General features: G+C 45.9%; 5 protein-coding genes and 1 long non-coding RNA gene across 8 annotated transcripts; 2 read left to right on the top strand and 4 right to left on the bottom strand.

The window, feature by feature from the left end:
- Window positions 1–19,554: 19,554 nt before the first annotated feature.
- Window positions 19,555–23,692, bottom strand: LOC311199059 (ribosome maturation protein SBDS-like; the record flags this gene model as incomplete). The annotated part of the gene is made up of 4 exons (XM_084273104.1): window positions 19,555–20,092; window positions 20,679–20,819; window positions 23,127–23,256; window positions 23,565–23,692. The coding sequence occupies 3 exons, from the start codon at window positions 23,690–23,692 to the stop codon at window positions 20,730–20,732; spliced, it is 348 nt and encodes a 115-aa protein (XP_084129230.1). The 3' UTR covers window positions 19,555–20,092; window positions 20,679–20,729.
- A 13,530-nt stretch (window positions 23,693–37,222) lies between these two features.
- LOC311198809 lies at window positions 37,223–39,783 on the bottom strand. Its single transcript, XR_014617719.1, has 6 exons — window positions 39,768–39,783; window positions 39,353–39,410; window positions 38,682–38,705; window positions 38,088–38,165; window positions 37,816–37,914; window positions 37,223–37,404 (listed from the first exon to the last, which is right to left on the bottom strand). It is a non-coding gene; the product is annotated as an uncharacterized lncRNA (long non-coding RNA).
- A 3,402-nt stretch (window positions 39,784–43,185) lies between these two features.
- NCBP3 (nuclear cap binding subunit 3) lies at window positions 43,186–60,464 on the bottom strand (the record flags this gene model as incomplete). The annotated part of the gene is made up of 13 exons (XM_084272946.1): window positions 60,294–60,464; window positions 58,533–58,598; window positions 56,851–56,956; window positions 55,785–55,910; window positions 52,934–53,062; window positions 50,569–50,642; window positions 49,603–49,711; window positions 48,775–48,874; window positions 47,991–48,097; window positions 47,106–47,391; window positions 45,723–45,880; window positions 44,410–44,574; window positions 43,186–43,421 (listed from the first exon to the last, which is right to left on the bottom strand). The coding sequence occupies exons 1-13, from the start codon at window positions 60,447–60,449 to the stop codon at window positions 43,186–43,188; spliced, it is 1,818 nt and encodes a 605-aa protein (XP_084129072.1). The 5' UTR covers window positions 60,450–60,464.
- Window positions 60,465–65,235: 4,771 nt separating this feature from the next.
- On the top strand, window positions 65,236–82,388 carry CRK (CRK proto-oncogene, adaptor protein; the record flags this gene model as incomplete). 2 transcript variants are annotated; one of them, XM_084273145.1, is made up of 3 exons in its annotated part: window positions 65,236–65,488; window positions 73,009–73,544; window positions 79,071–82,388. In XM_084273145.1, exons 1-3 carry the CDS (start codon window positions 65,245–65,247, stop codon window positions 79,206–79,208), a joined length of 918 nt encoding a protein of 305 aa, XP_084129271.1. In that variant the 5' UTR covers window positions 65,236–65,244. The 2 variants fall into 2 exon arrangements, with proteins under 2 accessions (XP_084129271.1, XP_084129270.1); XM_084273144.1 differs by lacking the exon at window positions 79,071–82,388 and adding an exon at window positions 76,188–76,346.
- A 3,967-nt stretch (window positions 82,389–86,355) lies between these two features.
- On the top strand, window positions 86,356–109,904 carry YWHAE (tyrosine 3-monooxygenase/tryptophan 5-monooxygenase activation protein epsilon). Of its 2 annotated transcripts, XM_084273001.1 has the most exons (7): window positions 86,356–86,531; window positions 97,806–98,005; window positions 103,324–103,430; window positions 104,108–104,314; window positions 105,017–105,153; window positions 107,384–107,430; window positions 108,966–109,904. In XM_084273001.1, exons 1-6 carry the CDS (start codon window positions 86,468–86,470, stop codon window positions 107,389–107,391), a joined length of 723 nt encoding a protein of 240 aa, XP_084129127.1. In that variant the 5' UTR covers window positions 86,356–86,467; the 3' UTR covers window positions 107,392–107,430; window positions 108,966–109,904. The 2 variants fall into 2 exon arrangements, with proteins under 2 accessions (XP_084129127.1, XP_084129126.1); XM_084273000.1 differs by lacking the exon at window positions 107,384–107,430.
- A 469-nt stretch (window positions 109,905–110,373) lies between these two features.
- On the bottom strand, window positions 110,374–133,199 carry MYO1C (myosin IC). The gene is made up of 31 exons (XM_084273222.1): window positions 133,050–133,199; window positions 132,362–132,477; window positions 128,154–128,352; window positions 127,161–127,241; window positions 126,285–126,464; window positions 125,986–126,084; window positions 125,643–125,756; window positions 125,055–125,126; window positions 124,696–124,815; window positions 124,394–124,476; window positions 123,642–123,747; window positions 123,214–123,294; window positions 122,302–122,393; window positions 121,197–121,291; window positions 120,933–120,979; window positions 120,562–120,642; window positions 120,279–120,384; window positions 119,636–119,753; window positions 119,317–119,430; window positions 119,064–119,140; window positions 118,833–118,901; window positions 117,698–117,782; window positions 117,351–117,510; window positions 116,563–116,646; window positions 115,544–115,637; window positions 115,387–115,442; window positions 114,823–114,958; window positions 113,711–113,781; window positions 113,233–113,330; window positions 112,892–112,991; window positions 110,374–112,025 (listed from the first exon to the last, which is right to left on the bottom strand). The coding sequence occupies exons 1-31, from the start codon at window positions 133,173–133,175 to the stop codon at window positions 111,999–112,001; spliced, it is 3,087 nt and encodes a 1,028-aa protein (XP_084129348.1). The 5' UTR covers window positions 133,176–133,199; the 3' UTR covers window positions 110,374–111,998.
- Between the last annotated feature and the right edge of the window lie 8,721 nt (window positions 133,200–141,920).

The following is a 141,920-nucleotide window of genomic DNA, read 5'->3' as shown; positions in this document are numbered from 1 at the left end:
GATATGGACATGACTAAGGACATCTTTTCAGCAGACTAGATGGATGTATGCACTTTACTCACAGCTTTACACGTCTGCTTACTCTTTGGTATTCCAGCTGCCGCTCAGCTCCCTGGTGTCTGTTGGGCTTGGGGAAGATTCAGGTTCTCCAGACAGCCTTGGATCTCAAGTGACTGCTTTTCCTGCCTGTCCAGATCTCCTTAGGAGACCGATATCCATCACAGAATGCTGCTGTCACTTCTTCTATCAACTGAGCCATGACAGAAAATACCCGTGTCTGAAAAAAGGTCCTTCAGGAAAATTCCTTTGAAATCTTCATCACTAAGGACCTATATAAAATCTTGAGGTTTTCAATGAAAATGACTGGAAGAGCCATGCTTGTAAGGGCTTTCTGGATGTTAATGAGCCCCACGGTGTCTTTTATTCTGAGTCCACAGACCTCAGATACCAAGTGTAGAATGATGAAACCTCTCAAGAAGTTAAGTCAGGAGTAATGCCCAAAGTACCTTGAAGCATTAACAAGCCCCACTGGGAGCCATTATTAACAAAGCCTCCCTAGGGGCTCGTTAGAGCAGACAACTGGAGACCATGAGGACAAACACAGGCAAAGCACAGACAGCTCTGATGCTGAGGACACCCTGACTTGGTCTGATGAAGCAGAAATGCCAAGTGCTTACCTCCAGACCCTGGGCAGGGAGATCCTGACCCCCACCTGTGTCTCAGGGCATTTCCATGGGATGTGGGGATTGTGACAGGGGTATGACACATGGTTGCATCCCCTGGGGTGGGAGGCAATGATGCTTCATGGCCCTGAGGACAATGTGTCTTCTCTGAGGCCTCTGTAGCAGGGACATCAGCCATTGCCAAGGGGGTAAAGACCTCGTTTCTATCAGGCCCTTTTAGCCTGTCTGGCACCCTTGGCCATCTGCACCATATCCCATCCACACTGGCTGTGCTAGTTTCAGTGTAGCCTGCAGGGCACCAAACCCCTTCCCCACCTCGTTGTCACCCCATGATGTCCCTGCCTGTTCTGCTGTCTCTCCCTTCTCACCAGCTGTTCCCACAAACACAAAGGCACCAGCTCACCCACACTTCCTCTGTGTGACATTTTGCACCACAACACTGTGCTCAGAAGGACATTTCTTTATCCTCATGTCCACTCTGACCTTCAAAGAAGCAGTTGCAGTGAGCTTCCTTTCTTATGTTCTTTCCTGGTAGCACAAAAAGAGCTTCCCTCAGCCTCCCCTTCCCCAGGATAAAGAAGCCCCGGGTCTTTCAGCCTCTCCCCACAAGTTCCCTAACCATATCTTGGAAGACTTTCTCTGCCCACATGACAGGTGCTCTTAGTGCACAGCCTGGGGAGGTTTCAGACCAGTAATAACTTTCTTATCTCACCAATTTTGTTTGGGTGCTATTGCTGGATATTTAGCATTTTTGGAACATGACACTGATAGAGCCAGAAAATGTTGCCAGGCACTGTTAGGACCCTTCTCTTGGATAAGAATGTCTTGAGCCCCAAGGTTACTGGTTCTTCTAGTGCGCATCCTGGGGAGGGTTTATGCCATGAACCTTTTTCACCCCATGTACCTTTTGCTTGGGAGCTACTGCTCTACATTTAACAGTTTCAAGGGAGAAGCTGGTAGACTCCGAAAATTACATCAGGTGCTTTTAGGTCTGTTCTCTTGGCTATGAAAGCCCTGAACCCCAAGGTTACTGGTCCTGTTTATAGTCTACATGGGGACATTTCAGGCCAGGAATGTATCTCTTCCCTTGAACCTTTTGTTTTGCAGCTATTGGTGCAGTTCAGCAGTTTTGAAGGTGAAGGACTCTAGAGCTGTGCAATGACATCAGGCACTGCGAGGGTCATTCCCTTGGCTCGGAATGTTCTGAGCCTTAAGGTTACTCCTGCTGCTAGTGGGTTACCTAGAGAGGTTTCAGGCCAGGATCAGCTTTGGCCAGTGCCCCTTTTGTTTGGGAGATATTGCTGGACACAATGAAGTTTTAAAGGTGGACACTGATAGAGCCCAAACATGACATGAGGCACTGTTAGGACATTACCTTGGTATGGATAGACCTGAGCCCCAAGATTTCTGGCACTGCTAGAGGGCTAACCAGGGAGATTTCAAGCCAGGAACATCTTTCAGCCCTCACCCCTTTTCCTTAGGAGCTCTTGCTGGATATTTTGAAGTTTCAGCTGTGGACACTGTTGGAGCCTGACAACAACATCAGGCACTGTTAGGACTGTTCCCTTGCCTAGGAATGCCCTGATCCTGAAGGTTACTGGGGCTGCTTGTCCACTCCCTGAAGAGGTTTCAGGGCAATGACATCTTTAAGCTTTTGGACTTTTGTTTGGGAGCTGCTACTGGATGGTTTGAAATTTTGAAGATGGACACTGGTAGAGCCTGAAAATGACCTCAGGCAATGTTAGGATGGTTCCCTTGGCAAGGCCTTCAGCCCTCGCTCCTTTTGGTGTGGTGCTATTGGTGGATACTTAGCATATTTGAATGTGGATCATAGAATCATAGGGGTTGGAAGGGACCTCGAGAGATCATCAGGTCCAACCCCCCTGCCAAAGCAGCTCCCCAGCTCATATTGCACAGGGCGGCGTCCAGACGGGGCTGGAATCTCTCCAGAGATGGAGACTCCACACGCCCTGGGTAGCCTGTCCAAGGGCTCCCTCACCCTCACTGGGGAAAAGTTCTTCCCCATGTTGGTGTGGAACTTCCTGTGCTTTAACTTGCAGCCATTGACCCTTGTCCTGGCCCCACAGACACCGAAAAGGGGCTGCCCATTTCCCCCTGCATCCCATACTTAAGATATTTATAAACATTAATTAGGTCCCCCCTTTGTCTTCTTTTCTCAAGGCTGAACAGTCCCAGCTCACTCAGGCTTTCCTCATAGGGGAGATGCTCCAGGCACTTCATCATCTTTGTAGCCTCCTCTGGACTCTCTCCAGGAGATCCCTGTCTTTTTTATACCAAGGAGCCCAGAACTGGACACAACACTCCAGGTGGGGCCTGATCAGGGCAGAGTAGAGGGGGAGGATCACCTCCTGTGACCTGCTGGCCATACTCCTCCTGATGCCCCCCAGGATCCCATTGTCTCTCTCTGCCCCCAGGGCACACTGCTGGCTCATGGCCAACCTGTCACCCACCAGGACCCCCAGGTCCTTCTCCACAGAGCTCTTCTCCAGCAGCTCATCCCCCAGCCTGTACTGATACAAACGGTTGTTCCTTCCCAGGTGCCAGACTCTCCACTTGCTTTTTTTAGAGTGTGAAAGTCCTGATCTCCAGTGGTAATAAGTGTTGCTTGTGTCGTGCCTGGGTAGGTTTCAGGCCAGGAACATTTTTCAGCCCTAACACGTTTGCTTTAGAGGTGTTACTGAATATTTACCAGTTTCAAATTGGTCACTTTTAGATCCGGAAAATTCTCTCCGGTACCGTTAGGAGTGTTTCCTTCAAAGAAATGACCTGAGCCCGAAGGTATACAGGAGCTGCTAGTGGGATACCTGAGGAGGTTTCAGGCCAGGAATATCTTCAAGCCCTTGCTCCTTTTGTTTCAGAGCTATTGCTGGAGGTTCAGCAGTTTTGATGGGGGTTGCTGGTAGACTGGAAAATTACTTTCAGACCGTTGCCTTGGCTAGGAATGCCCTGATGCTCAAGGTTTGCTGTACTGCTACTCTACTACTTGGGTGGGCTTCAGGCCACAAACCTTTTTCAGCACTGACACCAATTAGTTTGGGAGCTGTTCCTGGACGTTTCTAAGTTTCAAAGGTGGACGCTCATAGAGCTCAAAAATGAAGTCAGGCAATCTTAGGACTGCTCCCTTGGCTAGGAAAGCCCTGAGCCCCAAGGTTACTGGGGCTGCTAGTGGGCTGTCTGGGGAGGTTTCATGCCAGAAACATCTCTCAGCCCACGCACCTTTTATTTGGGAGCTATTACTGGACATTTAGCATTTTTGAATGTGGACACTGGTAGAGCCTGAAAATGACGTCTGGTATTATAGGACCATCCCCTTGAATGGGAATGCCTTCACCCCAAGGTTACCAGGGCTGCATGTGGGCTACCTGTGGAGGTTTCAGGCCAGGAACATCATTCAGCCTTCATAGATCTAGTAGGGAGCTATTGCTGTATAGAATTTTTGAAGTGGGACACTATTAGAGCCACAAAATGACATCAGGGACTCTTCAGACCGTTCTCTTGGCTGGGAAAGCCCTGACCCCCGAGGTTACTGGGGCTGCTAGTGGGCTACCTAGGAGGGTTTCTGGCTAGGAAACTTTTTCAGCCCTTGCATTTTTTTTTCTGTGACCAACAGTGAAGGTGGGAGATTCTCCCTGTCCCTCCTTTTCTTAATAATTCTATAAATACATTAATAACAATGTTACTGGTATAAATAATAGTTTTATTAGCAAAAATATTAATAATAAATGTAAAATTATTATTAATATTACTAATAGTAAATGTTATTCATAATTAAAATAATTATATAAATATATTAATGACAAAAGGAGGGACATGGAAAATCTCCCACCTTTGTTCAACCCAGGGGACCAATGTGACACCCATCTAAAAGAATAGTGACTTTGATGCTGGGGAAGGTGATGGAACAAATCACCTTGAGCACCATCATGCAACACATGAAGGACATCAGGTGATCAGGCCCAGTCAGCATGGGTTTAAGAAAGACAGATCGTGATGGACCAACCCGATCTCCTTCTATGACAATGTGACCTGCTCAGTGGGTGAGGGGAAGGCTGTTGATGTCTACCTGGACTTCAGCAAAGCCTTCAATGCTGTGTCCCACAGCATCCTACTGAAGAAACAAGCCACTCATGAAGTAGATGGGTATATGCTGGGTTAGAAACTTACTGAGGGCCAGGCCCAAAGATTTGTGGTGAATGGAGTTAAATCCAGCTGGCAGCAGGTCACACGTGGTGTTCCCCAGGGGTCAGTGCTGGGGCCAGTTCTCTTTAGTATCTTCATTAATGATCTGACAATTGGACCCTCAGTAAATTTGCAGATGGCACGAAAGTGTGTGAGTGTTGATCTGCTGGAAGGCAGGAAGGCTCTGCAGGGTGACTTGGACAGGCTGAAAAAAGGTCCTCCAGGGGAAATTCCTTTGAAATCTAAGGAATCACTAAGGACCTACCTAAAATCCAAGTAGTTGTAGAAGTCTTGAGTTTTTTAATGAGAGTGACTTGAAGAGCCATGCTTGTAAGGGCTTTCTGGATGCTAATGAGCCCCATGGTGTCTTTTATTCTGAGTCCACAGACCTCAGATACCAAGAGGAGAGTGAAGGAATGTCTCCAGAAGTTATGTCAGGAGTGATGCCCAAAGCACCTTGAAGCATTAAGAGGCCCCACTGGGAGCCATTGCTGACAAAACCTCTCCATGGGCTCATTAGAACAGACAAGTATAGACAAACACAGGCAAAGCACAGGCAGCTCTGATGCTGAGGACACCCTGGCTTTGATGAAACAGAAATGCCAAGCACTGACCCCAGCCCCTGGGCAGGGAGATCCTGACCCTCATCTGTGTCTCAGGGCTGTTCTTTGGGATGTGGAGAGTGTGAGTCCAAGGGAAGGAGAGGGGTATGACACGTGGTGGCCTCCCCTGGGGCAGGTGCAAGGAGGCAATGATGCTCCATGACTGTGAGGACAATGTGTCTCCTCTGAGGCCTCTGTGGCAAGAAACCAAAACCACCCAAACCTCTTCAGCTGGGATAAGGACAGTTTACTGGGACACCAGAGAGAGAGAGAAACAACAGTAGGACTTTGTAGCAAAATATACAAAACTGGTGATGCACAATGCAGCTTCTTGCTGAACCCCACAGCTCAGACCTCACAGCTCAGAGCTGTCCTGAAACCAGACAGTGCCCAAAACCACGTGTCCTGGAGTGGTACCCTCTTCCTCCCACAAGCCTCTCCTCATCTGCTGAGCATGACGTAATTGACATGGAACACCCTCTCTGACCAGTTTGGGTCACCTGTCCTGGCTGTGTTCCTTCCCAGCTCCCTGGGTGATCCCCGCCTTCCCATTAGCAGAGCAGCATGAAAAGATGGAAAGTCCTTGATGGGTTGGACACAACAAAACCATCCCTGTGTTATCAGCACTGCTCTCATCCAAACTCCCAAACACAGAAAGAAACCAGGCCAGCTTTGTAGACAACAAATGCAACACAACGGTGGGCTCACTCCTGCAGTCATACAGTATGGATAATCCCTTTGGTCAGTTTTAGTCAGCTGGTCCTGTTCTGTCCCCTTCCAGGTACTTGTGCACTCCCAGTTGACTCATTTCTGGAGCAGAATTAGGAAAAAGGCCTTGATGCTGTGCAAGCCCTGCTCAGCAAGGAACTAGCACATTAATACAGACTTTGTTGCTTATCAATCCAAACCACAGAAGTGTAGGGGACACCAATATGAAAATCACTTCCACCCCAGAAAAATAAGACCAGGAATAGAAGATCTGGCAGAAGAGCTGGCAGATGTGCTTGCCAAACCCCTTCCCATCATCTATCAGCAATCCTGGCAGACTGGGGAAGTTCCACTCGACTGGAGGCTGCAGATGTGACACCCATATATAAGAATGGCCAGAAGGAGGATCTGGGGAACTCCAGGCCTGTCAGCCTGACCTCAGTCCCAGGGAAGATCATGGAGAGGGTCATTTTGGGAGCTGTCATGCAGCCCATGCGTGATGGCCAGGGGATCAGGCCCAGTCAACATGGGTTTACAAAAGGCAGATCCTGTCAAACTAACCTGATCACCTTCTGTGACAAAGTGACCCGCTGAATGGACAAGGGGAAGGCTGTGGAGGTGTTGCCTTTCAAGGCGTGGCGACCTGGTTCAGGAACGGCACGGCAGCCACCCTCTGGCTGCTTGGTCCATCAGCTCACAGACACCAACGTGGGCGATGGCAAATGGCGTTTATTAGTGAGGGGCACAGTGTTATATAGCCTAGGGTTACGATGTCATTTCCGTCTGCTTACATCACCGGCTACCTACTATTGGTTACCTGAGGAGGGGGGGTCCTATCTTTCCGTACAACATGACATCTTCCAACCACCAGGCCCTAACTACCAACATTTCCCCCCTCCCTGTGCTCACTAAAACTACTCACAGTGCAAAGTGGCTTACAATACTGATAGCTTGTAATACTGATAGCATAAGGCACACTAGGTGAATGATAGTCAGAGGTAGCCTAGACAGTAGGGTGTACTAGGGACAACTCCAGAATGGTAGAGGTAGTGCTTAGTGGCTACATTCTTAAAGCATTTGTTGGTTTTCTACAAAGAGAATGTTAACCTTCTCTAACTGACTCTTGACGAATGCTGCGAGTCTGTTCAGTATACAGGGTCCGAAGATCAGTGCCACTACGATCATCGCGACCAGCCCCACCAAAGTAGATATTAGGGTGGTCAGCCACGGTGAATAACTAAACCATGATTCCAACCATCCTCATTGGGCCTCTCTTTCCCTTTTTCTCTGAGCTAACCTTTCTCTCAGTTGAGCCATCGAATCCCTGTCTATTCCAGTGTGGTCAGCATAAAAGCAACATTCCTCTTTCAAGGCGGCACAAAGGCCTCCTTGTTGCATGAACAGGAGATCTAATCCCCGTCTGTTCTGCAAAACAACCTCTGAGAGTGAGGAGACAGACTGTTCTAGAAAGGTCATAGATTGCTCAATTTTTCGCAGATCTTCATCGATGGCAGTTTGTAGTTGAGACAGGTCTCGCTGTCGGGTCACCAGAGAGGTCACTCCCATGGCTGTGCCAGCTGCTCCCAGGCCGAGCAGTGTTGCTATTGTCACAGCTGTCAGTATTTCTCTCTTTTGAAGTCTGTTGTCTACTTCTCCCAACTGATAGTATATTTCTTCATCTGAATGACATAGGACCCTGGGAACAATCAAAATTTGTGCACAAAAGTCAGTTGCATAGTTGAAAAGCTTAAGGGACACACAGGGGGTTAGACCTGTCTGATGACTGATCCACATCCCTGATGCTGATGGAATTGCCCATTTATAGGTTCTATCAATCACAATGGTTTCTGCACAGACCGCACTGTTCCAGCTCTCTAAGGTGGCATTGCCAAAACCTATGCCTTGGCCTCTAACCTCTTCCAAAGTGATTCCTCTCCGTGGTGTATCCCACCTGCACTGAGTCGGATTATCATTCGATGAATAGCTAAAAGGAGTGTTGAGGGCAATGCTCTCATAGAAAGGGGGATACACATCATAACATAGCCAACAAGAGCTCGTGAGATTCGGGTTGGATTGATTCAGTGACCGGAAGGTAGCATCCAACACGCCAAAGAATGATTTGTCAGTCAAATGGTGAGAGTGTGTGACCGGTTTGCCTAAGGAGACCATTCATTTAGCTGGTAGGGGACTGGTTGGGACAGAAGTAGGAATTGGCAAGTTGTCTTTTCCTTGTTGGTTATTGCTTTTGATCACGACATTGGGACCGATTGCTGAGATGCTCCTCAGCTCCTGTCTTTTAATAAAAAACAGTCCCCCCCCTATCCTTGCCAGATTCCCAGTACCTAAAGCCCCAGGTTTTGCCGGTAGTCCATCCCCAGTCGATTTCATTTGTTACATTTAACATAAAATATTTACATAACTCTCTATCCTTAGGCCTTTTTGCCTTCTGAACCCTCCAAGGTCCCCCCCATATTTGATCTTTGTGCCTAACGCATTTGTGAGGTCCGAGTTGAACCTTTAGGTACTTATCCGGTCCTGCTCCCGGTGTCCAGTCAGAGGCTATGGTCTCGCATCCCCAAGAAGGACAATAGTATTGACTAGGGGCGTTGCAATGAGGTTTGCCAGGATTAAAGCTAGGACATACATAGTACCTTGCGTCCCACAGACAAGGGTCCACTGGGACTAGGTCACAGGGGGACACCTTAAAGCTAGGGGGCCCTGAGGTGATGATTCTTTGGAGTATTTTTTGATCCTCCCATCTTCCTAACACCCATTCCCGCGGTTGATGTTCATACAAACCAGTAGATGGCACAACAAGCCCCATAAATAAAATCACACAGAAACGGCCCTTTGCCACGGGGGCTGTTTTGCCGTTGTTTGGATTCTGCCGGTTTGGGACTCTCAGGTGCGGATGGGATGCTTGCTGACTTGCCTTTTGTCTGTCTTAATTTGATTAGGGATGCCAAGCCATGCCATGGCTATTAGCCAGTGCTGAATGGTCACTTTGGAGTCGACCTTAAGGTGTTGTGTAGCTACAATCACTCCACTATATGTGTCTACAGTTACCGCTAGCCATGCTCAAGGTTTCAGCAGCTGACATAGTGTAAAATCTGTCTGCCACACTTCGGAGGCTTTGAGGCCTCTGGGATTGACTCCACTGCACCACAGCGGTGATTTCTGGCAGTGAGGGCACGTGGCTACTACATGTTTCGCGTCCATGACTGAGATCCCACATCTCCTTGCTAGTGCTTTAGCTCCTATATGGAGAGACTCCTGTAACTGACGAGCGTCTCTTACCGTCCACAACCCTTTTACAGCTGTGTCTGCTTTGTCATTGCCTGTTTGGAAAAACCCTTTTACCGGGTTGTGGCTGTTGATGTGGATGACTGACATGGTGCCCTTTCGAGAAGAAAGCGCTTCTTCTAGCATTAAAGCTATTGCAGACATTGACACACCAGGCCCTGACATGGCTAAGCAGAGCTTGGCTGCAAACATTGAGTCAGTCACTATGTTGAGGTGCTCTGTTGGAAACAGTTTGCACGCCAGCACGATGGCCATTGCTTCTAGCTGCTGCACTGAAAGCCCACAGTCAGTCATTTCAACGCAGTGCCATTCTTCTTCTGCTTGCCATACCGCAGCTGCTGTTGAGGTTGCTGAGGATGCATCTGTAAAGACCATTGGTCCCTGTTGGGGGCAGTCCAAGACTTTTTGTGGAAGGTCGATGTCGATTACCGCCAGCATCTGAGTCCATGGGGGCTTTGCAGCGTACCCGATTTCTCCGCCAAATCCGACCAGGGCTATAGCCAGACACTCTGACATTGCCACTGACTGTGCTGGGAGCTGTTTGCGGAAGGGTAGGTATATCTTGGCTGGTTCGATGCCCAGGTGTCTTAGGGCAAGTTTTCTGCCTTTCATGATGAGGTTACCGAGGAACTCAACTCCTGGTGAGAATGCACACAACGACTTCCCCAGGACTACCCACTGTATCGGTTGAGCTTTTTCAGGGGGGCCTTGGGCTAGTGCTCCTACACCCCTCCCTCTGAGAAGTGTACATACAGATCAAGTGGTACATCCAGGTTCCATCTGGTGAGCATGCCTGATGATATCTGTTGCTCGATAAAGTTGAGACAGTTCATTGCCTCCATTGTCAAAGATTTTTGCTCCCATGGGTTTTTTTCTTTTAAAAGATCATACAGGGGGTTCATGATTTCTGGAGGGATCAGGACAATGTTACGGAGCCATTGTAAGGATCCCACCAGCTGCCGCATATCATGGAGCGTTTTGATGTTCCGGCAGATTTTTATTAGAGGTGGGGTTACGTAGGAACTTGTGATCCCCACTCCCAGGAAACTTACACATGGTCCTTTTTTAATTTTTGCGCTCGTGATCTCGAACCCATTCGATTTCAGGGTCTCCAAGGCCGTTGAGACTAGCTGGTCCACCTGACTTCCTGATGGCGCGGCAATCAAAATGTCATCCATGTAACTGAATGGTGGTCGCAGTTGGGTCACTGTGTCGGACCGGTGCCAGCGCTCGATCCACTGTGATCTGGCAGATAGTGGGCGAGTTGATCATTCCTTGAGGCAGCACCTTCCACTGGAAGTGCAGGTTAGGGCGTTGGCTGTTTGGGAATACAACAGAAAAAGCAAACCGCTCCTTGTCCTCCTCATGCAAAGGGATAGAGAAAAAACAGTCTTTAATGTCAAGGATGGCACAAGGTTGCCCATTCGCTATCATAGAGTTCATGGGCAGCAGTGTTTGGACAGGACCCATGGGTTGAATTCTCTTATTTACTTCCCGCAGGTCATGTAGGAGGCGAAACCCCTCACTGGTTTGTTTGGGTATTACAAAAACTGGGGTGTTCCATGGGCTGGTAGATGGCTCTATGTGACCTCGTTGTAGTTCACGGTCGACTAGCTCAATAAGCGCATCCATTCGAGGCTTTGGCAGGGGACACTGCTCAACCCACACTGGGTCAGATGATTTCCTTGTTAGTTTAATTGGTGGGAGTGGGTATACTGCAGTGGCCCTCACAGTAAATTTGTTACCCTGGCTTTCAATGGGGCTAAAGCGTCCCTTCCCAACAAGGGTGGGAAGAGGGAGATGGTTTTTTCTGGTCCCTTTTCAGTATGGAGTGTGATTGCTATCAACTGAGCACATTTCCGGGCTCAGGTTAATCCCCCAACTCCGCCCACCGTGGGGGCATTTTCCAATTTCCAGTGTGGGGGCCATTGCATTTCAGGGATGACTGTGACGTCTGCTCCGGTATCAATTAAAAAGGGAACACTGATAGTGGTGTAAGTTAAAGTATTGTAAAGGGAGCAAACTCCCCACACCACTGGCGGGTCATCACATCTTACGGCCAGGGCCACCTTGGGGTCCTGTCCCCAAAGGGTGGTTCCTGCTGTCCCTGAGGTGGAGGCAGGTTTGCTGGCAATGTTGGTTGGGCTATATAACTGGTCGCTTCTTGAGGGGGCAACGAGTTCGGAATCGCCTTCCCCCCTTTGGGGCTGGTATAGTTGGGCCACCTCGTATCCCACTCAGGAGAGAACTGGGTGCGGCCCGGCAGTTCCCTCCCCCTTAAGTTTCCCTGATTGTTACCCCCGCAATCCTTGGCAAAATGTCCCCTCCTTCCACAAGCCCAGCACTGTCCCCTGGGCCGAGTTTGGCAAGGGGGGAGTGCTGTTGGCAAGTATCCAGATTGAGGGCAATTTCTCCCGATGTGGCCTGCCTGACCCCATTTAAAACACACCACTGCATTGGCTACTAGGGCTGAACAGCTGCCTGGCTTGGCACTAAATGTTCTTCCCTCGCAACATGCTTAATCATGTCCCCAATATTTGACCCTGCTGGTCGTGATCGGAGAATTTCTTTGGTTGCCGAATTACACTGCTGACGTAAGCATTCTGCTACGACCGGGCCTTTTGCTTCCAGAGGCAGCGCTGACGAGTCTACTGCTGCTTGGAGATGATCCACAAATTGTGTGAAGCTTTTGCTTTCACTCTGCTTTATTGTGGCCCATGGCGATGGCTTAGCGATGGTTCTAGAGACTGTGCTAATAGCTTCTCTGGCTGCACGCGTAGTTGCCACGACCTCAGGGGGCCGTAAGCCCTGTGCTTGTGCCTGAGGGGTAAGCATTGCTGGATCTGTACCCATTAGCCGCTGCAGGCTAGAGTTACGCAGAACATGATCCGCCCCAGCTACTTGGGCCAGTAGCCTCGCACAGTTCTCCTCCCATTCTTGTTTAAAAACGATCATTCCTGCCCTGTCAAAAATCAGCCTACAAGTTTGCTTAATGTCAAAGGGGAGCAGGTCATCTCCTCCAAAAACCCCGCCTAAGAGGGTGGAGACCATGGCAGAATTAAGCCCCTTATCCGCAATTGCTGTAACGATCGCTTGTATATCCTTAGGGTTTAGTGGCGAGTGAGTCCTCTGTCTCCCAGGCATCACCTGGACTGGGAATGCTGACGCGGCTGATGGGGCCCAGTTGGCACACGCAATTTCTATTTTTTTCCAATCCATAAGAGGAATGTCTCCCACTAGTGGTTCTTTTTTATTTTGGATGGGAATATTTTGGCTTTTGATTTTGTCTATCCTCATTTCCTCCTCCTGAGTTGGAATCGGTTATGAGCCACTCGCCCTGGTTAGTATCCGATTCGGAGCCGGAACTCGACTGACCGGCCACTTCCAGTTTCCCCCTCCTTTTTGTCGGGCTCCAACCCCGCCCACCAGCTTTATGGGTGGGTCTTTGTTCCCTCCCCCTCGACCCTCCCCTCCTCCTAGTCAGCAGGTTCGGATTGGCTCTCCGCCTGTCGCTCATGTTATTTTCCCTTCCTTGTCTATCTCTACTGCCCTTCTCCTTCTCGCTCTCCTCCCCTTCCTGTTCACGTGAGTTAGCCAGTTCTGGTATTTCCTCCCTGTTCCCACCGAGGGCATCTTCGCCCCGCCCTTCTCCTTCTCTCTCGGCACTATCTTGGGACACATAGGGTGGTGGTTTCAACCAGACTTCCTGAGATTATGATTTCTCAGCGGCGCCCCTGGCTTCCTTGGCTAGCCCACCCCAGAAAGATTTTGCTCGCTCCTGCCCCTCCGTGAGTGGGTTGGGGTTTGGGGATGGAGAAGGCATATCGCCCTCTCATTGATCTTTGGGCTCAGCAGGCTTGTCACTGCCTGGGGGCTGCAAAGTTTGTGTGGCTGCCCCGACTCCTAATTTTGGGGTGGCCAACAAACATTCCTTCACCACCCTCCAAGTGTCCTGCTCTTGTATAGCCTTCTGGAGGGCCTGTACGGCCCTCCCCCACAACTTAAGGTTTTTCCCACTACCCAAGGACATAGTCTCCTCGGCCAAAGCTTTAGTACATTTATCCCACACTTCAGGGTGGAGAATATCCACCGGCTGGTCAATGACCCCAATTTGTAAAAGTTTTGCAATGGCGAGAGTAAAATTTTTGGGTTTACAATCAATCCCCCACTGCTTATGTAATTGCAATACGACCCTCACAAGGGCTTCCATCCTCCTTGTTGGTCTGGGAGCATCCTCCCTGCCAGGCTGGCCCTGCTGCTCCGGCCGCCATTCACCCGATTCCAGGTGAGTTTCCTGGGTTTCAGGACCACTTGTTGCCGTTCACGGCGCGGCGACCTGGTTCAAGAGCGGCACGGCGACCACCCTCTGGCCACTCAGTCCATCAGCTCACAGACACCAATGTGGTGGACGGCAAAGGGTGTTTATTAGTGAGGGGCACAGTGTTCTATAGCCTAGGGCTACGATGTCATTTCTGTCCACTTACATCACCGGCTACCTACTATTGGTTACCTGAGGAGGGGGGGTCCTACCTTTCTGTACAGCCCAACATCTTCTGACCACCAGGCCTTAACTACCAACAGGATGTGTCTGTCCCTTCAGTAAAGCCTTTGACAGGGTTTCTCTCAGCATTGACTGAGAAACTGGCTGCCAGTGGCCTGGACAGGGGGACCCTCAGCTGGGTTCAAAACTGGCTGGATGGCCGGGCCCAAAGGGTGAATGGAGCCAAATCCAGCTGGAGGCTGGTCATGAGTGGCGTCCCCCAGGGCTCAGTCCTGGGTCCAGATCTGTTCAACACCTTTATCACTGGCCTGGATGAAGGGATTGAATGTTCCCTCAGTAAGTTTGCAGATGACACTAAGCTGGGAGGAAGTGTTGATCTGCCTGAGGGTGGGGAGGCTCTTGAGAGGGATCTGAACAGACTGGACTGATGGGCTGAGACCAATGGGATGAAGTTTAACATGGCCAAGTGCAGAGTGCTGCACATGGGACATAACAACCCCGTGCAGCACTACAGGCTGGGGGAGACTGGCTGGAAAGATGTCAGGCAGAGAAGGACCTGGGGGTGTTGGGTGACTGCAGGCTGAATATGAGCCAGCAGTGTGCCCAGGCAGCCAAGAAGGCCAATGGCATCCTGGCTTGGATCAAAAACAGTGTGGCCAGTAGGTCTGGGGAGGTAATTGTGCCCCTGGACTCAGCATTGGTGAGGCCACACCTTGAGTACTGTGTGTAGTTCTGGGCTCCCCACCATAAAAAGGACATTGAGGTCCTTGAGTGAGTGCAGAGAAGGGCAACCAGGCTGGGAAAGGGGCTGGAGGGCAAATCCTGTGAGGAATGGCTGAGGGAGCTGGGGGTGTTCAGCCTGGAGAAGAGGAGGCTGAGGGGAGACCTTATCACCACCTACAACTACCTGAAGGGAGGTTGTAGAGAGGTGGGCAATAGTCTCTTCAGCCAGGGGACAGGAGATGGGACAAGGGGCAGTGGCATGAAGCTGTGCCAGGGCAGGGACAGATTGGATATTAGAAAAACATTTGTTACTGAAAGAGTTGTCAGGGCTGGAACAGGCTGCCCAGGGAGGGGGCTGAGTCACGTTCCCTGGATGTGTTCAAAAAAAGGGTAGATGAGGTACTTAGGGATCTGGTTTAGCTTAGGATGGGAATGGTTGGACTCGATGATCTTCAAAGGTCTCTTCCAACCTGGTGATTCGGTGGTTCTGTGGGGTGTGGAACAGCCCGGCCTGACTCAGCTCCCCTGGGCTGGCTGCTTGGGGAGCTGAGCTCTGGCCTGGCCATGGCTCTGTTCAACAGCAGGTGGCACCAGCGGCTCAGGGTTGGCTCAGGGGTCAGAGACAAACGCACCTCGAGTTCAAACAGCGACAGGGGAAGATGAAACATCATTTTGCACAAGAGAAGATGACTCTTAGGAAGCAGAATGCAGCATCTACAGCAGGATCATCTAATAAACTGTTGCCTTTTGAGGCGTGGCGACCTGGTTCAGGAACAGCACGGCGACCACCCCCAGGCCGCTCGGGCCATCAGCTCACAGACACCAATGTGGTGGACGGCAAATGGCGTTTAATGGTGACTGCAACAGCATTACATAGCTCAGATTCCTGACATCACTTCTGCCCGCTTACATCACAGGCTAAATGCTATTGGCTACCTGGAGGGGGTTCTACCTTTCCGTACAGCATGACATCTTCCCAACGCCAGGCCTTAACTACCTACATAAGCAGACTTCAGATGGAATGCTCTCGTGCCTTTAGCCAGGAGCTGAGCTGGTTACTGGGAACTTGCTCATAACTTAAGGAATCTTTCCAATCTCAGGCTGTAGAGATGATCAATAGGTCGTGTTTGTTCAGCCCACCAGCAGGGTGTTGTTTGGGCCGTGGTGTATCTGACACTCACCTAGAGTTGCTGGGCACAAGCAGCATCTCTCAAGCGTAGAGGTGGACGTGGCTATGGCCGGTCCTGGTGTGCAGAGGTGCTGACTCCTGGGCCAGCTTTCAAAGGGTTGTTCAGCAGAAGCTGTGACGTGGCAACAGGATGGCAAGGAGCCTCGGGCTGGCTCTTGAACAAGTCTTGTCCTATGTGTCAGTGTGAAACTCGGTGCTACTTGGCTCTTGCTTAACCCTTTGTACAAGGCTGGTGAAGGGTTTGGAGCACAAGTGGTGTGAGGAGCGGCTGGAGGAACTGGGCAGTTGCTGGACAATCACCATTTTTGAAGGTGGACCCTGGTAGAGCCCGAAAATGACTCAGGGCACAGTTAGTACCATTCCCTTGGTTACGAGAACTCTGAGGGGCTGCTTGCGACCTGTCTGGGAACCCCACTGGCACCCAGGCAACCGGGCTCCGCCTAGAAACCCTGCTGGTCCCTGGGCACCCAGGCACCTGGGTGCTACACTGTGAGGCCATGGCGTGGTGGTGGGTGGCCCTGCTGCTGCTGCTGCCCCCCCTGGCTCCCTGTAAACCCAGGCATGCGGGCAGGGGGACCTGGCCTGTGGCAGTGGGTGGCCCTGCTGTCCTGGCTGCCTGGGGTGCATCCCTGCCTGTTCTGCTTTTCGCGGCCCATTGAGAGGTCACGGCTCTGCTATTACATTACTGGGGCTTTCCCAAGGGACCCCGAACACCAACAGTGCGTCCAGGCCCTCGTCCAGGCTGCTTTGCAACTTGGCTCTGTCACTGTGGGTGAGTCAGGGGACCCCTCTGGGTTTCATCACTTCAATCGAGGCCTGGCCAGGCTCACAGGCAGTTGGTCACCCCTTTCCTAAACAGGGACCCCATAGATATACCCTGCCCTGCCCCCCCATCCCCGCAGACAAGCAGCCTAGGGTCTCTTGCAACTATGGCAAAGTCTCCTTGGTCCTTACCTGCATGCACCCCAGGAACCTCTGGGAACCCCAACCCTGCCTGGGGCCCTAAAAAAATCACCAAACCCTGACCAGGGACATTGTGGAGACTCCCTGGGACCTCCTGGCCCTACCCAGGACCTCAGGAATCTCCAGTATTCTTAAACCTTGACCAAGACTCCAGGAACCCCCAGAAAAAACCCAGCCTTTACTGGACACCCCCAGCCTACTCACCCCACTCACATCCCTGCAACCCCAACCCTGTCCTGGTCCCAGGGTTAGAGCAGATCGGTGAACTTGAGCTGATCGTCATGGATGCCCTGAATTTTCTGGAGAAGATCAAGGACATAGGTGAGCAGGGGACATGGGGAACGGACCGTGGAGACCTTGAATGGGGTGTGGGGTGAAATGCAGGATATATGGAGGTCTGGAGGCTGTAAGGGGGTATTTGGGGAATTCTGAAGGTATTTGGGCTTCCAGATATACAGCTTCTGGGGGATTTTATGGGGATATTTGGGGATATGTGGCACTCGAGCATAAATATATGAGGTGGAGATGAGTTGTACAGGGGACCTGTGAAGGCCAGGGAGGGGGTATGCCAATCAGGGCACAGGCACACTGTCTAACCTGGACATCTGTCACACCCCAGGACCCTTGGAGGTGGCTATGCAGGAAACCATGGACTTCATCTGGGAGAACCTAAGCCATCTGGAGAAAGGTAGAGTGGGGACCCCCATCCTGGAGAAACCTCTACGGGCTGGACCACATTTGGGCTGTACAAGGGCTGTGCCCTGACAGCTCATCACAGGGCTGTGGATCCCAAACGATCCCCAGCCTAATGCTGCTTCCTCCCCACCAGCTCCAGAATGCATCCCTCCCTGTGGTGAGTGCTCATCCCTCTGTCTTCCCACCCGCTGCCCCTAGTACATCACCCATCCCCCTGGGGCCACCAAGTCTCTCTCTCTCTCCAAGGGTACCAGCCAGCTGCCCGCGTCTTCCAGTGCGCTACCTGCAGCCTCAGGGAATGCCGGCTGCCCCTGGACTGCCCAGGTACAGGGCCAGGATGGACCCTGGCAGCCAGGGCTCTGGGGGCAGCCCTCCTTGCTCAGATGTGGGCACACCTGCTGGGTCCCCCCACGAGTGCAGCCAGCAGAGCGTGCCAAGCTGCACACCTGCCCATGCCCACGGCCAGCACGGCCGTTGCTGTAGGGGTGGGAGCAGATGTGGTCTCACAGGCCTGTCCGTGTTCCCAGCGGAAGACGTGCGGGTCCACGGGGATGAAGTGATCCGGCTGCGCTGCCGTGTGTCCTTTCCCACCCCCTCCAACCTGCACGCCACCTGGATGTTTGCCAAGGATGTGAGTTGCACGTGCCAGGCCTGCATGCACAGAGCTGTGTGCTTGGCCTGGGAGCTGTCGCTGGGTACAGGGAGTGCTTATCCAGCAGACGCGTGTGTGCAGCAGCACCACGTGGAAGCGTGGGCTGCACACAGGTGCTCACCCGTGGGAAGGGTGCCTGCAAGCAGGAGGCAGGACGCTCCAGTGCTTGCAGGCTGAAGGGTACCTGTGTGCACACGTGTGCAGGACGTGCCTTTTGCATATGCTCTGCTTGTGCAGCCCTGTGTGTGCACGAGGAGCACACGTGGAGCGTGAGGCACGTGCACACGCACACGGGCTCCCGGCAGCTGGGAGGGGACGTGATGAGCACACGCAGGACACAGGTGCCCCCGTGTGCACAGATATGCTGGTTTGGGTACCTGGCAGACCAGGCTGTACTGCTGTGTTCCCCCATGCCCCAGCTGTACACACGGGATCTGGCGCTGTTTGAGGAGCTGCAGGAGGGCCCTCTCAGACTGACCATCACAGATCCCAAGCCAGGAACCATTGCCTGCACTCTTGGAACCCGTTCTGCGCCCGTGGCCTGCAAGTACTTCTACCTCAACGGTGCACAGTGCCTGAATGCCATGGGGGGAATTCAGTGGGTGGGGTGGAGTGGACTAGGACCCCAGACACCTGTGCCCATGGGAGGGTGGTGCATGGGGGTGTGAGCAAGTTGCCAGGACACCTGGGTCCATGGTGGACAGTTGGAGTGGACCAAGGTGTTCCCTGATGTCTGGCTCCTCTGGGGGAGGTGGGGTGCATGGAGTGAAGCAGGAACCCCCCCAGGCACCTGGGTCCCTTGGGCCAGGAAGATCTGAGGCTGGAGCGGGTGCTGAAGGGACACCTAGTCCCTGGGGGGGCAGTGCCCCATGACCCAAGGCTCTGGTCCCCACAGTATCAGACAGAAGCGTGGAGGAAGAGCAGCAGCTCCAAGCTCGGTTCAGAACTGTGCTGCACTGGCCCCATGTCAGGACGCTGCCCCTGAACCGCATGGCATTGCTGGGGCTGGGACTGCTACTTGGCTCCATGGTACTCATCCTGCTACTGATGTGAGTCCTCCTGACCTAGTAACCCTTACCCTCAAAATCCCCAGGCTTCTGGGGCTCCCCACAGACCAATACGGGACTCCCAACCTGCCCTCCACAACACCCCCTCCCGCCCCCAACCCACCCCCCATCCTGGCCACTGCCCTGCACCCCCAGTGACACCAGAGTTGGGTGATGAGAAATGTGACCAGATCTTAAAGCACCTCCCCTCAGCCCCTCCCTTCTTAGCAGAAAAGTTTAGTCATTATTTTGCCCCCTCTTCCCCCCATTGTGGCACAGGGAGGGGCAGGGACTGGGGGAATGGGGGTTTCAGTCAGTTCCTCACAAGCTGTTTTCCTTCTTGGCCAGTGGGGTGTTCCTCACACCCAGCCCCTGCTGCACCGCGGGGTCCCACCCACGGGATACAGTCCTCCGTGAAGTTCTCCACGGTGAGTCCTTTCCCACAGGGCTTCAGCTCTTCCCAGCTGCCCCAGTCTGGGGCACTGCTATGGATCCAGTCACAAAGCACAGACTGTCTCTCAGTCTCTCAGGCCCAGACTACTCCAGCCTGGTCCTCCACAGGGTCACAAGCTCCCCCCCTGCCCCTCCAACCCAGCAAACCTGCTCTGGCATGGGTCTGTCTCTCTTGCTCATCTCTGTGACTCTGTCTCTCTCCACGGGCTGCAAATGCTCGGAGGGGCTTGGCCAATGCAGGTCACAGCATCTTCCATACATCTCCCCCTGCTCCAGCATGGGGCCTCTCCACAGGCTGCAGGTGGGGCGCCTCCTCCCCCTCTTCAGTGGCCTTGGTGTCTGGCCCCTCTCTCACATCCTCTCACTCCGCTCTCTGGGGGCAAAAAGCAGCTGCTTGCATTTCTTTTTCTCCTCACTGTGATTCCCAAGAGCAACTCCGGCCTTGAGCCGGCTGGTGTTTGCTCTGTGGGGCCTGCAGGGAGCTTCTGGCTGCTTCCTGCAGCAGCCGCCACTGCAGCCCCCCATCCCCACCAGAACCCAGCCACACAAAACTACAACAGCCTCTGAGCTGCCCATTGCCCTCTGGCCCATTCCAGGAGCACTCCAGGCCACCTCCCTTCCTTCACGTTCCCTAATCGCCCCTGTGACCCCGACACTTTCCCCATTTTCCCCAGAACCTCCACCATGCCTTTGTGGCCCCAGTTACAGCCACTTGCCCCACTTGTCCCCAGGGCCCCATCCTTTCATCCTTAGGCCCATCAGTTTCTCCCAGCACCTCTCAGCTTCCCCTTGGGCCTGCCAGATGCCCCAGGATTCCCAACCCTACCCCACCCCCTGATGGGGTAGAGCGTCTCCTCCTCCTCCTCCCTTCCTCTCTCTGCATTACTCCTTCTGCCTCCCAGGCTCACCTGGCAATGCCAAACGCCCAGACCTCCGTGGTTCCCAGACATCCCACACACCTGGAGCACAGCGTCCCCCATGGACTGGAGCACAGCGTCCCCCATGGACTTTCAAATGACTGGATTCATCCTAAGGGAGCTCGAATCCCGGATCCATCCGCGAGGATCAGCGTGTCTGCAGTGGCTTTTCCTCCCTGGAGCCTGGTGTGTGCAAGGAGAACAGTCTAAAATCAGCCACTGAGATCTAAACATCTGGATCATGCTGAAGATGGACATCTGGGGGCTGGCATAGAGAAAAACTGGGTGCTGGGTGGTACACAAACAGTCCAAAATTGAGTTCTGATGCTTCTGACCCTGCGTTTCAACAGCTGGCACCAAGGGAAGGCCTGGCCTGCAGGAAAGCTTTCTTTTCATGTTGATGGATTAAAGATACTTGTGTATAATAAGATGTTTGTGTCTCATGGCCACTACAAAGGAGAAGGGACTTCCTCCTCTGATTGTTTGTCTAAATGCAGTTTATTGTGTGTTTAGTGTTACCCCCCTATAGACCCAGGCTGTAGCAAAAGGAACAAACAAGAGAGGGAAGAATGCTACACAGCTCCTTGGAAAGGAGGTTAAATAAAGCCCCAAAGCCACAAACCCAAACAAACCACCAACCCTCACGACTGTGCTCATGGTTTCTCCCGTGCTCTGTGCTGTCTTGAACTGAGACTTATGTCAGAAAAAGCAACTCCCAGAAAAAGAAGACAAACCAGGCTGCAAATGCAGCACATGCAGAAGGTGCCCATGGCCCATTGGTGCCTTCAGGCCCAAGCAACTGGTCAAATGCTTCCATCACCCAGCTGCAGGCAGTCCAGCTGGAGTTCAATCTGCAGTGCTGACTGTGCTGGGCACGGTTGAGGAGACTGAGCTTCAACCTCTGGCCTCAAGTCCTGGCCTGTGCTTCTCCACCCCAAAGAGGCCGGTCTGGACCCCAGCAAAGACCTTCTGTTCTCCTCTTGCGGTCACCTGGTAATGGTGGGGCAGAGCCACCATGTGCTCATCCTGCAGGCTGCAACTCAATCTTCTCATCCAAGTAACAATTCCCATTAGGAACACTCTCAGGTAGAAATCACCTCTGGTTTAGGATCTCTAGTTCAGCTGCAGCTTAGTGCATCTGCTAGTAAACTGTCCAGGTTTAGTGAAATCAAGTATGACAGTACAGGTACTATTCAATATATTCACCAGGCAGCTGGGTGAGGGAACTGAGGGCAGTGTCATAGAACCCCAGGCTGGGCTGGGCTGGGAAGGACCCCAAGGGTCACAGAGCTCCAACCGCCCCTGCCACAGGCAGGGCCACCAACCTCCAGGCCTGGAGCTACACAAGGCTGCCCGGGGCCCCACCCAACCTGGCCTTGGACACCCCCAGGGATGGGGCACCCACCCCCTCTCTGGGCAGACAGACTGAACATCACAGGCTGAGGAGTGAAACCTCTGGGAACTCTGTCACATTTGACATTTGCTTGAATGGTTTGGTTAGACGTGAAGTGCAGGAAAAGAACAGCCACACTCATGAAGCACAGGACAGACAACAGCAAAAAGACTGCAGACAAGAACTCCACCAAACTACAGAAGGAGAAGTGCAAGTTGACTTGAATTCCCATCACCCACAAGCCCACAGTTCATATCCAAGAAGGACTAAGAGACCAGACCTGTTCTTAACCCTGAACTGAACTGTCTGAAGGAAGCAACTGTCTCTTCCTTTCCCTCCACCCGTAACAATGTCTCTTAGGTGACAGGCTCCTCAGCACTGCTTAACAGACTGTGGCGCTTTGACCCTGGCTGGAGGCCAGACACCCACTAAAGCCACTCTGTCACTCCCCTTTTCAGCTGGACAGGGGAGAAAATGGGTATTGAGAGGCTCAAGAGTCAGGATAAGAGCAGGGAGGGATCGTTCTGCAATCACAGTCACGGGCAGAACAGACTCAACACAGAATAAAGGACAGAAAACTGATTTATGACACTGCCCTGCACAAAACAGCTGCTGGTGGGTTTTTCTCCTCACTGTGACTCCCAGAGGTGCTGTGACCATGGCTGATGGGCTGGGCCTTGGTCAGCAGCAACTCCAGCCTGGAGCCGGTTGGTGTTTGCTCTGTGGGGCTGCAGAGAGCTGCTGGCTGCTCCTGGCAGAACCCACCCCTGCAGCCCCCCTTCCCCACCAGAACCCAGCCTCCCAAAGCTACACCACAGACATCAGCACGCAGCAGCTGTACGTTACACAGAACACTCAGAGCCTCTTTCAGTCAAATGCAAGTATAAAACTGAAGCCTGGATGACAGAGTCGCCACTCTTCCCTACCTGTCTCTTACCAACCAGCCCATCCTGTCACTACAACAGTGCTGCACTCCACAGAGCCCTCCCAGGGCCGAACCAACCCTACTGCACCTGCGTGTCCCTCACACAAGAGAGCTGGAAAACCTTCTCCAAGCTCTATAGAAAGCAGGGAAGTGCAGAGAAGCTGCAACCTACCATCTTACAGATTTCTGTCTGGTCATCAGTCCCAAAGGCTTGCACCAGATCTTCCTTCTTGGCTACCTGGCCTTTGGAGACGTTGACAAACACCGTGTGTGTCTGCAGCACCTCGTCGAGATCTTTCTCCCTAGGGGTTGGGGCAAGGGGGGAGAACTCGTTAAGGCAGCCAGGCTAAGGCAGAGCACAGGAGTCTGCAGGAGGAGGGACCGGCCCTGCTGCCGGGGCGCAGCCAGCGGAGCCAGGCCGCTCCCCAGGGCCGGGCCGGGCCGGGCCGGGCACAGGGCTCCGAGGCGCCCCTCCGGCCCGGCTCCTCCCGGCCTGCGCAGCCCGGGCCCGGCCAGGGCCTCCGCGCCGCCACAGCCGGGGCCACCTCCCGGCCCCAGCGGCCTCCCTCCCGCCCCGCCGCCCCCGCAGCCGGCCCGGCCCCGCACTCACGCTCCGCTGCGCCACCCCATGACCTTGTTGCGGTAGCAGGCGATCTCGAAGCGCTTCCCGCCGCGCCGCGCCCGCACCACGGCCACGTTGGTGAGGCGAATCTGGTTGGTGGGGGTGAAGATGGACATGGCGGCCGCCGCTCCTGCCCCCCCCCACCTCCCCCCGCCCGGCGCGAGCGGCGCTGGGGGCGGGGCCCCCGCAGGCTGCTTTCCTATTGGCCGCCGCCGCCGCCCGTTTCCCGCCCTCGCTGCGGCAGGAAGAGCCGCCCGGAGAGGAGCGAACGCGGGGCCTGAGGGGCGGGAACAGAACGCCCGGCCGGGCCTCTGCGGCTGCGAAAGTCGCCCCTCCTGCCCTCCGCACCCCCCCCCCCCCCAAATGACCGAGCTCAGCGTGGGCAAAACAACTCAGACTGTTTCACAACAACCGGTTGCTGCGGGTGTAGGCTCAGGGTCTTTCCGTGATCACCCCTGAGCACGTCATTAGCCCCAGGGAAGGAGGAGCCGGTGCCAGCGCCTCAGGAGCAGGCTGTGCTTTCACACCGCGGCACCACCAGCCGCTCCCTCGCTGCCCCCCGCGAGAGGAACAGGCGCTGGGCTGGGGGACGCACAGGCCCCCACCGAGAAACACCTGAACACGAACAGTAACGGCCAGTTCCACTCCCAGCCGCTGCTGACACAGAGCACCTCCCTGCCCAGACCCAGGCACTCAGACTGCCCTGGAGGCACCAAGCCCCTGGCCCTCCCCAGCCAGCCCCTTTGGTGGGGCAGTGATGTCAGGGGGCCAAGGGCAGCCAAGAAGGCCAATGGCATCCTGGCTTGTATCAAAAACAGTGTGGCCAGTAGGTCTGGGGAGGTGATTGTGCCCCTGGACTGGGCCTTGGTGAGGCCACACCTTGAGTACTGTGTTCAGTTCTGGGCTCCCCACTATAAAAAGGACATTGAGGTCCTGGAGCGTGTACAGAGAAGGGCAACCAGGCTGGGGAAGGGGCTGGAGGGCAAATCCTGTGAGGAACGGCTGAGGGAGCTCAACACTGTCTCTTAGGTGACAGGCTCCTCAGCACTGCTTAACAGACTGTGGTGCTTTGACCCTGGCTGGAGGCCAGACACCCACTAAAGCCTCTCTGTCACTCCCCTTTTCAGCTGGACAGGGGAGAAAATGGGTATTGAGAGGCTCAAGAGTCAGGATAAGGGCAGGGAGAGATCATTCTGCAATCAGAGTCATGGGCAGAACAGACTCAATGCACCCCAGTGACACCAGAGCAGGGGGATGAGAAGCACAGCCAGAACTGAATGCTGCCTTTGCTTCAGTCTTCACTTCAAAGGCCCCCCAGGACGCACAGACACTGGATGAAAGTAGGAGTGATTGGGAAATGAAGAATTTCCCTCTGGTTGAGGTAGGGGAGGTCCAGGAACGGCTCAAAGGGATTAATGCACAGAAATCCATGGGGCCAGATGGGTTACATCCACGTGTGCTGAGGGAGCTGGCGGAGGTGATTGCTGAGCAGCTCTCTATCATCTTCAACAGGTCTTGGAGGACAGGAGAAGTGCCTGAAGACTGGAGGACAGCCAGTGTCACTCCAGTCTTTAAAATGGGCAAAAAGGAGGAACCTAGTAACTATGGGCCAGTCAGCCTCACTTCTGTCCCCGGAAAGGTGATGGAACAGCTTGTTCTGGATGCCATCTCCAAGCAATTGGAAGAGAAGAAGGTCATGAGGAGCAGTCAGCATGGATTCACCAAGGGAAGATCGTGCTCAACCAATCTCATAGCCTTCTACGATCTCATAACAGGCTGGGTGGATGGAGGGAGAGCAGTGGATGTCATCTACCTTGACTTCAGCAAGGCCTTTGATACTGTCTCCCATGACATCCTGATAACAAAGCTGAGAAAGCACGGGATAGATGAGTGGACAGTGAGGTGGGTTGAGAATTGGCTGTCGGACCGAGCCCAGAGGGTTGTGATTCGAGGAGCAGAATCTGACTGGAGGCCTGTTACTAGTGGTGTTCCCCAGGGCTCGGTGTTGGGTCCAGTCCTGTTTAATATCTTCATTGACGACCTTGATGAGGGAACAGCATCCACCCTCAGCAAGTGCCGGTGATACAAAGCTGGGAGGAGTGGCTGACACACAGGAACACTGCGCTGCCATCCAGAGAGACCTGGACAGGCTGGAGAGCTGGGCAGGGAGAAACCGGATGAAGTTCAACAAAAGCAAGTGGAGAGTCTGGCACCTGGGAAGGAACAACCATCAGTATCAGTACAGGCTGGGGGATGACCTGCTGGAGAAGAGCTCAGTGGAGAAGGACCTGGGGGTCCTGGTAGATGACAGGTTGGCCATGAGCCAGCAGTGTGCCCTGGTGGCTAAGAGAGCCAATGGGATCCTGGGGTGCATCAGGAGGAGTGTGGGCAGCAGGTCACAGGAGATGATCCTCCCCCTCTACTCTGCTCTGGTCAGGCCCCACCTGGAGTATTGTGTCCAGTTCTGGGCTCCCTGGGATAAAAAGGACAGGGATCTCCTGGAGAGAGTCCAGAGAAGGGCTACAAAGATGATTAAGTGCCTGGAGCATCTCCCCTGTGAGGAAAGGCTGAGAAAGTTGGGACTGTTCAGCCTTGAGAAGAGAAGACTAAGGGGGGACCTAATTAAAGTCTATAATTATCTGAAGCAGGGGATGCAGGGGGAATCAGCCAGCCCCTTTTCAGTGTCTGTGGGGACAGGACAAGGGGCAATGGCTGCAAGTTGGAGCACAGAAAGTTCCACACCAACATGTGGAAAAACTTTTTCCCAGTGAGGGTGACAGAGCCCTGGGACAGGCTGCCCAGGCAGGTGGTGGAGTCTCCTTCACTGGAGAGATTCAAGACCCGTCTGGACGCCTGTCTGAGTGAGATGTCCTGGGGAGCTGCTTTGGCAGGGGGGTTGGACCCGATGATCTCTTGAGGTCCCTTCCAACCCCTACAATTCTGTGATTCTGTAGTAAGATGGCCAAAACACAGCAGGTGTGCAGATAACTTTTAGACATTGAAAGTAAACTAACAATAGATATGCTTATCAAAACTCGTTATAATTACTAATTAATCACTTTGGTGTGAGCAGTATGTGTAGCCAATTAGCAGTTTTTAGCTTGCCACGTTTTACAGTATGGCCTTCTGTTTATGGGATGGTTTTTAGATTCAGTTTAACAAGGGCTTATGTTTTTGTCAGTTATTTTTGCCTTAGTGTTATTTTTGCTGTGTATGTCACAGTGTTTCCCTGGCAGGATGGATAATGCTCTTCGCAAAAATCTGGCTGGTCCATAAACAAGAAGGGGGAATTGTAGTAATGCAGGTTGAGAGGAATGGTGTTTTTGGCCCATCCAGATTTATTTCTCACCCCCATATAATCAGACCTGGGAAGCCAACAGAGACATGTCAACAGGAGAGCAGATGTCTGAGAACAGGAGCTTGTCAGAAACTCCACGAGGTAACAAACTGCAAGAACGTTAACAACGGCCTTAAAGAGGAACAAAGGGACTGTGCAGCCTCAACCAATTCTTAGCAATAGTGAGACACATGAACAGAGCATCTAACCAATAGCAATGTAATGTAACTCGTATACTGATACAGAAACCTATATAAGCTCTGTCTGTGTTTCAATGAAGGATCTCACTTGATCATAATGATCTGAGTTGAGTCCACAAAACTTCGACTCTGGCAAATCATCACTGGCCCCTGGGGTAGCAGCTGCTGCTGCCTTAAAGAAACTAACAAACTTAGGCTGTTGGCTGAGTAAACAAACCAATGCTCTTGCTCTTAGTGGCCTGCTTGCTGATGTAGATAGTGTGAGACACGCTACTTTGCAAAACAGAGCTGCTATTGATTTTTTGTTGCTCGTACAGGGCCACGGTTGTGAAGATTTTGAGGGCATGAATGACCATTCCCAGTCCATCCACAAAGAGATTCAGCAGCTCATGTAACAGACCACAAAACAGGACGTAGGAATTTTTGGCCTAGATGGACTGGCAAACTGGCTCGGGATAGGGGGATGGCTGAGAAACTTATTGAAAGTGGCACACTGTTACTTATTGGTGTTGTAGTAGGGCTTTGTTGCTTGAGCTGTGTATTATCGTGCGTAAGACGGATGGTGCATCAAGCCACGACTCAAGTTTGGGTTGTGCAAAAGAAAAATGGGGGTATAAGCCCCTGGCATATAGAATTGATTATAGAATCATAGAATCATAGAATGGTCTGGGTTAGAAGGGACCCCAAGGATCATAGAGCTCCAACCCCCCTGCCACAGGCAGGGACACCAACCTCCAGGCCTGGATCTACACAAGGCTGCCCAGGGCCCCATCCAACCTGGCCTTGAACACCTCCAGGGACAGGGAATCCACTACCTCTCTGGGCAGCCTGTTCCAGCACCTCACCACTCTTTCTGTAAAAAACTTCCCCCTAATATCTAATCTAAACCTTCCCTCCTTTAGCTTTAGTCCATTCCCCCTTGTCCTGCCATTATCTGCTCTTTTAAAAAGTCGAATCCCCTCCTGCCTATAAGCTCCCTTCAGGGACTGGAAGGCTGCAATGAGGTCCCTCCGCAGCCTTCTCTTCTCCAGGCTGAACAAGCCCATTTCCCTCAGCCTCTCTTTGTAGGGCAGGTGCTTCAGCCCTCTAATCATCCTTGTGGCTCCTCTGAACCCTCTCCAACAGTTCCACATCCTTCTTGTATTGGGGGCCCCAGATCTGGACACAGGACTCCAGATGGGGCCTCACAAGGGCAGAGTAGAGAGGGACAATCCCCTCCCTGTCCCTGCTGGTCACTCCTCTCCTGATGGAGCCCAGGATACCATTGGCCCTACGAGCTGCAAGAGCCACTGCTGGCTCATGTCAAGCTTCTCATCCACCACAATCCCCAAGTCCTTCTCAGCAGGGCTACTCTCAATATGCTCTTCTCCCAGTCTGTATCTGTGTCTGGGATTCTTCTGTCCCAAGTGCAACACCTGACACTTGGCAGTGTTGAACCTCATTAGGTTCCCCCGGGCCCATCTTTCCAGCCTGTCAAGATCCCTCTGGATGGCTCCTTTCCTTCTGGGGTGTCGACCACACCACTCAGCTTGGTGTCATCCAAGCCTGTGGCAGGGGGGTTGGAGCTGTATGATCCTTGGGGTCCCTTCCAACCCAGACCGTTCTATGATTCTCAGAGGGGAGATACTCCAGGCCCTTCAAAACATCATTTTTTCCTACCTGTTTTAATTTCCTTCTCTAACAGACCTAGGTACCACCTCTTCTTCCTCTTCCAAATGTGACCACCTGCCTGCTAATCTACAACTTGAAAGGCTTCTTGTTTATTCATGGATCAGAAGCTCCCAAACCACCCAGCACTGCCCAGAAGTTTGCTGTTTCATCCTTGGAGCTTGTCACCCTTCAAGCAGCAAGAGAAATGAGAGTATTTTTTTTCTGAAGTATTGGATTCTGCTAAGGGGTGAGAGAAAGAAAAACCCTCAAATCCTTGCCTCATTCCTGAGCTACCATGGGGAGCATTAATTGGGGCTGGGTGTTTAAGTGAAAGGGTGGTAAACAGCCTCCCCTGGGCCCTAACAAGGACCAGCTATTTAATCACCAAGGGTCAGCAAGTTTAACAACCTCAACCTAAGGCCTCCACCAGTCTTGAGGTATTTAATGGGTTTATTCAAACTCTAATGTTGTTCAACACAGATTGGGGCAACCCTTCATGCAGTGACCCCCAGTCTTTGCTTTCTGCAGGTTTTCAGAGGCAGGGGAGAAATTGCCAGGCTGGTGGGATGCAGTTTTAGTGCCCCAGGTCAGGAATAAGACCTGCCTGTGAAGGATGAGCTTAGGGCTTTTGGTGGAAAAGTCTCTGCTGCATCTGCCAATTTAAATCTTGTTTTGCAGTTACAGCCCTTCACAAATAGCACAGAATCACAGTGTTAGTAGGCACCTGTTGCCCCTTGTCCTGTCACTGGCCAGCACTGAGAAGAGCCTGGCTCCAGCCTCCTGACTCTCACCCTTTACATGTTTATAGACATTATTAAGGTCGTATCCTCCCTGAAATGACCAAAAATCCACACCCTGCAGCAACTGGGCTGCTGAACTTGCTCTCCTGAGGCAGTGAGGGAAGTTTCCCCAGATACAGTATGACTTTACTGATGCTTTCTACTTTCTGTTCACCTGTGTCTCTAACTCCCACAACCTCCCATTCCCTCCACGTGTCTCTTGCAGCATCCTGTCCACAAACCCATGACCTTAACCTGCTGCTCCCTTGATGAGCAGAGCTCCCCTGGAAGCAGAGCTGGCCTTTCCAGCTCCTCCGTATCAGAAACTCTCTCGAAGACACAAGGTGAGGAGTTTTCACACAACTGCTAGAGAAACTGATCCCCAAAACAGGCTGAACTTCACCAAGAGCCACCCAGGGCAGGAACAGCCATCAGACCAGAGCTGAGCTCTGGACATCACATCAGTTCTTCAAACAATTTCGGTGACACTGCTGTTACTTCAGCCCTGCTCTCCTCCCTCAAACCCTTTTTTCTCCCTCAGCTTTAGCCTATGAGCTGCTGATACAGTGCCAAGTTGACACAGGGTTGCTGTCATCTCCAAAGATCTTTTTGAAGCTTAAAAGCAGTAGCTTTGAAATAGCTTCTCCTTGATGTGGTCTCTCATTTTGGACTGCCAAACAGGCTGGTGCTGACACAAAAGCTTTATATTGCCTCCTGCAAACACAGAGCATCTTCCTCCCCCAGTACAGCAGCGTGCAGGCTGGTTTAGAGATGACTGGATACATATTAAATCAAACTCAAAGCGCACCTACCTTGGTACAGCATCTTCCCATCACCTTCTGAAACCACCGAGCCTTTCAAAGCTCCCAGCTCACACCTTGCTTTGAAACAATTCTCATCATCTTCACAGCAGGCACACTGTGTGTTTCATATCCCCAGGAACGCTCACACAAAGATTTTATTTACTGCTGGAGTTGAAGGTAATGAATATCTGACCTGACACGCTTAAGTGAAATTGCTTTATCCAACGACTGACCCAACTGACCTTCCCTTTCCTCACCCAGCCCAGCAGGGCTCTGATCTCCAGTTTCTTCATCAGTAACGAGGAGGTAACTCGGCTTCACACCAACCCCAGCAGAACAAGATAATCTGATGGAGGCACCAGAGATGTAAAGCATTGTATCAGGCATTTCACCTGCTGTCACCATGGGCCATGTTAAACAACTGGACATACTCACACATCACCTGAACACCAGTACGATGTTTGCTGTCAGATAAGGGCTCTGATCACTAAATTACTATAGGAAGCATTTGATACCATTAGTATCTTGACCCAGGTATTCATTAATAAAGTTTCAACAGCTCAGGAAGATTTATTATCTGGGTGATAAGTTTAGACTTAGCTAGGAAGTTTGTCACTGACTGTGCTATCAAACCTCAGATCTATCCCACCCTCAGTTACTAACAGCACCTGACACAAACAGGTTATCATGCATGATCCAACACAGTTAGCATGCATATGAAGCCATCCTCCAACAGGAGGGAAGGGACAAGCAGGAATCATTCAAAAATCTAGGAAATAAACTGAAATTACAAAAGTCCCCAAGAACAGTCCACCAGAAAGCCACAGGCATCCTTAGAAAGAGGGATCGTTATTTCATGTTTGGACAGTTCGTGTTGCAGCTACACTATGCAATTATTTTACCACAAATCATTACAAGTAAATACCCTGTTACAAAAAAAAAAAAACCCCAAGTATTGACTTGCAGAAACTAACAGGAGCCTAACAAAACACAAAAAAAAAAAGCACATGTGGGAAAGGTCTTAATTACTGGAGATGAAACTTTTAACATTTCAAGCTGATTAAAGCAGCAGGGATTTCCAGTTCAGTCTCTATCGTATAAATGATTTTCTCATTTGTACTTTGTTCAGGTCTCACAGTTCCACACCCAGGTGCTGGGCTGCGAGGTGTCTATTGACCTCAGCTCAACACCCACCACCAAGGACGCACAGTGGGGCTTCGCTGCCTGAGCTTGCAAGTCCTGCTGGGCTTGTCAGTCCTGAGGCTGCACGCGTTCGAGCGCGAGGTAACGAAGGGCAAGTCATTCTTCAGATGGGCTTATTACCTTTCATAAAGAAAACAAAGTTTTAACTCCTTTGGCTCCTCTATCCACACTGTTTATTCACAGACTCTTCCATCAACGCTGCCTGCTTAGACCAGAAACATTTTGGGGCCAGGATCATTGATGCAATGGGTTTGCACACTGTGGAAGTAGGGTCAGCCTTTGCTGGTCCTATGCTAAAAACCATCATTAACAGCCAACTGAACAGTAACATTTTCACTGTGCAGGGAATTCTCTGCATGGCAGAAATTAAAAGTTGCACATCTTAGATGTTAGGAAAAAAATTTTAACTGAAAAGAGTTCTCAGGGCCTGGCACAGGCTGCCCAGGGAGGGGTTGAGTCACTGACCCTGGGTGTGTTTAACAGATGGGGAGATGAGGTGCTCAGGGATCTGGTTTAGCATAGGACAGAACGGTTGGAATCAATGATCTTAAAGATCTTTTCCAACCTTCTAATTCTGTGATTATTAATCAACCAAGAAAGAACCAGCAGTGAAACCAAACAAGCATCTTCCAAGGTTACAAAATCTCTGTAGAGTAACGCTCTGAACTTGATCACTGCACCATCCTGCAGGTTCGAGTGCCAGATGGCAATGTTGTTCTCCCTCTTCCTGGATTAGAGCACAGCAACACAAAACACTTACATGCCCTTCCTGTATGCTCTAAATCAAACTCCACCTGTTAAATTCTCAGGGGTTTGAGCAGCATTAGGATCAGTTCATAACATTTGAGCTAAAATTGAGACACTAAATTACACGAACTGACAAAGTAAAGTGCAGGCTTGTCATACCAGACCACTAAATAATGTGTCAACCTTGTCCTTCCTTGCAGGAACGTGTGGAACATGATAAAGCTTTGGCAGCACCGAGTCAATCCAGTGCTAGGAACATCGCTGAGCCTGAGCGAGCAGGAGAAACACCAAAGGGCCCCCCAGCTATTTTGAGTCTCTACTCTGTGCTGAGAGCAACTCCGAGTCCCTGCATCTGAGAAATTATAACAGACAAAGCGTTTGCTAATGTGGCAGTTGGAAGAAAACAAACCCATCCATTTCCTTTGCACAACACTGACATCATCTTAGCAGAACAGGAGCTCCTGTGGCGGTGCCTTGCATCTCTCACTCATCTGAAGTAAGGGTGAGGGGAGTTGAAAAATGAACTGCTCTTTCATCTGCCTGCAAGAGAAATGGAGTGAAGCTTCACAATTCAGGACCTATTTCATTCTGAAAAGGCGAAATATGCTGTATATCCCTTCCTCCCTTCTCCTGAGTGGATATAGCCAGCTAAAACCGATTCTGCTGAAACAGAGGCCACCGAGCCAAGAAAGAACACGTTTTAGTTAATAGCTGGGATATATTAATTATAGTAATTTATGGGTTTGCATGAGTGATTATTTTATTGCTGATGTAGATCTGATTGCTTTATAATACTAATCAAGAAATAATGATGATAACCAGCACTTATATGAAACATGGAGCTTGTGATATACCAAAAGCGAACAGGAACAGAGTACTCATGAGGCAGCCGCTTCCCCAGCATTAACAGAATCACAGGGTTGAAAAAGACCTTTAAGATTGAGTCCAACCATTCCTGTCCTAAGCTAAACCATATCCATGAGCACCTCATCTACCCATCTGTTAAACACACCCAGGGTCAGTGACTCAACCCCCTCCCTGGGCAGCCTGAAGAGACCATCGCCCACCTCTCTACAACCTCCCTTCAGGTAGTTGTAGGTAGTGATAAGGTCTCCCCTCAGCCTCCTCTTCTCCAGGCTGAACACCCCCAGCTCCCTCCGCTGCTCCTCAGAGGATTTGCCCTCCAGCCCCTTCCCCAGCCTGGTTGCCCTTCTCTGGACTCACTCCAGGACCTCAATGTCCTTCTTACGATGAGGAGCCCAGAACTGGACCCAGCACTCGAGGTGCAGCCTCACCAATGCTGAGTACAGGGGCACAATCACCTCCCTTAACTCTTCTTTCCTGATGACATGAGTCACATCACACACGTTTTCCTGTCCTTCATCCCTTTCACACAACACTGGCAAGAAGAAAGGATGATACCAGCACACTCCCCTGGCACACGCAAGCACAGCATCCATTCTAATTCCTTCTGCCTCAAATCTGACCCACGATGAGCCGCCTGCAGTTTGTTCCCCTTTCCCCAGCAACACAAATTCCCCAAGCAGAGGTTACAAGTCAGTCCCAGCAGATCTTGTTTGGGGCCCTTATATAAAAAGGATCCCGAGGATTTGAGCCTTTTTACTGCATATTAACCTCATGGAAGTGTTCTTTTGCAGCCAACATCTTCTCCCCATCTTGGTACTGGAGGTATTGGCCCGAGCAGCTGCTCTCCGTCGCAGCCAGCAGTCACAGCCTGTTATTTTGCGGGTAACACGTAATCGCTGGGTTTTCTCTCACAAATTAATTACTACACGACACTGCCATCCCTTATTGCTAAAACCTGGCACCCAGCCATTCTTAGCTTCACTGCATAAGATGCTTTTTTTCTTTGTTTTTAATCCTTTCATCTATTTTAGATTTATCTGTGGTTGTTGGCCGCTGTTAAGTGCCAGCTGTTGCCTGAAGTGCCTGCCAACTGTTCCCTTCAACCTTCAGAAAACCCCAAATAATTGTATTTTAAAATCAGGATTTTTTTTTTCCCCCTGTTGTTTGTTCCTCAACACTGGAAATTTGATGTGCTCCAAATACAATCAAAACAGAATGACTTCTCCTCCCCCCAAGCACTGTTAAGATAAACAGTAAGATTATCCGTGCTCCCATTTAAGATCATAGTAACGTATGATTAGGGCACAAGGCACCATTTTTGCTTTCCTATTCATTCATCCAAGCAAAAACCAGCCTGGTAGAGGATCTCTGCTGAGGGACTCTGGGTTTGATGAAAACAGTAACCAAATAATACTAAAGTGACCCTTGGGAATAGTTAACTGTAACAGACACCACCAATTTGGAGCCTCAATAAATCCAGAAAATCTGAGCAGTATTCCCCAATCAACTCTCTATCATGACCAGAGAATTCTGATACCTGACAGAAAGAACAATTACTAAACCAAGTTGCAGCAACCCCATCTTGAGCAAATTAAATGTCACATGAAATAGTCAAGCAAAGACTTGCTGAGTTCCTTCTATTTACTGCAGGTACATGGCTACCCTGTACCTCCATCGTCATTAATGACATTTTATAAAAATTCTTTGTGCTCTGAAAGCTTAAAAATAATTTCTATTTCAATGCATATCAGCTAAGAAATGTCTTCTGTCAACACATTCTAACACACAGGCTCTTAAACCCCACCAAAAGTAGTTTTCATTACAACATTTGGAACAGAACATAACTCTACTTTAACTTTGTAGTTAAACATTGGAGCATCCAGTTCTGCATACTGCTCCAATGCAGTCAGATCCAAAGAAACTCATTAGATCCAAGCAGCTTTGCATGTTCCATTACCCAGGTTGAGTGTTTATTTAAACCCTGCATGTATCAGAGCAATGTTCCAAGGAAAAACCCAGAGCAATTCACCTGCATGTTATAATATCAGCACAAAACCAGCTTTTTGACATTTCTTTGAAAAATGTTAAAAGGGTTCTTGCCCAATCAGGGTCTGTGACTGACCTTCAGTGAGAATCCTCTGGGAAATCCTCAGTTTCATACCATTTACACTCCCAGGCACAGGCTTTGAACTGCTGGCCCAGTTCCATGGCTGTCAGGCAGCATGGCTCCCCAGCTTAGAGGGACACAGGAACACTGGCCCCAGAAGAGCAGCAAGAGGCCATCACATCTTCTTGCTTTCGGTTGATGGGTCAGGAGGTAGAACAGCCAACAAAACAGATTTGGGTCTTTATTAAACTACACAGGGAAGCACAGTCACAGTCCCCAAAGGCTCATCTGGGACCCAGGACAGGAAAAGCATCATATTCTTTTTCTCTTGTCCCCCCCATTTTGACAAGCAGCAAACTCACACTGTGACACTGGTTCTATTCCTTAGGAATCCCCAGGTAAAGCTGCCTCCTGGTTATTCTTTTACAGCAACCAAGAACTGCACACCTGAACTACCACAGCAGAAGTATTACTAAGCACATAAACTAACACTTTTGACTCTCTGTTAGCTGTCCTGTTTCTTAGCCACACCCTTCCAGCACAATCTCTGCGTAAAAGTTTCATCACTTTCAGAAACCAACAGCAAACCAGCTTCTACTGGGACCTGTAGTTATGGTTACTGTGACTCTCTTTGGCAGAGAATGAGCACAAGCTCACAACTAGTTTACCAACGATGTTTACAAACCTGTTTTTGTCAAAAAGCACAGGAAAGTCTTTCACTGGGTGACACCAAGTGGGGATCAGCAACATCTGCAACGTCTGTCTCAGGATATGCTCAATCACACTGGGTTTGGTGAGACAGTCTGCACTCTGTAAACATGAGTGCTGCTAAATGCCAGTCTGCCAGTTACACTGGCATTATGAGCCCAACTGGAGCTTCAGTGCTGCTTTTCTTATTTAAGCACCTTAGTTTTAACTCCCCAAGGTTCACCCCAAGACCATTTAACTTCGGTTTATCAAGCTCTATTGTTGACCAGTCTTAGAATAAATCATCACATCTTACTAGTGACACTGAGGGATGCAGACACACTTCTCCCTTCCCATTTGGCAATTAACTTCTAATTTGCACATTTGGACCTTTATTACCCATCTAGAATGCTACTGCTGCAGCAAGAGATTCTACCACATCCATAGCAGACTTTTGGAAAGGTTGAGGCCAATATAATGAAGAGCCAGCAAGCCTGGAACAAGCTATAGAAATAACTGCATTTGCTCTTCTTGCTGTTAAGGGTATTTAAGGCCTAATCTCTCCAGTAATTACAGCAGCAGCATCACTGCTTTTAAAAGCAAGTTAGGGAACACCAGACAGAATGCTTAACAGTTAAACCTTCAGTAATTATGCTGCAGTGTATATACTTTATTACATCATAGCAAGTTATAGTGAGTGCTCAGCATGGTCAACAAATGTGCTGTGTTAACACCTCATTCCTTCATGCAGTGAAGTGACTGTAACACTGGCATGGTTCTGCCCCCAGCCAGGAGCTGAGCACCACACGTACTTTTTCTGGGGAGGTGGGAAGAGGAAAAGGAAATGGGAGAAGGAAAAAAACCAAAGCCAAACCTCATGAGTTGAGATACGGATTATTTACTGGGACAGCAGGTAGATGTAATAGGACTTTATGGGAAAATACACAAAACTGGTGATACACAACACAGCTTCTCACCAAACAGCACAACTCAGAGCTGGACCATCCCTGAAAACTGCATCCTGGAGCTGCCTGCTCCTCCCCCCACAGTCCCCTCTATGCTGGGCATGATGTAACTGGAATACCCTCTTTGGCCCTTTGGGGTCACCTGTCCCAGCTGTGTTAGCAGGGAAGTAGGAACCACTGGAAAGTCCCTGACTGCTTGGCAACAGCTAAACCATTGGTGCGCTATCAGCACTGCTCTCATCTGAACTCCCAAACACCATTACACCACAACTGGTAGGAAGTTAACCCTATCCCAGCAAAGACCAGAACACAGACTCCAATTTGGTTTTTTTCCAAAGAGAGGTTTTTAATGTATGTGTAATCCAAACTGTAACTGTTACCACTTCTTAACATCTGAGGGCAGAAAAACACATAGTCTTTACAAGCTCATGCACGTGTCATACTGGATTCCTTCTTCCTCTGAGATGTTTTCAGCACAGACACCTGCAAGACAACAGCACAGGTAAGTTAGCCATTCACACCAAGTATTAACCCATTTGTTAACATAAGATATCATCAGAAAAACCTTTGTTCACCACCAGGCAATCTGCCGGTAATTCCAGCAAGTTTAGGTTAGTTTCATCATGTGATATCTTTATGTGAATTGAGACATTTCTACCAGAAGACCTGAACCCCCTCCTTGCTCTACAGTGCTGTCAGCAAAAACACTGCAGAAGACAAGTTGCTCTCAGTGCATGTACTTTGGTCTAATAAATGGGTTTTTTTGGCCTGCAGCTCCATTATACTTTCAGAGCTAAGGATGTGCAGAAAGATAGCCAGTGAGTGTTCTGAACTAGGTTGTATTTTTGGCTAATCTCAGAATCCATTATGTTAAACACCAAATATTAAACTCACCTGTAGGTTAACTCCTGCTGCCTCCCACAGTACTCGGGAAGAGCCATAACATCAACTGGCAAACATTGGTATGTGGCAGCAGAGATGTGCAAGCTATACCTAAATACAGAGACACCAGAGAACATCCATCAGGCTTTAAATTCTCAGGGAAAGCAGATGGTTCAAGGCAACAAAACACACGAGTTTCTGGCAGCTTACAAATGCTATTCATTCTCAACTTCGCCTCCACCTGCTATAGAGTTCTACATAGCCCAGTGATATTCATCACTTACCTTCACATTCAGTCCATCTGCAAAGAGCAACCTGCTCCCACCCAGTCCTGTGTCACATTTATCTCCCAAGACCAGGCTCTGCAGATGAATTGAAACAGATGGACACGAAGCAACGTTAAGACATTACAAAAGCACCTTTCACATAAAGCAAGTGTAAAGAAGAGCTGCCTGATTATTTCTAGAAGACAAGTTTCTAGAACTCCAACTCTGCATGTGTGTAGCTGTATTTCAGACAAGTGAGAAGGGTATCGTCAGTTCTCGCATCTGACGGCACTTCCTATTCCGGGTTATCATCATCAACAGCCAACAACTTTTGTATCTGATTCCTTAAAACACAGGAACTGTTTCACCTGGAACTGGGAATTTTACATTTCCCCTTTTCTTTATAAAAGCCAATAGCTCTGTTAACTAATTAAATTTTCAACCAGAGGTCCTGTATTTCTCAGACAATCACAGGCCGTTAGGAGTTGGGAGGGACCTCAGAAGATCATCTAGTCCAAGCCCCCTGCCAGAGCAGGAGAAACTAGCTTTTCTTCATTAGCACTTTCCAAACAACCCTGCACACCTTAATACAAAATAAAACTTTTAACTTACTCTTTACTTCCAGACGTCTTTATGCTGTGGGAATAAAAGCAGAAGAGGCGTTACTAGAATATTCTTCGGCAACAGTTGTTAGAAAATTTAAAGTAGGCTTATCCAGAGAAAAAAACGAACGCAAAACCACACAAAACCCCCCCAAAAAACCCAGGCCCTCACCATCTGGTGTCCTTGTAACGCCACACGTGTTTGTACTGGTATGAATCAGCCAAAAATCCTATTATCAGGCAGCTTTTAACAGTCACCTGGCCTCTCCAAACTCTTTCTAGCCAGGAAACTCGTACACCTCCTTGGCGCAGCTTGCGAGGCTGCATCTACCTGAAGGACATCTTTCCAGTTCACATTCCGCAGGACTCCCAACTCCGGGATTCACCGCGCGGCCCGGGAAGCGGCCTGCTCGCTACGACCCGCGCCCGAACGATGAAACCCATCCCAGGCAGGCGAATGCCGAGCACGAAGGGCACCCGCTGCGGCTCCGAGCCCCGCGCCTGGCAGGCCGCTGCCCCGGCTATACGCGAGGCCTGAGAAGCGAGCAGCTGGAGGCTTATGAGGAGGAGGGGAGGCCCGAGAGGCGCCAGGGTTCAGCCTCCCAAGCCTTTCCCCGCAAGCTCCCGGAAAGCAGCGTCACCCCGACCCCCTCCCAGCGCAGGCCCCTCTCTGTAACTCACCGGAGGGGGCATTGCGGCGGCCCCGGCGCAGCTCCGGCCCCGGCGCTCCATGGCCGCCCTGCAGGGAAAAGGGGCCGTCAGGCGCCGCGCGCTCGGAGGCCACGCTCGTCCCCAACGGCACCCCCCCCCCTCCCCCCTCAGCGCGGCTCTTTCTCCCTCCAGGACCCCTTTTCCCCCCCTTCCCACCCTCGAATGGTCGCGCCTAGCCCCAGCGGCCTAACGACGGGGAGGCGCGGCGGACGCCACCACTGCCACGGAGCGGGGGGGGAAGGGGGGCGCGACGGGACGACCCATGGAAACACACACGCTCTTCAGCGGCGGAGTAAAGAGCCCCGTTGAAGGAGACGGACACCTCACCCCGCAAGCGAGGCCTTCGCTTCCCCCACCCCCAAGCACCCCCCAAAGCGCACCATACCTCAGCCGAACCCGCGGGAGGAAAGGGCGGGAAGCGCTCCCACGGCCGGTTATAAAGGCTTGGGACGCACCACCCTGCGGCGGGGGAGCGGCCTGTACCACTGCTCCCGCAATGCGGGGGCGGGCCCAGGCGTCCCCGTTGAGGCGGAGCCTAAGTTGAGGCACTCGGGGACGGGGTTGGACGCAGCAACGGGGGGGTCGTTACGACGGGGCTAGGCCAGGCTACACAGCGGAGCAGGGACCCGCAGCGTAGCCTTCGACTCGGGGCAGCCACAGGCCCAAGAAGCAGTGGGAGCTCGGGCCTCAGCGGGCTGCAGTTGAAGCGGGCGAGCAGGGAGGCGGCACCTTTCACAGCACTTTATGAGGCACAGAACAGCTCTTTGAGTAAGAGTTCCCTTGTTTTCACATCTCTCGGACTGAAAACAAGGGTTTTTTTTGCCTTGCTCCTAAACACATCAGCCATCATCCTCAAATTAAGAGGAAAACCATCACTGAAGTCTCCCCACACGTTCAGTCTGAGGACAGGCAGCTGCAGGCACAGAGCCTGGAGCCCCCACCCCCCCACCGATTTCTTTTGCACAATTTAACAGCCACCTGAACCCCTTACAAAAAAAAAAAAGTTACCTCTTTAGCTGTTTTAAAGCTTCCTGGAATGGACTACTGTGCTCCTAGGACAAGTCACCTAAAATTCAGAACCACTTTTTCCTCCAAGGCCCAGATCCTCCAGCAAAAGCCAAACCCAAACTTACTCAAATGAACTTACATTGAAAACTGCAAGAAAATACAGCATTGCACTTCTGAGAACATGAATTTCTGTATCAAATTCCTCAAGGTGATGGTATCTGGAAGGTTCAGTGAAAGATCAAGAACACAATACCGAAGAGCAAGCCAGCTGACCACAAAAAGAAAGGTCTTAAAACAAAATTCTATATGCAATCTCTGTCCAGGTCAAACAGACTTAAGTTAACCACAACAAGATAAAAACATTCACTAAAGATTCAGTGCTCACTTTTAGTTATCAAAACCCAGCAGTTCATGCTCAGGTAACTAAGGAAGACCAAAGCCTGAAATCCCAATCCCAGCAAACACTTTTCAAGGCTTCTCTTTACATCATTAAAAAAGCAAAACCAGGCAAACACTTACAAGAAAACCCACAAAAACAACCCCCAAAGCATCTCTGAAGGAGAGCCTTACAAATAAGTCTCTATTTTTATTGCAGTTAAGCTACCATGGTCTCATTACCACACCAAATGCCCCCCAACCCATAACCACAACAGGTATTTGTAAAGCTATGACTACCCAGAAGACAGAACAAGTCTTAATGGCTCCCCTTCATCAAATGCAAGCCTTTGCCCACATCATTTTCCTTCATTTCACAGATCTTTTAGCTCAGAAATCAGTTGACAAGATTCTCTATTCCCATCCTGCTCTTCATATCAGTTAGTCTGCCCCTCACCAGGCTTGGGTTCCAAGCATTTGTGTGGAAAAACAGTGGTTACCTGCAGACCACAAACCAGCTGCTGACCTTAAAAAACACGTAAGAGTTCCTAACGATGCAGAAGCCTGTCTTCAAAGGCAAGGTGCAGTGATTCTTACCTACCACCACCTTTCAGGATAAGGAAAGGTCATAATGGATTCAAAGCATTAATACACACAAAGGTTTACTGGCAAAAAGACACTGGTTAAATAAATTTTATCAGAATTTTGAGTAATGGGTATGTTATGGGTATGATTCTATTTGAAAGATGTGGAAGGGATATTCATGAAAGCACACGTTAAAATGAATTATTACAGTGATCAGACATTGCAGTCATTTACTCTCAACAGTACTTTTATGAGGCATATTTATATATTCAATAATTAAATATAAAGTCAAGGATGAGTGTCACAAAACCAGGAAATAGTAAGGCTTAAAGCCCAGTCAGTCCCCAGGTTACCCTTCTAGTCACTGTACCTTTCATTTTACATGCTGCTATTCTTACATGATAGAGCAGTAAGAAAAGTTAACTGCAGATTCCCTGCTTCTGTAAAGCCTCAAACCTACTTCAACTGAATATAAAAATAAGGGAAAAAAATGATAAAACATTTCTTAAAAAGCAGAAAGGGGAAAGAAACATTCAGAGACATTTTGGACTGACAGAACCTAGGAAACAGGGACACCTAGGAAACCTAGGAAACAGGGACAAAGCAAACACATATTCAAACTATGAAAATGTACCAGACAATGTTTTTCCTGCCTGTTTCCCATAATGTGATGTGCTGGCGTTATTCCTTCTTTAGAATGATTGGCAATCAAATTAAATGCCATAAGGCAGTAAGACAAAAAAATGCAGTTGCACACTGATCAAACCTTTTTCCTACCTGAAGAGGGTATGCAGGTAAAAAAGATGAATGTAACAAGTCAACTCTGTCCACATCCACATGTACTATACAATAAGAACATCCAAAAATATCGACACGAGACAGTGATCCTATGTTTTCCTTTTCTCTTTCAGTTATATATATATATATATAGTTAAACAGCACGTAGGAAAACATCACTATAGCTTTCACCGTGGCCAACAGGAAAATTCTCACAGATATAAAAATGTTTGTTTTTAAATTGTTAGATTTCTTTGAAACATAAAACAGATGAAAGAAACAGAATTTCTCATCATGTAACAAAAAACCCCCCAAGCAACCCAAACCCTCAGGAATTTACACCATTCTCAAACATCCAACTTTGCAGTCTTGACCATCTCAATCCCTACTACAGCAGAACATAGTATCACCAAAATAAATGAGCAGAATTCCTTGAGAGCAGTGATGCTACTTGGATACTATGTGAAATTTCACTGCACAAAAACATTTAACTTAGATTTACATTCAGTATTTTGGAGGAAGGGAACGTGATAGTCCCCCTTCAGGCATTATCCTTGCTGGCTGCCCACCCAGGAAGCATTATTGTTATTACTTCAAGAGGAAAGGAAAGGTGCTGGTAAGAGCCAGAAGGGCAAGGCAATGATGTTGATTATGAAATGCCCCGTTCTTTGGATGAACCACGTAAAGTATTTTGTCGAAAGGCTCCATGTTAAAAATACTAAGAACAAAAAAGGTCTTCTTAAAAATACAGAGCACTTCTGCCTCTTCTTTTAAGTTCAAAGCTTGGGGAAGTGTGTTTTGCTAGAATTAACTAAAGGCTTGCTGTAATAAACATATATGACAATGCCCTACATAACACAGGGCCAACCACGGGCTCCAGACGAACGTGATTGCTTTAGGTTTCAAGTGGTATCTGCATCTCTGTGTTTGTATAAAAGGAACAGAGACGCTTCCGGAACCTTCGCTGCAGAGTCTTTGCCAGTGTCCAGCTTTTTTGGGCAAAGGAAATCTTGCCCCACTGCAGAGTCACAATCTTGAGGCTGAGGATTCAAAAACCATCATGATTCAGTGTCTGAGCCAGAACTGCTTTCTCGGCTGATTTCAATCTGTAGAGAGGGTAAATTATCCAATCGGCTCTTCTTTTGCCGCGACTGTTCTTTTTCCTTAATGAGAGCACCCCAAACCCGCTGGAGCTCTGAATCATCTTCCTCTGGAGATGCCACAGAGTTTTCAGGTTTATCTGAAGTCTTCTCTTGTGTCTTTGGAGCAGACCCTAATCTGGTCCATAAATTACCTAGTTCAGATGAAAAACAGATTAAAAGAGAGACCAAAATAAAACCCCAAGCCAGGATTGTCTCCAGTTCTGGGCTCCCTGGGATAAAAAAAGACAGGGATCTCCTGGAGAGAGTCCAGAGGAGGCTACGAAGATGAAGGGCCTGGAGCATCTCCCCTATGAAGAAAAGCTGGGACTGTTCAGCCTGGAGAAAAGAAGACTAAGGGGGGACCTTATTAATTTTTATAAATATCTTAAGTGGGATGCAGGGGGAAATGGGCAGCCTGTGGGGACAGGACAAGGGGCAATGGCTGCAAGTTGGAGCACAGGAAGTTCCACACCAACACGGGGAAGAACTTTTCCCCAGTGAGGGTGACAGAGCCCTGGGACAGGCTACCCAGGGGGGGTGGAGTCTCCTTCTCTGGAGAGATTCCAGCCCCATCTGGACACCGACCAGTGCAATATGAGCTGGAGAGCTGCTTTGGCAGGGGGGTTGGACCTGATGATCTCTCAAAGTCCCTTCCAACCCCTATGATTCTATGATTCTGTGACTAAGAGGAATTCTGGAGGAAGGCTGAAGAACCAAGTGTTAAATTCACTGCCTCCCATTAAACTCTTCATAGTCCTCCCATCTTAAGGTTTAGCATGGAACTTACTACGCTTTGAAGCAGTAGTTGGAATGAAAATATCTTGTTCACTGTTTCCCATTTGCAGCTACACCCTTGTCTAAAGTGCCATTGCATTCATTACACTGGTTTTAGTGCCCTGCTTTGACCAGAGTGTTAAAGTAGTCCTCCATTTTTAAGCATACCTATATAAAAATATTGCTCATAAAAATACTCAGCTCAGCCTACCCACACGTATTTACATTTCAAAGCTCCAAGCAAACATTTTCTAATTCATCTTTCAGTTTCACCCAACTGAAAACCCTTTATGATCTTCTGCTGAAAAAGCTCTTGCACTCAAGGCATTTGGCACTGCACTATTAGATGTTCTCCATAAAACTAACCTGATTTCTTCTCTCTGGTATCAGAGTAGAGGCCTTTTACATCTTGTTTGGGGATTCCTAACCGGCTGTGTACATCCGATATTGGTTCTCGGCGAGGAGCAGAGGTACTGCTTGGAGGTTTCACTTCTGGAGAATGTGGTCTTTTGCCCAGTCTTTGCCGCACATCTAGGGATATTTTCAGTGGTTAAAATGACAAAAATCCTGTTGCATTTACTCTAGTTCTGCCAGATAATTTTATGCTCATTCACAATTTATACAACTTGAAACCAGACTGATTCTTTTTTTTTTTTAAATCTTTTCTGCAGTCTTTTCATTTAAGTCTTTCATACTCAAGATTTCAGACCTGGCAACATAAATGCAATTTATCTGTAAAATATAATGTTTTCAGGTCATGCTCTCTCTAGAAGAGCTAAAAAGTTATTCTATGGTTTGCTGCATTTGTTTTAGCAGCACAGCATGTATGGATCCAGCATGAGGTGTGATCATACAAAAATCAGTATGCCTTCAACAATTCTTTTTGGATAACAGATACCTTGCTTTAGAATTCTAATACTTCTTGATATCTTGCAGGATCAAATGAAAACTAGAATATAAAGAATACTAAACATGTTGATACTTATCACACAATGCAAATCTTACACTCTGGTTTTGTCTGGTTTAGGTAAATGTTCTTAAAGAAGATTCAAACAAAAACAAAGACAAAAGAAGTTAGAGGATATATGTGTCAACTTGTCAGACCCCCAAAACGTGCAGGAGGGGTAAAATATTACTATCATTACATTGATAGAGAAAGGTCTCTCTCATTTGTCAGCCAGGTACATTTTATCCAGATGGTTATGTCTGAGGTAGCTGAAATTACACATACCTGAGTCAGAAAAGCAATGGTCAGTTAAGCCTGCTCATTGAAAAATACATCCATATTCACGTAACACCTGTTCTTTCACATAAGTAGCAGGGGTTTCACATTGCATTTTGTACATGAGCTCCCCCATATGCTATGTTCTCAGAGATGTACAGACTCTCTGCCCCAAAGAATGTGTGAATCAAAAAGGATAAAGTGGGGGGAAATAGAAACAGGCAATGAAATTGGATAAAAATAAATGTTACTCCAATTCAAATGTACTCCATTTTTTCCCCAAAGCAATCCCCAGCTCAGTCTTACTGAGCAGAAAGTTAACTCTATAGATGCAGAAACTGCTGCTGAGCAGAATCCCCTCAGGTTTGTAAGCTGCAGCGGAGCACAGATGTGAAATGAATCTAAGCATTTTAGTGTGTCCTTTGCTATTCTGCACAATGTCAGAGCTTTAAATTACCTGATTTTACAGTGCTGTTTGGCTGACGTGGCCCAGTATTATTCTGACGTTTTTCTTCTAACAGTAGTCTTACATCTGCAACTTTCTCTGATGATCCCTTACTGCCAATCCTGTTTTTGATGTTACTGGTTGCTATGCTATCCGCTCGCATGGAATTCCTAAAGAAAATAACAACAGATTTCATGTCCCCTAAATGAAACAAAACCTAGTATAGTTCTTAAGTCTTACATCACAGAAATTCCATCACAGGAAACAGTAGTACCAGCATTTATCTACCAAAAAACAAGAGGTAAAAACATTACTTAGAAGAGCGTATGTTCCAGTTCAGCAATAATCAATTAAATACCTCAGGACCCATTTCAAGGCAGGTATTGAGTTTGTCTCCTTCAGGCAGTGCCTCTGGGTCAAAATTCAGAGCAGATAGGCAACCTTGAAGCCCTGACATTATAATGCAGTATAAACGGAAGACTGAAGGGACAGATGTTGGAGAGGGGTCAGAGGAGCCATGAAGATGATTAAAAGGCTGGAGCAGCTGTCCTATGAAGAGAGGCTGAGGGAGCCGGGCTGGTTCAGCCTGGAAAAGAGAAGGCTGTGGGGGGACCTCATTGCAGCCTTCCCGTCCCTGAAGGGAGCAGAGGAACAGGAGGGGATTCAACTTTTTAAAAGGGTAGACAATGGCAGGACAAGGGGGATGGATTAAAACTAAAGGAAGGAAGGTTTAGATTAGATATTAGGAGGAAGTTTTTTTACAGAGAGAGTCCCTGGAAGTGTTCAACGCCAGGCTGGATGGGGCCCTGCGCAACCTTGTGTAGATCCAGGCCTGGAGGTTGGTGGCCCTGCCTGCGGGAGGGGGCGTGGAGCTCTATGATTCTTGGGGTCCCTTCCAACCCATGCCATTCTATGATTCTATGTTAAAGTTATTTTAATAATCTACAACATATGGGATTTTTATTAATATGCCCATAATAAGCATAAATTCCTCTTTGTCATCAACACTTCAGGGTTATTCTTCTTCCTGAAAAGTGAGGAAGGGGTAAAGGGATAAAGAAAGAGGAGTTCTTTCTCCCTGGCCTAGCCATGATATGCAAGAGTTAACTGTGCTTGTTTGCATTCATTGATATTGATTCTGCTACAAGCTCCATTATTATAATATGGAGAGTTAGAGCAATCTGCAATAAAAGCTACATTTTTAAAAGTTAATTGTAATTAAAGCCTGTATTGCCATTTTTTGCATTTTGTATTTCTTTTTGAAGTATCAACTACAAAATTATGTTCAGAATTGAAAAAGTAGCTTCAAGGGTTTGTCCATGCTTTGTCAACTGTCACTACTTAAAAATCAGAATGCCTTTTCACTGAAGCCTTTAAAGAGCAAGAAACTTTTACCTAATATTTTTCAGTTGTGATTCCACCTCATCTGCATACATTGTCATTTTCATGCTCTTTTTGGGAGAGGGTGTTGATATCATTTTCAGTTCAAGATCATAGTCCATTTCATCAGAATCAGATGCACTAGCACTCGATCGTCGTGCTGCACTGCGCTCTCGGGACTGCTTGAAAGCTTGCAGTTCATCACGGTACTCTACCACAACTCTGTCATCTTCATCCATATCCTGATCTTCCTCCTCCTCTTCTTCCTCTTCAATAGGCTCCTCAGGAACGTTTACTAGGCCTGTAGAAAAATAAACTTATTCTGATAAACTGAAGTTTGTCATTTGTATAAGGTACCTTAAGGAAAAAAAAGAAATCTCTAACTAATGACCCACTACAAATGAGTCTCTGTAGTTCTCTAAGGCTAAAGACAGAGAATACTTTGTAAAATTTTCTGAGTATATATTAGAGAGTAGCCTGCTTTGGCAGGGGGGTTGGACCCAATGATCTCTCGAGGTCCCTTCCAACCCCTACAATTCTATGATTCTAAGTGGAAGAAAATCATCTCAGGAGAAAAAAAAAAGTTCACTCTCAGAAGCCTGCCCAAGCATAAAATGGGACTTAATGCATGAAGTAGAACTGCCTCATGTAGTAGGCATGGTTACTTCATGAACTAAGTGTAACAATTCCTATGATCTTGCAGAGCTTAACGTGACAACTGCTGGGTCTGTGACAATCCTTTTGTGTCCTATAAGTAGGAACACCAAGAAGAAATTCACATGTACATATTTAAATATAAATCAACAACTTAAATGTAATCAGCAGCAGCGTGCAAGTTTCTGCCTGGTTTGTTCCCTGCAAGCACTAAGAACATGATTCCTTTGACATATTGGCAGTTACCTGAATGACGATGTTTGTAAGGAGGAGTCAAGCCAACGTCATCCCCGATAAGGGTCCTTTTCTTTATCACATCCCGATGGATTCGACGTGAATGGTACCGTCGTTTCCTGCAACACCATAGAAAGAATGACATTCCTCTCACAGGAAAGGCACCGTGAATGAGCCGTATTTGGTCTTGGATTAAGCATATGCCATCATCACTTGCTTTAAGAGGTGACGTACATCTACATCAGAGATCTGTTCTCCATGTTTTGAATATAAACATTCTTTGTTTCTGTGAGAAAAACACTCCCCTTTCACACACACATGGTTGGAAGAGACCTTTGAAGATCATCAAGTCCAACCATTCCCATCCTAGAGTACCTCATCAACCCTTTTTTTGAACACATCCAGGGAAGGTGACTCAACCCCCTCCCTGGGCAGCCTGTTCCAGGCCCTGACAACTCCTTCAGTAAAAAATTTTTTTCTAATATCCAATCTAAACCTGCCCTGGCACAGCTTGAGGCCATTTCCCCTTGTCCCATCTCCTGTCCCCTGGCTGAAGAGACCATCATCCACCTCTCTACAACCTCCCTTCAGGCAGTTGTAGGTGGTGATAAGGTCTCCCCTCAGCCTCCTCTTCTCCAAGCTAAGCTTCCACTTCACAGTCACATTGAAATAACATTATCTACATGTAAGAAGCATCTACATAAACTGAACAGAAAGAAACCCCACAAATTAGAACAGTTTTAGACTATTTTGTCCAATTATCCACAACATTTCAATTCTGCTATCCAGCACTCACCAGGAATTGCTAAGAATCCCCTTCATGCCCCCATAATTCGGGTTGCCGTATTTCATGTAATACTGACTTCGCCTCGCAGCTCCCAGTTCCTTTTTATCATCTGAAAAAGCCATAAAGGAGTATTTCCCTTTTAGGATATCTTTTACAACACTAGCATAAAGATAAATAACCATCTAAAGAAAGTAAGACTGAAGAAATATTGATCTGTAAGATATATTCAATCTCCTTCATCAAGGATACGATTTTGCTGACACCTCTGAAATTTCTCCTACCACTGCAGTTTTATTTGTGTCTGGAAACTTAACTCTAAGGAGACTCAGTTCCTACTATCAGCTTAGCAGAGCATTACATCCCACTGCAACTGCTGGAGGCTGTACTCACCTTATCCGTGACCCTTCTTTCCTTTATGGATGTGTCACATCTCACATGGCCCAGAAGTTACATGGATTTTCATTTTACTCACAAATAACTCAATTGTAGTTAGCAATAATTTCCACTAATACCTCATCAGCATCTCCAATTATTTTCGTATTTATAGAATGTGGAATTTACCTCTGTGGAAAAGGGCATCATAAAACCTACCCTAGTGTATTGGGAAGAATGTCTTGAGCCCAAGATAAATTTATGTACAGTACTTTTCATACAGCTTGAATTGGATTTAATTCACACACTATATGTGGATTTATTGCAAAATCTTAATGCCTAACAATTAACAAAACACCTAACAATTTTGCAAAAAAATGTTATGTACTTCACATCGTTAATTAATCAACAAATAAAACTAAAACACGCAATTAATTCATTATGCTTGTGAAGCTGTTCATTTACCTTTAGTAGCAAATCTCATGAATAGCTTGTTTCCTTTAGCCAGCTTATTGGCAGGGCGAAGATCATTACGCAGGAGAGAATCCTCTTCTACCTGGGAGAGGGCATCCAACTTTGGGGGGCAAAAAAGGTATTTTGGACTCAAAAATAAAATTAGTGCTGAATGAAAATGGATTGCTGATAGGGAAGCAAATCAACTGATTGCTACAAAAGTTACTTTTCAAATTATGTTCAAATGAAGCCTCTTTTTTTCTCAACAAACCAATCTGAATTTTTTAAGCACTGTGCACTAAAGTTTTAAAATCTTCTCTTCCTTCATAACATCATCTCAGATTATTAAATCCAGTCATTTTCAAATGACACTATACTACTGACTGAGATGAGGAAAATAAACAGCATGACTTGTACAATGAAGAACTAATTGATTTTCTTGCTTGTTTCATAGCTAAAGGGTTTTGCCCTCACACAATGACTGCAAGGCACTTTTTCCATTTATATCTGCTTTATAGAAACTAAAATTCAGACTTCATGACATACAAGTGTTCACTGAGCCACTCCTAAATACTAATCACACCTATTATATTCCGTCTGTGAAGATTAAATTACTTACAAAACATCAATGTATATGCTGATTCCCACAAGTATCTGTGGGCAGCCTAAAGCCTGTTTGTCTCTAAGCACTGCCTGCATTGCTGAGTGGCAGTTGCCTTCCACTATTCTTTCATTGCCTCCTCTCAGCAGGAAAGAGCAGCTGGCCTAGCTCTTCAAAATCTACTTCCACAAAACACTAGCTATTCCCTCCAACAGCACATCTGCACTTCTTGACATTCCCCTACCCCATCTAATTTACTTTGGTAATTAAAGTGTGAGTTGCAAATATATATGGTTAAAACTATAACGTTATGAAAGCTTTACACCAGTCAGAGCAAAACTGCTAAAACCATGTTTTCACTTCCCCTCTGTACTGACCTCAACGTCACTTGGATTGTCATCCTCAACCTCGCCTTCTTCTGTCTCATCATCAGAACTTTCCTCCTGCTTTTCTAAGAAAGAAAATAATTGGGGGAAAAAAAATAACCTCCATTTTAGTGCACCAATCACATTTGAAACCACCTACATTCATTACATTTGAAACCACCATTTGTACCACCTACATTCTCTGAAACCAACCTGAAGGTGTTATCCTTTCTTCTGTGCAGCCTAGAGAACAACCAAACAGTAAATGCTTACAGGAATTTAAAGTGCCATGAGCACAAAATAACATTAACTAGACAGGCTCTGTGCTGACAGCCTGCAGCAACACACATGGATTATTAATTCTTTGAAAGCAAATGAAATTGCATTACATTTCAGGGTATGACACAGATTAACAAGGCCAAGACCATAAAAAGCATAACTATTTCCTTCAGCCTCCCTTTAAAATGCTGCAAGTACCTACAAGTCTCCCATACTAACAATGTCAAACAGGTTATTATTCTAAAGAGAGAGGAGGAAAAAAATATATCTTAGTGACTTAATTTCAGCGTGAAACAAGTAACAAGAGAGCATACACTCCTAGAAATACTAGAATTATGAGATGCTTGCATAGATTTTTTTCAGGGTTCTTTTTGTCTCAGAGTTAAGAAAATCAATATTGGATTTGTTGAGTTTGGTTATTTTCAGTCATAGAAAAAAAACCAGTTAATATGGACAACTATCAACATATACCAATACCATGTGCAAAGATCTCAAGTCATGGACACAAGACAAAAGATAGCCCCAGTTTTATGTTTCAGAGTTCCCAAACTTAATCTTATCCAACAGCAGACTTGAAAACTTAAAACAGAGAGCAGCAGCAGTCCAAAAGATGCTGACAAGTTCAAAGGAAAGAGCAAAGCATGATTAGCCAAACAGAAACCAAAGAGGGAATTTTGGTAAACAAACAAGCCAAATCCAAACCTAAATAGTTGAGGTCCATCAGGGACAACATCAAGCATTTTTTCCCCCTAAATAAGCTTCTGATGCTTGTCACAGTAGAGACTGGTCTCTTGCTTCCCTCAATGTCTAAACAGCCCTCAAATGTCTAAGGAAAGAATGATGCAATTAAGCCAGATTAGTCCGGTATCTCTAGATGTACCTCATACCTCAGCATGTAATTGAATAGTTTGTACTTTATCTAATATCCCACTTTTCCAGATGAACAGGTGAATAAGCTTATGTAGGAGTAATTTAGGTGACCATTTTTATTTTGAGATGTGGTGCAATGATGACACAATATGTAATTTGTAGCCACCAGATTAAATCTCTCTGTTTATGCTCCATTTAAACAAGACAGTCCCTAATCTCCAAAAATTTCATAACAAGTCTTACTTGAAGCATTATCAACATTTGTGCAAAAATGAAAGTCACATGGATGGTTGAGAAGCCACCACAGTGTGGAGAAAAGCAACAGAAAGAAAAGGGACTGAGTTGGAAGGATCCAGAAGTTTAACAAAGCTCTAAACTCCAAACTTTCTAGAAAGGCTTTTGGTAGCACTGCAAATATGTAACACAGAGATTGGCCTCTTGCATTGTGTACGTACAGCATGTTCAAGCAAAATCTACAGAAGAGTTGATAAATACATCATCTCTCTCTGCTTTGTGCTGTGTGGTATGATGCTTTGAACCACAGCAATTTATCACACCAGCCTAACAACAACACAGTCCTAAGGCAGCAAAAGTCCAATTTTTAATTTACACCCATAAAAGTCAAATATATTTACAGTTATGGCATGCAGGTTTATCCCAACATTAAGATGTACTTTCACTGCTTTGCTCTTTTGTAACTGACCTTTCAGTACGCTTCCTTCTTGAAAGTAGGATACCCAGATTTAGAGAGGATATAGGCAGTGGTGAAGCAACACAGTGTCACATCACTGTGACCTATGCACTTGTTGAAATTTGGGTTTGGTGGTGTATCAAGAAAGGCATCAACTGTGGTATTGCATAAATAGGCCATTTTCTTAGACCTGCTTTTTTCCCCCCTTAAAATCCACCCTTTGTACACACATCATACAGACATCTTTCTGTGCAACACGTACCACTATCAATATCGTATCTGAACAGCACCCTGGGGCTAACACGCTCCGCATCAACTGCATAACTGCTTTTGGTCTAGCTCCAACCCACCTTTTAAGAAGCAGCTTCTTCAAAAGGTTTCCAAGATGAAAGCCTTTTTTAAAGTGGCAGAATACATTTACCTGAAACTATACGACAGAAGCTCCTTCAGTAATTTCGATTACGCAGTACCCAAGCACAAGTTGAAAGTTTCATTGATTTAAGGAGGTGATGTCTATATATGCACATCTCAATCTACCTTTCTTGGTTTTTTCAGCTGTCTTCTCTTCATTGTTTTCTCTGCTTTTCGTCTTCTCCTGATCAGGCAAGGAACTCATATTTATTAGCGCCCGTGTTGCTGTTACTTCATCAAGCCAGACCACGTTACCTGTGACAGACATGAACACATACAGAAACAAAATGCAGTGTTTATAAAAGCAGTCACATACACTGCTTTTCTGGAAGGAAATAACACACGTTCAGGAATGTTCTTAGATAGTGACCAAACAAAACAGTGATCAGATACAAAGCTTACAGGGAACATCATATTCTTTAAAAAAATTGTTTAAGCTGGAGGAGACTCAACTTTCATCACATTAAGATTCAACTGATAAAACTAAAATAGCTGAAATGCACAACCATATATGTTAAGAGACTGTTTCCCTGAGCATAGTAATTGAGAATATTCCATCGGGGTCAGTGTACTCATGAATGTGTGTGTCATTTCATGAACAGTACACAAATACCATTAAGGGGGTGGGGAGAGGAGAAGAAAGAAGCCTTGATTGTTTTGCCTTTAGCAATTTAACAGAACCTTGGACTTTATTGTGGAAATCTGTTAATCTTTTCTAAAAAGCAGGAAAATAGGGGAAAACAGACTGCTCAAGCACTTTGCACAGAGTATCAGGTACACAAGTTAACAATATGATTCAGTATATGCTTTCAGTATCATCTGCTGATACTAAAATGTAACATTATGGGTCAACAGAAAGCGTTTCACAGAAGTTGAAATTGAAAGAGCTAAAACTGCTTGGAAACAGGTTTTGAACAAAAGCTTTCTGCAGAGCTGCATTCAATGTAAATGCAGCAACAAATGTCATTTACTGCTCTGCCATTAACCAGAGTGTATTCAGATATCAAGAAAACTATACAGTGTCCCAAAATAAAAGTTTCTCCCTTAAATGACTTGAGCAGACAAGATTTACAAGGTGAAGGACACCCAGATACAAACTTCAATGTCTGGCTAACAACTTTGCAATTACGTATGCCTACCTGCTCTTCACATCTCCAAATTTTCAAAGCTTTTATCACTTTACATTCATCATTCTGAAAGACAGAACACTGTCTAAATTCACCTTTGCACTAAGATACCTTGAGATGTAATTCAGTTGGGAACATGAAAATTTTTGCCATGCTGAGACGCAAATCTATGCTGAAAAGACAATGCTGTTCCTTGATATTTTCCCCAAGTGAAGCTGGCAAGCTGTTACATGTAACGTCTAAGAGAAAGGACAGTCAGACAATCTTGGAAATGTAGGCTCATATACAGGTAAGCAGTGCACTTGCTAGCTTTATGCATCACCACCAGTTCATCTAGCAGCTCTTTACTGCCACTGTCCACCCAGGGCTCATTGCATTTCAAATTTTCCACCAGGTTGTGACAGTCTATCATGCTGTCACACACAGTGACTTCAAGGTTATGGGTATTTTGTAGCATACCATATCTTTTGTCTTGCACTGGAACATAATTCTTTCAAGGTCATTCCAGGGAACCATACTACTAATTCTCAGGTCATAATCACACTTGTCAATAAACCATTTTCCAGCACACAATCCAATTGGAAAACCTGTACTGGCTCTTACTTCTTTTTCTACGATTTCAGCTACAGGATTTCTAGCCACATACCAATCTCAGAGCCTTCCAATTCCATGATCCAGCAGCCAACTGTGTCAAACAGCTCTTGTACAATGTATAGTATCACTGTAGAAAGCATGACTGTCAACAACCTTCTATCTCTCTGGCAATCTCACTGCATGCTTACACCATGCAATGTGAATTTACATCCCTCTTCCAATCTGTGTAAATCACATTCAGCTACTACCTTATTCCACCCACCAATTTCTCCTTGAGAACACACTAAAATAGGGCAACAAGTCTGCTACTTCCCAGCACAAACCCATGCTGTCATGGTTTTGTGGCACAGGCACTCACTCACTCTTACCCCTCTCAAGGGGATGGGGAGCACAATGGAAAAAACCAAATTTGTGGGTTGAAATAAATGCAGTTTAATAGGATAACAAAAGACAATAATAAATAATATTTTTATTATCATTATTATTATGAAAACAACTGATGCACAAACACAACTGCTCAGCGTACCTGGAAGGACAAAACAAGCCGATGCCCAGCCTGTTTTGGAACAGTGATCCCACCCCCCAGCCAGCTTCCCCAGTTATTTACAGAGCATGATGTCATATGAATGCCCATGGTCATTCTGGGCCAACTGTCCTGACTGTGTTCTCCCAGCTTCTTGTGCACCTGGCAGGGTGTGAGAAGCTCTAAAGTCCTTGACTCAGTGTAGCACTTAAAACTACCTAGCAACAATTGAAAACATCACATTATCAACATTATTCTCATACTAGATCCAAAGCACAGCACTACACAAGCTACTAGAAAGAAAATTCACTCTCTCAGCACTGAAACCAGGACACATACCAATCTGCCTAACTGCACACAGCCCAGTCTTCTCAGAATGTCACCTTCTGTGACACTCACCACCAAGTACACTACTTATGTCAAGAGGTAAGCAGCACAACATTTTAGAACTTTAATTTTTTTTTTCCACTTGGAGACCTGCTATCTCTTGCTAATGGTAAATACTCAACCAGACAGTGGGTTTGATTTTCACCATATGCTATTAACTCTTTCCTTCTACATATATTTTGACTAAGGCAAATGACAGGGAAACTCAGACAGACTAATACCAGTGATTCTGAAAGCCACTAAGACATCTGAAAAACAACTATGACTGACAGTGGAAAAGAAACAAGCAAACAAACCCAAAACTAAACAAGGTAAGAATTACAGACAAAAGACTCCATTTACTTACATGATGTATCATCTAACCACTCAATATGAGCAGGAGGATACTCTTTGAAATAGGCAAAGATGTCCTGTGTACTCATCTCATCCACTCCACAAATGTAAATTGTGTCCAGTCTCACTTTAGGAATTGCTATAAAGAGGAAGAGATACAAAACAGGTACTCATTTCTATAAAGCAAGCTTTTATATTAGCAACATAGGTGTTTACAAAGCAAACATTTTAAAGAAGCCAAAGGGAAGCTAATTAAAGCAAAGTACGATGTACAGCAGTCTAAACCACTTGAATTATTATTCCACACTGCAAAACTTAGAATTCTTAGAATTGATAGGTGCAAGTACTGCATAGCAATCAAACTGCCTTAAAACACTTTAAATTGTTTTTAATGCTGCCAAAGTACTACCATGAAGTACTAAAGAGCCAGAATACCAATGAGGCCCGAGACCGGGACGCCCACACCAAGCCCTTCCACTCGTGTCCTCTGACAGAGCTGTCACAGGCCACAGCTTAGTGGGTCCAAGCTGCCAGTTAGAAAAAATAAAAAAAGCTTTGAGAACTAACTGGGTGCCAAAAGCACCAATCTGTTGTGCACACATCCTCTGGCTGATCTGCTTATACTCCAAGATGCCCAACTTGTCATCTAAGAGCACACGTGCACCCAGTCCAGCTTCATTGTGTGTACAGCAGAGAAAACGGTGCACCAGACACAAAGTCCTCCTCTCATACACAAACAGGGACCAAGGGCTCTTCAAAGAACTTAAAAATTCTTAATGCAGCAGGGATCCAGGAGATTTATTTTGGGTGTGGAGCACTAAGTGTCACTGCCAAACAGTAAATAAGATACACAAAAAGAAAATGTTTTCTTCCTCCTGGGCAGGTAAAGAGAGGAGCAAAGCTCATTGCTTTTTAAACTACTCAATGGGTAGGATATTAAAACAGAGATGTGGAAAAATAAAGCTATTAATTTTGGCAGTGATCTGGGAAAACCTCCTCTACAGGATAAATCAAGTAAAGGAACTGTGAGGAAGTAAACAAAGGGATCCTTGCTACTTGTCTGTGGGATAAATACCTACCTTTCTTCATCATGTCCCGATCCAGTGCCACATTCCTTTGGGCAAGATTCACTTCAGCTCGAAAATGAAAGCGTTTTGCTCTTTGTTCCTTTTTTTCAATGGCTTCCTGCAGGATGCATAACACCACAGTCAGAACAGGAATCACAGCAGCATTCCCAAGAAGGGATTTCAAATTGAATTTCCCAGAGAGCAACAAGCCATTTTAATAACTCTTATCAATTCTGAAGAGATCTGTACGTTTCAGCATGCAGAAATCATTCCCTGCAATATTTCTGTGCCATGCAATAGTTTTAATGCAGGTCCAGCAAGATAATGGGAATTGAGATGCATGGAAAACAAGCTCTCTTGGACAGTGCTCAGACTCCACGATGGAACAGTAACATTATCTTTTCCTTCATAACAAATATACAGTGGCTGTGCTCATAAAAAAGCCCAACCAACCTGTCTTAAACCAAGCATTTCTACCATGTGGAAAATTAATCTTTTAATGGATTTTCCCCTGGTTTTTAAATGCATACAGAAGGGTAAACTTGCCTCTCTGAGCATGAATTTAACACTAGCTGGAGTGCTGACTATAGAGATCCTATTAAACTGGCAATTCAAGCTGCTTTTAGGTAGCTCACGAGCAACAGCTTATGTGGAGCTTGTGCAACTTTTGAAACTAAGTTCATTGTTCTACAGAATTTATTGGGAAGTGCTATGCACTTTTGAACCTTACTAATCAAAGTTAAATTTGGATGACAACTTTGGATTAAGCAAAAAAAAATCATCCAAATAAACATAGAATTATTAACTAGTTTTTAAAGACTGCTCAAACATCTTTGACTACATTTCTGCAAAGTTTTTCAGAGCTGCATCATTAAAGATGACAGCTTTCCCCTGACTAGGGGACCTTCAAATTCTTCACCAAGTTAAAATACACACAAGCTACATAGTGAAACCAAAACACTTGATTTTCAAGCTTCATCTGGAATACTTTCCATACCCTTTGATAAGCACAATCCTCTTAAGCTTCAGTAGTGCAAAATGGGAATACGTGTCATTTGTCAACACACTGTTGGGGTGGGGATTGGTATTTTTGTTAGAACACAGGAAGCTGTATCACTCCTATAAAACATGCCTAAATGCTTTTTCTCCACTACAGAACATAGTGGTTAACTGTACAACATGAAACAACAGCCAATCTGGTATTTGATGCACAGAGATGAGCTATAGGATTAAGTTCCACAGAATTATGTAACTTCAAGTTATTTAAATGCAACAGCTGTTCATTTTATTCAAACTGTGTCTTAAATAATGAAACAATAAGATGCTCTTGGAAAACAGAAGGCAGTGAAACTACATTTTCCCACAAGTGCCTGTTGTTCCTTCTGTCACTCACCTAATAGGGGAAAAAACCCAGCCCACCTCACCTGACGTGTCTCAGAGGGTTTGATTTTGCAATGTTGAGTGGTGCCAATCCCACTTCCATAGAAGTATTTCCAGGTTTTGGCACACAAATTTTTGTAGCTTAGAAATGGTAACTCTTACAAGTGATGTTCTGCCCTGACACAGGCTGCAATCAAAAGGAGGATTCTCTAGCCACTGAAAAATGCCAGCTATCTGACCATGAGGCTCAGCTTCTACACTGATGGGGGAGAAATAAATGAAGGGGTTCAATCCTTCCCAGTAGCAATAATTACCTTGGAAGTTACATCTATTCCAGTAATGAAGCTCCCAGCTTTGTTTTCATATCTCCTGCTGGTGTCCTAAAACAAAGCAAAACGGTGGTGAAATCTCAATGAACAGTAAGAGCAACATACTTTCTACACTGAAAAAAATACCTGGCCATTTCTATGAGACATACATCCTCTTTTCCTTGATCCTTACTCCAAGCTCCATCCCTACAGAGACAGGTACACAAGCAGTAACTTTCTTTCATGTCAGTGAAGGTAAAAGCAAGTGAACTGAATCAAACTTTCCCATCAGGATTTGTTACTCTGGCATAATTCAGTTTCTGGATCTGCTGCTGCTAGGGTTTTTACCTATTCTCTCTCAGCAATACAGAGAGAGTCAAACACTTTTCCTAACTAAAATTTCCACAATTTTGGTTTTGGGTACAATTTCCCTGTAAAACATGGACAGATCCGACACTCCCAGAGTGTCAATTTGCAACTTTTCATCTCAGAAGTCAGGACACCAAGCCACATCCACAATTAAAGAAGTTATTTACCCCTATTCCTATCAACACATCAAACCCAACTTCCAAATACCAGCAAGATGGAGCAACACTTTTCTGATACAGCCCTCCTGACAAATAGTAAATGTGAAGAATGCTGGGGGGAAAAAACCTACAAGTTTCATTTACATCAGTCAAGATTGATGAATTTACAAGACCACACTAAACCACACAGCCCCTGGACCAATGACCCAGTTCTGCTCCTTCCATGGTTTGCACATGTACAGACAGCACCTTCTCATTCTGTCCCCCTCAGGACCATCACATGGCAAAAGTCTGGAGCTGGAAGGCCACACCTTGCTTTCCCCAGGGATAAACGTGTTGTTTACACTTCTGCTGCAATAATTATTTTGGCTAAATGACTTTTTCTAGAAAGTAGGCCACTCAGTTTAGAAATACCAATGTACACACAACCTAACTGCTTTTCTTAGCAACAGCATCAAAGTTTCTGTAAAACTGCCAAACTTTTAAAGTTATTAAAAAGAACGTTTTTTGGCTTTTCTTGTTAAAGACCCCAACTGTCTACAGTTGACTCAGGAAGCATGTAAGTTCAAGCACGTTGGTAAATCAGTTAATTAGAGGTTAGTTTCTGAAGGCATTTCCACACGAGTTTTGGGAGCAAAAGACTACTTGGGAGGTTAGAAGAACTCTGACCTATTTTTATGTATTAGACCTGATCCTACTAAAACCTGTACAGGAACAACTGGCAAAAACAAGGAAAAAAAAACCAAAGAAAGGGGGGAGAGGGGGCTGGAAAGGAAACCCCCCCAACCCCACACCTCCGAGCCCACAGTCCCAGTGCCTCCAACTCAGTCACCCCCCCGGCTCCCTCCTTTAGGTCGTCCCTACGTTCCCTCCTTTCACACTCTCCCACCCACAGCCTCGCTACACCCTCTGCCCCTACACCCCAAATCCTCTCCCCCTGCCTCCTCTATTCCCTTCGCTCCCAAGCACGTCCCGGCCGCCACCCTCAGGGGTCACCTGCCCCCTCCCCACTCCCCTCAGGCACCCCAAGTCCCCTCACGCCCTCCACTCCCGCCACCCTCACCCCATCATTCCCCGCGCACACGCCCCACCCCGAGTCGCCCCTTTTTCCCCCGGAACGTACCCCCAAACGCCCTTACAGAGCCCCGCACACCCCCCACGCACCCTGCCCCCCCCCCCCCGGTAGCCGGTCCCTCCTTCGTCCCCGTGTCCCCCTCCCGCCGCCTGCGACGCCCTTTACCGGAATGAGCTCCCGCAGCGAGCGCCTGACAGGGATGGTCTCCAGCTCGCCCTCTTCCACTTCCATAGGCTCAGGCTCCGGGCCGCGGGGCTCCGTTGCCGTTGTCGCCGTCGCCTCCGCCTTTACCGAGATCCGCAGGCCCCGCACCGCCGCCATGGCTCCTCACTAGGCCCGCCCTCCGCCCGGCCAGCGAGACGGCACCGCCGCGGCACAGAGCGCCGCCGCCTTGACCCAACCACCGAGACGTCAGGGCGGATAGAGCGCCACACGAACGTAGAGCGGGAATGGGGGGACCGAGCCGCGCGGCCATAGAGACGGGGAGATAGAGCGGTAGCGGCGCCGCCGGTCCTCCAGGCGGCCCCCGCCATTTTCCCCCAGGCACCGCCGGTCCGGGGGCAGCGGGAAGGAGCGAGCGGCGCGCGTGGCAATACAGAGCCGGGCGGGGCTGGGGGGGGGGGGGGGGTGTCGGTCGCAAGGCCCAGACCTCGTTCCCGCCGGTTCCGCTTCTTGCGGAGGCGCCGTGAGCTCCCCGTGCGCGGGAAGCTCCCCGCGGCGCTTCGCGCCTCTGACAGGCTCCAGCTGATTCGGGGCTCGGAGGTCCCCGCAGCCAGCCCGTGTCCTGCCGCTCTGGGGCTCCGCTGTTCCCTTTAGCGCACCGTGTGTCCCCGCCGCGGGTGTCTTAAGGTGTTGCCAAGCGAGGAGCCCTCTCTGCCGGTGGCCTGACCATCCCACCCTGGCTGGGCAAGTGCTTCATGCCCCTAATTAACGTTAATCAGCTCCACCACACAGGGGACCAGAACCCTGCTGGAGCCGAGGGGCTTTGGCTCACCCATGGCAGCGCCTCACCTGCGAGGTAAAAGGCCACAACCAGCCTGCTCCACAGCGGCATCTCCTTCAAGTGGTGTCCCCCCCCTCGCCATCACACCCGGCTCGCTGCAGTAATAACTCTGCCTGTTTCCCGGCTGCTGGGCCCTTCCACCCCGCGCCTGCTGCTCCATTCCCCAGGGCTACGTGTTTTTCTCAAAGCAAAACCCCCCCAGGCCCATCCATCCCCTGACACGTCGCTGTTCCTCCAACTGACAAACATGCAGAACAACTTTCACACGGTGAGGGTGAGGGAGCCCTGGGACAGGCTGCCCAGGGCGTGTGGAGTCTCCATCTCTGGAGAGATTCCAGCCCCCTCTGGACACCGCCCTGTGCAATATGAGCTGGGGAGCTGCTTTGGCAGGGGGGGTGGACCCCATGAGCTCTCCAGGTCCCTTCCCACCCTGGTGATTCTGGGATTCCCAACACAACCCAGCAGCAAATTTTGACTTCATGAACAAGAATTTGTGGCTGGCAACATACAGGCTCCTCCCCTTGCACATAATCCAGTGGTGACCTCCCTGCTACCTGTCACATGCTCCAAGCTTATTTATTTTTAACGGTTTCTGCAGAGGTCTGTACACAATAGCTGATGTCACCCACGTTCACCAAAAGGGCTATATTTGGTGGTGACATCACAGCCAGCACCTGGCAGGAACCTCCAACCCAGGCGACACTTCCCAGCCAGGTGGGAATGCTTACGGCAGTGGCCACACGCAGACAACGTGCCCATCACTAGCAAACAGGACATGGACACCTACTGCAAGCAGCAGACTGTGAAACAACTGCCAGAAGAAATAACATTCCTGTGGCAGAAACGAGATTTCTTGAGGTCATGAGGAAAAGAAACCAAAAGATGCTCCTTTTTTTCCCTCCTTTTGCTTTAACCCTTTAAGTAGGATACAGCACTGATGTACATGATCTGGAACCCGTTTACAAAGCCTAAGCCTCCAAAGTAATGTTTAGGGTGAGCTGGGATGACACCAGGTTGCCTTGTGCTGCTGTCGTGAGCAGATGAAGCCTTTAGTGAACCCAGATGTTTCCTTACTTTGTTTTCACATCCTTGACAGTCGCTGAGGACAGAACACAGCGCCCTCCGCCTGGCGCAGTTTCAAGACTCACTCACTGATGTGATATATGCCCATCTGAGTCGTGTTAATGTGGAGTCATGTTGGGGGTGCATAATGACAGACCCTTGTGTGGCCACGGGCCTGGGGGGGGGGGGGGGGGCAGTTTAAGATTTCTCCATGTACTGAATGAGGTATGTTGAAGCAGCAACAAACTGTTTAAAGGATGTGCAAAGCTTTGCCTAAAGGACCACAATGTTAGCACATGGTGTGCATTGTGATACCTCAGGAGAAACACCTTGTCTCTGAGAAGGAGGTGGTAAAGAGGAAGAAGGAAAGAACCCAAATCATCTTGAGACTGACTGTTAGGGACAATAAAATCAGGAGAGGAAAAGCAGAATGGAATAGTCTCTCCAGATTTCAGAATCTCATTATTAATAACAGTGAATTCTTCAGAATTACAAGCCAGTTTAGTTTTATTCTGAGACTTCAGCCAAGAAGTTTGTTTGTCTTTCACATCAGTCTCAGGTTGCAAGACCAGATTAGGAAGCAGGTTTGGGCAGAAGGGCTCCCAGTTTATTGTAGCCAGAAAAGATGCGTCAAGGGTAGTAAACTACCCAGGAGTGTGGGGGTTAAACATGGGAGATAAAAAGGAATTTGGAAAAGCTCATTATCTGGAGAAGCCCAGAGGAATAAAAGGCTGTTACAATTAATGAAGGCCAGAGAGTGACTGAATAAGAAGTCATTCCAGCATGGAAGTTGCAAAAGGACTGTCTTACAGCAGGGTTTCAGCTTGGAGAAGAGAAGGATCTGGGGGAAACCTTATAGCAGCCTGCTAGTCCCTGAAAGGTGCCTATAAGGAAGGTGGGGAAGAACCGTTCTTGAGGGCACGGAGCAGTAGGACGAGGGGTGATTGTTTTAAACTAGAAAACAGGAGCTTTAGTTTGGATATTAGGAAAATGTTCTTCACTATGAGGGTGGTAGATCACTGGAACAGGGTGCCCAAAGACATAGTGGAGGCCCCATCCCTGGAGACATTCAAGGTCAGGTTCGATGGGGCTCTGAGCAACCTGATCGATAAAGATGTCCCTGCTCACTGCAGGGGGGTTGGACTAGGTGGCCTTTAAAGGTCCCTTCCAACCCAACACATTCTGTGATTCTATGGTTCTGTAATCATCTCTGATCTCAGAACTGACCACCAGAGGGTACTCTTGCAACAACATTTCCAACTGCTTCTGCAGAGAAAACCAAACCTGAAGCAAACCAACTGCTGTAGTTTTGCGGTTCAGCAGAAAAAAGGGGGAGAAGGGGTACATGGGTGGGACTGGGAAGGGAGGGAAAAGCACTCCGCATGCCCTCGGTGAAGCTGTGAAGGTTCTTTCACAGTGGTCTGGCAGAAACCAGAAAAAATATTAATTCTGCCATTATAGGAAAGTTCTGGTTTGTTTAATGTCTGTGAATAACTGAGCAGAATTGATGCCATGTCTTGCTGCTGTGATTGAACTCTCCGAGCGTCCTGGGCTCTCAACAAGGACCTGCAGTTTTTCAAATCTGTGAAAAACCTGGGCAGGGAAGCGTGCTATTTCTGCAACACCACACATCACCAGGGAAACTGGGACCAGTTTCCAAATAGATTATGACTGGCTCCTACCTACAGTCCATCTGGAGAGAGAACAGGACCAGCAGAGGCAGGATGTTCATTTGTTAAACCACCAGCCAAGCCAAAATCAAGCACCTGGTGTTTTCTTACACATTCGGTGAACCACAGGCCCCCAGTTTTAAGACAGAAGATCTTCTCACTGGGATATTACGAAGGTTAATACAACCTGACACAATGCCAAAGTCGCATCCATGGGATAGTTACATGGCTGCAAAGCACCCTGCAAGAAAGCAGAGATGCTGTCAGGCAGGCAGGACCACAGCACCCTCACAGCTAAGGACAGCTGTGCTCTAACATCACATCTATGCGAATGCTGCTGCCTGGAGACCCCCACAATTGCAAAATGCACGTTCCTGTCAGGAAAAAAAGCTGACAGAATTGAGCGCAGCTGGAACAGAATTCAGTACACCTCTGTAGACGTAACTTTGGCTTTAAAAATATCTTGGAGAACAAGGGGAAAGAGGTAAAGATCTTTCAGGCATCACTCGTGGCTTGTGTGTGTGCAGCACAAGTGGGACTTCAGCTCTCCTCTGTTTGCGAGCTGCTGTGGCAACACGGTCAGCGCATTGCCCCGCATAAAAATCAACCTTTTCTTTGCAGGGCTGTTTTCCCAGGCAGAACAAGCTCGCTGCCCCAGTTCAGCCAGCAGTCCCGTGAAAACAGCCGCACACCCGCGGGCTGGGAGCGGGTGGATGAGGGCAGGAACCGCCGGCACAGCCCGGGAGGCAGCAGCAGGGCCAGCTGCGGGCAGCCCGGCCTCAGGCAGATACCGCAGCCAGCTGAGGAAGCCACCGGGGAATCGGGACGCACGGGGAATGGCCGGCAGCCCTCCTAACGCCTGCGGAGACAGGCCACAGCCACCCTCCCGGGACAGGGGGCGCGGCTACACCACCGGCGCCCCGATCCCTCCTCCCGCCAGCCCGTGACAGAAAAGCCGGTGCGAGGGGACCAGTGAGGCGTGAGGAGAGCCCAGCCCAGCCCGGGGCGGGGGGGGGGGGGGGGGGGGGGGGGGGGTGGCCGGCGCTGCTCCCATGTACCCATAGCGCAGCCCCCGACCCCCGACTCCCCTCAGCGCCCCGTTCCCGCCTCCCGCCTCCCGCCCTCCAGCCCGCCCTGCGCACGCGCAGGGAGCCGAGCCGCCCCCGCCCCCGAGCCGCGCGCCCAGATGACGCCACGCCTTCCTCACGTCTCCTCGCGCGCGATCACATCCGGTAGGTGAGGTCAGGGCAGGGGCCGCCATTTTGGGTGGCGGGGCTGGGCGCGGAGCGGGGCACCGCGGGCGGCGGCGGCGGCCCGCGGTGCGGGGGGGGGGGGTGGGGAAAGCGAGCGCGGCCTGCGGGCGGGCGGGCGGGCGGCTCCCATGGCCGGGCAGTTCGACTCCGAGGACCGGGCGAGCTGGTACTGGGGGCGGCTGAGCCGGGCCGAGGCGGTGTCGCTGCTGCAGGGGCAGCGCCACGGGACCTTCCTGGTGCGCGACTCGGGCACCATCCCCGGCGACTTTGTGCTCTCGGTGTCCGAGAGTTCCCGCGTCTCGCACTACATCGTCAACAGCCTAGCGCCGGCGGGAGGCCGGCGGGCCGGCGGCGAGGGCCCTGGGGCCCCGGGTGAGTGACCCCCCAGGGCTGGCGGTGGCCCCCCCCACCCCCCCCCACCCCACACCCCGGGGAGGGCAGCCGAGCCCTGGTCTGCGGCTCCCCACGGGGGCGGCTCCGCTGCCCTCCCGGGCGGTGTTTCAAGTCGTGGAGCTGGTCGTAGTGGAATTAAGTGGCGTTTTGCAGGTTGTGGCTCCAGAGCCAGCCGCGCCGTCTGCCTGCACCTGCCTTCCAAGCAGCTCGCGTGGTGGTGGAACACACCCCGGAGCTGAGCGCTGCCCGCAGCCCCCGAACGGTCCTTCAGCTGCAGCGCTCGCACGGTCTTTTGTGTTCGTAAATCAGATAACGGCAGCTGCTAACGTCGTGTGGCATCCCAGCCCGGGGATGGCTCTGCGGGGCTCTCCATTCTGGAGAGGTAGTTTTGCGTTAGAAGGCAGACTGCGAGGCTAAACTTCCAAGTCACGAATCGGAGTGTTACGTGGGTAGTTCTGAGTCCTGGGAGCTCTTCAGGATCCTAAAGGCAATTGCTCGTTTTAAGTCAGATGTGAAATTCAGTTTTTCATCCCCTGTATGCTGAAAGGGAAGGTTTGATGCTGTTTGACTTGACTTAACATGAAGACAGTGTGTTTGAACGTAACACTGAGCAGAAGATGCGACTTGTGTCAGAGGCATCTCTGGAAATGTAACTAAATGCACAAGAGCCCCCAGCAATGCAACATCCTTGTGTGTGTAAGAAGGTGTAACACAAAGTATTACAGCAGTATCACTGCTGGGGGCGTTAATGTGGCTGGGGAACTAGTCAATTTTAGATGCTAATGCTTGTAAAACGATGTGGGTGTGTTGCCACTATCTCAGAAAGGAGCCACTATGTCATTTTGAAGTGTAGTGAACCTGTGTGCGAAATGATTTGGTGGACTTACTTGGCAGAAGGTAAATGGATTGCTACAGAAACAGGCACTTTCTGGTGTAGATCTGTGGCTGGAATGAGAGGCCTTTATTGGGAAGACGCAACAATACTTGTTATGGAAAGGATTTTTCAGTCTCTGCACAGACCGTAGCTGAGTAAGTAGGAGATAAGAAAACTGTTGCTGGTAGGTTTCCTCCATTATACAGGAATTTCCTTTGCTCAGGGGAACTTTGCAAATTGGCAAACTTGAGAAAGCCTGAAGTCATCCTTGTGTCTATCCCAGAAACCCACTAGAGGTGCAGAGTCGGCTCAACTTAAATAGCTCCAGGAGATAGAAGCTAAAGGTGGCTGAATGCGGCTGGAATTCAGTGGAAGGTGTTATGCCCTGGGTAGTGCAATGGTTTGCTACCAGATGTGGTGGATTCCCCAGTTTCACCATGTCTGTGATGAGAGATTTACCGCTGTGGGTGCACAAACTGCTCCAATGCATGGCTGGGGTTACGTGGAGCAGAGTAAGTTACCAGGATGGTTTGTTGTAGAATTCAGCCTTATAGGATTTTAAAGCCAGTAGTGAAGGTGCACACTGGAGTATGTGTGGCTGTCACTTCTGGGCAGTGGTTTCCCAGAGAGCAACTCATCTCTGGAAAAGCTGTGGGTTTCGTGTCATTGTGGTATCAATTTAGTAGGTAGCCACCCTGACTTTTGTATTGTGTTACAGCCTTAAGCTCAGGAATGTTTTGTGGTTCTTTGTGGGCTGACTGATCTTACAAGCCTTAAAACATTCCTGAGTTCTGGTGTTCTGTTTAAAAATCACCAAATGCCCCTTAATTAATTCTCCTCTGGTTTAAAATGCTTATGTGATTTAGAGGAACAGCTGCTATTACAGCTGCGTAAGCTGTTGGCACAGCAGGCTTAATATATGTTAAAAAGTATAATTTTGTTTTGATTGGTCTTGGAGGGGGTTGCACAAGGATAGGAGACACATCACGCCTGCACCACACCTCTCTGTGCTGAGATCTTAGTAGTTTTAAACCAGTCACACCCCCGTGCTGATACTGCTCTCCACACTCAACCCAAAGGAGGTGCGGGGGTGGGTGTGTATCTTGAATTAAATTACACTTAAAGTGCAACAAAGTTTTTCTTCCAGATAAAAGTAGGTGTGTGTGTGGGGGGGGGGGATGTTCTGCAACGGGCGGAAACACTGGTAGAAGATTGAAGATGGTTTCATGTTTGGATAGGGAAACTAATGCAGTAAAATGAGGTAAATGTTTGCTGATTGTCCTAGTTATTGTAATCAAGCTAAAGCAGTAGGAGGAACATATGTTAATTGTTGGGTGTGGGGGTTTTTAGCAATTAATTGCTTGGCAAATACACACTTCTTATTGGGAAACCTGAATATGACAGATCAGGTTCTTGGGTTGATTATTTTTTTAGTCAGTCTCTGTTGTGTGCAGGGGATACTGGGAAGCTAGCTGTGGGATGGAATGAATGAGGAGCTTTGGCTTGCCCAGTATAAAAAAGGTTAATATAAAAAGTGATACTTTCTTCCATTTCTAAAGTGTAAAATAAACTTGCTTTTTGTTAAGTTCACCCAATATGCTGCAGTTTCTATCGAACTGTAGGTGATTTTTCAGCATCAGGAAGAAAGAATTTAACAGAACTTCTCAAAATAGCTACGTCTTCCTGAAACTTTTTATGGCCATTAAAAGGAAATAGGATAAATCACTGAATTGTGGGAAAGAAAAAAGTGTTTCCAATGGAGATTAACAACTAAATTGGAATTAGGGTATCATTTGTGATGAAATATCACAGTCACCAGCCAAAGATATTCCCAGCAAGACACAGTGCTCCATGCAGGCATTACTGTGATAATGGAAAGTAGAGGAGATATTTAAATACATGATATGTATGGAGTTTGACATACAAATCCAGGGTAGAAATGCATGATATGCACTAAAGCAAAATGCCTAAAATATCTAAATAAAGATATGCTTTTCACTGAAAGTACAGTGTAACAAAGCCAGAAACCTTACAGTTGTAAAGTTTCTGTCTCTAAAGGAGGAAAGTGTGACAGGTACAGTGTAGAAGGTGGTGTTTGCACTAAATATGTATTTTAAGAGCATGCTGCTTAAGTTACACTTCTAAATCACTATTCTGACTTTAAAGATTAGAAGAGTCTGATTTTTTTTTTTAAATCCATACCCAATGCTGTGAAATGGCTTTAGATATGTGTGAGCAGTATAGTTTAACTCAGACACTTGTTGGGATTTTTGTATTAAGGTCTTAAAATGCAAGCTGTGGGAAGCTTGGACAGTGTATGCCTTAGACATCTACTTTTCTCATCCTCTGATTATCTGCAGAAATGACAATATGTAACTTCTGTAAGACTATTCTGCTGGGATTAGAAGTCTTCTCAGGAGCCAGTGAAAGGGGTTTTACTGTTTTGATAAGAGTATTCATGGGTATGTACTTGTTTTGCTCAGACATGAGTAGGGAAGTACTTAAGAACAGGGGAAAAAGGTGTCTGTATGGGGTTGGGGCAGCCACACAGGCTGGAATGTGGTGGCTTCATAGGGGAGTTCCCATATGCTCCAGGATGAAACTGGCTTACATCACTGTGATGCCTTTGAATCAAGAGCCTTGTGTCTCAGTACCTTGATAAGAACAGCTTTGCTTGCCCAGACATTCTTTATAAGTTGTGGGGGATGATGTGGAACACCTTTACAAGATCTAGAAACAGCAATGAAAACCTGTGTTTCTGTGAGGTTTTCCCTGCCCTAAAACAAAAGCTTACCAGTGCTTAGGAATGAAGGCAAACTGCCTAGTGGCACTAGTGCAATTGGAGGGGAGAAATGTAAAACCCCTGAATGTCCAAGAAAGTAAGTACCTGCTTTGTGGTTACACCACCTGCCTGCACTGTCAAGAAGCAGAATGTTAGGTGGTTTATGCCTCTACTTCCCCCAGTATCTGTACAATATTTAAGCAGTTTTTCCCAGACTGATGTGAACCAACACACTTGAAAAGTGTTTTGTCAGGAGGCAACATGCATCATAAACAGAGAACTGACAGGGTCCAGCTTTGAAATGCCCTTTAATTCTGGGACACTCTGGATTTTTAACTCTCTCCTTGCCTTCCTGAGAGCAGAGGTTTTGTTACTTGTCTGAACAGGCTGAAATGGTTGGAGTCTGGTTAGGTCCTTCCATGGATGGAGCTAGGATGTAGGAAAGAGGATGCTGAGCCCTTTGTGCTTCTCATTCAAAGGAGTCATTTTATAGAGCTGAGTAGTGTTGCTGGTAGAGGTGTGAGCTGAGCAACTATTCCTTCCTCTGCTGTGCAGAGCTGGGGAGAAGGGAAGAGAATTTCTAGGACTCAGTTGTCCAGTTTCAATAGGAAGCGACTGAAGTTTCTCTGGTAGTTAGACCTACCTTTCTCTTCCCAATAACCCTCAGAAGATGCATGTGCTGCTCCAACTTGTGCCTTCAAGAAAATTGTCCCAGAATCATGAATGAAACCATTTCTAATCAAAAAAACCCACTGTCCTTGTGGTAGTTTTCCATTGGCCTGCAGGTATGCCAAGTGTTGTGGTTCAAATGAGAAGCTGAAGAATTCCTCTGAGCTTTGAAACCTGAAAACTTTTTAATTTCATTATACCAGGGAGTGACAAAGCTTTGAAACCCGTAGTAAATAGAATTATTTCTGTGCTACATAAGTGAGCATCATTCAGCTCGTTTACCTTGTAGCCAAATGAGTATACACAAAAGACACAAACTGATGGAGAGTTTGCTGCCTGCTTGGTAAGGTGGAGTTGCATTTTATTTCTGACCTGCAACTTTCAACTATTTTGTCCTTTTTATGTCTATTTTAGCTGAATTTAGAAGTTTGCTATGTAAATTCTTCAGGCAGTGACAGGTTGCTGTCCTTATATTCTTTCATAATCCAAATGAATTAAGCCTGTAGATTCCTTGTTGCAAAGAGGGCTTCCAGGCCTTCCATTTTTGGAGCTGCTGCCTTTTGTTTTTTAAAACTAAAGCATCAGAAGCATATGATGTATTCTGGGAGTGTTCTCTCTGTGAAGGTGATGTGTCTCTGCTGCTTATCTGTTCCTCCAAGGATTGCATTGGTATTTTTGATCCTAGAGTGTATTTGGAGGGTCTCTGTTCTCTCACTCTGATATTATGAAAAGTGCCTCTTAGAATATTGTTTTCTAGCATAGAATACACTTGATTTCAGTTACTCCTTCCCCATACTGAAGGTTCCAGTGGGTTTCCTCTCACAGTCCAATTTTGGTTTTACATCTGGCAGCTGTTTCAGGCTGTAACACAGTAATTCAGGAAGGTCAACCTGCTCAATAAAAAAAGAGGTACCCAAAACCCCTTGTTCATCCTCGTGATGATTTTGGTGCTGCCAAGGCTGGTGAATGGTACTGTAGAACTGCTCATTTTTTATGAGTTTGAGAGTTTCCTGTGGGTGTTCACTCTGCTGGGGACAGATCTCAGCCTCCTGACTGAGTCAGTCTGTCGCAGGCTTTACAAAGGTGAATTAGTGTTTCAGGCTCTAGACTTGAGTCACTTGAATTAGTTCCATGTCAGTGAACCTACCTGAGATTCATTCTTCTCCATGTGACCTCAGAGATCTCTGCTCCCCTGCTCCTCACAAAGCTTCTATGACTTCTTTTTTTCTTTTGACTTAAGTGTCTAGGTCAGCCTTGATCCTTACAGGTTTGCATCTAAAATAGTAGCAGATAGGCTCATGTTTCTGCCACTGGTTTTGGCTGAAACTTGATGTCTATACCACTTGTTATGAAGCATGGTTTCCTGCTTCCAGTGCTAGGGGAAGTGCAGCATTCCCAGATCGTATTATGTGCTCATGTAGTGAAGTTAAGCTGTTTTCAAGTGGTGTTTGGGATGCTGCCTGTCCAGCCAGAAGTCATCCCTTGGGAGACCACAGAGCTAAGAACTGCCACTGAGATGAAATTCCAGAGATTTTGCTAAGTCAAGAGCTGTAAGTTACATCTCATCAACAAAAGTTGAGGGAGTTTTGCATCTTTTCAGCATTATGCTTCGGAAGAACAAGGTGGAATCTCTTTCCATGCTGGATTTATATTTCTTACAGATCTTTACATTAGCTTCCCGATCTCATGGTGATGCCAGTTTATGGGAGCTTATTTTTGAGGCTGTTGCTTTTGGGTTTTGGCTCATTCCTTGCATTTGTGCTGATTTCATTTGAAAGCCTTCGGGGTTGTTAACGCATGCAAATGTGCGTTTTCCAATGGCTTAGTTCTGCTTTGAATTTCCTGTAACCAGCTTCACTCGTGTTTATGTTCCTCCAGGATACTTCAAAACTTATTTATCGGGTGTTTGTCTGTGTTGATCTTACTGAATGTGCCCTTTTCTCTATGAGAAACCCTTTTTGCTCTCTTGAAAGAACTTCTGGTAATGTTAGCTTTCCGTGCTGACAGTGCTGCTTTGAAAGGGGGGGGGGTTGGATCAGTGACAGCTTGAGGAACTCTGCTAGCTTTGTACTCAGGAGCTAAGTCTCAGAACTGTTAGATATTCCCTGCAGAGAAACAGACTTGCAAAGTAAGCATCTCTTTCTTCCTAAAAGAGTTACTCATTAAAGCATAAATCCTTTCCTCTCCACTACCCACCCCAAGCCTTCCACAGTTCTTCCCATAACTGATTGCACAGTGTATGGTGGAAATACAACATCATGCATCAGCATCATGCATTTGGGGTGTTTTTTTTTTTTTCTCCAGCAGAGCTTGAAGAACATAAAGCAGAAAACAGTGCAGCATACAGATTGAAAGCTAAAATGGATATGGGCACTTTGATAGCTCTAACGACTTGAATATCAACATCATCTGTATTTTAATGTATTTGAGGTTCAGATTTATCTGTTAAGTTCCATCTGACAGAAATGGCAAAGCAAGTCCAAGACCCAAAATAAAAGACTGAATTATACACATTATGAAAACATATGTTGTTGTTTTGCATTGCATAAAATATACATTGTGTTCTCTGATGGTATGCTTTATCAAAATGACAAACAGCTTCATCTGCTCGTTCACATAAACTGTTTGCTGCTGTGCTAGCAGATTTCTGTAGTGCCCATGCCTTTACCCCAAGATGCATTACAACAGGTAAATAACTGTTAGATTGCAGTATACTTTTGAAATACTTATAAACTGCAAAAGAGAGAAAAATCACTTCCTTGAAGTGATACCAGAATATCATTTGCTTTCTAGATTTAGAGTCTAAAATAGGAAGAAAAGATTGATTTTTTTTTTTTAACTGAACATTGTGTAGGCTCCTGAGAAACTCAGGTGTACTGAGCATTTTTGTGGGGTCCAATGTTCAAGGAAACAAGTTATTTTTATCCTAATTCCTGAAGCTTGGCAGTGTCAAGCAATTTCTTTTCCCTTTTGACAGACTCTTTAAAAATAAAACTCTAACCTTATGACCATGGTATGGAAATAACACGGAAGAGCTGAATGTGATGTTCATCTAAAGATGACCAAATTGAGTATCGAATTACTTATCTATAAAAGCTACTTGTCTTCTGAAATGTTTAGTTTGCAGTTTTAACTGTCACCTGCTTTCTTTGACCTGTTGCCTTCTTCTTTCAGGGTTGAGTCCCACCAGGTTTCGAATAGGTGACCAAGAGTTTGATTCTTTACCGTCTTTACTGGAATTCTACAAAATACATTATTTGGACACTACAACCTTGATAGAACCCGTTTCCCGATCCAGGCAGAACAGCAGCGTTATCCTCAGGCAGGAGGAAGCCGAGTATGTGCGAGCTCTCTTTGACTTTAATGGAAACGATGAAGAAGATCTTCCATTTAAGAAAGGAGACATACTGAGAATCCGGGATAAACCTGAAGAGCAATGGTGGAATGCAGAAGACAGCGAAGGGAAGAGGGGAATGATACCTGTTCCTTACGTCGAGAAGTATAGACCTTCCTCTGCTTCAGTATCTACTCTGATTGGAGGTAACCAGGATAGTTCCCACCCACAACCACTGGGTGGGCCGGAGCCAGGGCCCTATGCCCAGCCCAGCATCATCACTCCGCTCCCTAACCTTCAGAATGGCCCTATTTATGCCCGGGTTATCCAGAAGCGAGTCCCTAATGCCTACGACAAGACAGCCTTGGCTTTGGAGGTACATAATGGGCAAAACTTAGAAAGAAGAGATCTGTTCAAAGGGATTTCCCTTTCAATCATGGTGTAGTTCTGTAGGAATGAGAAAGGGAAAAGCATTGTGATACTGGTTTTACATCATGATTAATAAGTTACGGATAAAGGATTAATAAATGAGTCACTCGTAGGTTAGAGTTTGATAATTACAGCATGTTTAGGTTACTGAACCAATATCATGTCTTTTGTCAAACATCACTAACATAAGTGTTTCCCCATCCATGTTTTCACTTCTGAAGTCTTTATTTTAGGGGGGAGGGAGAGGGAACAGTTTATAATTTGTGTGTCTGAACCTGTTTGCTGTTGTTTGCCTCACCCCAGTCTTTAAAATATGTGCTGGGTTGTTTCTTTGTTGTTGTTTTTGTGGGGTTTTTCCCCGAGCTCAGCAGTTTAAAAGCAATCAGTGGAAGCATCGACAGTCGCTTTGAAGTAACAGACTGTGAGGATGACAATGATCACACACAGGGTTTTATTGTAACATCTTGAGCTCAAGCTTTGGGTTTTCGTTTGTGAAGCAGGAACATACATTGCACTTCATTAGGAGGTCTCATGTAAAACAGTGATTGATGGAGTGTGATTTGCAATAAAGCAGCGTGTTTCCCTAAGTTTGATTGAATTCCTGATTTGATCAAGTACATGCCCTCTTTGATTATGTTTTTCTTCCTAAGAAGGAAACTAGAGATAGAATCTCTGCACATCAGATAGTTACCCTCCGAGTTACATTTGAGGAAATTGAGTCTAAGGTATTCTCAGTGGCAGACCTTTGCCTTAGGATGATATGTAAATTGTATCCTTTAATCTAGGCTCTCTTTGAGCTAAAGGCTCTGGAATTTCCTGATACCTAATTGACTTCCTGTTTATATAACATTTTAAGTACTTGGGAAAAAACAGTTTCTGTGCTGAGTCAGAGCATCTCCTCTTCACTCTCAAATAGTTGGTTTAATAGTGCATAACACAGGACCCTTCCAGTGATGTGGTGACTAGAGGTATGTGTCTTCAGTGCAGAGTTGGCAAACGCAGCACATTCTGCAGATCTGGTAACTGAGGTGCAACCTGGGGGATGTGAATTTTTTCCCCACTGTAGGTAAAAATTCTGTCTAGGGAAGCAATGCAAATATACTGAGTTACTACATGCTCTGTTGCATTTCTGAATCAAAAGAGAGCCCAGATACAGAACCTAAATTTTGGGGTTGAGAAGTATACATAGAAATCTATGACAACTCACCAGGTCTTGGAGAAACATGAAGATTTTAACCTTCCAGCTTGCCTAAAATGCTCTTTTTTCTTCTCTTTCTCACTCTCTCTACCCATCACCTCCTGGAGCTTGGAGATGGTCCTGAATGTCTTTGTGGACTGTTGCAATTACCAGATGTTAGACTTTCTGACTTTCTTTGAGCTATTGGATATTATATTGTGGCAAATTTACCAAAAACATTTTGTTTTTCAATCTGGATTTACAAGCTTTTATTTATTAGTGAGCTATTAGTGTTATCTTAAGCATAATTTTACATTTTATTTTACTTAAAGCAGAAGCCCCACAACATTGCCCAACTCAGAGTTTGGTAGCACGGGGTGAAATAGAGTGAGAAAATACCAATCTAGGCCATTGTAAGGAACTTTGGAGTGTAAGCAAAATCCTTAATGTGCTCAAGAACAGCTTGTGAGTGCCACGGCTGATCTCTGAGTTCAATCCTCTTCTAAAACTCACATGATCAGTCAAGTATGCCGAGCTTTAGACAGCGTAGTTTCATGGAGAACATGTCTCTGTTCCCTGCTGGCTTCTACCACTAGTAAAATACTAACTCATGATAATAGGCTCTGGAGGAGGGAATTGTGAGGTCTGGAATCCAGGCTGGAAATCCTCAATGTCTGTGTGAGGATGTAAGTAACCTTTATAGTGTCTTTCTACCTGTAGTAGTCAACTTTTAAACTCAGTAGTCAACATGTTGAGCCTCTTTGTTAGAATGATGTGTACCTGTCTCACTGCAGCTCTGCATTTCAGAGATGCAATAAATTATTGGTTCTTTATTCTGTATAGAATATGAGAAAGTTTAGTTTTAAATTGAGCCATTTCTCACTGCTTCAAGTCGTGCTTCCTATCTTCTTTGTGGCTTTCATAATTTCAAATCACAATGTTACTGAGTTGCTTTCAGTGTCTGTACAGGAGAAAATAGCAACGTGCACTTCACTTTCTCCAAGTTTTTCTTCATCCTGTCTATCAAAGTACTGTTTCTTGTTGTCTCCTTTTTTCACATTCCCTTTCACTTCATGGTGTTCTCTGTTTTTTGAGAGATCTCTTTCTTAGATAACTTAGTAGAAAGCATTATGCAAATCTTACCAGTCCATTTTTGCCCAGACCTCTTAACTATAAATATAGAAATTGGGATCCTTTCCAAAGGAAGGAGAATCAGAGCAAACAATGTTCTAATAAAGGCTGTGCTGTATTACAGAGAAAAGATGTGGCAGGAGAAGATAACTTTTTATTTTGCTTGTAACTGGACCTGTCAGTCTAGATTAGTTAGGAGAAAAGAGAGAAGAACAAAGGAAGTTCTGTGTGGTGAATGATTCTTGAGATCGATCAATTTATTTCTTTTCTTTGTAACAGTAGCAGAACTCTGCCATTTTGACCTTACCAAAGAGGAGTGCTTGGACTAAAACCACAGCATACAGAAGTCTTCACATGAACCTTCAGTTTTGCTTTGAAGCATATGGGATATATTTAGCTTTAAAACATCTGATGAAGACTGAGACAAATCTGGCTTTATAGCAGGGTACAGTGTTGTTCTTGAGGTGCTGTGCTCGGTGGGATGGTGCACAATGAGACTAATGATGCCATAAGTTAATGCTACAAGTGAGGAGTATTCAGAGGGAACATTCACTTCTAGTCTAAATGGTTTAAAACTCTGGTGCTTGTAATAATTTTTTTTGAAAGGTTCTCTGTCTTGTCTTCAGGAGAGCACTTAACTATAGATTAATATGCAGCATTTAAAGAGTTTCATAGATCTATAGGTTATTAAGGAACTAATGGAGCCATTTTATTAAGCAAGCATTTGTGAAATGCCTTGTGCTTACTTAGTCCTGCTTTGATAGGTGTAAAGATAGATATATATATATCTATAAATGAAACATGAATGAAAGATTGCTTCAGAGAGTTGTTTCTAAATGTAATTACCATAATGGTAAAAAAAGAGGAATATTTAAACTCAGAGATATTTTCTCTCTTGACAATTAATGAAATGCAAACTTTGTGTGTAGCTTCCTACAGTAAGGAGAATTTATACATGGGTGTCCCTTTGCTGCAGTGACCCTGAAACACCCCTGAAAACCAAACAGCTACAGCAGGCTTCTGGGAGTGTCACAGGCATCCTGTATGTAACTATCATTGTAGGTTTGAACCCACCTTTTGCAGGTGACTTTATCATAAAGTATCCGAGATAAACTCTATATGAACATGGGATATTCAGTGAGAGCACTGAGGCCAGCAGTCTAAGAAAAGTATCTTACAGATACCAAACCTAAGTGCAACCTGTGCTTTTTCTTCCCTAGTGGGTTTGAGGTTATTAAAGTTTGTGTTGAAGGCCAATAAGTAGTTTATATCCATACCTGAAGCAATTTTAAAGTTATCTAGGATAGCATCTTTGTCATGGCTGTGATTAGGAAATAAGATTTTCTGCTCCTGGTATTGTCACATTTAATCTTATCCTTGTTAAATTATAGCTGATGTATTGTTTCGGTCAACAATGTTTTTATTGGTACAACCTCCCCCAGTGATTATTAGCAGTAGCAAAATTATACATGCTGCATGATTAAATTCCTGAAGAGCTGTGAGTAGCATTCAGAAGTCGAGGAAAGCTTCCTTTTTGCCTGTAGCAAATACATAAGAGGATTTTCTTCAAAATATGATTCATTAAAATGTCTATACTAATGACTACAAAAGGAAAGAATAAAGCTACAGCAAGAGTCCCAAGTGTGCCTCTCATTACCAGATAAGTAATCATCAGAGGTATGGGAAGCTTAATTAAATGTCCATGTAGCAGTTTGAATTTATCATCTTTTAAAAACTGTTCTGGCAAAAGATTGCAAGTGATTAAAACCTGTAAAGTTAATGGAGATTGGTAACATCTTAAATTGTTTTCCTTGTTCTTCATTCACTGCCTGGAAAGTGAGAATAATGAGATTGTTTTAGATGAATTTGGGACATGGTGATGAGCATCTGTGTAAACTAGTAACTGTGAATCTCTGGATGCAGTGCAGTAAGCCTTGTGGCCGTGCCTTGAGAGTTTATTAGACAGTTTTAGTGAGAGAAAATAGAATATATCTGTCCCTAAAGCTTTCTCCATCTGTGACCCAGGAAGAGTTCTAAAAAACATCGTATGTTACTTGTAAATAAGATTAACAATGGAGTTCTGCACAGAGGAGTAGAAGTGGGTAGGCAGCTTTTCAGTGTTGCAATTACTAACTCTTCAGTGACTCTGTTTACAATGTACATTGTACTCTCTTAGGTTGTGTTAGCACTACTTAAAGCACTCTTTAAAATTCAACCAAGTTGAGGATCAGGTAGACCAATTAGTTGGGACGCATGGTCCCAATTTGAACTATATGACTGCACAACCTTGGGAAAGTGACTGCTGTGCAGTTTTCCACCTTTGCCAAAGGGAGACAATACCTTTAGAATCCTGACTGTTAGGTTGGAGATCAGAATGAGGTAGAATACTGTGCTTTTATTTAATGTGGTACATTAGAACAGGATCATTTTAAACCTCATCATATTATTTCATCACTTTATAGTAACCATTCTTTAATTTTCTAGACAACTCGGGTATAGGAGGGAGAGGGCATCAGTTGTCTTTTCTGTACCTGTGGGATTTATTTATGTGAGAAATCCATGGTGGGCAAGACTGAAATGCCATCTGGGTTTGCCTCTGGTAGTGACTAGTTGTGGATGCTCAGAGTAAGAAGAGAGCAGCCTTACAGCAGTGCTTCTTACTCCCCTGTGTATTCTCCCAGGATTTAGGATGTGTGGCTACACACGTCGTCCCACACTTACCCAGATCTTTTTCAATAGTACCTGAAAAGCACTGAGTGGAATTTCAAAACTGAGGAGCTGTTTAGTTTGCAGGTCAGCCCTGGCTTTGTATACCTGCGAGCCTTCCTCCTTCCTGAGGTGGCTGATGCAGTATGAGCAGAGTGCACCCCTGTTGTGATGGCAGCTCAAGTCCCAAGAGTGCTCTGAAAGATTGGTGTTGGCTCTTTGGTTTAGGCAGCTCTCACCTAAGCTAGGCACGCTTCTTTCTCTCTGTGCTTTCTTCAAGAGTGAGCAGTGTTGGGTTGGGGGGGCTGGCGGGTGTATCAGAGATGGTCAAGACTAAAATGACTTTTTATAGTGGCGTATCTTGGTACCCTTGGGTGATGTGACACCAGCGGGGAGGGGTATCAGCTCATCCTCTGTGTTTTTATGAATTGTAACACCTTCTTATTTCTTACCCTGCAGGTCGGTGAGCTGGTAAAGGTCACAAAGATTAACGTGAGTGGTCAGTGGGAAGGAGAATGTAATGGCAGACATGGTCACTTTCCATTCACACATGTCCGTCTGCTGGATCAACAGAATCCTGACGAGGACTTCAGCTGAGTGTGGCTCAATGGTTGCGCTTACAGATGGGAACAATCTCAACTTGTTTTTACTGCAGATGCCATCAAGACTATGTTCTGACAGATGTTGAAAGCGGTATTGCTTGTATAAGCATTCTGATAACCTGCAAACCCCTGGGACTGAACACCACCATTCCTTAATCAAGGGTCATGTAATTCAGGGTACGACAGTAGATAACTTGTGTGTCGAGTGGCAGAACTAGTACATGATTATAGGTTGTAATGCCTGCTTATGTCCATGTGCACAGCAGCCTGGACCTTGTCAGCAGCAGCAGTTGGAGAAAGCAGTAATGTAGATGTTACAATAACTTTTATAGCTCTCTCTGGTCCTATTGCTTACATTGCTTCTTCCTCAGGCAATGAACATCAACCTTAGACAATTCAATGTATAGATAGAAATTTCACAAATTTATCGTGGAGCTTTCTCCATACTTTTTTTCTTTCCATCCTGAATTCTCTGTCCAAGAGGCTGTGTAGTACTTTGCATGGTCAGCTAACTGTGCACAGTACAGGTTTACACAGAGCCTGTTGGGGACAGCCTTATGATTTACAGATGCTTACCATTTTAATGGTAAATGACAGATCAAATCAACCTCAGAATTCTGGAAGTTTGTGGACACTAGATTGATTTCTTCAGTACTGTTGATGCTTCAAACATAGCAGCTAGTTTTAAATTAAAATGTCTATTAACACACTGATAGCTCTCTTTATCCACAAATAAAAAGCTTATGGAAGTGTAAACATCCATATCAGTGCTGAAAAATACATGCACAGCACTTTAACACATAGCTTTAAAGCAGTGTTTGACTCACTAAATATACTAAAACATTGGCACTGCTTTCCAGTAAAGCTAAATTATATAGGGCCAGTTGATTTTTTCTAGAATACTTCTGTTGGACAGTACTGTTACAGTACAAATCCGCGTCAAACATGGTGAACTGACAAACCAAATATTACTTTCATCTTAAAAGTTACTCTGGGGACTCTTCTGGTTTAATTCCCATCTGTAGAATATTTGATAGTGAATTCACAAGGATTTTATTTTTAATAAACTAATGGAAAATACTTGCGTGCTTCTGGATTGATTCTGAAAAGGCATTATAGGGTAAATGTGGCTTTGTAGCTCCTAATGAAAAGCAGCGCGTTGAGTAGGTGGTATTATGCACTGCTTGGTTTCTCTTTTAGCCTGTTCTTCTAATTATCTGGTTTTCTCTAACATAAATCAGAATGGATTCAGTAAGTTTTGTAAACTGAAATTAAACACTGAAGTAACTGTCCCTTGCCTGTTCCCTGGATTGTTTTCCAAACAGAACTCTAGTGACCAAACATAAGCAAACAAATTTTGTAACTTTGACTATAGTCTCATGCATACAGAACAGGCATTTTTTTTCTGAATAGTGTCAAACTGAGACTGTTGGTTTGGTTGATATGAACCACATGACTAGAATGGCTCACTGGTGGTAAATGCTGCAAGGGCTAGTTCCCACTGCAAAGGCTATTGCTGCAAGGCACCGACCCGTACAACAGATTACTGGTAACACTTTACCTCAGAACTGTGTAACATGCTGGAAACGATAATACTTCTGTTATATTTAAGTACTAGTTGTTTTACTTCAAAACTAATCCATCAGTAAGTCTGACTAATTTTCAGGTAATGGGCACTCATTAATTCTGATCTATGTTAATCATGCTCTTCCATCACCAGTCTCATAAGCACTACTGAAGATTCTTAGAAAACTGACGGTGGTGACAGTGGTTGTAAGAAGGCTGTTCTAGCTCGGGTTGCTATTCTGGTTAGGGTGATATGCCAGTGATTGTGGGATCTCTTCTAGTGTAGTACAAAATTTATGTGTGTGGGGGGGGGGAAATTGAGAAACTAACTCTAGGTTCTGTTACACATTGGTTCCTTTAAGGCTAATTTATATTTTTTTCTCTGACCTTGATACTTAACTATGATTGCTGGGTTTTTTCACTAGCTGCACTAGTTATTTAAACAGACTTAATGCTGAGTTGCCCATATATGATTATATTTTTCTTCAGGTATTGCAAAAGAAACATAATGAACTGTGTGGTTTTAGAGAAACACAGTTTATTCTGAAGTATTTTTTCCAACTGCAGTTAATGAAAGCCCATATGTTTGTACCTTTCCAATCAGCAATTCTATTCAGATACCAAAAGAACCTTTTTTTTATTATGCAAATCTTGCCTTTTTAATATAAAAGACATAAATTAACTAGCAAATACCCTGCAAACTTTGTAGATGTGTTTTTAAGACTGTGTAAATGATGATTTTTTTGTACACCTTGAAAGAGCAAAAAAGAAAAGAAACTAGAGGAGTCTTAATAGCTGCTGTTGCACTAGAATCTGAAGTTCTTGTCAAGCAGTTTTTCATAGGCAACTGATACATTAATGCAATTGTTTTCCACTATTCAGTTCTAAGCCGAAATGTGATTTTTGTTTCATAGATAATAGAAATGAGTATGTTTGCATTTGGGCAAAATAGACATTTCAACTTACAGAGCTCTTAAAGGAGAGTAGGTAGAACATATGTTCATGAACTTGTAGATTAAATCCTTTTGTGGCCTTTGTTTATCTTCTATTTGTTTCCCTCCCTTCTCCCTGATGCGTGCAAAAAAAATCATTGATAAGAATGTTGGTCACAATCTTTTGTCTCTACTTGGCTGTGTTTTTGGTCTCTTGTGCATAGGCAGGTGTTAGAACTAGAATAATCATTTCTAGAAATACACCGTGAAAGCAGAATGCTCAACTACACTGTGTTCTTCTGGTGCATTTACACAATATATCACACTAAAAAGTACAACTGGCTGCTACAGTTTTTTTAATATATATTTCATTTTGGTAAACCCCAGCCTTTTTACTAATATTTGACCTGGTTAAATCTTGTTAATCTGTTTGAATTGTATTTGTTAATAATGCAAATATTTCTAACCATCTTAAAACACTTTGGTTTTGTTAATGGTTTTGGGGAAAGATTCTAACCAAACCAGTTTGAAGAAAAATATGAACATGTGCCATTGTATTATAACACTATCCACTTTCTTGACAGTTAAGGTCTTTTTTTTTAATTTTTTTTTTTTGTAGCATGTAATGTATATGTTCATAGTCCGTGAAGTAAATAAAAATATAGCCAAAACTTTGATGTTGTGTCAGTGGGCTGTCTTTGGAATACTTGCATTTCATAATCGAAAAATAGAACTGCAGGTATGGCCATTTTTAATTGGTCATACTTGTGTGAAAACATCTCACCTGTAGAAGTAAGATAAATCAAGGTAATTAAAATAACTTATCAACCAGTAAAATACTCCTTATGTGAGATGTTGTGACTTTCTGTAACCAAGAGTCAAGGGGGGGGGGGTGGAGTGGGGAATATTCTCACTCCAAAAAGAGGACTCGTGAGGAATCTTAAGATGGGGTTTCATAGCTACCTGTCTCACTTCTACCTACAGAAGTGTGTCAGGAAATCGTTTGGATGGTGTGTGTCTGGTAAAATAAAAAGCTGTTTGTTCATTCTTAGAATTGTCAGTAAAAACAAACATTGAGTGTACAGAGTAGTAACAGCAAGGATCTCATACAGGAGTCTACTAGTGGTTTGTACTGATTGTCAGTGTGGTAGTGGGAGAGCGCTATGGCAATGAAAGGCTTCAGATGAGCAGTGTATTGTGGAGGGATTAAGCACAGAAGATGAGGACCAGAATGCCTGTATCCTGTGTGGGAGAACATGGGTAACGTGAGACCTACTTTTGCCATCGTAATCCTTAAAAGGTGCAAGAGGAAGCAGCCTCTGGGCCACCAGGGATGGCGATACTCAAAAGTTTAAGTAAGAGTTTTAATTTGGGGTGTACACTTAAGAACAGTTCTATTTCCACACCAGTGGCTTCCTTAGCTCACTGTGCTGCAGTTAGTCATGGACCAAAACCATGAGGCATTTAAAACCCTTTGAAGCACGTGGGCTTCTTGAGGAGCTCACTCGTTCTACAGGCTCTTGCTGCACCATAAAAGCCGTGTTGTACATTCCAAGTTTAAACATTACTTCCCTCACTGCCCATGGTTTCTAAACCTATACAGGGACCACTCTTGATAATGTTAGTACTGCCATAAGGATTTTCCTTGCTGGTAAAGGCGAGGACATCATTTGTTTTCTCCTTACAGTGATGGTTCCTTGTATTTTAGTTGACACCTATTCAGTTGGCTCGACACTGCAGGTAACTTTCTCAGTAATACTGCTTTGTAGAGTCTTTGAGTGGGATATCACTTGTTAACAAGTGACTTTGAATTTAAATATACTGAGATGCCAGCCAGGTTTTCCCGTCATGTCTCCACACACACAAAAAAATGATGGTTCTATCAGCTTCAGAGGGAAAACAAATTAATTTTCATAGGTAAAAGTACTGCCCCCAGTTTTGCTCCGGTGTTCGTACTGCGAGGCTGCAATCCAAGAATGCCTTCTAATGAGATTACCTGAGATAATTTAAGAGCTCACTGCAGCCAAAAGGAAGATGTTCTATACACCTTTCCACACTACCCAAACAACTGTGCCCTCCTACTTAATCTCAGACTGGTATTTGTATTCACAGAACTTCTCTGTGAGCTGATATAACACGGCTAATGCAAAAAACTATTGCCCCTCCTTTCCTTTCACCCTCCTTCCAGCAATGTTTTTTACTACAGTAACGATTCACAGAGTCACAAGGTTGGAAAAGACCTTTAAGATCATCAAATCCAACCATTCCCATCCTAAGCTAAACCAGATCCCTAAGTACCTCATCAACCCTTTTTTTGAACACAGCAAGGGAAGGTGACTCAACCACATCCCTGGGCAGCCTGTTCCAGCCCTGACAACTCTTCCAGTAAAAAATTGTTTTCTAATATCTATTCTGACCCTGCATCTTGAGGCCATTTCCCCTTGTCCCATCTCCTGTCACCTGGCTGAAGAGACCACCACCCACCTCTCTACGACTTCCCTTCAGGTAGTTGTAGGTGGTGATAAGGTCTCAGCCTCCTCTTCTCCAGGCTGAACACCCCCAGCTCCCTCAGCCGCTCCTCACATGATTTGTTCATATGAACAAGCTCATGTAAAAGTTGAGGGTGTCAGGGATGGCCAAGCAATGATTCCATCAGCAAATCACTGTGGGAACTTCCTTGCATTTGACTGTTCATTCCTCATATTTTGCCAAATCCCTGACCAGTCTCCAAATATTTGCATGCCACCTGCAACAACCTGCATTGAAAAAAATATTTGAAGCATTTAGGCAATATGCTATAATTCAGTAAGCATATCAAACATGCACCTCCCTTTCTGCAAGTAAGTATGCTTAAAGTGACCTGGTTCATTTATATTCTTGAGCTCTCTACAACTTGAGTGCCTGCTGAATGAGGACCACATAGAATTTTCTGAATCGATGCAAACCTGATTTAGTGTGCACGGCTCCCATACAAAACTAAGCCTCAGTTGCTAAAATATAGACCTTTATGGTCAAGATTTACAAAGTGCAGAGGTGATTTGCAGGGCTTGTAACAAGTTCTTTTAGATTTACATAAATATATGGTGACTGTATTCTGTTTGGATCTTTTAGGTGCCTACCAGAACTGCCTTGGTAATGATACCATGTATCAATTCAGTGGTAAAGGTATATAATGATTCCTGATTTCAAGAAAATCAGCATTTTCTGATTAGATTTCAACTAAACTGAAAATAGTAAATCTCTTTTGAGTTGACACCTAATTGTCACCTTAGTGTGGACACACTAATATCTTTGGTTTTTCTTGTATGGAATTCTGGTTAAATAACTTGAAGACACTTGCGATGAGACTTGAAGAACAGTTGGTGTCCAAAATGTCTCATGAAAACAGATTGATAATCTTGGTAGGCTGTGATATAAAAACCATACTTTTGCATTTTTAGATTTGTAAGAAAATCATAAGGTTATGTTAATTTTACATACCTTAAAGATCTTGATCACCAGCTGAAATTACAGGTGTTCAAACTAATCATGAAACAAGTATTAAACAAAAAAAAAGTGGTTTAAATTCTGCTTTAAGTGTGTGTCCTCAGCCACACATCAGGAGCTCAATACAAAAGAAGAAATAAGATACCTGATGCTGTGTCCCAGAGGTGCCAGGGCCTGCTCAATCTCTGCTGTCTGTCAAAACTACAGAAGCCTTTGTGTGCTTTTCCACCTCAGGAAGGCTGAGTCTCTGGCTCACTCCTCCAAGGAGACATTGGAAAAAGACACGGGAGTGCATTCACAGCTATCCTGAGCGAATCTTTGAAGCTTAAATTTATGCTGGTCAAGCATAACGTGATTTAGTTTTCTGAAACCTTTCCTATTTTGAAAAATCGAAGCATTATCTCAATTATTTAAGCATATGTTCCATTTCTTCAGCAGTACTATGTAAGGAACTTGTGAAACACACCATTTAAAGCTCTAATTCCTCTAGCCTCTTGAAACTGTGAAATTATCACACCCAACGTCAGGCACAGTACCAGAGGTGACACCTCACTGGAGTAAACACCCCCCAGAGAGTGCAGAAACCCGCTAAATCAGACCTCCTGCCTTTCACTCATCTCCAGATTCACCATTGTGCATGGAGCCTCCCCGGTGATTTGTACAAAAAAAACCCCAAAACCACTAAACAAGAGAGGTATTCAAACAGCACTGTCAGCGTTTGAGGGCAGCAGAAACACGTTCCCTGAAGAAAGACACCAGAAGCACTGAGGGAAATGCCCCCCCCCCACCCCGGCTGGCGACCCGCCCTCACGCGAGGCAGGGCCCCCCCTTGCCAGCAGCCCGGCGGGACCCGCCGCCCGGCCCCACCCACCCACCCCACCCCGTCATCGGCGGCCCCGCACTTCGCCCGTCTGCCTCCCTAAGAGCAACGGCGCCCTCTCGGTCGCTGACCCGCCGCAACCTGGGACGGGGAGGGAGGGGGGGGGGGGGAGGGGAGCGGGTGGATCCGGTCCCGCCACCCCCGGGGCTGCCGCCTCCCCCCGCCGCCGCGGCTTCGGCGCCCGCCTCCCGCCCGTTGCCAAGGAGCCGCTGTTGCTATGGGAGGCCGCAGGGCGCATGCGCGCAGTTGCGGAAGTGCCCGGATGCAGCGGGAGGAGGTGCTGCCGCCATATTTGCCCGGAGAGCAGCGAGCTGGTAGCTCCTGAGCCCCCCAGACCCATCGGCTTCCATCCGCCCCGTGCAGTCCCCGACGCCGCCCCGCCTGCAGGACATGGACGATCGGGAGGACCTCGTCTATCAGGCCAAGTTGGCTGAGCAGGCTGAGCGCTACGATGGTGAGCGCTGGCTGGGAAGGCCGTGCAAGGCCAAGGGGAGAGAGAGGGAGGGAGCGGCCACAAAATGGCGGCTGGGCGGGGGAGGGGGGGCAGGGGCGGAGGAGGGGGGCATTGACAAAATGGCGACTGGGAGCGCCCCAAGGGGCTGGTGGAGCTGGGGATCGGGGACCTGAACGAGTTGGTGGCTTGGGCCTGGGCGGGGCCCGGTTCGGGGGGCGGTGGCGGCAGAAGCCGGGAGTAAAATGGCGGCCGCGAAGGGCGAGTCCCGGGAGGGGGGGGGGCAGGGGAGACGCCCCCGCCTCGGCGGGGGGGGCCGACAAAGAGACCCCACGACCTGATCGTCGTGCTGCTGCTCGGCGCGGCTGGAGCTGGTTTTGTTCGGCCCGGGTCTTGCTTACCTTCGGGCTGGGCCCCGCGGAGCAAGCTGGGCGGTGTGGGGCTGAGGTTGCCTCGCCGCAGACAACGCCCAGTGCCGCGCTCTCCGGAAGGTGGGTGCCCGGCTCGCTCGGCCCCTCGGGAAGCGATGGGGGGGGGGGGGGGGGGGGGGGCGGCTGGCTCATCGGGTTGGGTCCCGGGGGAGGGGGCTAGTGCTTTTCTTTCTTTTCCTTTGCCTTTGGTTGGAGATAACTGCTGCTCCTGGCAAACGCAGAGAGAGTAAGCTTTCCCCCTGAAGGGATCGAGTACATGATACTTCGTTGCCTAAAGAAAACGCATATGCTTTCATTATGTAGTAGAAGTTATTATAGATTGCTTTATTGATCACGGTATTGTCACTTCATCTTCTCCCCCACCCCCTCCCCACCCCCCCCCAAGTTTCACAGTGCTCTGCCTTATCATTTCATGTCTGGGGAAAGAAGAAGTGGTACAGGGAAGGAACTGGCAACCTTGGATGATGTCTTGCCCCCAATATGTCTGTCTTGACATTGTTTCTTTAATCATGTTTCCCTTGCCTATAATAGAAAGGGCCTTTAATTTTCAGATGATGTTACTCTTCTGGGACTGTTACTTTTGCCCTCAGACCTTATGTTTATTCATTTAAAGTGAAATAAATAACCCTTGTATGTAAAAAGTGTGAATGCAGTTACACTTCATTTAGAGGTAGGAAGACACTCAATACTTCCTGTTCGTAATTTTTATAGGCAACATGACCCAAGTTCTTTCCAAATGACATTTTTACTGAGTGTGCTTAGAAATCTTCTGATAGTACTATTGCAAAACATCTGAAAAAATGCCCGTTTTGGGAAGGAGAATAGAAACTACAACAAAAAAGGCCTAAGTAAGCCTCCCTTCTGTGATTGTTCCAGTAGGGAAATAAGGTAAAAATAAGAATTCCACTGGATAAGAGGAGTCAAACAGACTCCACAGTAACTGGCAGAGGAAAATAAAATGCCTCCCAAAACCCCACATTGGATTACAACTTGGGTGGAGGCAAGCATGCAATTCCACACTTAAGTGCACAACTTCTACTGGGGGGTTTGGGGTTTTTTTTCCAATATCTTACTGCATAACCTAAAGGGTGTGGGAAGATGCATCTCCCCTCTGGCCCCCAGTCCCAATTCGAGCAGCGGTCCTGGAGCTGGTTTGGTGAGTAGGGAGGAAAGGGTTCTCCACCTGGTATGGATGAGTCAGTAAAGAACTGGCTTTGGTTTGAGTGGAAGCCCAAGTTGGATTCTTGGCCAACATCCTGGAAGATTCATCACCTTTTGGGAGCTTTTGAGCCATGACAGTCTTTCTGGTCTTGAAGCAGCGACAAATCAGTTATTTAGCAAATAATGAGACTCTATCCCATTGTAAGATCTGCACTGCAAAAGGAACTAACTTCCTGTCAACTAGTAACAGTTGATTAGTGGGAATTGACTTGGTGCAGTATTTCCCTCAACTCTGATCCATCAGTATCATGATGTTTGTCAAACAAGCTGCCTGGATCAAAATGTAAAAGACTTCCTATGCTGCATCACTTCTGAGTGGTAATGAGGCAGTGTTCTCTCCTAAATGAGAAACAAGAAGTTGCCATGTGTAAGCCAGTGCTGTGTCTTTCAGACTTACAAAAGTTTCTTGGAATCAAGTTGGGTGAAGAAATTTAAGGTGCACCCTTCTCCTCTAAATGCATCTTCCTTCATCTATCACAACCATGGCCTGGAAGAATGTGTACCATAGACACTGCTTTAGCAACGAAGTCTGTATTCTTGTTCAGATGAAACAATTAAAATTACTGGCATAATTGGTTCTTGTTTATATGAAGTACTGCAGCTCTGCCAAGATCATAGCTGAGGCTGCTAAATAATTCTGTGAACGAAACTGGGAAGCGGTATGGTGAAAGTGTAAGCTGCTGGGTTTGCTCTTCAGTTTGCTCTTTGATGTACATGATCATAAGGTCACAGTGGTTAATTGACACATAAAATGGTATGATGGTAAGTACTGCCTGCAAATATGTTGGAATACAAGTCTCCTGAGTAAATGGAATCTGAGTGTGGAATGAGAGTTTTGCTGTGGAAGGTTAGGATAGCTGAAGTTCTTCTGTCCCCATCTTTTTTTCTTCTTGAGACTGAGTGTTGTGTGATGGGTTGTTATTTTATATACTGTTCATGGCATTTATAGCAGCACTTAGGGTGGTCGTGTAACTGTAGCTGCTTTGGTGTTACTTACCTGACCCACTTAGAGAATTTACAAAATCTCAGGAGCTGTACTTGTGAATTGTTGGAAATCTCATCCTGTACTGGCCTTAGTATATCAGCTGAGATTAAGGGGACAACTTTCTAGGTACTTCTGCAGTGTAAGTAGCACTTAAGCCCTGATCTCTAGAGATATTAAGAGATCTGGGTGTCTAACTATCTTCACAGATCTGCTTAGGCATGTCATGACAGATCACAAGATGCTAGGAAGCTTACTTGTAATACAGGAAGCTTTGTGAGAAATCTCACTGGAGTTTCTTCAAAGGCTATTATAAATAGAATAATATCCAACTATAAATTATATCTTTCTTTTAAACAGTTGGAATAGATGATAGTGGTCTGTGAAATTACCTTGCTAATATGAGCTCTTTATATCAAGAGAATTGGTGTGTTCCTGTAGACTGCTGCTGAATGTTGAAACCAGTGCTTCATTGTGGAAGCCAGGTAACACCTTTCTCTTAATCAGGTGAGAAGTGTGCTGTGACACAAGATAGACTGCAAGTGGTTCCTTAAACTCCATACAATGGTTTTGTACTACAGGTCTTCAAGTATGAGACTTCAGATTTGCATGTTGTATAACTCAAGTGAGGTAAAATAGGTGTTTGGTTATTTTTTTCTACCCCAAACCCAGATAATATGTCACAGTACAGGTGAGAAGAAAAAAAAACCCCAAACAACCCACAACCCTCTTTGATAGCAGTCCTGGTGCAGCAAGCTAACAGCTGACTCCTGTGATTTAATTTATTAGGGAAATGTGCCTTTATTACCAAGGCAGTAAGGTGTGCAGCAACCAACTCAATCCAGGCTTTGAACCTGTTCTAGGAAAAAAAATCTCAGTAGCAGGTCTTGAAATCAGTTTAATGAAGAATCAAACTGTGTCACAAATTAGAATTCATGCTGCATATTTCAGTTTGCAGAGGGTCTCTTTCCAGCAAATGTCAGGCACACTGAAAGAGTGTTCAGTTCTTCCTTTCCCCTGAATTAATGGTTGGTACTTCTACTTGTCTGTCAAAGCTCCTGCTGGTGTAGTGATGTGGGGTGTGACTCCTCTGTCTTAGAACTGAGTAAATGTGAAAGTGCTAAAAGGCTGAAAAATCCCTAAGAAATATGGGGTCTAAGAGCATGACCAAGACAATGTTGGAGGAATTGGATTGTTAATTTTAAGTGGCAGTTGTTTACATACTAAGCCATAAAAATTAACTGCTGATCATGAGGGGTTGTATGAGAGCCTTTTTCTGTAATGGGCTTCTTGAATCTCCTGAGGTCCCAAGAGGATCCGTAGGAGACAGAGCTCAACAATTGGGTGGTTTCGTTCTCTGCAAGGAGTCCAGAAGCTGAGCTATGTCAGTTAAGTTACTGAAGTACTTGTATTAGAAAATGGGTTAGTAGTGGATCTCAGGCAAGCAGAGAAATATATGATGAGACTCAGTCTTCAGATTTGTCTGTGTTTGCTTTTGAACTAAAATTACTGTTCCAAATACTGGAGAAACCTTGTATTTTGAAAAACATCTTCACGTCTTGAAGAGATGAAAATAATGACTTGGAAATCATGTTTTAATCTGACCCCTGGAGCCAGTTCAGGTCTGTAAATTATAAGCAAGATGCTTTTTTTTTTTTTTTCCCCCTGAGTTGGTGACCTGAATCAGCCCGTTGAGAGGTCAAAGAAGTGTTGAGCTGGCATGACGGAAGCGATAGGCATGGAAGGGAAAGCCACCTGCCTGCTTCTCTGTAAGCTGCTGGACTGGTTCAGCCATCTCTTAAGTCTTACTTGCCAAATGCAGGGTTTTGAAAGAGAAAAGAAAAACTTGATGCAGGCAGTATAGTAGTGTGTTCAGAAGAGATCTTCATAGATTAAAAGATGAGCCCTACCTTCTCTTGACTTGAATTTGGAGCTGATCATCATGATGAATAGGATGATGCCCGCTGATGCTAGGTGGAGGCCTGCAATTCTTGGTAAAATCCAATCTATGGGCATTAAATCTTCACAGTTACTTAATGAAGACAATATGCTTGTCCTTATTTCTTCAGCTCTTTCTCTGTCTTTGTTCTTAGCAGTTTGCTGCTCCTGTCTTGTTGGTACTTAATACTTGCTTCCATTTTTATGGATGCTAGCATGCTCCCCAGCACAGATCACTGATTCCACCGGTGATCTTTCTCCATTTTGAACACTTGACTCTTCCATTCATACCCTGTTTCCTGTCTTTCAGCCAAATGTTTATCCATGTGAGGACTTTCCTTCCTATCCCATGGCAGTTGAGTTCCTTAAAGAGCCTTGGGTGAGGGACCTTGTCAAATGCCTTTGGGAAATCCAGGTAGACTATTGCTGATCATGTCGTACTTGTCCATAAGCTTAAGTCATTCAAAGCATCACAGTAGGTTTGTGAGGCATTACTTGTGTTTTGAGAAGGGCATGCTCTACCATATAGTGTTTATACATACAGCCACTAATTAGGTTTTTTTAATATAATTCCTGACAGCTTGACCCTTTGTGAGTGTTAGAGGGTTTTGTAGTTCCTCTTGACATAGCGTTACCCACTGTTTACTGCTGCTACTGAAGTCTAAACTGAGAGAGGTTACACACAGCACTTTAGGATCAGATACTTTATTTGTGACTTGCTACCCATGATCTTTTGTTCATTCTTGAAATGAACAAGCAGAATACTAGTGCTTGTGCTCAGTCTTCTCTGAATGCTGCTTATAGTGTATGGTCTTGTGTAGTGAACACGTGGGAAGACCTTATTTTTTTCTACTGTATTGCACACATCCTCACATCATACTGTGTGGTTATTGGCAGCTTCTAGCTCCTGAAATGTTGCAATGCTTGGAAGCTTCAAGATTTTGGTCTGCTTTATTCCATTTTGATAAGGGGAATAGAAAGGATTAAGTTTAAACACAACTTCAGTTTTCTGAGTACTGTGTTTCTGCTACTAGTAACTTCATAATATTTAAGAATCCCACCTTCTGGGTTTTTCTAAGGTTCATACTGATTTGGGTCTTCAGTATGATGACCACCAAATCATCTCCATCCCATCTTTGCTCAACAAGCTCACTTTCTATTCTTGCTTTAACAAGGTTTCTCACTTAAGTAGTTTTTCTTTTGCAAGTTAAGCACACCACTGAGATTTTTTTTTAGCTTTTGTTTTTCCTTTGGTAATGTTGAACCTGTCACCTGTGTGAGGTGACAACAGATAGTTCTTCAGCAGTAAGGTCTGCTCTGTAGCTAGATGTTTCATAAAAATAAAAAATGGGTGTTGGAGCACTGTGGTTAGTGAGAGACCTCAGCAGTACATGACAGCTGAACTAGAGGTTGCAAGTACTGTCATTTTGCCTCAGAGGTTTCTTTACTGTATCAGCCATTGTTTAGGCCAAGTGGTTTCTGTTGTGAGCACAAACTTTGATAGAACACTAGCTACTTCTGTAGATACTGTCTGCTACTGTGGTATGGTCTGCTTTTAAGTTTTATGTGTGTATTTGGAAGGATTCTTCTGCTGCTATGGGGGCATTCCAGTTGCTTTGAGTTGGCTGCATCTTTAGACTTTGAGAAGCAACAAGTACTTACTTAGTGTCTCTTCTTTATCTGGTGAAGAGACAGTCCTTTGTGACCTGGTGAGTTTCTTTATCAACTGTGCCCTTTCTACAGGTTCTGTGGGTGGCCTCTAGTAGATGGTTATCAAACATAATGCTTCTCAAGGCTTGCAAACTTCCCCATTGCTTTTAGCTGGGAGTAAGGCATGATCTTTGTCTTCTGTCTTCAAAAAGCTCCATTCCCAAGCCATGTACCAGGTGGTTTTCAAAATCTTCTACAGGCAGTGCTGAGTGTAGTGGTGACAACTGTCCAAATCCATTAATGCTTCATAAGCTGTGCACGTGTATCCCCACTGTTACTCTGCAGTGGCTGGAGGTGAGTCAGCAAAGTTTGCAATGAGAGCTGAGCATCTTCATAGTAGGAGAATGTAGGAACTTCAGAAATGGGATGGGCATTATTACAGTTTTGTTGCATCTCAAGCTGTTGTTTAATGTCTCAGTTAAATGTCTCTTTTCTGTAAGAATATACAAACCTGATTGGACAAATGTCTATTTATTGTGGTATTTCTTCTAACAACCAACAGTAAATACCTGGGAAAGGATATAAATCTAGGGCAAGTATGTCATTCTCCAGAATATTCCCCCATCCTTCCATGTTTTACACTTTCAGTATTTCCTGTTCTGATGGTGGCATGATCTGACAATAGCAAAATATGGTGACAGCCACAACCAACTGAAAGGCTCAAACTTAACCACTTAAAGCTACAACCTCTGTCTTTTTGAATCTGCATAACACTGCATTTTCCATAATGCAGTGTAAGTGTCTCTGGATCATGTATGCAATGAGTTGTCATTGCTGCAGTAATCCTTCCTACTGAAATGTAATCTCATACTTGTATTTTGTCTTGAGTGGTGTCTCAGCTTTTCACCTCCTTGTGGAACCTTCCAGATAGGTAAAGCTGCACTTAAAAGTATAAAATACTCTGTTGGCAGGCATATATGACTTTATTTTTGTATCAAATTAGCTTTCTGTTGAAGAAGATACAGCATGTGCTGTCCTGTTGCTTTTGTATTGTTTGAGTTAAGACTGTCAGGTTTAAACTTTCAGGCCTGGATTGTGACTTTACCATGGAAGACCAAAGTATATGCATAATATTAATTTGTCTTGTTGAAATAGCAGCCCAGATATTTGTATTGTGAGTAAAATTAGGCTCTTCACTAAACTAGAAACTTTTTTCTCCCAGTATCTTCGTAGGTAGGCTGGTAATCCTGTTACTAGTTAAGTAAACAAGTACCTTACCCAAAGAGGAAAGATTCAGGATTTTTGAAGGGAAGACCTTTTGGTTCCTTTGATCAGTGTTTAAGAGAGGCCATGTACCTGATATGAAGTGTTGGTGAAGGATGAGGGTTTTGTGCTTCAGCAAAAATGAAGAAAACCTCAGGTGCCCTTCTCACCCTCCAGCATCTTACTCCTGATGGCTGTCACTTGGCAAAAAAATGATCTATCAGGTTTACTAACAACTCATGGTCATAAAGACAGTTTCCTTTTCCTACTGTGGTTTCCATCATTGGTGTGGTTCTGCAGGATGATAGTTAATGACCTTCTTTGCAGAATACTGAAGACATGCAGCAGGGCTAATGTGTGCTGACAGGCTGCATTTTGTGTACGACTGGGTCTTAGTTATGACTCTGAAAGCTCTTGCTCAACTTAATTCTGGTTTGTCTTCTGGTGCAGAGATGTTGGACCTCTTGTTTCAAGAGCATGTAGGTGTTCAGGCTGGCAGAGGATAAAGTCCTGTAGAAGCTAAGCACTTGATTGACTTTGTAGTGATGTTTGACTGTTCTGAGTATCAGATCCTCATTTACAGAGAACAGCAAGTTTTATGTATAGGTTTTTTCTTTGAAAATTCAATGCTAGACAAGTCTGCTTCTAGGGAAGGAGATGGTGAAGGAAACCTGTAGTACAGTTGATAAAACTCCTCTAGTTTTTTTTCCCCAGTTGGTACAATTTCCTGATACAGGCCAGAAGATCTTTGAACCTCTTACTGTACGTGTTGCCCACCTTCATGCTACTTCAGTAATTACTACATGTGTATCATTTAGTATATGAGATAGGTGTGAGTAGTTATTTTACTTGATTATAGAATCATAGAATCATAGAATGGTCTGGGTTGGAAGGGACCTCAAGGATCATAGAGCTCCAACCCCCCTGCCACAGGCAGGGACACCAACCTCCAGGCCTGGAGCTACACAAGGCTGCCCAGGGCCCCATCCAACCTGGCCTTGAACACCCCCAGGGATGGGGAATCCACTAGAGGTGGATTATCAAGAAGCAGGATTTCTCTAGGAGTATTGTAGTACATCCCTTAGTATGACTGAAGTGCTTTGTATTTAATCACAATTCATAAAGCTCAGAAGAATCACAGAATCACAGAATCGTAGGGATTGGAAGGGACCTCGAGAGATCATCGGGTCCAACCCCCCTGCCAAAGCAGCTCCCCAGCTCATATTGCACAGATAGGCATCCAGATGAGTCTTGAATATAAATTTCTGTTTTAAAGCTTATGTCTCTTGTAGTCTGTGGGCTGCTGTACAACTGCTAGAGACTGCTGGTAGGGTATGCAAGGTTGGAAGCACAACTGAAAAACGTGTTGTGCTTCAGAAACCCACCAGTTCCAGGGAAGGTATTAGTGTTACTCAGTTTCCTCTGGCTTTCCTAACTTCAGGCAAGATCTAATGGGACAAAGTTGATGTGATCTTGGTGTGTTAAGGTTGCCTTAACATACCTTAAAACTGTGTGTGTTTGATTAAACCATAATGGTCATACTGGGTCAGACCAAAGATCTTCAGAGTGATGATGGATGCCTGTCTGGGAGTGAAGTGTCATAGATGAACAGTATGGCAAGACTGTGCTCTCCTTTCTCTATAGTTTATTTACATAGAGGAAATTTCATTCTACAACTAAAGGTTGAAGAGAGGGCTATGTGTTCATAAATACAGGTTAATTTCTTGAACTTTCAGTTGCTCCCCTTACCTGAAGGCAGTTAAACACTAAGCTTAAAGACAATCCCTGCATTTCTTGCTGGAGCTTGGCAAAGGTACCCAAGCAGCACAGACTTAATTCCTATATGTCATCTTTATTCATAAAAATTATCAATCACAGGCATGTTGTCTTGGGTGTAGCTCTGCTACTCCAAAACAAGAGACTGCTTAGCTAATATAATCTTAAAAAATTACAGTTTAGCAGTAAATTCTTTGTATCCATGGTAGGGTCATCCTTCAGGAAACAAGTCGAAGTGCTTGCATTAAGTTGCATATTGTAACTATATCATGTTGTCTTTAATTTAGCTGGTTTAATGACAAGACTGCATGCTTCTGTTAACACTTAACTGTATGTATGTGGAATGCTACAGGGCAGTAAGTCTTGAGCAAAAGCCACTCACCCTTTTGCAGTAGTAGGGTGGCACTTCTTAAAAGTTGTATCAAATCCTTGGTGGATGTTTTTTGTTGCTTTCTGTGATTTGGAGAAGTGAAATCTACCAGTAGAGGTAGGGGTTTTTTTCTGTTTCTTTTGAGAATAGGGCTGCTCTGATATTTTGTCCTACATATATGGAGACCTGTTGGACACTGATGACATTGTTCCTGCCAGGAAAAAAGATTGAAGTTACAGTTTCCATTGCTAAAATAGCTTATGTCTGGTAAGATTGAGTCTTGACACCCAAGGAAAAAATTGACAGTTAAGCTTTGTTAGTTTCCTATTGCTTGTGCTGATGTGACACAGCAGAATAGGGGGTAAAAGTGATGGGGAGAGATGAGTGGGCAAGGAAAACAGGCCATAGAGCAGTAAAGTATTTTATTATGGGATGTATAGCCTAATCACATCATCATGCTGTTGGCAGAAGCTGAACATATTAGACTCAACCATAGGGGTCTCTTCCAACCAAAATGATTCTGTGTCATTCTAGCATCCCTCTACCTGGCAGATAGGTATGAAACGGTTGTCATGTTTAAGTGGATGGGGTAATTGGGGCTTAGTTTCATTCATTAGTGGTCTTGTTTTCAGTCTGTGGGATTCCCATCAGTTCTAGAAGCTGGAAGGTAAGCAGTGAAAGAACTGAAGCACTGTGCAACAGGACAAAATCTTCAATTCCTGGATGTCTCATACTAGGTTCTCAGTGTTTATTTAACAATTTAGGCTTTTATTTTTCTAATATGTCACAAGCAATCATAATGTGGTTAGGTAATGAAAGGATTATAACCTTCCTTAAGTAGTTCAAGCCTTTGCTTCCACTTGAGTATAGGGAAGCTATATTTAGTAATAAATTTTTTAACCTCATGTTTAGAAGTTCTTTTCAAAAGGTCTAAACTATAACTATTTATATTTTGTGTGTTACTGTTCAGTGTAAATAGCTGCTTGGCATGGGTGGATAAGGTTGCTCTGGTTATCCTCAGGATGACAACTTTGTTACTTCTCCTAGCACCTAATGTTTTTCTTTTGGTGGTTTCTTTTTGGAACTTTGACTTGGTTCAGTAATAACAGCACTCATACTTCTCTGCTTCTATTAAAATCTGGGTTTTGGGGTTTTTTTTTGTTAATTACCATGTTACACTGCATTCCAGCTGACAGATCAGTGGAGCCTTCTGTAATTCTTAAGTTTATCCTTTCTGTGCTGAAAACAAGCTGATATTTGCTCCTGCTGTTCTCACTATTCACTGCCTTTTCAGAAGCACTTTGAAGAAGACCCATTACTGTAGGATTGTACTGATAACTACTAATCCACTGTGAAAAATGTATTTGTTGCTAAATCCTTTTTGCCTGTCTCTCAAAAACAAATGACCCACAACACCATCTTTATTTGGGACCCGTGTCAAGTGCATTTAAAAGAACATCAGATGCTTCCTTTGTGTACATGCTCATTGATTTGTGTGGAACACTCCAGTTATTCTTCACTCTTAACACTGTGCATGAAAGGAAGATGGAGCCTATTTTCATGAGCTTTCATTACCATACAACTTCTGTTTGAATGGTTTGAAAGACACTCCAGCTATCAAAATAATTCTTACCTTTTCATCCTAGAAATGGTTGAATCAATGAAGAAAGTGGCTGGAATGGATGTGGAGTTGACAGTGGAAGAAAGAAACCTGCTTTCTGTTGCATATAAAAACGTGATTGGAGCCAGAAGAGCTTCCTGGAGAATAATCAGCAGCATTGAACAGAAAGAAGAAAACAAAGGTGGAGAAGATAAATTAAAAATGATTCGGGAATATCGGCAAATGGTAAGATGCAGTTGGAGTTGTGGCATTACACCAGTGCACTAAGGTCCAGTTTTGTTACCCTTGCTCTTAACTGCCCTGGTGTTCTAGAGTGGCTGCAGCGTGGTGACCTGGAGATAGTTGTGAAAGGAACAAGTTTGCTCCTTGTCTGAAGAATAAATATATTTGATGAAGGGAAAAGGTTGGGTGCTTTTGTGTAAACATCCAAAAGGGCAGTAAACTCTGAAAGGGAGGGTACTTGCTTCACTGCATCTATATATCTGCTTGGTGTTTGAACTCTGCTCGCTCTTTTTCTTCCCTGCTTATTTGAGTTTGAGGCTGCATGTGTTCAGGAGATGTTACTCTTTCCCCTCCAACTTGACTGTTATTCCTGAGTAGGTTATTTGGGTTTTTTAAATTAACTGTGTCAAAGGAGGTGCTTGGCTGTTAAGCTTCTGCTTATAGAAGTTACTTTGGCTGGTACAGACTTTGACACCAGCTATTGCAGTACTCTGCCCTACTAAGTTCAGAATACTAACACTGTTGGTTAACATGCTGGTGGGGAGGGAGCTTCAGTGCTGTTCTTGCCATAAAGATGGGCAGTGTAAGCCAAATGGCCGCTTTCTTTGACTCCTTTACCTTGTCTTTTAGCACTTTGATAACTGCATTTCATGTGCACTGGCCTTGTTTCCTTCCTTCTTCCCCCAGATGAAAACTTGCTGTAACCTGAGTGCTTAGCAGTTAGGTCACAGTGAAGAATGGTTGCCTGGTTAGTCTTGGAAGACTTGTAACTAGCTCAAACAGCTATGCCTGTGTTGAATGCTGTGGCAATACAGCTGCTCTGACAGCATCTAGTTCTTAAAATCCAGATTTACTTTTCTGTCTGTATCCCTAAACCGGTCACTTACACTGAGAGCTCCTAAAAGAGTCAATTTGAAATAAAGTACTTCATGTTCCTGGGGATGGGGTTATTAACATGTCAGGGTCATCTCAGCTGTGAAACTTGCATATGTAATAACCTTAGGGCCTTGCTATTTTTTCTCTTGGGGAGGGTGGGGGGGAAGAACCCATGTGCATAACTTCATGCTGAGTCTAGTCTGTCTGTGCAGCTTTACCTAAAATGGAGAGCTTAGGGCAAGCTTTGCCTCTCATCAGTAAGGGCTAATGAAACCTTCAGTTATTAGAACAGTGAGTTGTTTTTCCCCCTTCCTTAAAAGATGGCTTAGCATGGAGCAGGCATGCTCCCATACTACTTAAATCCCACACATTTCTACAGAGACTTAATCTCCATTATTTGAGGACAAGTGCCTCCACATGGTTCAGATCTTCACTTCCAGAGAAACACTGCAGTCTATTGTATCACCTGGCACTGATTCATATACCACCAATGGAAATGATGTTGGCTTGGAAATCTGTTCTCAGGAATGACTCTGGACTACTTTCTGTTGACTCACAGGGTTTCTGTTGCTCCACAGATTGTTGGAAGTTGTGAGTTTCTAATTTTGTGCTGGTGGGATGAGGCTCTGCCAGTTACATACAGTCCAAATACCATTTCTTAATGGGTGTCTAAAATCTTCCTAACAGAACATGTAAGACAATAGCTATCTGGTGATTGTTTAAATTTGTCTTGTACTGCTTGATTCCAGGTTTTTTGCACATTGTTTCATGGGCAGTTACTGTCTTCTGCCAAAGATCCTTTAATAGCAGGAGACCTTTGGTTTTGAACAGCATCTCTGCACCTCTTGTTGTATAGAAAGCAAGTATCATGCAGAACAGACTGGTGTGCAAGAGATACATGTATGTAATCCTTGAAGTATATTGGGAGAGGCCACCTGAAGTGTAGTGCAATGCCAGCAGTGTCTTCAGTTGTTAAATTGTTAAAGGGAATAGGGTGGCAGTTGCTTGGTGGAGCAGTGCTGTGGGAGCTGTAAGGAGCTCCATACTGGAAAACAGACTAGTACTGAGCTAGCTTGAGTTTTCAGAGAGCTTCTACACGTTGTCTGTAGCTGAAGACTGGATCCTGTTTGCAGCTGTTGGGAGAGACTACTGTGAGTTCACATCTGCTGTAAGGACAGTGTTTGGCAAGATTGCACAGGAGCAGTAAGGGCCTGAAGGATATAGTGCAGTGGTTGGGCTGATGACTCTCACTGTCGCTGCTGGAACAGTAGCACAGCTGCCTGTTGTCATGCTCCCTGCTGCTCTGAAGACAGGAGGTCCAGTGCAGGCTCAGCAGAGTTCTGGTTATTGTGTTTACTTTGTCAACAAATACCTGTTGATGTAGCATTTTTCAATGTAAGGTCAGTGCTGTTGGGAGAGTCTTCCCAGGCTTGAAAGGGTCTGAAGGGGGGTGGGCCTGATACACAGCATGACCACTACAAAAGCCAAGCCAGTGCTTGTCAGGGCACTGACAGGCCATGTTTAAAGGCAGAAATAACCACAGCTCTTCCCTACCATGAGAACCAGCTCTAGTGCTGCTCAAGTAGAAGTGTAAGGGGTAGCTGTGAGAGTAGGACTGGGCTGGTTTTGTCCAAGGCATATACAGTAGGTGACAGAGATGATGGAAGACAGCAGGTTGTGCCTTTACCCAAACCACTTAATATAAACGTAGTAAAACACATATGTGGCCTGGGGGGGAAATGCCACTTACCTCCTTTGTAGGGAGACTGCTTTTCTGGGTCCCATGGCCATTTGAATATACAAAAGTGGAGCCCCTGACTTTCTCCTCTGACTACATCTCTGTAGATGAGAACACCCTGAAGCTTGTGTTCTTTGTCCCTGCAAGGATGAAGTGGTATGTGTCTGCACATAATGCAGTTTGTTTCCTTGCAGTAAAACCAAACCCTTTTCTAATAGCATAGGACAGGCATTCACCTTCCTCTTACTGATCTGTGCTTGTGGTATATGAGACTGTTTCCAGTGCTCTGGCTTATAACCTAGGTTGTATTCTGGGACAGCTGCAGGGCTCTTCTTCCCTTCTTCTTAGGAACATTAGGCTGTGAATTGACATAAATGTGGGTGGTCTGTTTTGGCAGGGGTGGGAGGGAGGTTGCAGGGTTAAGCAACTGTTTTGTACCGTTCTAGTTTCATGTTGCATTTCAGTTGTGAGGTGCAGCTATTTTGGGGGAATATGTATTAAAACAGGTCAAAAAACTAGTACAGGCTACCCTTCCCCTGAGTACTTCTGGTAAGTTTCCTTATTTAGATCACAGGTGGTTTACAAGCTTTTGTATCTGCAGAGCTAAGAACACAGTCTGGAATCTGATTAAGCCAGCACTACCACTAAAATAGAAGCAGGGTGGATTGGGGGGCTTCTCTGCACCCCCAGCACTACCACTAAAATAGAAGCAGGGTGGATTGGGGGGCTTCTCTGCACCCATCAGGGTGAGCAGTCTTTCCTTAACAGAGCCATATGTCATCTTTGGAGCTAGAATGGTGATAGACCCTAAACTACCCTTTCTGAATGCTCTGAACAGGCTTAGTGTGGGGCTGTTGTGCTCATGTGCTGCTTTGCAGCTCTTCTCATGAAAGAGCTTTTAGGGTTATGTTGTGGCTTTTGTTTGGGGTTTGGGGGGCTCTTTTTTTTTTTTGTTGGTTTCTTAAACAGCTTGATTTGTATTAAATCTTCTTTAAGCTTGGTCAGGACACTTATTACCCTGGATACCAGCTGATCTCTGATAACTTGTGTGACTGATCCTTTAAGCAAAGCTGAAAAAGCTCTGACTGAGATGAAATGGTTTGTACATGTATGGTTATTTAACAAAAGAGGATTAGAAACTGATTTAATTCTTTGCAGTTTTGCTGAAGATCTGTCTGCAAAAGAAGTCATTGAAAAAGAGGATCAAGAGGAAAGAAGTTTGCAGGAACTGACTGCTGGCCAAAGGTTTTATAGCTTTTGTAGCCAAAGAATATATGAAGTAGATTCTTCTCCAGTGACCATATTTCAGCAACTTCCTTAAGAATTTGTCATGTAACTTTGAGTATAGTGTCTAACCCTTCCTCTGAATGTCAGGGCGTTCTCACATTGGGTATGTCAAATCTGCTGTAGATTAATTTCTCTAAAGGAACTTTTGCAAGTCTGTTAAGCAATTTTGTACAAGTAGGTATGTGTCTGTCTGTGCCAGTTAATATTTATTTTGGATCTATATTATTAACAGCTTTTGAGGGTAGATGTTGTGGTTACAACCCTGTTAGTTTGGGAGCTGTGTGGTGGTAAGAATATTACATGGTAAGGAAGATGCTTGAAGAAAGAGGGAGAACAACTGCATGGTGGGGAGGATATGAAGGGTTAGTGGACATGCTGTTTCTGGTAGTTTCTTGTGACTGATGTTGATGCTTTTTGCTTGAAAACCTCTACTTTATAGTACACAGAGTAGCTTGAGTCAGAGTTGTCTTCAGCTGTAGTTACTGCAAAGCCGTGGAGGAGCAGCAGTAGGTTGGTATCTGCACTTAACCAGCCACTCCTACTGTGAATGACATGGGGCACTCAGAGCAAGTCTGGTTTTGACAGTGTTGATGTCAAAAGACAGTTTTTTAGCTTCTGTGGGTATGCTTAGCTGTTTTGCTTTCAGGTGTGAAACACTGGTAAAACCTAACCTCAGGCTTTATGTTCTACATGAGAGAAATGAAGGTGATGTGACTGTTTTCAACTTTGGTTATTAAAATCCAGTATCTGTTTATAAATAAAATGTTATATATTGGTTTTGTTTGACCACACTGTTAATGCTGATGAATTCTGCTTTTTCTCTGAGTTGCTGTGCTTTCTCTTTTCTTGCCTGTTCCTGGAGTTTGTTTTCCTCTTGTATCTGACATTTTGTTTGTGTGGCACATCTTTATTCTGTTCTCATTCTGTGTTCAGGCTCTTCTGTTAGACCTTTGCTTCCCAGGTACTCAATAGAAACTTGTTCAGAAGGTGCTGTGTGGTTTAATGGAGTTTTAGCTGTTTTGTATTTATCTTCATGTTGTCCACTGTTGACACTTGGGGCAGCTTTCCAAGATCAAAAACGTAAGGAATTAAAAGTTACACAAGTCTTGCAGTAAGGAGCTATATCCTGAGACAAACTTAATGCAGCTGTCTTCCAGGGAATTTATAATTCCATGATTCAGTTATGCATTTCATCATACACCAGTCCTCACCTCTTCTCTGTACCAGCTAACTAAGCAGAATTATTTTGCTTAGTGCACCTGTGGAACAGCTCCATTTTTTTCCTCCTGTCTTCACCCTCTTTGGATTTTTATGAATGTTGCCTGTTTGATATTTGGATATTTTTGAGAGAGTTCTTAGAACTGCTAATCTCACCACCTCTTTTCATTTTGGTTGTTTCTTTGTTTGGTTCTTTTAATAGGTTGAGACTGAACTGAAGTTAATCTGTTGTGACATTCTGGATGTACTGGACAAACACCTCATTCCAGCAGCTAACACTGGGGAGTCCAAGGTTTTCTATTACAAAATGTGAGTATCTTGTGAGACAAGGACCTGTTACTGTATCTGAACTAGAGATAGAAATAAAGTAGCTCTACACATGTGTTCTGCCTACTCAACCACAGCAATACCTCCCAGAAAGGGGCAGTTAGTTTTTGGGTGCTTTGGAGGTGTTAATATCCTGATTCTGTGGTTTTGGATAGATGGTGATGTTGTTTGGAATAAGGTCATGAGAACTTAATGCAAGCTCTCTGGCAGCTCTTAAATGTTACAAACAGCTGTTTTCTTTAACTGAGCTAATAACATAGAAGTCATTTTCCTGCTTTAGTGTTTTCTTGTAAGTGCTGTACACTCCATAAAGAAAATGAGGTAGACTGTTAACTCGTGTAGTGTCAACTTCCAGAGTTGCATTATCACATGAAACTTGGCCTTGAAGTGCTGTAATCACTGGTTTGCTGCTTGCTTTGTATTTCCTGAAGCATAGTTTAAATCCTGAAATGATCAGGAAGTGTGTTTCCCTGTGGTTGAATTATCTCTATCCTTAAGATCAAAACTTAACCTAGTTTAGATGAGATGCAGTTGTGCAGAGACACAGTTTGGTAATGGAGAAGGTGATTTCCTGTACTAATGTGATCATCAGCTTCAGAACTGAGCTGCTGGTGGGGAAGGAAATAGAGTACTGACTTGTGACTGGCTTCCCTTTTCAGGAAGGGGGACTACCATAGGTATCTGGCTGAGTTTGCCACAGGAAATGACAGGAAGGAGGCTGCAGAGAACAGCTTGGTGGCTTACAAAGCTGCTAGTGATATCGCAATGACAGAACTCCCGCCAACACATCCCATCCGCTTAGGACTTGCGCTCAACTTCTCTGTATTCTACTATGAAATTCTTAATTCTCCTGATCGTGCCTGCAGGTATGTGGTGGCTTTCATGGGCTGGTTAGTTGCTGGCTTGCTCTGTGTGAGGTCAGTTCACCAGAAAGGTTTCCAACTTGAGTCCAGATCCATTTGGATGTAGAGAAGGAGAACAATGATAACTTTGGTGTGGCCAATTAACGGTGGTTTAACAGCCTGCCATGTGAACCCTGTGCATGCCCTTAACCTGTGAAAAATGTGAGGGGATTTAACTTGCCTCCCTTATTGTTGGCTATGATACAGGGTGAGAGGGGTGGTGGTACTGATTTCTGTGGGATCATGTTACTGATTTCTGTGAACATGTGTAGAATGACAATAGCTCATCTGTAGGGGTTCAGCTCTAATAAGCATGCAAGTGATGACTGAAGCAGGTACCATTTGTCTTCTATTCCTGCTATTGAAGGATATGCAATCTGCTTTCTTTTAAACTTTTAGCAGACCTTGATTAGTTCTTCTGCAGGATGTAGAAATGTTTAACAAACTGATGTTCTTTGGCAGAAAGATTCTTAAGCATACATAGTCTCTGGTTTTGAAGATGGAAGATACTTGGATGAACATGTAGCATATCACTAATTTGTTAGGGAACCTGTGTATATAGTACCCAAAGTGGGAGATGAGTGTTGTGATGCATAGGTTCAGCATGTGTGCTCCTGGATTCTGTTCAGCAGTAGATGTTCAGTCTGATTTATTCTGTGCTTACAGGTTGGCAAAAGCAGCTTTCGATGATGCTATTGCAGAACTGGATACACTGAGTGAAGAAAGCTATAAGGACTCTACACTTATCATGCAGTTGTTACGTGATAATCTGACACTATGGACTTCAGACATGCAGGGTGATGGTAAGTAAACTCAGCTCTGAAATGCTGTGGTCCCCTGAGCTCTGCCCATGGAACAGGGCATGGAAATCTAGATGGGCTTGGAGTGCTACTTCTCTTTCCTGATGACTGACCCGCCTGAACATCTGTCCTTTCTTAGTAGTGGGTAAGGTGCTACTAGGGGGTGACACCAGCTTCTTTTGAGAGACTTTTAAGCTCTCACTTGAAGGAGGTGTGGAATGAGTAATTTATTTTTCCTCCCCACCTGGCTGCTTAGGCATTATGCTTATTTTAAAAGCAGTGTCTACATTCAATTCAGCTTTTCTTTGGTTTGTCATACTCACCTATGGCTGTCATTCCAACCAGATGGGAATTCCCAGTGCAGTTCCTCATTTTGTTCAGATCACTTAATATTTCTGTGGCATTTGGGAAGATTTACTGCCATGGTGTTAATCACTTTGCGTTCCAGCACTTTCCATATCTTTCACTCTCTGTATGAAGAAAAGGGTTTTGTAAAACAGTTTTTATTACAAGAAAAAACCCACAACTTGGAAATCTAGCTTGCTATTTGAGATGAGGGATTTTCTTCTGATTCTCCCCAGAATGCTAGGTTGTGACTCCTGAAATGGGCTATTGCCCCAGCAAATACCAAATACATCCCAGAGGGTGGGACATTGCTTCTGCTTACTAACATCATCCAATAAGTCACTTAAACTTCTAACAGTGGTGGTTTGGCATAGTGAAGGGACATTTTCCACTGAAGCTTTTGCCTATGTGCTAAGTTCAAATTTACTCTTGTTTAGTTTTTTGAGATTTGCCTTCTATTTCACTGATTATCATTGGTAGTGAATTAAACAATCTCTAGAAAGATTATAAAGTTGTGTTCTCTTCTGCAAAAATCATGTCCTGGAGAAACAAGTAGAAAGAGCAGCCACTTCCTCCTAACTTAAAAGCAAAGGAGGGTCACTCCTGTTTAAAGAATTTTAGGCACTTAGATATGTGGAGATGTTTGAAACAACCTTACTACTTGAGATAAAGGTGTGTGATGCCACATGGTGATCTCTGCCTCACTGTCTTGGTTCTGGCTGGTCTTGTGTAGGTTGATGGGCTTTGTTTTAAGAAGCATTGTTAGTCAATAGCTTTGCATCCCTCCTGAGTACTGAAAGTTACAGTTCATGGTTTGCCCCTACCCCTGGGAAAACTGTGAGCATGGAAGGTCTCAGCACCTGGGGTTACCCTGCACCCCAGCTGCTCAAGTCTGTTGTGAAGGGACCACACCTTTCCAAGCTGTAAGATCACCTAGTGGTGCAGAAGCAGGTGTATGGATCTGTGTAGGCTGCTCTAAATACTGCAGGTATTAGAGATGCCTTCCCTGCCATGGTCAGCCATTGGGAAATAAATCTATTGCCAAGCCCTGCAATTGAGATACAACCTTTTATTATTTTTAATGGAGCCAAATATCCTGGTGCTCTGTAGGGGTGCTGAGGAAGCTGTTGTGGTGAAGTAGCACAGCTGGGTTGCTGGTGTGAGAGCATTATTAGAACATTTTCCAAAATCTCTATTTATATATGAGCTGGCTAACATGTCTCATGTGTTCTCATGTTGGAGCAGCTCAGTGAGATTATGTAGAGGCTCTTTATATTTCTTCTTGTATAATCTAGATTCAAACTTCCTGTTTTATGTTTTCATAGACACTTTTGTTCTTCCAGAAGTATTTCAGATAATCCTAGTTACTGTTCAGAGTGTGCCAGAAAGCTTAATTACTACAAAACTAAGATGCTGCAGAACCACTTAAAATTGTGGTGCAGTTCTTCAGGTCCACAAAACCACAGTGCTTATGCATAATGTTTAGACATAGGTACAAAGTTAAGGGTATTTTCCCCCCTCACTTCCTTGTAACATGCTCATATGCAGACTGCATGTAAAAGTGTTGCTTCCAGAACTCTGTTCCAAAATGGGTAGAGCCATTGAGAAGTGGCAGAAGTTAGTAGTGGCACCAGGAAAGGTCATCACAACTACCAGCTTTCTGAGGGGTGGGGGAGACTTGGAGAAGACTTGTTCTTTTCTGTTAAGCTTCTGCTCGTTTTGATTTGTTGTGGAGGTTGTTGGGAATGACTTCTAAAGTCAGCTGCTGCACTTCTCCATCTCATTTACTGTATCTTTTAACCATGTCATAGAGGAGCTGTTCAGTTTATTTTCACGCCTGTAATGTCTTCATATGATTCCTGTTTTCCCCTTCTTTCCTGCTGTATAGATTCCTAAAGGAAAGCCCAACTGTTCATTTCCTAAAAACTCTACTTTGTAAGTCTTGTCATGGCTTAATGAACTTGTCAGCGTCAGTTTTCTTCCGATCACTAATCATGCTTGCCTCTGTCACCCTCCTGCTGCTGATCAATCGCTTGTATCTGACTCCATTCCAGGGCGACGCAATGTTCTACCAATTTGGGACCTGTTACCCCTACCCAGGTCCAATAAGCCTGACTGAGATCTAAAGTAACTGACATGTTTGGGAACTGAGCTGCATACCTGGATGGATATTAAGAATATTTGGGCATGAAAAGTACTTTCACGGTCGCCTGTTACAGGAGTTTTGGCTTAAGTGCATTGGCTAGAGCATGCTCAGATCTTCTTCTAATCATCTTCCTGGGTTAGGGCCTCTGCTTTCCTCTTACATGATCTGTAATTTTAAATGTGAATTCTATTGTTGTTGAATGTCAGATGTCTTGTTCCTAGGCCACCTCTTCCAAAATCTACCTTGTGTGTAGTACCTGGTGGTGATTCTGAATCTGGACATGCTCTGAGCAGGCATTCTGATTATATGCTGAAAGTCATTAGTCTCATTTGATTGGATTTTATTGCAAATGAAATGTTTTTAAAGGGTAGGTTTTGTTTGAGAGTACATACCATCTCTCGTGGTTAAGGGTAATTGTAAAGAAAACCTTTTCCAGTTTCTCTTCTCAATTAACTTAATCGTGCATGTGGTATGGCACTACCTGAAGTACATGGAACTTACTCCTGTTGCAGTAGAAACCAGAGAAGGGTGCGCAGAAGGCATGGCATGCGCCTGGCCCAGGGCAGCTGAGCGATAACCACACACGACTGCAGGAGTCCTTGGCTAGGATTCCATTGCACTGCATGTCCCAGCTGGTTCAGTAGGTCCAAACTGGCCGGTTTTTGAGATAAATTAATCTCTGCAAAATGTTTTCCTTTAGCTTTAAGTGTAGGGTTTGGTGTCGTGCTGGACTTGAAGTGGGGATGGCTTTTCATCCTTCTTGGTACCCCTAATAATATGTGCCATCAGGGGGGCTTGGCTTTTTATGAAATGGTGTGTGGTACTTTGCTGTTGCTGAGACTTGACTGGACTTGAGCAGAAAAGCCTTAACTTCTAAAACCCTGTTCTGGACTCACCTCTAGCTGGTGAGTTGATGTCCTTAGCGTGCGCTGGAGTAGAGGTGACGTTGGTGGGAAGGTATTTCCTGATGTAAGGATGATGTTCTACAGCCATTCTAATGACTCTTTGTCTGAGCTGTTCAGCTCTGGATCAGCAGCGCTGGTGACGTGTTTTCAGAAAGGGTCACTAGTCATTTATCCTTACGACAGAGTCCTCATTCTAACAGCCTGTGCTGCAGTTCTGGGTGAAACGTGGCGAGGTGATTATAGGGCTTAATTTCCATGGAGATGCTTCACTCCAGAACTGGCCGCGAGTGTGCGCGCGTGTGCCGTTCGTGCGAGCGAGCGTGTGTACTTGCATGAAACTATTAATCACTAGATGCTCGTTAAGCCATTCTGCAGGTCTCACTAAAACAGTTAACCTGTTCCTTCTAACGCTTCCATAGGTGAAGAACAGAATAAAGAAGTGCTGCAGGATGTGGAAGATGAAAACCAGTGAGACACAAAGGCCAACAAAAGAACCCATCTCTGACCACCCTTCCCCTTCCCCACAAACACCCTCAGTGTCACTCTGAGAACCACCAAATCTGACTTTTACATTGGGGCTCAGAATTTAGGTTCCTGCCCGGTTGGGTTTCTTTTTTTTTTTTTTTTTTTTTTTTTTTACACAGTTTAAGAGTTCTTAAAGGCAAGAGTGAATTTCTGTGGATTTTACTGGTGCCAGCTTTTTAGGTTCTTTTATAAGACACTAACAGGACTGCGTAAAGGCTCTTTCAGCATGACTGTATTGTCTCCTGCCAGCCGTGGCGAGGTTGCCATTAGAAGTGGATGTTACGCCTGAAGGCCGTTAGACTTGTAGGGGAGAGATTTGTTCTATGGCAAGGGTAGTGCTCATGTGGTGGCATTTTTCTTTTTTTATAACTGTTTAAACTGAATTTTATACCGATGTTTAAACTTAATTGGGTGTTTAGCTTGAAGTTACAGGTTGCATTGGGACATATATTGTAGTGGATTTACTGTATAAAAAAAACAAAAGTTTCCAAACTGCTGAAACGTTGCTGAAAATCATGGTGCTGGTAACAGTTCAACAATCCGTGGCTGCTCATTCTTGCCTGTTCTTTACTTTTCCTCAAAGCAGGTTAGCATTGAAGGTGGCATTGATAAGCCTGCATGCGTGTTCAATATTTTTTCTTTCTCCCTCCCCTTCCCCCATCTCCCTTCGCTCGCTCAACCTCTTTTGTTCAGTATGTGTAACTTGAAGCTAATTTGTACTACTGGATATCTGACTGGAGCCACAGATACAGAATCTGTATTGTTCTTACTGAAACACAGCATGGAATTAACATTAAACTTAAATAAAACAAACCTAAATTAAAAATGCCAAATATTACTATGACTTTCTTTTTATATTTTGGTTCTTTCAGCAAGAATAACTTTCCTGTGTTGCTTGTAATAGGAATGCTTGGAGGAGGAGAGAGAAGTAACAGCTTTGTTCTTCATACAGCAGATAAAAGTAAGATCCTGGTCTTAACACATAAGTAGTATAGCTGTGAGGGCAGCCTGCTCTGCCTCAGGAGTCAGGTGCTCTTCCTCACCACTTCTGTACCTCCCCATCTCAGTGACCCGGTTGGTGCATTGACTTCTGTGGGGGAAGGGGTGTTACCTTAACACCCGCTCTGCTTAGCTGATCCAGGAGCAAATCGTTCCTTAGAGCAGGGCTCCCCTCTGGGTAGACAGCCTGGGCCTGAGAACCGAGGAGCTTCAGCAGGGCTGTGTCCCAAACAAGGGGAAAAGGAAGTAATACCCTCCCTCAGAGTGATGAAAAGGTTTCTACAACAAAGATGCAGTGTGAGCTTTTGTGTAAAAATTTATTGAGCGTAGTCTTGAAGAGGTTATACAACAGCGTATACAGCGATGTATAGTGTGCACACTCTAGCATACACAGGGGCTGGTGTGTATGTGCTACAGTGCAAGGAGCATTCCAGGCCTGGGGCGGTGTCTGGGAGCTGCAGGAGGGAGGAGACTGAGCTGACTGACAGTATGTGAGTGGTGGCAGGTTTGGCTGTGTCCTGTTTGGGGTTTACCAACCAGTTGGTGCCACTGCATCAGGTGAAGGGTTCTATGTGAGTGGAGTGCAAAATGCACCCTCCAAGGTCTGGAACTGGGAAAGGGAAGCTGGAGCTATTGCTTGCTGTCAGCAGGTGTTGACATGCAGCTGTCACCCTGAAGCCATTTGGGGTGTTGAATGAAGGTGCTTTGTATGAACCTCTGTGACACAGTCTGAGGCCGGTTGGTGTTCAACACACGTGTGTATCCCTTCTAGCCTTGGGTCAACCAAGTGACCCAGCTTGCTGGGGAAGATGCTTCCAGACCAAGGTGCTGTGGGCCTGCTGGTGGGCAGCGCCGGCAAGGCACAAGCAGCCATCTCCTCCCCTCCAAGGCATTCATACCAACTGTGAGCTCTGTTGTGGGAACTCAGACTTCCAGTTACAGCTAGAAATGAGGAAAAGCCAGTGCTGCTCTGAGCCTGATGATCTGGGGGGGTGAGGAGCAGTGGGGCCTCCCAGACAGGTACAGGGTGGGAGAGGAGGAATCTCAGTGAGCATGTCCTGTGGCCAGCGGGTACAGGCTTTACTTCCAGCCTAGAGCGCGGTGTAGAAAAGAGGTGACCTCTGCAGTTTGTATTATTACACCTTGTTTGGACGAGTGGATATGAGAAAGTTACTATAAAAATACCACTACAGAGCAAGAAATGGAACAGGTGACTTAAAACAAACCAAGAATCTCTGGATCCAGATCAGCAAAGAAATTAGATGATGGGTTTCTCAGGTTAATTCCTTATCATACACTAAAACCAACAAAAAAAATCCAAATTAAAACATACAAGTTTCCACATCGACTCCATTTCTTGTAGTGCATCTCTCATACTCGGCTATAAAGTATTTACAGGGTTTTACTCATTTACACAATATGGCTTTAATATATCTTAAAACAAAGCATCAAAAAAGATATCTGAGAGCAAAAATTCTTCATCAGACATTCTGAGTATAAAGTTTGGCATCTCACAGATTGGGCTGACCAAGCAGCAGTTACTGGTTTGCTGTATTGTGCTTTCTGATGAGGAGGAGCACAGATTTTGGTCGATGACTCGGACAGAGTTTAAGCCCTGATGGAAGAGCTTCCTCTCCCTCAAAGCCCAGCCGCATGTTTCACGAGCCACGGCTGCAGAGAGGGGGGTGTTGGACCCACGCCTTTGCCACTAAGGTAAGGAAGAGAAGGGCTTTCTTTGGGAGCTTTTCATGTTAAGACAAAGCAAGATGCGTTTGGTGGGGTTGTTTTTCTGAAAGTGCAGGTCTTTGGTAACGATAAAGGAGCAAAAGCAAGGGAGGAGAGGGGAGTTTGCTGGGAATGACATCCAGCCAATTCCACAGGCTGTAGTCAGGCTGAGGGAGGAGAAGGTCCCGTGGTGGCACAAATCATCATCGAGAATTCAAACGCGGAGCGACCTGCAGGAGAAGCACAAGCTGAAACTGCTGACAACAGAAGATGCAACAGCTTAAGGTGCTAAAGGCCTTTAACCTGTGCCAGAGGCTGGTGTTGGAATTGAGCTTCAGGCCACAGTGTGTGGTGCTTGCTCGGAAGGACTGACAGTCTGGCAGGACAAGAAGCAGATGGCGGCTACAGTTAAGTCACAGGAGCCCACAGCGCTCTTGTGCCCAGTTCCTGTGGTTAATTAAAGACTTCCCAGGCCAGCAGCACCAGGAGGCTGGTGAGCAGGGAGGGGCAACACTGGAACAAGGGTTCTTAGAGATAGTGTGAAAAGGCTGGGGGAGAATTACAGGATAGATTTCCTCATTGGGCCGGAAGGTACACAGCCTGCTGTTACTGACAGCAAATAAAGCAGCAGGGTTATGCAAATTTAATCTCTTCCTGTCTATAGGCATTCCATAGAGCAAGGAAATCCTTTGGCAGTGGCTTCCAGGGGATGCTCTGTGTCCATGCAGAGCATCATGGAAGTGTGGAATGCTGTGAGTGAAGGAGGGCTATGGGTGGGAGGTTGTTTTTGTTGGGTTGGTTTTTGTTTCCTGTGTCTTGAAATACTCTAAAACATGATTTGCAACAGAGTGTAGCAGTAAAAGCCTGAATCCTGGGGAGGGAAAGTGACTGACAGGGCAGAGGGCAGGCAGAGCCTGAGTGAGCCTGGCACTGGCTGCAGAAGCACAAGGCCCAGCTCCAGCTGGGGAGAAGGCTGGCAGACTGGGGCGGGTCACGGCACCGTCCTGTGCAGGACCTAACCTGCTGCAGGTAGGTTAATGCCAGACTCGGGGTTTGGGTGCAGCACAGGTCAGTGCCCTCCCACTGCTGTACTCACCACTGTTAAATGGCCGTTCTTGGCTTTGGCTATAAGCAGTTCTGAGCCCGAGATAAAGTCAATTATTCCTTCCTTGCCTTGCCCAACTGTAAATTTTATGCTGCAAAAAGAACAAGAACAGACTTGGTGAGTATCTGTATGTGTCTTCTCTGCTGGCTTCATTATACCCTTTTCCCAGGTAAGTGGCAGCTCTTGGTGAGGCTTAGCTACAGCAGCTCTGCCTGCCCCAAGAAATGGAGCCTTGGTTGGGTGTGCTTTGTTTCTGTAGCACTTCAATGCTGAAGCAGAGCTCTCTTCAGAGCCAAGACCAGAACAGCTCCTGAGGGCTGGGCTTCACTCACCTGCCCTGGTTGATGTTGACGTTATTGACTTTTCCTGCCTGCATGGCTGTTTTTGTCAGCGTCTCGATGACGTGGTCACTCTGAAGTACAACATCTCCCTGGGAGGGAGGAGAGAGAGAACAGTTTATGATCACAGCTTTCCCGAAATGATTGTAACAAACAGGGACAGAACCCTCTCCACAGGTTAGCGTGGAACTGCACTTCTCCAAGCAGGCCAGGCTTGGAGATCTCTGGGCCATGCTGTACCTACAGCAGCAGCAATGGGGCAAGGAATGGCACCATCACTGGGGGACCCCATCTGTGAGCCCAAATACGTGTAAGTGAAATGCTGCTTAGAGCTGGCACAAAGTCAATTACAGGTGGGGGCTGCTCATCTGAATATCCCCCATGTTCTCCACCCACCCCCAGCTGGATCTTTTCTTTGTGCCTTAAATCTTTTTCTAGGGGTGGTTGGGGAAATGCTGATGAGTCCTGCTACCTTCTGCTTGTTGTCCTCGCAGTGCACGTGCAGCACAAACAGGTTGTCACTCAGGCTGCTGACGGAGATGCCTGCAACAGAGAATGGCCATTTGACACCCACTGCAGCTCCAGAGAGACCCTCACATGTGCTTGAGACCCTCTCCCAGGAACGTGGCAACTGCTGCCCCCCTGCCACGAAACCTGACAGCTGAGAGGCCACACTGAGATGTGGGTGGAGAGGCTGCAGAGGCTGCAAGGTCCAGACAATCAGCTGATGACTCTGCTCTTCAAGATGGGAAAGGAACTTTCAGATGCCTCCGTCCATCAGACACAGGAAGGGAAGAATGTCTGTGTGTGAGCTGTGCCAGCCCTCACAGGCTGGAGGAAGAGCCCCTTTGGCCTGTGAGGGCGTTAGCTGGGCAGCACTGTGCTGCCTCCCGGGAGCGGCTGCTTCGGGTTTGGACTCTGGAGGTACAAAGGGGATGGGCCAGCTGGAAGGAGCGAGCCCAATGTGAAATACACATCACTGGTGTTAATAGTGTCTTACGGGAGTCCCAGAATCCCAAATTAGTGTTGCCCTTGGAAACCACTTCAGAGGGTGACAGTTACAGAAGCAGGAGACAGTTGCATCAGTGGACAACTGAAGCAATTAGCACCAAAAATGGCTGTAAATAAAAAGGGACTGGAGCAGGACTGGAGAGGAGAGTGTGAATTGAGAGGTTTCAGACAAAACCGAGCAACAAATCCACTGCACAAAACAGGGCAGACTTCCCTGTCTGCCCACACTCCCCTCAGAGCCCCACTTCTGTCTCAGCTCCGGGGGGGGCAGTGTTCAGAGCTGTAGCAACATCTCAGGCAGCTGCTGTGCAATAATGGTGCAACTCCCCTGGGGTTGGGATGTGCAATTGGGAAATGACTTGGGGGCCTGGGGTAGATGAAGTAAGGCGTTTCTGTGACATGTAATGGTGTTTAGTTTAGAAAAAAAAAACGAGTTTCCAGTTATTACAGATTTAAAATGCTCATTGGTACCAGAGAATTCTGTTACAGGACAAAGACAAACCAGTTACTTCACTGTTCAGCCCGTCTGACTGGAGGCGCGCGAGCCCAACGGCGCTGACGTCCCCCTGGTACCTGTCAGGTTGGCGTGGTCGATCCGTTGTTTGATTTTGGATTCTTCAACTATGAAAACTGCGTTCTGGGTGAGCAGCAGCTGCCGTGCTCGTGCTTTGTAGCCCTTCCGGTCGTACTTGATCACAGGAACTGCATACTGAAAGAAGTGTTAGCAGTGCTGAAGTGCCATTTCGTTCTCAGCTGCCTTTCCCCCCTGCCCCAGCCTGGGGAGCTTGCAGGGGGCTCTTTCCCACCCCCTGGTCACTGAGAATGGAGACCCTTCCTTTGAGTGCTATTCTCCATTCTGCCACGGGCTTTCCTTGTTGACTAGAGGAGTTCTGAACAATAACTCAATGACTACAGCTGTCTGAACCAGGTTTAGTTACAGTCTGCAGGTTTCTCCTTTCCTCGCCAGCCATGCCAGCTACAGCCCAAGTATCTGATGTAATACAGAGTTTTGGGCAAGTTCAATTACAACTTCACAGCATCTAACACTCTTGCTGTGTTTTCTTCAGAAATCTAATCTTATGCTATTCTGCTGAACAACTCTAGAAGCTCAATACAGTATTAGAACATATCTCTCACCTTAATGGCTTCATTTTCTAAAGCCTGAAGGACTTTAGCATTTATCTCTTCGTTACCTATATTAAAACCAAAAGAGGTGGGGGTCAGAGAGAAGCTTCTAGCAAGAAGAGAGTAGATTAATCCCCCCTCCCCGTTAAACACTTTAACACCTACTCACCAAGTCGAGTGTTGATGAAGAGTCTAGGAACACTCTGAGGGTAATTGTCTTTTTTGCCCTTAAAAATCTCACTAGCAATTACTTTCTGTTCCAACTGCAAGGACAAAAGATAGATCCTTGTTTAACATAAAAAATTCTCCTTAATCAAAAGACAGATTTGCCTTAGAAGTGCTGTTCTGGTTTGGTTTTGGGTGATGTCCTTGTCCTTGCCCTGCTGAGTAACACATTCCTTACAGCTCTCCCACCCACTTGCTGTTCTCTGTACAACTCCACGAGCTCCCTCCTGCTCCAGGAGTTCCTGGTGTGGTGATGAGTCACCGCAAACCTTTGGTCCCTTCTGCTGTGCTGGTATTCCAGGGTACAGTCGCCCCCACTGTAAATAGAACCTGTGGCCCTGGCTCCTACTTGTTTCTCCAGAATAAAAAGGAGTGGAAGGGGAAATGGGCCTGGCTCTGTTTGGGGCGCTTACGCCTTACGGGTGTGATGACCCAGTGATGTTTACAGGTAAAAAGGCAGTTATCAGATAATGGGTATGAGTGAGTCTGGATTGCTAGGGAAAGGGAAGGGAGGTCCCACCTCAGTCATGGCTGATACTAATCCTGTGTCCTTAATCACAGGCTCAGCCTCTAACTAATCTACAGCGTTTCACTACACATGCTTAATGAGCTGTACGATAGGCTGCACAATACACAAAGCACAATGACAACTCCTCCTCTCAGCTCCCCACAGTTACACTTTCCCTGCCATTTGAGGCTCCTTCCGGCTTTCAGGCTTTTGTCTCTAACCTGATAAAAAATAATCACTGCACTGTTCCTGGGGAACTGCTGCCCAACCCCTGAAGAACACAGTGATGCAAGAGCTCTTCTACCTCTCCACTGCTGCTCTGCCTCCCTCCCTAGTAAAATCCTTGTTATCCGTCTCCAGCTTTCCCCCTCCCTTAATTCTTACAATAAATACTGCTGAGACCCGCCCTGTCCCACCCGTGGGAGTCTCTGAACAAAGGTGAAGCTGGCTCCTACCTGCTGCTTCCACTCGGGGCTGATGCGCTTGCAGTAGGTCCAGACCATGTTCTGCATACAGAGCTGCCGCAGGAGCTGGGAGGCCTGAAGAAGAAATCACACAGTAAATGCTGGAGCCATCCAGTGATGACAGGCAAGGAGCAACTGCAGACAATCCACTGCTAGACTAAAGCATTGGTTCATCGCTCAGCCTTGCTTTTAAATTCAACAGCAGGGCCGTTACATGCCACCTTTTCATGAGACCTTTGCCCTGCAATGTTCTCCAGCTGCTTTAGAATGGAGAACAAACACCAGGATCTGCGATCCAAACAAACCAGGACCTTTAGATAACTGGGACTTTCAGCAGTATTTTGGTTTGATCAGATAAAACCCAGTTCTGACAGATGCAGAGTAGTAATGGCAAGAGCAGAAGTTTGTTATGTCCTTCCCAGGGAACCACACTGGTGTTCCAGCCAGTTTGACTGTCCAGAGGGAACTTAATTTGTGCAGAGAGAGGAAATAAAAGGAAGATAATTTCAGAAAGGGATGGGAAAACAGCTACAGCAGCCCCACACTCACAGGAACTTTCAGTGCTGCAGCTCTACTAATTTGCTAATGACACCATGTGATGAAGTTGGGATTTGTTCTACTAGCAGGGATGCTAATGCACCGTGGAACGTGAGCGAGAACCTGGTTCGTTCTTCTTGGACAGCACAGGAGGGTCCCTCAGGCCTTTGGCAGCCCGTGGTCTTCAACAGCGTCCTCCATCCTGCATGTCATTCACCTGAGCCTGGTGCAGTTGTGCCTACCTCACACAGTGATGGAGGAGGAGTTGGCCACGACTTGTCCAATACAGTCTTTGGTAAGTTACGCTTGAGGTTCATCAGGAAGGAGAAGCGGATGTAATCCAGGAAATACTCGTTCTCCGGGCAGCGAGGGTGGTTCCGGTAAATGAAACCTTTAATGAACCTGAGGGAGATGGGAATTGTATTAGAAAACTGATCAAAATTAAGAGATGTTAAAAGGTCTCTTCCCAGCCAACCATTTTCTGGGCTTTATGTAGCAAGTGTCACTCAGTTTTAAGCAGAAATAATCACCGAGACTGTCGTGCTGCTCAGACAGAGCGGCTGTGAGGACCTGGGTTACCCGTACCCACCTTCTGATCGTCTCTACTGCCCACTTCTTCTTGGCAGCTTTTCGGCGCCCCAGGGTTCCCCGCCACCAGGACTGGATGGCTATGGCTAAAAAGAACACAAAGATTTCAGGCTAAAGTGAGTTCCTTTCGCACCAATACTGACACCACACAAAACTGGCAATAAAGAGGGCTTGGGAGAGACCCTGCCCTGTGAGTAAACAGTCTTCAGCAGGCCAGCTGTGCCCAGCCGTGTGCTTCAGCCAGCAGTGTGCCTGGGTGGCCAAGAAAGCCAACAGCATCCTGGCCTGTGTCAGGAATGGTGTGACCAGCAGGAGCAGGGCAGTGATAGTTCCTTTGTACTCAGCTCTGGTGAGGCTGCACCTCGAGAGCTGTGTCCAGTTTTGGGCCCCTCACTACAGGAGGGATGCTGAGATGCAGGAGCGCATCCAGATGTGCCTGGAGCACAGGTCCTGTGAGGAGCAGCTGAGGGAGCTGGGGCTTTTAGTCTTGAGAAAAGGAGGCTGAGTGGAGACCTTGTGGCTCTCTACAACTCCTTGCAAGGAGGGTGTACAGACATGGGGGTCCATCTCTCTTCTCTCGGGTGACAAGTGATAGGATGAGAGAAAATGGCTTCAAACTGCACCATGGGAGATTTAGGTCAGATACCAGGAAGAATTTCTGTACTTGAAGGGCTGTCAGGTACTGGCACAGGCTGCCCAAGGAGGTGGTGGAGTCACTATCCTTCAGGTATTTAGAAAGCGTGTGGATGTTGTGCTTGAGGATATGGACTATAGGTGGGCTGGTCAGGGTTAGGCCGTGGTTGGAGTCTATCTTAAAGGCCTCTTCCAACCCAAGTGATTCTATGATTCTGTGTGTGGCAAAATATAATCTTAAGTTCTTAACAATGTGATAGAATGTCAATGGAAAGCACCAGGAGACGGGAACTGCTCTGTGAACCTGAGGGAAGTCAGACTCCCTCGCTCAGTCTCACAGCCTGAAGGTGGCTGGGTACCACACCCCATCTTCCATTCCACTTCCAGGGAGGCTTTGGGGTTCTTCCTTCTTGTGCACTGAAATCAAGTAGCCCCTGGCAGCAACAGCCACTGCCAGCTGCCTGCAGTCACACAGCTCAGAGATATCCTCTCTCTGTCCTTACCTGAGTGTTTCATGTGCAGGAATTTCTTGCGGCGGTAGAAGCCCCTCCAGGTAGCCTGCATTTTTGTGGCTGGAATTACAAGAAAAACAGCGATTTGAAACTGTGACCAAGCAGACCAGGGCAGGAAAAGGCTCAGCTTTTTAAACTAAAATCCCTCCCTGGACAGAAAAATATTAATCAGAAAGTAGACAGCTGCCTGTCCATGAAGCTACCGCAGTGCACGTGACTCACCCAGACTCTGCTTCCTCACTTCCAGAGCATCTTCCGTTGCAAACAAAGTCTTGGGAAAGCGGATGAAAATCTTTGTTCTAGAAATAGAAATGGAGAATTACATTTAGATGCCCCAGAAGTTTGCTTCCTGCCCTTAGCACCCCCTTTGGGATCTCTAAGCCTTTCCTCATTCATTAGATCGAGAAGCCTTATCTAAAAGCAATGACAGGGATGTCCAAGGATTCGTCATATCCAATTAAAAACCAGAACTAACCGTCCCATTTTGTATTCTTCCTGCTTGTAGCCAAGATGCTTCACCAGCACAGCCACCCCATCGTGGGGCCGGCCGTCCCACGTAGGCCACGTTTCTGGACAAAGTGATTTGTACCTGTAAAGTGACAGAGGAGATATCACAGAGGGAAGTCCAGCCTGTACAGGGCAGTGGGAAGTGACAGAGGGCACGCTTCTCATTCCCTCAATAAAACAAGTCTTTTGGGAGTCAGGGTGGTCTCTCTGCTGTTCAGCCTCAACATTTGCAGGACTCAGACCAGGGGGTGGTAGGAGCAGGGAAGGGAAGTCCAAGGGAATCCTACCTCTGCAGGAAAACTTCATATTTTCTTCGATAGGCAAACCCAGCTCTGCGCACTCTGAGGTTCTCCATCAGCCCGAGGTATTTCACTTGATGTCGGATTAGGACTTCGTCAAATCGATCTTTAGAGAGCATGAAGACAGAGAAACATCATGAATGTTCAGCTGTGCCTTCAGCAGGAGCAGGGAACTTTCAGTTCTTGGTCATACTGTACAGCAGTTACTTTGAACCTCTAACCCAACCTCACCCTGCAAGACCCATACCACTCGCTCTGTGTCTCCTGCCCTCGTGCCCCTCCCACCCTTAATGTAAGTTTATATGTAGTTAAGAAAGAAGTTCCTCTTTAGGATGTTCTACACAGACAGGAGGAAGAAATAAAGGAGATTAAAGGTCATTAAAAAGACGTTACACAGGTTAGCAATTCCTCACTGTCGACATGACCCTACTCCACCCAAGCCCAGTGCTCCCATTGTGATTCCTGGCTGCTGGCACTGCAGCCACCTCCCTATAAGCAGCTCTGGCACAGGCCCAGAATGAAAAAATCTTGCAGGATTTCATCATCTGAGCTCCTCTCTGTGTCTCGCTGGGAACTGGTGGTCACTATATATAGCTGTTGTAGAAAAGAGGAAGAGTCACTGGGGTCATACCAGCCTGTTTGGCATCATTAGGTTTAATGCACCGAATGTAGGAGGGTTCTTTGGACATCAGAATTTCCATGAGTTTGGACAGGCTGTTTTTAAACTGAGTTGCTGCCTAGGAGAAAAGAAAGAAAAACTGTGTGTGAAGTGATGACTTACAGCCAGGGCACGTGGCTGCAGAGGAAACCTCGGTCTCCCAACTCTGAATGCAAGAGAGATCACCGTGTTCAACAGGACATGGCTTTCACAGACAGGACACAGCCACCCTCCCACCCAGCTCCTGCCTTCTTACCGTTTCAGGCCTCTTTTTGTCTGTCAGCTCCGTCCTGTCAAAACACTGATTTATGATTGGATTCTCAGAGTTGCACATGGTCTGCAGAGAGAGACATTTTCAGAGATGAAGTACAAAGCATTCTCCAAAAAACTATCGAAGAAACATGGACAAAAGCCTGTTTGTTTGGGCAGGGAGGGGACTGGTTTTGTTTTGCTTTTTAATAGTAAAAGGAACTATGGGCACATCAATTTATCTTTTCATAGTGCTGCCCTATGGACACACGTTCACCAGGTGGAGTCTAGAAGAATCTTTTCCCTCAGGTGCCACCCCATTTTAAACCCCACTCCTTGTTCTGCTGAGTACTGGAGTCATCCTCTATCCACACTCACCTCCTTTAGGTTCCGAAAGAGAAGGTCATTGTTTTTATCTAGAAAACCTGGAAGAAAAAGAAACCGCTCAGGCTGCCACAGCTGTTCACAGGAACTCCACAACAAGGCAGGAATTCAAGATGGGAAAATCAATCTGGTTGATTAAATGACGTATGGAAGTAGCCTATGCTCAGATTTCTCTTTACTAGGTAGCAAAGCTGTTTTAATTCAAAGGGCAGAAGACAGGAGGAGAAGAGAGAGAGCAGAGATGATGCACACACTTACCTGCGACACTGTAGGTGACCTCTCCAGCATAGTGCAAGAGCCGAAACTCCTCCCGCCCCAGTGACTTGCGAGTCTTTTGGTCAGCAAGTTTGTGCCTGGTGAGAAAGCAAGGAAACATCATCAAAGACCTTCATTTCATTGTGGGGATTCCCTTCAGAAAGCTCTATGGCATTTGATCCCAGAGTAGGGCTGGGGGGGAAGAAATCTGACTTGCTGATTTTCAAGAGCAGAAGTAAATTAAGAGTCATCAACCAGCACATAGCAAAAATGTCATAAAACATATTTATGATGATTTCAAATGGATGAACTTTCAGCTTCCTGGCAAGGCTGCAGGGTGGTTCTGTGAAATTAGAGTAGAGGCAGCAGGCAAGAGGGCAGCAAAGATGCTGGCAGCAGCTGGCACACTCCTGAGATGCCGTATGGATCCTGATCGGAGCGTATGCAGAGCGCGAAGAATAACGAGACATTCGGAGCTCCGGAACTGAAGGAAACAACCTGAAAGGTGAAACATGGAATTCACACCCACTGACCTGCTGGGGTGGAGATATGGATAGGTGACCAAAGGCTGGGCACAAAGGTGAGTTAGTGCAATAGAAACCTCTCAGACTCAAAAGCTCTAACACCACTGACACCATTCCAATGCATCTACAGCTCTGAACACTGAACTTCTGGTAAAATTCTGCTCCGTGGTCTAGTTACTCCTAAGGCTGGAGTCATTGATCCTGGGGAATGATCTGCCCAAACCAGTCTCACACCTGAAGTACTGGGCAAGATTGCAGCAGAGCCAAGAAGCTGCAAGCCTGCAAATCCCTTGGACATACAGGCAGTAGGATGCCAGGAAGAGATCAGTGAAGACAAGAGTTTTGCTGCTCCTCCTGTGTTCCGAAGCACGGTCTTGAGAAAAGCAAGGCAGTTAGTGTTGACAACTTACTCTGTGTCATCCTACCTCATCATCTGATCTCTTTGCAGAAGAAAACACGACCACCTTTTATGCAGGGAACAGTACACCAAGGATGCTACTGCCATAAGCACAACAAGTTGCCTGGGCTTTATCACACACTTGGATCCTACCAGTCTAACCGCCCCCAGCTATGTGAACACTCACGTGAGAAAATGAGGGTGGTTCTTCACGTTTTCCTCCAGTTTCTCCAAGAACGTTGTATCTGTGGCATCCCCAGGTCTCAGACACTCTTCATCCTACAAGCACAGGCACTCTAGTATTGATTTCCTACTGTGCCTGTCAGTGCACAGGCCAGCTCTAATTCTGCCTCATGGAAACACTGCCCCAGCTTGACCCTCTGGCCTTTACCAGTAGGTTTTGTATCTTGTAGCTCAACAAAAGAAGTACTGCTGAGCTGAAAAGGAAAACATTTCCCTCCTTCCAGACTGCCTGGATTGGGAGATTCTTTCCTGAGAGTAAATGGAGGTGACACAGTATGACTTGTGAAGAGTCTGGAGCACAAGTCTTATGAGAACCAGCTGAGGGAACTGGGACTGTTCAGCCTGGAGAAGAGGAGGCTCAGGGGAGACCTTATTGCTCTCTCCAGCTATCTGAAGGGACATTGTGGTGAGCTGGGGCTCAGCCTCTTCTCACAGATACATAGCCAGAGGACAAGAGGGAATGGCTGCAAGTTGTGCCAGGGGAGGTTCAGGTTAGAAAGGAGGAGAAATTTGTTCTCAGAAAGAGTGCTTGGGTGTTGGAAGGGGCTGCCCAGGGAGGTGGTGGGGTCACTGTCCCTCGGGGTGTTCAAGAAGAGGTTGGATGAGGTACTTAGGGACGTAGTTCAGTGAGTAACATAGGTGGTAGGGGTATGGTTGGACTAGATGGTCTTGGAGGTCTTTTCCAATCTTAATGATTCTATGACTTTGAGTGGTGTCACTTCTTAGTGTATCTCAGATCTTCCCACCTCCCAAATAACCCTAACAGAAGCTTAGACCCTTTTCTTCCTGCGTTCTTCCCCTTGTTTCCCGCTGCACCACCCCGATTTTTTAATTTGAAAAGGTGTTGTTAACTCACCAGAATAGAAATGATGCCTTTGAATTTCGATTCCACCAAATCACAGATTATTTTGTTATCGAAATACTGAACTGGTTCCCACTACAAAGGCAAGAAACCACACTTGGGTGAAAACAATTCCAGACTGGAAAAAAACCACAACAATCTCAGAACATTTAGGCAGCACCTTATTTAAATAATCTTCCTGTCAAATTTGAAACAAAGCTTTTTCACTCACTAAATTAGTTTTCTAAGCATGTTTTTTAAAGGGAATCAAAGATGGGAATGACATTACTCACTCCTAGCTGCATCACAATTACCAAAGGGGAAAAGAGAGTTCTTTAACTCATTTCCTTTGCAGACCATGACAAGTGGCTCCTTTTCTCTGTTCCCTGGCCTGCCAGAGGTGCTACAAAGGACCCAGGGGAAGTGAAGATCCGGGCTCTTACCGCTATGCCTTCTGACTCGTACTCCTCTTGTTCTGACTTCAGGGTGAGCTCTATGAAGAGCTGCTGCAGTTTTTCGTTACAGTAATTAATACAAAATTGTTCAAAGCTGCAAAGAGAAAATCAGAAAAATAATCACTGACACTGCAGCATAAGTTACAGATTCTGCAATCAGAGGGCAGCAGCATAAATGTGTGAATCAGGAGAAGTGGAAGAGATTTAGTGAAATGTTTATTTACTAAAGATTTTTATTTATTGAAACATTTATTTACTGAAAAAAATTAGCAATTTTAGTGAATCTTCCCTCTAGGAGAGAAAAATAGACACTAAGGGTGGAACACAGAGGGCCACAAAAACTCTTAAGAAGGGCCCAATAATACTGCAAATGTGAGGGCCTCAGCTCATTGCCAGAGTCCAGACTCACAATCCCATGCACCCACAACGGCCACCCCTCTGCCACAGAGCTGGGCAAAGGTACAGCTCAGACTATTGCATAAATGTCCCAAAAAGGCGACCGAGTCTTTAAAATAGCTGGAAGATTAAGAGCTGTAAATGCTCATGATTAGCTGGATGCCCCCAGTGTTCCAAGCCCTGCAATTACCAGTTGACTGACTTCCTGAAGTTTAAATGCCACCTCTTTCTCTCTAAGAGACCCACAGATGAATAAAGTCTTATTTCACAGCAGACAGAAAACACTACGATGGATGAGTCATATAGAGTTTACTGAAAACTCAAGAGAAATCATTGACTCAAACCTGTTGTGCTGAAAGACCTCAAATCCATAGATATCAAGCAATCCTAGAACCGTTGTACTTCTCCACCCTGGAAACTCTCCTTCCTGCAGTAGGGCAAAAAAGAAATGCTGAGATGTACTCACAGCTACAACCCATCACAAGATCTTACCAATTTTATTACAGCATTTACTCTTTGCCCTCTTCTTAATGGAAAACTAATCACCATACAGCAGGGACCTTGCCATTTCTCTGCTTTGCAGCTACAAGATTTGAAACTTCCTTTCACTCTTGGCTGGATATCTGCAGACAAGAGGTTCATTTACCTTGTAAGCAAGAGACTTGTTAACCTTGTTCACCAGCCAGGAGAAAGTGCGTCCGTATATTGCCTTAGCAAGCGCATCCCGCGCGTAGGCTGCCTGCTCCAGGTTCAGAGGACTGATGAGCTGCATGCAGGAGGAGAATAAAAAAAAGCCATTCAACAGCCATTCCACTGAGGGATTAAGTTTCCCTGGTTCATTGTTAATAAACAGCCACTCAACAGCATTCTGCTGGGCTCAGCTCACGTCTGTGTCTCCCAGCCACCACTGTGCTGTGGGACTCCTGCACTGGCAGCCCCCTTTGACAAGTGAGAAGCGAACCGCTTACTTTGGGTCCCTCCCAGATCCCCACGTCACATTCTCACCTCTTCCCCTTTTGCTATGATCTTCTTGTGGATCAAGGCATCTCGAAGAACAGAGCCTTCAACTGCCAGAAGCTGCCAAGAGGTAGAATATGACATTAATTTATGAAGCAGTGTGGTCACTTTACCAGGGATATTTTAAGGCTAATCCTCAAAAGCACAGGCCAGTGGAGCAACCCTTTATCCTCCCATTCATGCTGCAAGTCGATCCTTCCCTTTCCTCCTGCACATCACCTCTTTTCCAGCAGTGATGTGACCTAACACATAAATTGGCCAGATTGTTCTGGCACAAAGAACTGACTAAGCAAAGCAACAAGGGTTCTTCTTTCTTTAAAACTCCTCTCCAGAGTAGGTCTGTGCCACTCCCTGAAGGCAAAAACATCAAGCCAGTGGTGGATTGAGTGGTAAACAGAGGATAAGTCACAATTAGAAGGTTTTGATATTAATTTACATGTTATTTGGGTCAAATCAGAGTAAATTTAGAAAAAGTTCTACATTATATTCTAGCAGGATACGAAGGTAGGAAGTTCAAAATAAGGAAATCTCTGCAATTCATGTTTAATTCAGTCATCTCCAGCTGGTGATACTCACCCTAGCCAGGTATTTAATCTGATTCTCTGTAGTGACCACAGCGTCTCCTTGCTCATCAGCAGCAAACTGGACATTCCCCAGATGCAGAACACTAGCCACAATGCTCAGCAAATCCTAGGATGGAAGCAACAGGTAGAAACCAGGATGATGAAATAAATTCACAGTGAGAAAAGGCAGTGAGATTGTTGTGTTAATGAACATGTTACAAGACAATTTTGGGTTTTTGGGGGGGGATTTTTGCAGAGAATATACTCGTTGTGAAGGCTGCCTTTGGTCAGAAGTAAATCAAAGCAGGAAAACTCCTTAAGAGCAGCAAAATCAGCTGCACTGTTCAGTATCTTACCTCCACCTCATTGTCATTAAAGCTTATAATGGACAGGGCTCTTCGCACAATCTTCCAATCATTCTTGTCATTTATGGAACTGACCCTTGCACAGTGACCCTAGAAAGACAGAGTTTGACATCAGCAAGTAAATAACCATCAAAGATATATTACTCACACTCAACGTGCTTCTGCCATGTGTTTCTTTTCACTGCAGTCATCTCAGTGTGGTTTTTGTTAAATGAGGGAACTACAGTCAACTGAGAATGTATCAGTCCTCAAATACAATCATTTTATAATAATTGCTAGTTAGCACACACCTTTACTAAATACTGATACTGTTGTGGGCTCTTCTCAAGGCCCAGTCTTCGCAGTAGGTCCTCTTCCCCTCCTTCTAGCAGCTGGTAGAAAATGTGGAAGTTCCTCTCTCCATGATTCTGGTGCACAACTCGGGATTTCTCCAGGAGGTAGTTCAAGATGTGGCCCCCAACAGGAGCCCCCTAAATCAAACCAGATACATTGAAGGAGTCATCAACACAGAGGAAAATATTTCTGCCTCTGGGTGGTCTATTCAAAGACAAATAGGATACAAAAAGAAAACCACAGCTAAAATACAGTGGCAATTTGAATTTTGAGGCGTATGCAGAAGGAGCTATCAAGTGAAGATATGCCATTGTGTAGAGATCATGGCTGCAACACATGGAATGGGATCGTTGGAGGAATTCAACACAAAAATAACAATAAAATGCAACAAAGCAAACTGGAGGGATTGAGTATCGAGACATTTAAATGACTGCAGTATGCTGAGCTATCCAGTTCTTGCACTATTTCATCTTCATAGTGTGGGGCAGCTTGGGTCAGAGTCAAAACAAACACTATGCAAAGTTACACAGGACAGAGATTAACTTCAGATTGCAGCTGGTTTATGTGGATTTACCCTGGGAGTATCCATTTGCAAGGTGCACATGCTCCCCAGAAACAATGGGATTTCACCTCTCTGTGTCCTTGCACAGATAGAGAAATGAAGGGAGAAAGAAAGGAAAGCACATGCTATAAAATCCTCTGGAACCAGAGATGCTGCTTATGCCATCACCAAAGGAATGCAAAAGAATCGCTCCACGCACAAGGACACACAAGCAATAGAGACCAGCCGTGCCTGGGACCAGCTCTGAAGTATAAAATAGCTTTGAAATTACCCTGTAATCAAATTGCACATCCATGTATTTCCCAAACCGGCTGGAGTTGTCGTTCCGAAGGGTTTTTGCGTTTCCAAAGGCCTGCCATGAGGATGATTAGGAAAAAATAAAGAAGTAGAAAATCAGATTATTTATCAGCACTTTGGGGAAGCTGCTGGTTGCTTATTTACAGCCACTAAATCCTCAGTTTGTCCTTTTTGCAAGGGAAACCCAGAGGGAAACAGATTGCTACACAAACTCTAACGCTGATCTTTATACCCAGTGCAAGCATTGCAGATGGAGCGTGCCTCTGAAAACAATTCCATCCCCCCAGCAAGCCTATTTTAATGCCAGTTCACTGCTGACAACATATGTCCTGTCTGACGGTCTTTTCAAAGCTTCCTCTTTCATCACAGCTATTTGCTCACAGCCTCCCGCAGCTCCGCTCGCAGCAGGCACTATCCAAACAGGCGCCGGCCTGCCAGGCTTTCCCCTCTCCTGGGGAGCACACCTTTCCCGGGCATGCAGCACACATTTGGGTACAGAGCGGGAATGGCAAAGGGAACTACCAAGACAGCTCAGGACCGGACACTAGAGGACACCACAGCAGTAGAAAATGCACCCGCAGAACGCGTTTCTCCGAGGGACAGGCTGCCCACAGCGGCTGCGGCCGCTTCTTCCTTCCCAAACTAGTGCGGCGCACCGAGGACGCTTCCCACGCCAAACGACTCTCGCCCTACAGCCTGCCCACTCCAGAATTGCTACTGGTGGGCTGGAAAGGGCTGAGGGAGTTCAGCCTTGGCTTGGACGCAGACTGGGATTCCCCTATGTGCAGCGCAAACGATCTGCCCACATGCCAGGAACCAGCATTCCCAGGACATGCTATCCGCCCTGTACCGACAGCTCAGTCCTACCCAGGGGGGTCCCAGCTGCCCCCACCCCCTCAGCTGGAAAATCTGAGTACTGCTGGTATGACTCAATGGTAAGTTTCCGTGCTGCAGGCTCTAGAGTTACCTCCAGGACGGGATTGGATTGTAACAGGCGATCCTTCACGGTTTCGACCTGCTGGCTGGCTGGACAGGTCACGGCGTAGTACTGCAGGATCTTCTTGGTGGCCTCTGTTTTGCCAGCCCCGCTCTCCCCAGAGATGAGGATACACTGGTCCTTCCTCTCCGTGCGCAGGGAGCGGTACGAGTTGTCTGCGATAGCGTAGCTACGGGACATGGATAACCAGGCATTAGATTGTTTCCACAAGTGAAAGGGCAGAGAGACTCCTGGGCTAAGGTGATCCCACAGTAAGAATGCCCAGCAGAGACACCTCATAAAGAAGGATGAATCCACAGGATGGGACAGAGCGTGCTGCTTCTGCACACTGGTGATGAGACAGGAGATGCCTTCAAACGCTTTCTGACATATTTATACACATCTTCACCACTGGGCCAAGTTTCTGCAGGGTGATAGCACATATCTGTCAAATTCCTTTAAAAACTATTCTTCTGACTCTGACAAGAAGAGTTGTTGTAGAAAATGACTATATCGTGCAGACAAATTGACTTTGCTAAGCACGCAGAAGCTCTCAACATTGGTGGAAAACAAGATGTTTCCTGAATGTAAAGTTTCTTCATCTTGTGGGACCAGTCTTTATTCCAGCTTATCTTTTAAGTGATGACATGCTCAGGTCACAACTGTATGTTACTATCTGGGTGGCTCCTGAACGGCCCAACCTCCCACAGCTTCTCCTGGATTGCAGAAGGAATTGGGTAAGCCAGCACAGACTGATAAACATCCTGCAGGCTACATAAATTACCATCCAACCCAGGCCAAATGCCACCCAAAATACCAGCCCATTCCTCCTGCCTGCATAGCCAGGGTTTATTGCTGCTGGCCCTAGAGCCCTGCTTCTTCCTTTGCTGTTTTCCCTTTCTCTTCTGCAACAGACCAGACAGGATCCTGTCCTGAGGACCACACACACTTTTATAACAGACCTGACAGTGAGTCTGGCAACGCTGGCAAGTGCTTACAGAAGAAGAGAGGAAAAGAAGGACCAGATAGATGCAAGAGAAGAAGATGAGAGGAGCATTAGCCCTTCTAAATGCACTCACATAGATGACCTCCATAGCAGTATTTTCAGCCATCTTACACATGACAATCTGTCTTCACACACTTGACAACCTTTTAGTAGCTTAGCTTTCTTTTTTCCCTCCAAACTCTCATGCTGTGAAATTAATTAGAAATAATCACACCAAAATAACAGCCGTGCCCTTCTCAAGTCTATTAATACTTGGTGCTAAGGCAACACTAATGAGCTACCTAGCAACACAACTGCACACTTACCCCACTAAACTCATCAAGTCCTTCTCTTCCCATCCCAGTTCTCTCTCGGGAGTATTTTGAAAACAGTTGAATAAATGTAAAATTAATTTAAAATTTAAGAACCACCTCTAGACTGTGTGCTTTTATTGGCTGGTTTTATAGGACTATAAGATCAAGCATAAAGCTGGCAGTCATGGTAACACATACAGAATCATTTTACTGAAGAGATGTTTACGGTTTCATTTGTAGTCACCATCTCTGAACCCCAGCAGGCTATAAATAGGACAGGATGTGACAGATCACTCTGGAAGTATGCTGTGTTTCAAGCCCATACGGATAAGTTTGCTCCTTCAAATGACTACATGTGATGCACTTCCCAGAGAACCCAGCACTCAGGCCTAGCCTTAAACTGTTTTGACACTGGAATAGTAATATTGAAGTATTTTGGCTCTGTAGAATCAGTTTAGAATAAGAGAAAGAGGAGAAAAGACACCTGAAATACTGTAAAAGGAGAAGCACAGAGTACTACGCTACATGGTGCTCCTCAAAATATTTAAAAATGCATAAATAATCAAATATTGCAATGCAAATAATCAAATAACTGAATGTTTTTTTTAACAGGACAATAAAAACAGTTAACAAAAATGCTGTTTTCCCAGTTGGAGCAGCATTGCTATTCAGTACTGCAGTTCTCAAAAGTTTACTTACAAACCACATATTTCACAATTTCTCCTGGGGCTAGTTAAGAGAAGAAAGAGAACAGCCTGAGAAATAATCAGCTACTCTGTGATTTTAATTCCCTTTGCACAGGAACTGAGGCAGAGCTGCTCAGCGCCCTGTGTTATACACGAGCATCGCCGTCATGCTCAGCCCCAGATCCACTGCTCACAGGTGAAAACATAGCCACAGTCCCAATGATTGTCACAGAATTGTCACCTAAGGAAAAGCAGCCCTTAGGAGTGCCCTGCTCACTGGCTAAGGTGGCTGCACCTAGCCCAGGTCTCTGCCTGGAGAGCAGCGCTGAAGGTCACCTATTCAGCAGCAACAGTTTGCAAGAAGAGCTGAGAGCAGAGCTAAGGCTGGGGGTGAGGCTGGACACCTGCAGCAGAGCTGCCACCTCTGCAGCCTCTGGTTGCTTCACCAGGAAGTGCCTGGTGCTGATTTACACCACCACCTGTTACTTTCCTAGAATCCCAGAATGTCCTGACCTGGAAGGGACCCAATAAGGACCATCGAGTCCCACACAGGCCCAGCCAGTTCAAACCATGGCTCTGAGGGCATCATCCAGATGCTTCTTGCCTCCAGCCGACCTCAGCGCTGTGACCCTTTCCCTGGGGAGCCTCTGCCAGCACCTGACCCCCCTCTCACTACAGAACCTCTTCCTAACAGCCAACCTAAACCTCCCCTGCTGCAGCTTCACGCCGTTCCCTCGGGTTCCATCCCCTGGTCCCCAAAGAGAGGAGATCAGCATCTGCCCCTTTGCTCCCTCTCCTCAGGAAGCCACGGACCACCATGAGGTCTCCCCTCAGCCTCCTCTTCTCTAGGCTGAACAAACCCAGGGACTTTAGCCTCTCCTTGTAAGACTTCCCCTACAAACCCTTCCCCATCCTTGTTGCCCAGTATTTTTATGTCCCTTTTTGTACTGCCCCCAGGACTCAAGGTGAGGCTGCCCCAGCGCAGTGCAGAGCAGGACAATCCCCTCTCTGGACTGGCTGGCCATGCTGTTCTTGATGCATCCCAGGATATGGTTTGCCCTCCTGGCTGCCTAGGCAAGCTGCTGGCTCATGGGTAACTTGCTTTCTTGGGTCAGATCCTTATTTGGGGCACCTGCACACAGGCAGGATGTACTGACACATCAAGATCAAGGATAGAACGTAGGAGGCTTAAAGGCAGGGTTGTTCAGGTTTAATAGTCCTCCATATAAGTCCACCCAAGAAACTGAAACACTATAAAAATAACATTTTTATCATGACAAATACAACTTCAAGTGTTCAGTCTTTCCCAAACAATGGTGTTTCTCTCTTTCTCTGTGCTTGCAGCGCATTCTGTTTTGCTTACTCTCCTGGGCTATGTGCCAGGAATAAGAAACAATCCAAATAGTTCACTCAAAAATAATATCATTTATTCTTCCAAGACCTCTTAAAAAAAACCAAACCCAAACAAAAAAACCCCTAACACCCAAAAAACCCCACCACACAAAAAAAAAAACCCAAGAGGTACTCTGAATTTGGCCTTTGGTCCTGAAAGAACAACACTTTGGAGCCAATTGTCCTCAGCTCTCACTCATATTTCTCTTTCAGTCTAACAAAAAAAAAATCAAATGCTTTTAAAAATAACTTTAAACCTCATTTTTTTTTTTAAATGGGAAATTGGGAATGTTCACCCAGCCAGACCATGTAAATAAATACATTCCTTGTTCCAACAGGCAGAGGGTATCTTAGCAACGAGGGAAATACCAAATAAATATTGGTCAGGCAGCAACAGCAGAGGTAGGAAAGAAACCACCACACATACAGACACACTCTTTCCCCTAGTTAGCCCTGTGCTGAATGAGCGATGTAGCAGCAGGGGAAACTCGCAGCCCGGACACGCAGACCCCAAGTAACCCTGGAACAATGAACTCCTGTCCTGCCAGGCCTGGGTAAGCAGCTCTGTTCCTCCAGCCAGGAAGGAACCAACTCCCTTTCCAAATACCGCTCTTGCAAAGGCAGCTCATCCTCTTTGGAGAAAGGAACAGGAATAGAAAGAGCTGTACACCACACCCTCCAAAGGATCCCTTATATCCCTATGACTTGTAGGGCTGTATGTGGGACAAGGAACAGCTCTATCTGCTTGTTTTCACATGTCGTTACTGCACACGCCTGTGTGGGAAGGGCACGAACTGCACTGTTTACCCACAGGCCACTCACAGGTGAGGAGAAACTTCATAGAAGCTGACGCCACGGTATCGCTCCATGTTCTGCTTACTGTAGATTTCCAGTTCCTTGTATGGATTAACAGACACCAGAACTGAGCCAATGTATGTCTGAAAGAGAGAATACAAAGCAGAGAGGTTACAGGTCTGGCAGCGGATTGTCCAAGAGCCCAGACTGCTCTGAAGGCCGTACGCTGCTGACACGTGCTGGGGATTCTGCTGAGCACTTCCAAAACCAAGGGTGCTGGAGAGGTGCCCTCTTAGCACAGAGACAATGCACTGTGGGAGTTATGTTATGCTAGACATGGTATCCTTGCACCTGCAAGCGGCTTCAGTGCTTCTAACAGGCAAGAATATGGGATTATTTCTGATGCACCATTAAGGACCAAGTTCAAGCTTGGGGTTGCTGAAAGCCCAGCTCAGAATGAATCCATGAAATGAAAGAATGTGGTGTGAGTTGGATTTTTCAGTGCTGGCACGATCTGTAAATGCCAGCAGCCCTCAACTGGAGCACTGCGATGAGTCAATTGATGATCTGTCAGTGTGATAGTGTCCCAGACTAGTTCTGACACAAGTAACCATGGTCTCCAAATCCAACTGCAGAGCGAAGCTACGGTACGGGCAGCAAACACCCCAATTCAGGTCACTGATGAGCGCTCGGTGTCTGTCACTCTGCTACTCACATAGATCAGATTCTCCTTGAAGCGCTTACGCAGGTTTTCAATAAATGCTGCTTCACTGGTGAAGTTCTCAAGCAGGACAAAGTCCTGCACCCCGACACGGTCCCGGGCTGTCAGAGCGCTCTCCATGGTCAGCCGAATACCGTTAGTCCCCGCTCCCTGCAACCAAAAGCAAAGGAAAAGTTGGGATATTTGTAGCTTTGTAGGCAGCTCACTGAATCCACAACAATGATTAATCACAAATGCCCATGGACAACCTGTAAACAGGAGAGGATATTAGAATAACCCCACTACTGTTGAAAACACTAGTCAATATGTCAATTTATCAATTGCTTTATGCTAATTGCATTGATGGAAGACAAGGCAGCATTAGGGAAAACTTCCAATCACTTTAAAGGAATCAGTCGATCCAACGTGCATTTCATAAAGAGAATAAAACTTGGATTTCCTTTCCCAGGCATCCCTTAGCAGAGGCAAGGCTGAAATGTGTTTTCTCTACTTCTCTCTCTCTCATTTCATAACGGGAAGTCGTTTTGAGGTAAGGAATCTTTTCTGACTAATGATGATTCATCTCATGAGCAAACAGCTTCACATTGCTGACTGATTTAAAAGTTTAGCAAGACACCCAATAGGAAAATTCTGGGAAAATTCAGAACTACTGAGAAATGGGCATTTTTTTGCATCCCATGGCAACTGAATTTACTGTGACACTAACATCTAACCCATGCATCGAGGAACTTCTGTACCCTGACCCTCTTTTAAAGGTTACATTTTAAACCTGATGTGGTTCAACACAACCATCTTTGGGAAACACGTCTGCTGACCTGTCTCACTCAACCTCACCTACTACAACAGGGAGAGGAAATGTGCATCAAGGGACTCAGTTGCTACTTGCAAGGAAAGTTGCCACTAAAGGCAACCAGACATGACAGACAGTCGGTGTAGGAGGCATAGAAGACCAGATGTACTACAGAAACCAGAGACAGGAGATACAGTGTATTAAACCATTTGCCTCACATCTGTCTGCCTTTCCTGACCACACTCTTAAATCGTTACTCTGCAAACTCCTCTCCGCAAGCACAATTCTTCTCCATCATCTCTCAAGCACAAATACATTTGGATGAGTCTGTTGTTAAGTCCTGAGGTGCCATCACTGGCACAACCACCACTGGTGCTATTTCCTACAAGGGCTCACACACTAACAGCAATACCAGGGCACCCTCTCCATTGATTGTTTTACAGACTGGGACTGCTGCTGCAACGCTGTTGTCCAGCCCCAAAACCCTGCACAATGATGTAGGTGATTTTTGCTGATGGTGTGCAGGGGAAAAAAATAAATACAACCTTGTGCAGGGGAAAAAAAAATAAACACAACCTTGGGCAGAAGAAAATTTACCTTTTGTTAAGTAGCAATTAAAGCAAGACCACTGAAGTATCAATTTGGGCTCCAACCGGTCCAAATTCCCTCAGTCTGCAGTTGTTCAGGCTTACCAATCATTTCCAAATAATTTCCAAAGGCAGCTTTGTCTATTTCTGCAAGTTAGAATTGGCTTCCATCCCACAAACCCAGTGCCTGGGTACAAGGGACTGCATAAACCCAGCAGCTTTCAGGAAGAAAAATTAGGTCCTGCAACTTGCTACCACTCAACTCCAGATCCACTCGAATGGCTCCAACACCACAAAACAACATCTAATTTCCCTTTATATCTGTTCTGTTAGTCTCATGCCTGGAAGGCCTGATTTCTAAGCTTTGAAAGGAAGAATTCTGCAGGTACTTCTTCATAATTAATCTTTTTAAATGCTCAAAACTTTCTAAGCCAATTCCTCAACACCTTCAGCAAAGTGCTTTGCTGTCATCTGACCTCAGTGGCAAGGTAAAGAGGAAAGGGAGAAGCCCTGGAGAAGACAGGTGGTGAGATAAAGGACAACACTGGCAAAAGAAATAGATAAATCACATACAAATAAATTCTGTCGAGAAATTAGAACCTTCTATCAGAGCAGTGCAACCCCAGAGCAGATTTTGGACAAGGCAATAAGAACAAAGGCAAAACCAAAAGAAAATAACTAGTTTTCAAGTGGGTGAGTTTATGAATACGGTTTTAAAACACAGCTGCCTCAAAAATGACTGAGGAGAAGCTTCCATCCTTGCAGTTAATCCAAGTTTATATAATCCTAAAGACTTTCACAGAAAACGTCACATAGCAGTTTCAGCAGCTCTTTCATCAACCACTCCCTCCAGCTCAGGACAAACTGATCCCAGCTGTAGGCATCCAGCCTAAGGAAGAAGCAATCTATCCTACTTACAACACAGAAAATTGCACTTCAGCAGCCTCCTCTGGGACAGGCATTTAAGGCTAAGTAGCTTTCAGCTTCCTCCACACTTTTTTTTCCTTCTCATTCAACCTCAACCTCTTTCCATGTGAACAACTACCTGAAATTTTCAGACAGTTTGAAAAAAAGCAAAACCCAAAACTAAATGCAACTTTTGAGCAGTAATTAAATGTGACCAAGTTATCCAGTCAACATGACTGCAGTCAGATTCTCCAGAATATAAATTTTAATCACAGTCTTGGGAGGGTACAGCACCAAATGCAAACATAAACATCAGCCATAACCACAGCTCAGCAATAGGGGCTTCTCTGTGCCAGCAATTGCTCATTTGCTTTATTGCTTATGTCCAAGTCTACCATCAACTTAAAATGTCAACATTAACTATTTGACTGACAAGAACTTCAACAGATGCCATGGAAAAGGAGGTGAAAACAAATCATTTCTGCAAAATGGAAACAGAACAGCAATGCAGAAGGAAGAAAGTGGGGAAAGAAGACACTATTTAGAAAAAATTATCACAATGATGACCATATGTTCCTACTGAATGATGAGTGTGACTGTAAGGCACTGAGTAAATTAACTGAAATGTTAGTTATTTAATGTTAGCAAGCAGACATCAAATCTGGTGGCTGTAAATTAATGCTAGAAAACCCAGTCTGGGGGGGGTTTAAATATGTTACAGCAGAGCTAATTAACCATTAAAGCAGTTTGCCTATGGACAGCACTGGCTCCTTTAGTGTCTTTGCAGTGGATAGATTTCTCTCTGCCAAAACGCCTCCGGCTGACGTACAGTTTCATTTACAACATCCTCTGCTCTCTGCTATACAAGCGACCAGCTTGGACAAAGCCCTGTGTCAGGGAGTATGTATTCCATCCAGATAATTAGGAGAATATAGGCTGTGAGGGTCTGATTTGACCTTTCCCCATGAAAATCAGTTTTCCTTGTAGCTGCTAGGAGAGCACAGCGGTAGAGGAGCTGTTTCTGATAGAGCACAGGGGGAAGGACCATCCCACCTGCCCTCTGTGCAGCAATATCTCTTGGCTTGCACTGGCTCCAGTACCTGTGAAATAAGCTTGACTGGAAACCTGAGACGGATTAAAACTCACTCAGATTTTATTTTTTATTTTAAACCAGGTCATTTCCCCACCCTGGTTCTGCACATCATCACTTGAACAGCCAGCAGATACAGTGACACAAGACTGGGAAGTGGGGACAGGTAGGACCAAGCAATTCAGCAGCAGGGAGGGTTTCTGCTGTTTCTACATGCTTGTCAAACTACCACCTAAGAGGCAACTCTGGTGCAGCCTAAGGGGTCACCACCACCAAAGCAGAGCACATCCCTCCTCCTTTGGACTTTGCCTCCCTGGCACACATTAACACAATTATCTATCTGTAAGCTGAACCGATGTAACTCGCTCAGCCAGCAAAACAATGACCAGGAAAGAAGCATCTGGTATTTTTCTTCCTGAATCACCTCACCACAGAACCAGGTGCATGTCTCTGCAAGGTGGAAAGGGAGCCCAGGAGCCCTTTTGACAGTAACAGGTAGTTTGGCTACCTCAGCCACACGGAACTTCACCCTGCCTACAGGAAACAAAAGCAGGCAGAGGCTGAGGATCCCAACCTTTGTAGGACACACACACTAATGCCACACCCAGCACAGTCTGCAAAAGAGGGAACGGCCAAAAGCTGCTGGTGGTGCCTTCCCTCAGATGGGCCTTTCACCCCATACTGACAACCACTGTCCTGAGGGCACTCTGGCCTGAGACAGCACAAGCTGCCTTTTGCCACGGCGTTTCTCAAACCCACCCGAGGTACAGTTCCCACACTATTTTAACCCACTCCTTGCTTTTAATCTCTTCTCCAGAGCCCTTAGCACAACAGTGGCTCACTGCCAGGAAAGGAAAAGCCGTCTCTCCTGAATGGTGGGGACCAAGCCAGTGCAATTACCAAAGAGGTACGACTTCCACATGCCTTTTTAATCCCACGGAAGAAATTTTGGGCAAGATTTTCAGCTGGTGTAAATTGGTGCTGCTGAATGCAGCCTGCAGAGCCAGGTTTATGTTGGCTGAGGTTCCAGCCTTTCTTAGTATTCATACAAGAGTCAACAAGACCAGAAAATACCTTTCAGAAATTGCTCCTGGGAGTACAAAAGCTCTCAAGACTGTATCAAAGTTTCCTAAACGGAGCTAGCAAATCTCTGACATGGTATTGTGAAGGTGTATACAAATATTTTTCTTTTAAACTGTGCTAACTGCCAAAGTATGAGAAAGACTTTCCTCTGCTTCGGACTTGGAGATCTAGTACACCTCAAAATGAATCACAGGACCTTTTGCTCTGCTCAACAAAACCCAAAGCATCTGAGTCACTTGGTCAGACTGAGCCCGTTGGAGAAATTTTCTTTTGCCCTGGAAGATGGAGGCAACTCTGCCATGAGCACAGGAGTTCAGGGCTGATGTGAATTGAGCAAGAAATCACCCCACTGCTTTGTCCATCAGCTGGTCTACGGCCACGTAACACCCAGTAGCCAAGTGTGTGTGTACAAAGGAGTGTTTTACACCGAACTTTTCTAGCCTTGATGTTCCCAGAGGGGTACACAGAGGGAAATGGCCAGCTTCTTTTCAATGGTCTCTGGAGACAGGACAAGGGGCTTCAAGTTGGAGCACAGGAATCTGCAGAACTTCTTCACAGTGAGGGTGAGGGAGCCCTGGGACAGGCTGCCCAGGGGGTGTGGAGTCTCCTTCTCTGGAGATATTCCAGACCTGTCTGAACGCCGACCTGTGCAACCTGTCCTAGGGACCCTGCTTTGTCAGGGGGGTTGGACCTGATGAGCTCTTGAGGTGCCTTCCAACCCCTGTGATTCTGTACCCGAACAGTCAGTGTTGCACAGCAATTCCAGACACACAAGTGCAGCGAGGGAACAGGCAGCACCTGGCAGCTCTGGCAACTCTCACACCTGGAGCATCCATGAGTAACACGTGTGGAAAATCCCCAGAGCTCTCACATGGTCTCACATAGAGCGGGGAAGGTTTATAGTCAGCTGATTTAGCAAGAAAAGTCACAGAAGATAAACAACATTTCTGGTTCAACATCTAAAAATGCACTGTCAGAGGAAAATCTTAAAGCATACTTTTACAAATTAGCTACTATCCATTCCGTGGTCCAGGAGACTTGCACTGCCATGACCACAGGAAGTGGGTGCTGTTTGGGAAGAGGCAGGCATCTTTATCTTGGTATCAAGTGAAAGATGATTGATCTGCAGGCTCCAGGAATAGGTACAAAGCCGGGAACGGAAGAACAGGCAAGAACCAAATGTGAGTGGGAAGGGAAATTCAGATTAGATTCTGGAAGACAATAAGAAGTCTGAACCAAGAACAAACTTCTCGTGGGGAGGTGGCAGTTAAAACACATTTGTCTCCTGGATAGTATGACATTCTTTACTGCCATGCCAAAGCTCCAGGAAGGAGAAAAAAAGAAATTCCTCTGATTTCTACTCCACTCTACAGCCTGGGAAAGGGTTTGGACACAGCACAGGCTAGACAGCAGAGCAGACAAAAATCAACTACTTTATCCAGGCCTCAGTTCCTGAGGTGCAGAACGGGATAGCTCTTCTTTCTTTGTACATGGAGAAAGCAATCATGAGAACAACTGAGGTGGACCTGGACCAAGGGATCTTAGCCAGCGAATCCCTGACAGACTGAAGTGCAGCCACTTAAGATCCTCCTCCCTTTTGCCACACAAAGTTAGCTGCACATTTTGGACACAAAAAAGCATTAGTCAACAGCTGGGTTGGAAAGAGGGTTCCCCGAGACACAGCTACAGGTCTCAGATAAAAATCCTCTGCAACCAACCACATGGGGCTAGCTGGGCTGTCTGAAGCCAGGTATCTGAGCTCAGACAGTAACTCACATGACCCACATCTCATGTATTGGACTTGTTTAGTGAAAAAAATGTAATAACAAAATGAAACTGTTTATTTTAATTATGTAAGGCTGATGAAGACTGCAGTATGTCCCACAAGGTGGTAAGCTGTTCTGAGCAGACAACTTGAGAAAAATCAGAACTGTCAGATTAAACAGGATCAAAACCAGATAGCAACCCTGATAACACAGGCTGGCAGAGTTAAGGGAACAACTTCCACTTGCAAAAAAAGTTACCATGTCAGCAGCTGCCACTCAAGGGCCATTTATAGCAGAATCACTTCTTATTCTTGCTTCTTTTAGAGCAATACATAGCCAACAAAGGAATGTCTGGAGTCAGGGAGCACTTGCCCATGCTCAGAACTGGGTTCTCCCTCTCTGATGCTTCCCTCCCAATCCTAAATACACATTGAATGGATTTAACTATAGGATACACTATTAAAAAACTGTACTGAGGAGAGCAAATCACCACTTCCTTAACTAATTTCTGTAAAGAATTTATTTTCAAGTCTTCCATAGTTTAAGTAGGGATAAACCAGAACATATTAAAACATAAAATAATTTGGAATTTAGGTTAAGCATGTTTATTCTGATCTCACATAGGTTTCCTATGTCCCCACTAACAAACAGCCTAGAAGTCAAAGTTCTGCCTCTCTCACTTTCCAAGCTACAGACCCATTTAACCCCCCACCCTAAAATGCAAAGCAGGATGGGAAACATGAGCAATGTATCACACTGTGAGCATTATTTTAAGTATCTACTAAATGCATGTAGGCCATAGGGACTTAAAAAACGTGAAAGCAAAAATTTCCTCTTTTGAAAAACAGTAATTCAGAGTGCAGATGTTGCTGCAATTAATTATGACTTAATGTATTAATCAATGACACTTGACATCTGCAGCATTTAGAATAGAAATAATCCATCTACAGAGCTCAAATGTAAATTAGAAATGCAAATTATGATGGACCAGAAATCAAAGCAAGCCATGGAGATTTGCATGGCAAACAAGTAATATAACTATTTTTTATAACAGAATTATATTTTCTAGACTGTTGACGAGCAGATGGAGCAAGTTAGGAAAAAAGAGAAGCAACTAGTAGTGAAAAAGGTAGTTAGAAGCACTGGTTTGAAGGAGAGGAGAAACATTAACCCCTGAAGTGGGATGCTGATATTTCGATCAACAAGCTAAATATAAAATAGCAGTAAGAAAAAAGAACTAGACAAACCAGAAGACCATCAAGGCTGGAAAGTAAATATGCTGAATTTCTATATTTAGGAAGCTGACATTTTTCTCTTGAACAGATGACACAAGCTGGTGCAAAGATGTTGCTGACCACTCTGCACAACAGTGCTGCCTCTGACCTGAGACACAGACCTGTGCATCTCACAGGAGCTTCAGAAGGCAAAGAGCATCAAAAGGAAAAACTCTGATCACTGCCCTTCCAAGTAAGTTTTGCCACTGGCTTCCAGGTCAGAGTGAGCAGGTGAGAGGGGAGAAGACACTCAAACAGGTAAGGCTCAGGGCGTGCACCTGCTCCCCAGCCTCCCAGCTTGCAGCAGTGCTGATGCTGTGCCCCATTCACAGCTCTGATAACTGCTGTCATATTCCCCTCTAAACACACGTGTCCTTTCGTCTCTCACTACCAACACTACAGGTCTCAATCTCACCCCTGCAGCACACGGCCCTCCCCACACCAGATGTTCACTGGATTCCACACACCCCACACAACCATTTTAGACCATTATGTCTTTTAGAAATAGTAAAACTTTCCAAACAGAACAAGCCCTCCAGTGCATTCCCAGGGCACGTGAAGGGCACTTCCACACCCATGTTCTCTCAGAGTACGAAGCACAACCCCAGACAACATCACTGCTTATCACACCTACACACCATTCTCTGTACATCACTGTACAGATGTTTGCTTGCTCCACTGTCCTCCATGCCAACAGAAATCCAAGCAGAAGCCTCTTGAGCATGATCATCTCCACCTTCAAACGTGCTGCTACAGAGAGGAACAAGGCAGCTCTGTGCTAAGACCCTTTCTCAGACAGTGGTCAGCACTAGACTACTCGGGAAAACAGGCAAGGACCTCTAGATTGCACAGGTACAGGATACTCCTACCCCATGATAGCTCTTCTTCAACAGTCAGAATGCTTAAACCTACAGACATGACATTTTTAATCCTTTTCTTCCTCAATTTCTAAGTTTACCAATTAAAGCCCTGAACATTCTTATCCAGACAAAAGCCCACATACAATCTTTTTTTATAACGTTCCCTCATTCTTGACCTCAACATCTTCCAGTGTCAGTGAATTCCATAGCCCCATTATGTACTGTATGAAAATAATCCTTGCATCTTTTTGCAACCTTTAACTTCTTTGAACATCCTTCTTCCTGTGTCACAACACAGGAAAACAGGAGCTCACACTCAACCTTCTACACAGCACTATTGTGTATATATATATATATATTTTCCCCTCCTCTCACACTCATTCTCCAGGTAGCAATCCTTGTCTTCTCACCCTTTCACCATATCCTCATTTTTCTAAGCTGCTGGTGGTTGTCCTGCAAGGCAGTAGGAAGACCCAGGCTTTCTGGCTGCCACGAAAACATGGACAGTT

This window comes from Gallinula chloropus, assembly GCF_964237585.1.
Source record: "Gallinula chloropus genome assembly, chromosome: 19".
Lineage (NCBI taxonomy): Eukaryota > Metazoa > Chordata > Aves > Gruiformes > Rallidae > Gallinula > Gallinula chloropus.
The sequence above is the reverse complement of the archived record's forward strand: the minus strand, read 5'-3'. Positions and strand labels throughout refer to the sequence as shown.

What these genes read in the sequence shown, in the direction of transcription:
- MYO1C (XM_084273222.1), bottom strand. Translation starts at nt 133,175, where the DNA reads ATGGAGAGCGCTCTGACAGCCCGGGACCGTGTCGGGGTGCAGGACTTT. An exon ending in GCAGTAGAGACGATCAGAAG is followed by an intron (nt 117,511 to 117,697) that starts GTGGGTACGGGT and finishes CATCTCCCTCAG; the next exon opens with GTTCATTAAAGGTTTCATTT. An exon ending in GCGAGGACAACAAGCAGAAG is followed by an intron (nt 113,331 to 113,710) that starts GTAGCAGGACTC and finishes CCTCCCTCCCAG; the next exon opens with GGAGATGTTGTACTTCAGAG.
- YWHAE (XM_084273000.1), top strand. Translation starts at nt 86,468, where the DNA reads ATGGACGATCGGGAGGACCTCGTCTATCAGGCCAAGTTGGCTGAGCAG. An exon ending in GCAGGCTGAGCGCTACGATG is followed by an intron (nt 86,532 to 97,805) that starts GTGAGCGCTGGC and finishes TTTTCATCCTAG; the next exon opens with AAATGGTTGAATCAATGAAG. An exon ending in TTCGGGAATATCGGCAAATG is followed by an intron (nt 98,006 to 103,323) that starts GTAAGATGCAGT and finishes TTCTTTTAATAG; the next exon opens with GTTGAGACTGAACTGAAGTT.